Source organism: Eucalyptus grandis, chromosome 4 (assembly GCF_016545825.1).
Source record: "Eucalyptus grandis isolate ANBG69807.140 chromosome 4, ASM1654582v1, whole genome shotgun sequence".
In the NCBI taxonomy this organism is placed as follows: Eukaryota; Viridiplantae; Streptophyta; class Magnoliopsida; order Myrtales; family Myrtaceae; genus Eucalyptus; species Eucalyptus grandis.
This window is the reverse complement of record NC_052615.1, coordinates 16,478,283-16,622,461: the sequence shown is the minus strand read 5'-3', so window position 1 is coordinate 16,622,461 and position 144,179 is coordinate 16,478,283. Positions and strand designations below refer to the sequence as shown.

Sequence of the window (144,179 nt, the reverse complement as noted above, 5' to 3'; positions counted from 1 at the left end):
CACGCATTTAGGGGATGTGGGATCTCGATTAATACTCGTCCTCTCATGTAAGCAGACCCCTTACATGTGTACAACTCGACTTATTTGTGTGAGCAAGTTGTTGTGAACCTTCCACGAGCTATGACTTTGAGAGGAAAGTATCGGGATCTAAACTCTTGACAGTGCTCGACCACGTACTTAAACAGTTTAACTTGGCCATAACTTACATGCAAGCTCAAACTCTTCACTCAGGTATGGAAATGTGAAGGGAGGCTCTTAAGCCAAGGAGGAGACCCCCACAACAAGATCAAAGACATATGCCTCTCTTTTGCACTCTTCAAGCTCCTCCGTTTGAGATATGCTGGCTACTCATTGCCCCAAGAGGCTTACAAGAAGACATGGAATTTGATTCTCCATGGATTGCTCTCAGAACAAGACGGTTACAAACGGGCATTTCGAGTCGTGGAGGTTGAGCTCGCATTCCTTTTTGATTTCTTGTACACCAAGTATAATATCATATTCCAGCCCGGCCGGTTGTTGCTCAAATTGGTGGAGCTTATGTATGTTGCTGTCGCCGTTTGGTATACAACATCAATCTTGAAGAATTACAAGAAACACTGCGATATTGACAAACCAGTCACTGTGCTGCATGGGGTGACTCTCGACATACTCATGACCAACGTGATGATAATCTCATTCATTGTTGTGGAGCTCATGCAGCTCTTCTTCATATGGTTCTCGCAATGGGCTAAAGTTATGTGGATCTGCCAGTATGTGCAAAAGAAGTCATGGCAAGAAAATGTGTGGATTGAGAGAATGATCAGAGTGATATGCTGGGTCCGATTACTGAAGCCTTGGGAGCAAAAGCTTCGTCAGTACTCATTGCTCGAGCAGTACTCTTACAAGCCTTTTAGTTTATTGAACAACAAGCTGATGGCGGTCTACATCGATCAAACTAGGGATGGCCAGAGACAGAGCACGCCGATCAAACTGCCTGAAGAAGTCAAGCAAGCAGTGTTTCATGCTCTGAAGTCACATGATGGTATCAAATTGGAGAATGGACAAGCCTCACTAAGGGGGGGCAATGAGTCTAAGGAGTTGTTGTGGGCGTGTCAACTTGAGACACAGACTCAGGTCATAATGGTGTGGCACATCGCCACTAGCTTCTGTGAGCACCAACGGCCAGAAAGATCAAACTCGCCCGACACAAGGAGGAATTTACTAGTGGCGACTAGCTTATCCAAATATTTGGCTTACTTGGTTGCTTTTGCTCCACAGCTACTACCAGATCACCCTTGCGTTGCAGAGCACGTGTTTGATCAGGCGATCATCGAAGCCATGGACTTCTTAGGGAGATGCAATAAAAAGGATTGGATTAGGGAAATGGAGAGGAAGGGCAGAGTTATATCTACACATGAAGAAACTATTGTCAACCGAGGTGCTCGGCTCAGGAATCAGCTTACGAATGATATAAAACATGAGGATGAGATTTGGAGGATTCTAGCTGACTTTTGGGTGGAACTGGTGTTGTATGTGGCACCTTCAGATGATATGAAAGCGCATGCAGAGCATTTGACTAGAGGAGGGGAGTTTGTAACTCACTTGTGGGCTTTGCTCTCTCATGCAAGGATTGAGAGGTCATCCTACTAAAGCCGCGTAATGCACTAGAAAGAAGCAAAAGCCTGTGAACTAATCCAGTGTATGCTAGCATCAATTCCAAGTGACAGGTTGCTTATGTACAATTCATGTGGATCTCGCAACAGTCAACTGGGCAATGAATTTGGTTACATCACTTACAGCTCTCACTATGCATTAAATGGAATCCTACTGCTAGTGAACAGCAACATCATATGTATTCCTCAGGGACACCCTATTTTTGGTCTAGTAATATAATTCTAGGAATGGATTTACCTTGAGTTAATTCCAAAGTGATGACAATATATACATGACAGCAATCCCTTTCAAATATCAAAGATTTCGTTGTGGATGATGATCTTGCCGCCAAGATCATGAAACAAAATTTCATAGTACTTAAACTATATCCCCCTTGATCTAGATCAATCTCTGTTAAACTGATTCCCGGCCATTTGATTTGGTATGGCTCGCTAGAGTTGTCATAGCATTGACCAGATTTTGCAGAAAGAAAGAGCGCAGTCAATCATCTCTAAGGATCGTATCGATTCCAATTGAATTGATCATCTTCTGTAAGAAAGAAGTGCCATCTAGGACACGATTGTCCAATTTTATGGAGAAGGTAACATGCGAGATAGCAACTATCTTTCTTCCTTCACAACTTTTTAGCAAGATTGCTCATTTGGTAGATAATCACAGAGCATATGTTGCATTTGGGTGAATTTCACAACTGAAAGTACTTTGGCTGGTGCAAGAATTTGGCAAGAAGGATTCACAAGTTGAGGAGAACAAGTGAAAGATCCATTGAAAACTTATCAATCAGAGAAGGCAATGTGTGTACAAGCTAAGCAATCCATATCCAGAAACTATTCTATTCCACCATTTCTCAACCCAAATTAATTGGCTTGACCGGCTGATGTAATTCACCATTTCGCAGATGGAATTGAAATGAGATAAGAATATAACACGCCATGATTGAACGATGTTCCTAACAACACTTATATAAGAAGAGAGTAATAACGACGACAAAGATGAAAAAAGGAGAAAGAAAAATGGAACCTAGAAAACCTGATAACGCCAATATAAAAGGTAGAAGGAGATCGCATTTGTCCCTAGACCTGTAACCTGTACTCACACTAAGCACTTTATTGTCATCTTGCTCTAGATCTCTCAGCAAAACCACTAATTGGATGCGAAAACCAAGTCTCATCGTGAAATCATTCCTCTAAAAATCTCTATAGTATCGCCCATCTCAACGCCGTGCCATTTGAATGACTTATCTTCATCCATCCCACTCTGGTTATGTATGAAAAAATACCCCTCTGAAGGAAGATCGAACTTCAGGATCGGCTGCAGTTTCTCAAGCTCTTTCCTCAAAACCTTTACTTTATCTGACTGTTTCACTTCCACCGCAACTTTGAGGTTGGCTTTCCACGGCAACACCATCACTGTGAACTTCAGAGGCTTGATGTGCACATCGACACTGGAATTGTCTTGAAGCTCGTAGTCGCATATCCGGCAATCATCTTCAAGTTCAGTTCCATTTGCATATAGCTTCACCCGCTCAAGAGGGACATCTTCCAGGGACCAAACAACCTCTCTCAGGCTTTTCACAGGGTCACGCACTCCAACTTCTATGGGAAGCCGCATTTTGGATGGTGGTGTTCCGATGCATAATTCAATCTTAGTGGATGGTGGTGGCTCCGGTGCGACAATGAGCCGAATGCACGAGCGATTGATGATGTTGCAGCCCTCGACATCAAGCTCGTCATCAAGGGCCTCACCGTTGAAGACAATAGTTTGTCTATAGACGGGTATTCCTTGGTGTTTTTCGATCTTCTCTTTGATCTCTAGGACTGTATCATGGAAGCCAATTTGAATGCAGAAAGGACTTCCTTCTTGGGGCTCAAAGAACACATCCATTTTTCAAGAAAAAACGGCGCGAAAATGTTCTGTGATGAAGCTCAGTTTGAATGCCTAGGATCACAAGATTGGATCAATGAGATAGAAGTGGAATGAACATATATGGAAAGAAAATCCGATAACTATGAGTCATGATCTTACTGTATTTGAGTCATTTGCATGATTTACCACCATTTGTGTAGTTGAATATGTTTCCATCTCATGAAGGAATTCTTCAATGTCCAACGACCCCTTGTGATACATTTCATGAATTAGACATAGAATGCTAATGACCGTGTGTGTATATATATATTCATAAATTGTTTCGTTGCGTTTCTTTTTTATTTTCTTTGGCTAATAATAATAACCGAAATTAAACGTAGAGGCTGCATTTAGAGGACCGGATGTATGATCGATGATCATGTTGATCTGTTAGGAACTAAGATACTAATTCTTATTATCATTTACTCAAATGTTATAACATTTTCTTTCGGTTCCCTCCTATGCGAGTTTTATAACACAATTGAAATTACCATTTATGGAATTTATGATATAATTGAAATTACCATATTGGGAATCACGTCTCTTCTTTATTATTCATCTTAAACCCACCCTTAGTCATCTTATATCCAGCCTTATTGAGGCTCAATTTTCTTCAAATTCGATTCAGGTATAAATTTGCAATAATCATTTCCATCCTAAGATTGATCAATTTGAAATCTCGTCAATTCAAATTTATGGTAGCCAACTTCTCATCAAATCAAATTTGGATAGGAATAGGTCTGTCGAACGGGATGGAACGTTAGGCAGGTCAAGTAAAGTTTTCGGTCAAATCAACTTATCTCATTTACACTGGACTAACAAAATGAGACATACAAAAGTGGAGCATTTAACCACATAATTATGCATTTTGTGATATCTGTTTCTAAATGGAATAATAAGCAATGAACATGTTGCCATACTCTTCTCTTGCACATTTGAAGGCAAACATTTCTCCTGAAGGCTACTGAAGCAGTTCAACTTGAAACCAACTTGAATAAATCTGAAATGTTTACATCAAGAGCAGTTCCAAAGTGAAATCATCCAATTTACAGCTCGATTTCTTAAGATGGCCAGCTCCACCCAAGTTCATAACCACAGGTTAGTCCCTAGACAGTGAAACCAACCACTGCGCTTGTCCAACTGACACTTACAAATTCTTAGAATCAAAATGCGGCACAGTGGAATCACACACGACATATAAAATAGACATAGCATCTTGAAAGTTTGAGAGAAATGTCCATGAAAGTCAGGACTCTTGAAAAGCATACAACTGAACTTGCCGCGGCCACACTTGACCATACACATCTTTTTTTGTGTACCTCCGATCCCATGACCAGGGCACATCTGCATCCAATGTTCAAAGAACTCAGACAGTGGCAACCTTGGCAGGGAAAAAACCAAAAGACTATTTAAGTTCAGTGTGCCACCTTCTTGAGAATATGATTGAGGAGGAAGCTCGTAAGGCACAGGCAAAGGAATTATATCGAGTGAGGAATCTTTATCTTGGGATCTTTGCCATACCAGGCTCACCAGCTTGGCTCTACCGACTTCAGAATTTTGAGATGATGCAGATACATCCTTAAACTGGGATAAAAAAGAATATATGAGAGAGCTGCTGCAGTTTCCCTTCAGTAAAAGTCAGAAATACAAAGAACTCCATTCTGCTGCATCCTCCCTTACGATAATACAACCCCTGAAAAAAGGGGGTAAAGAAAAAGAGACTATGCAAACAAGATAAGGATTTAGCTGTTACCTCTGAAGAAACCCCATTCTTTGTGCAAGAAAATATTCTACCTCGTCTTCTGATGGAACATGGTAAAAATAGCACACCCAACTGAAAGTAAGACGCGAGACTTTTGCTCTATTAGGATGCTCAAGAAAAACTTATGGCTAACTGAACTCCAACAACCTAGATATAACTTTAATGAAATGAAGCGACACGCTGCCAAAGCATTGGATATTCTGAGATGAGCTTTTTACTGACTTGTGGTCATTAGCTTCAAAACAGAACCGTCATGACACTGTTGGAATTACTTATCTTCAAATAAATTCAATCATCACATACCTCATATGACCGAATCATCAACTGAGAGTTTTTCTTTTGAAGTGCTCCCCAGGCAGCTTTGCTGAGATTTGCTGAAGTTAGCAGAAACCAACTGCTCAAGTCAAGAATGTTCAGAAATTCAGTTTGCAAGAATTGGCAACATCTTTGTAAATAAGTATTGAGAATGTAAAGTATACGCCAAGGAAACAATCCTTACGCAAGTTTCTGACCCTTATAGCGTGTATATGTCTTTATGTGTGGCATAGCACGACTGCAACAATGAGATTATGTATTAGCAGGTTCAATAGTCCTTTCTAAGAATAAACAGAAAAACAAGACTTCCATTTTGCTGTTAAGTAGATAGTAGCATTAGGGGCAATTTTCAACCCAAGCTTAAATAACTTTCCAATTATTCCGTATAACAAAGGCTAAAGATATCGAATTAGATCAAGTTATGTGAGGAATCTCACAAGGGTGATGTTGTCAAATTAAGAAAGCTAAGTAATAATCAAAGGAATCAACAAAATTAGTCTTATTCTTACCAGCGACCAGTATGGCTCGCCTTCCATTTTGCCCAATACTTCTTCAAAAATTCCTTCTCCACATTCTTTAGTGGACTTGGTACGGCATTTCCAGCTGCATAACCCTAGGTAAATACAAATAAGGTCATCCAAATAAGATAGTATGTCAGAGTGAGTCAGTAATAGGTAGAGAAATATAATGAAATAAAAAAGTTCCAATTGCCCTTGGCATGCTCGATCAGAAGAAGGCAAGTTCCAAACCCATCCGCACTCAACAGAAAGACAAAAACAATCACAACATCCACACTATGAACTGGATTAAATGTCCAGTACTAATTCACGGTGATGAAACATCTCTGATGTTGATCAAATTACATACTGTCCCCAGCATGTGATGGTTTTAATCAGAAAAGCTCATCCCAGCAGTAAATATAGACAACTCGAGTTAAATTTTGAGTGACCTCAAGGAAAAATAGAACTTTATCCAAATGCATTCAGCAGGTCATGTAACTTCTACAACAATAGCAAAGATAATATGGGTCTATCTGAAAAATCATTTAAAACACCATTCTATAACTTATAAGAGATCAGTGAAACGCATTCCAACCAAGAAATTATACTAGTCAATGGTACCTCTAAGGAGCATCGAACATCTTCCACTGTGGGCCATATGATCAAGGGATCACCTAAGCCAAGAGGTACTTTATCTTCTGAGAAGCCTGATGACATTGAAGATGCCAGCTCAGTCATCCACTTTTCGTCTAAAGACCCAAGGGAGGAAAACTGAATAAGCCAAAAGGAAAAACAGCAGGACAATATTTTGGTTAAGATCAATAATCACACCATGTGATGATGCAGAATACAAAAACAAAGGGGCCCAATAGTAGTATTCAGTTAATCCACAGTTATGCATTTACGTTTTCCTTGTATGTATGAGTGCGTGTTTGCTTGCATGTGCGTACATGCATGTGTAGCAGAATACAAATAATTTTTTGAAACCTTCACAAGTCAAGAACAACAGGTTACATCAAATCTTACCTGATAAACAAGAGGAGACTTCTGAAAATCTTTGTCAAAAGTACACTCTTGCAGGACACTTCGCAGCTTCATGTGACCCCATTTTTTCAGGTTGGAACCCTTGTGGTATCCAGGTACTGATGCAATTAGTCTAACCTGGAACTCATCATTCATTTTACTCGTTCATCATTAAATGAATGACAAGGGTGACAAGGAAACAAGAAAAAGAAAAATCAAATAGGGCATAAAGTTGGCCCGAATGCAATAAACAGAGAACATACCGCCGAGTCTCTATAGTCGAACTTCTTGAAGAAAGAAGGATTAATAGTGAATTTGCCAACAGCAGGTACATTTATGTTGAATTCGGGCCACTGTGATCAGTCCCACCAAGCGATAAGATAAAGGCAAGGGTAAGTCGATATTATTTGCAGTAACAGCACTGGACCAATCAATAGTGGATATCTGCAGCATTCTTTAATGCAGAGTATTGGTGATCAAGGGAAACAATTATATGGGTCTGGAGAGAAATCAGAATAGTATTGATTAACCCTGAACTATAAAACGGCAGAATCGAGATCTAGAAATTTGAATACAATAGGCAAGAAATCAGTTGCGTCATTGAAATAAAAAGGTGAGTGCAGGAGTTCCTATATTCTCCACAAGAAACATGCCCAAATTGATTTATAATGAATATAAGGCCAAATAAAGTCAAAGGAACTGGAGGATAAGCAAGGAAATATTGCAAGACAGAAAGTAACATTTAAAGTTCTTCAGCAATCGTAGATTTCCTTATTAGAATACAATATCACCCTACTGAAAAAAGATTTCATTTTGTACAGTAGACTAGAAATTTTCTGCATCACATACATGTTTAAAAAGATGATACTAAGAACTTTTCACATTGCAAGGTCATAGAAACTTTAAGGTTTCTTTCGATGCAAGTTGAAATTACAATACTTTAGGTTGTTACTTAACTTTCCCTGAAGTTGATCCAATTTACTATTTCCATATTAAAGTTAACTTTTAGGCCAACAACGGCACACCATCAAAAGATAATAAGTCCGATGGATTGTAATTGTGATTGGGTCATACCTTTAGTGCACTAAGATAATCCACCAAATCATCTTCGAATCCACACCTTATGCTAGCATTACTTGGGTCCTTCCAAGGAAAGTCTTGCATCCACAATCCTTGGCTCTTATTGTTCCAGTCAACGTTTATCAAATTGGCAGTATGTACAATGATCCGCACTCCCGTAGGATAGACAAGAAGCATGGCCTTAGAATGGTGCGTGCCATAAGAGATGGGTAGTGGAGGTTTGTGTAAAACCCAATTTGCTGGTTTCTTTCTCTAGAAAAACGATGAGATCAAGAGAGTTGAAGTGTGCCTAGTTTGGAAGAACTGAAGCACAAGATAAAGCAATCATATTTACAGCTGACACACCTTCATATGATCCAATGTACCATCACCCTCCCCATGGATAACCAACACATGAGGAACTTTTGCCAGTATTGGACAGGCTACATCCAGAAAAGAACAATGAGAGAAAACTTAGAGATGCCATCATTTCAAGCTAGCACAAATATCAAAGTTCTTTGGCGTCTGAATGCCTAAATGCAATTGACAACTCATAATGCATTAGAAACAACTTCCCCATGCATTGCAAGTGTTGAAAGCTTGAATAATAGATAATTGATGACTATAACATAGAAATATCGACTGAAGATGGATCTTTTTACATAATTAAATATAACTGACCAGGGATCAACCAATCAATGTCCACCATGTAATTTGAAAGGATAGCAACAATAATGTCGCCCTGTGTACAAAAAGGGTAATCAAGCAAGGTATCAGGACATGTCCCATAGCTAAGACTGCGATGTAAAATAATACATAACAGCAGCATATAGGAATTGACAAGCCCTATGGGCCGCTAAAAAAAAGTTAGCAAAGCTGACAAGATGGCCAGCTTCATCACTAAAGCAGCAATTTTGCTCTTAGTAGATGATCAAGTGGTCCTTGTCACATAAGAAAACTTGATCCACAATTATTAGCAGCTGGATGAACATAATCCCTGAATTTATGTTTATCTATAAGCAAATAGAAACTGGGGCTCTTTATCTGACCATGAGAACCGAGAAGAATAAGAGTCTTATGCAAAATGAGAGTTTACAGTCAGGATATTTACCTTTACTACATCTTCTATGGAAACGCAGGATGTATTTGCCCATGCCGGGAGACCTTGCACACGTAGAAGCCTAAAGGTGTACGGCAACAATTCTTCTGGAACATGAAAGTTACGAATCACCTCTACATCACTTTGTCCCCTGTTTGCCTGCCAACATATAGGACACTTCAAGCTTGTAAAACCAGTAATGTCTCCTTCACGAACCAAAAAGAATTATGTCCATGACATTTTGATAATGAACAAAACCAATTCTTCTGGAAAGACACGCAAGACACTGCAGCACTCAGGAGAGACAAAATCAAAGAGACCATACCTAGCTAGAAAGTTTCGATTCTTAAGCCTTCACAAACACAAATGAACATCACCTCACCTGAGATTGAGAGTCCCGCGCAAAAGACTGGTCTTTAACATCTTCTCGCGTCCTCTTCCGACCACGATCCTCGAATGCGCGAGCGTCATTCTTCTTTCCACCACCTGAAGACCCACTCGGGTCACCGCTCAACACTTCATACTTGAAAAAGTGATGTCCAGGAATCAACTCTATCACGCAGCCAGGACCAATGTCCAGCTTCTCTCCACTTCCCAACCTCATCCTCTCCTTCCCAGCATTAACAACGACGGGATTCCTCCCCTCCTGCAACGGATTCATTCACTTCAAATTTCAGCCGCACCCCATCCCCAAAAACCAAAATTTTCCCCGATTCACCAGTCACCCTTTTTCACTCGGGACTTTCCAAACGCACCCCCGTTTTCCTTTCGGCCGCAGCGAGAAGGGAGCTAAAACAGAGAGAGAGAGAGGTGAAATTACCACGAGCAGAGAAGCGGAGCCGTCGGCGGAGGCGGTCAGGGTGATGTGCTTGTGGCTGAGCCGCTTGTCCGGAACAGAGGCGGCGCCGCGGCCGATGACGTTGGGGCCTTCCGCCAGCGGTATTCTGGGGCACGAGGCGTTCTCCTCGAGGGTCTTGGAGAGCGGAACCAAGTGACCAACCTGTCGCCGGAGAACGACGACGACGACGACGACGACATCGGAGAGAACAGAGTGTCAACGGAGATTTCGAAGAAGACGAAGACCAACAAGAAGAAGAAGGAGGAGGAGCTTACGAGAGAATGCGCCATGTTCGAGCTTCAGGCGCCGCGTCGGAGAGCAGACGGCGGCGGAGTTGAGAAAGGCTCGCCGCCCTGGTGCGGCGACGCTTTTCTTGGGGAGAAATTACGCCGACGGAATCAAAAGTGAAATTACGCCTTTAGCCTTTAGAGGTGAGCAACCGGGCTGGTCTGACCCGGTAACGGGATTGCCTCAACCCGACCGGTTTTTAGACCGGTTCGATCCCGAGTAAAAAATTCGGAAACCGACCTTGACTGGTCCAGTTCTTCGGTTCTATACCATGAACCGTTCGGATTTACTCGACGTTTGACCTTATGAGGCCTTTATTCTCGGCTATGAACGGTTTTCGACCTGTTTCAAGATCAGCTTTTATGCATAATTGGCTTTGAACCGGTTTAAAACAGAATCCTAAGATAAATCTTTGAAGGCTTTCTCATATCTCATTTAGGTCTCTAGGATAGGTGAAAATCATCAGCGTTCCATGTTTTTGCACATGAAAAATAGAGTAAAAACAAGTACATTGATTTCCAAGTCGACCCTAGAATCAAATTGGAAGAAGCCAGTTTGGTTCCAAAATCAATAGTTTTGGTTCCTAATTTCAAAAACTAGGAACCAGCTCTACTAAACTAAGATAGGATCAAATTTTTTGGCTCAAAACTTACTCACTCCAAAACTACTTGCCACAAAGCTATTCCCCTTAGTAATCCTAAAAGATTTTCCCTTTGTCCCCATACTTTGTTTTGTCATAAATCTTAAATCTTCTACTGTCCCTAGCAATAGTTTAAATTCTAACAAATCTTCATCCAAATTTGGCTAGACATATTGAATCGCTACCACCTATTGATGCGGGATGCCTTTCTATCAAAGTTACATTTTTTACCCCCACACTTTTACGAGTGTCCGAATTTAGTCATCATTCTTCTTTGCGATGATAGCACAAATGTCATTAGCAATGTGGTTCCCGAAATTTGGCCTAAAATGCAGTACCGTCCCTAAATTTTTATATTGATATTTGTTCAATTAATCTCTAAATTATATAAAAATATTTGAAATTCATGGATTATATTGAAGAAATTAAAAATTTGAAAACGACGTTACACTTTAAATCAAAGTTCAGAAATCATTTGTATCATTTTCTTTTATTTTGGTTTCTTAACAAATACTAGTTTTCATATTGTTCATCAACAAGATTTTAAATACAAATTTTAGCATTTTCCATTTTGGAAAATGAAAAATAGTGATGGCTATTTCTAGTACACAACACAAATTTGTGTAAACCTTTTATAGTTAATATAACTAGCTTTATTTATGACATCCCGAATTTCGATCCCATCACGAATATTTGAAATGAGCATTTTGCCGGCGCGCCTGTGGTTTCTTTGAGCTGATCACTCACGAGTTAACCAATCTATTGGGTGAAGCCATTAAGGGATATAATCGCGGTAAAATCCCTAAAAACTACCCGATAGGTCGGATTGGACTAAAATCGCGTTCGATCAATTTTAACCACGAAATTGAATTCGGTTTCGAAAAATTGGACGTTTGAGCATGTTACAATTCAATTATAGGATGTTGTCTTGTCTTTCGGAGTAATTTTATTGAGTTCGAGATTTTACGAAAAACTGATTCGAATGTTGCGGAAAATTAGCAAAAATTCGGATGAGCTCAATCGAAGGAAATTTGGACTTCTAAGCCGAGCTTTTAAGTGTCAAGGACTTGCAGAAAATGGAATGAGATTTTACTTCATCGAAATTGGACTTCAATTTGGAGAATTTGTGAAGAATTGAGGCTAAGAAAGTGAAATTCGGACCTAGGCATGGGGTGCAACATTTGCTATCAAAGTGGATAATTCATGGAAATAAAAGGCAAGAAAGTATTAGAGGAAAGCAAGTAGATAAACTTGAAGACTAGTGGGGCATTCTAATGATGATTATAGATATTTTAATTGGACTTTCTTCCCCTCAACTTCTCGAACAAGCTTCGCACGTCTCTGCCCACTTTCCCTGCAGCCCATCTTCAGTTTTGGTCAGGCTCATTCGAAGCCCAAGCCCGTGAAGCAAGCCCGGTCCAATTCAATAACAAATCTCAATTTGCATTAAGATTTGTTGGGCCCAAGTTTAAGGCCCGGTCCAAGCCCGCCAGTGTCGTCGAAAGCCCGATTTCGGCCGCCGTCATGACACCATCACGGTGTTCTGGTCTTCGCTTTGCCAAGTGAGTAATCTCACTAATCATTGCTTAGTAGACTAATTATCCTTAAGGGTTGATTAGATTTAATTAAGTGCAATTAGATGGTTAGATTAGCATGGATTAGTGATTATTAGTTAATTGCATTGTATATTAATTAAGTGGTTAGTGTACTTAGCTAGAGAATTGCCTATACTATTTATTGAATGCATCTCAAGATTTTTCCCGATTCGATTTGGTTTCCAATTAGGCATTACGGGCCTAAATTGGATTTTTAGTATTTATTTATTAATTTTCAAAATTAATTATTTAATTATTTATTTTTCGGAAATTAGGCAAGGATAGCCAACGACCGAAATTTCGTGCTGATTGTTGTGGCACAGTCCGTTTATTTATTTGAGCTCTACATTGTGATGAATTGAATTAATTGTGCAATTTGACGAACTGTTCCTTAATTGATTAAACTTGAGTGGAATTGAATGACTGATTGGTAGGTGGCCGAGTATGGCTATTTAGCATTTATAATGCCTTGATAAGCTATAAAGTGGAGAGAGTCGTGAGAGTGAACTGAGAACTCTATTGGCTGAGACCGATCATGTACGAAGTATAGATAAGCGTGGTTCGGTGATTAAGGATATCACTGTGCGAAAATAACGCCTTAAAAAACACACGTAAACTGCTTATGATTTGTGACAGGCATGGTTCGGTGATGAAGGACATCATTGTGCGAAAACGACGCCTTAAAAAACGCATGTAGACTGTCTATGACTTGTGGCAGGCGTGGTTCGGTGATTAATGATATCACTGTGCGAAAACAACGCCTTAAAGAATGAACATAGACGGCCTATGATTTGTGACAAGCGTGGTTCGGTGATGAAGGACATCACTGTGTGAAAACGACGCCTTAAAGAACGAACGTAAACTGTCTGTGATCTATGACGGGCGTAGTTCGGTGATAAGGAATATCGCTGTGCGAAAACAACACCTTAAAGAACGCACATCGACCGTCTATTACTTATGTCACTTTAGCGAAAACGACGCCCGAGAGTATTAATGGAGCTCTATGACTAAATATACTATTGGAGATTATATGGGATGGAGTAAATGACCTAGAAATGATTCGACTAATATGTAATCGACTAGGTCAATTGATTAATGATTCAATCTGAGTGTGATTTGATGTGATTCATTACCTTGATTTGATGTCGTGAATTGATTGATTGAATGAAATGATCGGTGAATGGTTGATTGAGACGTAATCGACTGTATCGATTGATCATTACTTTGATTTGATGTTGTGGATTGATTGACCAGGTCGATTTGATCGATACTTCAATCAATGATGTGATTGCTAGGGTGTTTATTAAATTGTGTTAATATGCAAGTGGAATCTGAGGCTAAGGTAAGTCTTCTAACCCATGTGTGTATAGACAGTCCGGTTAGCGTATTGGTTTCCTAATCGAGTCTTAGTGAGATAGAATTTGCTGAGATATAGTCTCATCTTGGTTGTGGGACAACATTTCAGGCCTGTAGATGAGCTTATCGAGGAGGAACCATAAGAGGATGATGAGATGGTAAAAGATGAAGAGCTTGAAGGATGTGAGCTTAGTGAAGAAGAGTCAAAAAAGGATCATGATGATCCTGAGTACGACCTGGATAAGGACTGAGATCCCATCATCTTTTGTGAATCTTGTCTAAATGTGAATAGTGTGAAACTATAATGTTAAATATTTTTGTGAATAGACTTTGAGTTATGCCATGTATAAAGGTTTGGTTGTGGATTTCAATATGAAAAATATGGCATTACTTTTCTATCCCATTATGTGATTGTCTGGGGATTTATAACTGCTTCCGCATGTGCTTAATAAACGAAAGGGTCGGCGATACTTAGTCCTGAGATATCGCATTATAAAATTGACCAAGTAGAAGGATGTGTGTATGCCCGAGGATCGAGGCGTGACATTATTAGTAACAATTGAAGTTTTTTTTTTTTTTTTAAGCCACCTAATGGAAGCGACGTAGTTAGAACATTTTATTGCTTTGGGAGCGTGAGATGAAGAGTTGCAACAAGCATATGAAAGTTTCAATGGGAGTTTTTAAAGTTAAAAGGCAAAAAAATAAAAATAAAAAACTAATAACTTTTATAATAATAAAAAAGGGATTATTGGATCTTTTTATAAGGTCGATGCTATTTCCACTCCCTATATAACTCAACCCACCGCAGTTTTACAAAAAAGACAATTTTGTCTTCAATTTCAATTGCAATCTAAAGTGACGGCTTCAAATTTATTGACTTTCTTTCTTTTTTTAGATTTTCTATTTCTATTATGAATCTAATTATCATAATTAGGAAGGCCACATGCTTGTCTTTTTTTTGTGGTTTTTCATCAAATTTGAACTCATTTCTATTTAGAAAATAAAACGAGTTTCTTCTACATCATTACTCTTATAACAACTTATCTATTTTGCATCCCTCATTCATCAAAAACTTACTTTCTTGGTGAAATTTTTTATTTTTTTTATTTTGTTAGTCTAAAATATACATCAAATCTCTAAATTTACTATATAGAAGAATTTATCTTTTTTCATTACTATTAGTGAGGTGCTTTAATACGAAGCACAGAAGGGATCATAAGAGTGTTTAGAAAGACATTGAAAATATTGACATGAAAAAGTTATGCACAATGATGCATTTTGATATTGTTTGCAAACACTTTGTGAATGATATTAAGTTTTGTCAATCCAAAATAATGAAATTTCAATGACATTTTACGGAAAATCCTTGTTTTATGCAAAGTTTTGATATAATTAGATTCCATCTACTGAAGTTTTGTGAATGGGAATGTAACTGTCATTTTGTCTTCGAAAAAATTTAAAGATTTTTTTTTTTTTGGTGATTTCATCTAACCATCCCATAATATGTATATGTATTTGTATTTGTATATGTATATGGATAAAAAAAAAGAGAAAAAAAAAGATTTTATGGTGATATGCACAATAAAAATGTAAAAAAATTAGAAACTCGTGACTGTTTTAAAAAAGTTATCTATGTTAAATATTTAATAGATTTTATTGGACAATTAATCCATAAATTTGCTTAACAATGTAGAAAAAGAACTAGGTTTCTTGAAAATTTCTCTTTTCAAGAAAACTAACTTTTACAGAAGAAAAATTTAAAAGCAAAGAGAAAATATAATGCATTTAATATACATTTGATATTCTTAGTTATGGCAACTAAATCCTACATAGGAATAGAAAAAGTATAAAAAAGGAAATTAAATAAATTGGGGACACCACTAAAAATGTCAATTGAATAATTGAGGGTAACTTTGTCTTTTTATTGAAAATATGGTGGATTTAGTCATATAAGGGGTGGAAATAGCGCCACCTTTTTATAAATGTTGTAATCATGTTTTCATTTCTTGAAATTGTCACATAATTATTTTTCATTGCAAGTAAACAAACAATCTTTCATCAATTCGTCTCTCATTTTAATTGTATGGACAACTCTTTCACCATTTTAGAAGTATTAATAGGCAAATCAATGGTAATTTGCAGAAGTAAATAATTGAAGGAAACACCATTCTATGTATCTCTCTACTAATTATTAAAAAAAAGCATAGAAAATTCTTCAATTGATTAAGGTGACCGCCTGGCTTTTTTTTTTCTTTTTTTTCTTTTTTGGGTAGTTTCACTTGAAATTTTTTGTTTCTGGAGGACCGTGGGCAGGTTATGAGGTTGTGTAGGTCGGAGCATAGCGGTCTTCGCAATCATGGCTACTTCAGCTTCAAAGCTTCAAGCTTACGGCCATGGCCACTTAAGTTTTGTTGAGCTGGGAATGACCGCTCGAGCTTCCGAACATCAAAATTAGAGATGAATGAAAGAGGATGAACCGTAAGTTTTCATAAGTTCGGCATCAATGAAAGAAAGAGGAAGAGGAGGAGCCTAAGTTTTGATATTATTTTTTGCTTTTGTTTTGTAGCGTTTTTTCTTTTTCTTTTTTTAATTTTAAATTTCCATGTTTATTTTTATGATGAGGAGCTTAGCGGATGACACATATCCTCAAAAAGTAATAAAAACAAAGTATCGTTCGTATTTTTATTATTCAAATTAAACAGAATTAACGAAATGACTTAATTATACCAAGCTAACAAATTTTAGGGTTCGATTGTACTTTTTGAATATATTATGATTTGATTATACTTTCACAATAAATTTTAAGATTTCTGAATTACTTATATTTGTCATAGCAGAAAGATTCGGCACCATTGTAACCGGAAAGGACATATCTTTGTATATGTTACTATTTTTGGATATTGAATTTTTACTAATTTGGTCGGTAATCATGACAAGTGTTAGATAATGCCCATCTTTCCTATCATATGCTTTGACACTTCAATAGGGAGCATGAGTAATGGGATCTTACATTGAGCGTGATACCTACAGCACGTAGAATCCACAAAATTGAAATTGAAAAGGTCGGATCTTAGGGTCATCCATGATGATTGCTTCCCCACACAGAAGGTCCCAAAATTCAATTAAAAAGGGTCAACAACGACATGACCCGCAAACCCCATCCCACCACTCAGCTTTCATGCATAATTGGCTTTGAACCGGTTTAAAACAGAATCCTAAGATACATCTCTGAAGGCTTTCTCATATCCCATTTAGGTCTCTAGGATAGGTGAAAATCATCAGTGTTCCATGTTTTTGCACATGAAAAATGGAGTAAAAACAAGTAGATTGATTTCCAAGTCGACCCTAGAATCAAACTAGAAGAAGCCAATTTGGTTTTCAAGATCAATAGTTTTGGTTCCTAATTTCAAAAACTAGGAACCAGCTCTGCTAATTTAAGATAGGATCAAAATTTTTGGCTCAAAACTTACTCACCCCAAAACAACTTACCCAAAGCTATTCACCCCTGTCACCATACTTTGTTTTGTCATAAATCTTAAATCTTCTACTGTCCCTAGCAATAATTTAAATTCTAACAAATCTTCAGCCAAATTTTGCTAGACATATTGAATCACTCTCAGCTATTGACACGGGATGTGTTTTTATCCCCATACTTTTACGAGTGTCCAAATTTAGTCATTATTCTTCTTAGGGATGATAGCACAAATGTCATTATTAAATTTTTAATTTGTGCAATGTGGTTTCCGAAATTTGGCATAATATGTAGTACCGTTCCTAAACTTTTATATTGATATTTGTTCAACATAATCTCTAAACTACATAAAAATATTTGAAATTCATGGACCACATTGAACAAATTAAAAATCCATAGACAATGTTACACTTTAAATCAAAGTTTAGAAATCATTTGTATGATTTTCCTTTTTTTTTTTTTTTTGTTTCTTAACAAATACTAGTTTTCATATTGTTCATCAACGAGATTTTAAATACAAATTTTAGCATTTTCCATTTTGGAAAATGGGAAAATGGAAAATAGTGATGGCTATTTCTAGTACACAATACAAATTTGTGTAAGCCTTTTATAGTTAATATAACTAGCTTTATTAGTAACAATTGAAGATTTTTTTTTTAAGCCACCAAATGGAAGGGACGTAGTTAGAACATTTTATCGGTGGGAGCGTGAGATGAAGAGTTGCAACAAGCATATGAAAGTTTCAATGGGAGTTTTAAAAGTTAAAAGGCAATAAAAAACTGATAACTCTTATAATAAAAAAAAAAGAAGAAGGGATTATTGGATCTTTTTATAAGGTCGATGCTATTTCCACCCCTATATAATTAAATCCGCCCATAGTTTCACAAAAAAGACAATATTGTCTTCAATTTCAATAGCAATTTAAAGTAGTGGCTTCGAATTTATTGACTTTCTTTCTTTTTTTATATTTTCTATTCCTTTGTAGAATCTAATTATCATAATTAGGAAGGTCACATGTTTTTTTTTTTTATGGTTTTTCATCAAATTTGAACTTATTCCTATTTAGAAAATAAAACAAGTCTCTTCTACATTATTACTCTTATAACAACTTATTTATTTTCCATCACTCATTATCAAAAACTTACTTTCTTGGTGAAACTTTCTATTTTTTATTTCATTAGTCTAAAATATACATCAAATCACTAAATTTACTATACTAAAGAATTTATCTATTTTCATTACTATTAGTGAGATGCTTTAACACCAAGCACATAAGGCGTCATAAGAGTGTTTAGAAAAACATTGAAAATATTAACATGAAAAAGTTATGCACAATGAGGCACTTTGATATTGTTCGCAAACACTCTACGAATGATATTAATTTTTGTCAATCCAAATTAATGAAATTTCAATGGCATTTTACAAAAAAAATCCTTATTTAATGCAAAGTTTTGATATAATCAGATTCCATCTTTTCAAGTTTCGTAAATGGGAACGTAACTGTCATTTTGTCTTCGAAAAGCTTTAAAGAGTTTTTTTTTTTTTTTGTGATTTCATCCAAATATGTATATGTATTTGTATATGTATATAGAAGATAAAAGATAAAAATAGATTTGATGGTGACATCCACAATAAAAATGTAAAAAAAATTACAAACCCATGATTGTTTTAAAAAGTTATCTATGTTAAATTTTTTTCTAGATTTTATTGGACAATTAATCCATAAATTTGCTTAACGATGAAGAAATTAACTAGGTTTCTTCAAAATCTCTCTTTTCGAGAAAACTAACTTTTATATAAGAAAAAAAAAACAAAGAGAAAATATAATGCATTTAATATACGTTTGATATTCTTAGTTATGGCAACTAAATCCTACATAGGAATAGAAAAAAGTATTAAAAAGGAAAGTAAACAAATTAGGGGCACCTCTAAAAATTGTAATTGAATAATTATGGGTAACTTTGTCTTTGTATTGAAAATAGGGTGGATTTAGTCATATAAAGGATGGAAATAGCGCCACCCTTTTGTAAATGTTGTAATCATGTTTCCATTTCTTGAAAATGTCACATAATTATTTTTCAATGCAAGTAAACAAACAAATCTTTCATCAATTCGTCTCTCATTTTAATTGTATGGACAACTCTTTCACCATTTTAGAAGTATTAATAGGCAAATCAATGGTAATTTGCAGAAGTAAATAATTGAAGGAAACACCGTTCTACGTTTCTCTCGACTAATTATTGAAAAAAGATACGAAAATTCTTCAATTGATTAAGGTGATCGCCTGGCTTTTTGTTTTTGGTAGTTTCACTTGAAATTTTTTGTTTCTGGAGGACCGGGGGCAGGTTATGAGTAATTTTAGGTTCGATTTGTGGACCGCTTTTCAAAATACGGGCTTCCAAATTCTCATGGAGTCAAATTTTGGTCCTTCAAATTTAGTGAGGTCAAGACTTGAAAAATCATTGGATTGAGGCTGTAATCGATTCAAATCAGGCAATGGCAGCCATCAAAGGCTGCAATGGCTACATGAGTGATGGCCTTGGACAAACTACATAAGGGACCACCTAAGGTTGACAATTTCGGATTTGAGGTGGCGACGCTACGGTGCCACCTTCCGAGTTAGGGCGGAGGAAGAGTGATGGACGACCACAATGCGAGGGAGGGCGAGTGAAGTGTGTGCGGTGGCTCATGTGGTTCCCACTGGACTCGGTGATGATTTGAGGCAATGAGGATGCAATGATGACAAGCGAAAGAACTTCTTTCTTTTTTGAATTTTAAACATACTTGAAGGACACATAATCTCACCTATAGGATTAAGATTCTCTTAAAGATGAAGACGTGATTACAAATTTTTTAGCCAACTTTAGCTTTTTTTGAATTTTAAACATACTTGAAGAACACGTAATCTCACATATAGGATTAAGATTCTTCTAAAAATGAAGACGTGATTATGAATTTCTGAGCCAACCTTAGCTTTTCCAAATTTCTTTCACTTTATCATCCAATGCAGAATTGCCAGATCGGCCTCACACCAATCACAATTTCTTCACCTCGCCCAGTGACTCCTTCGGCCTTGCACCAATCATGACCCTATCTGAGATTGTGAAGGTCGGAGCTTAGCGGTTTTCGCAATCATGGCTATTTCAGCTTCAAAGCTTCAAGCTTACGGCCATGGCCACTTAAGTTTTGTTGAGCTGGGATATGACCGCTCGAGCTTCCGAACATCAAAATTAGAGAATGAATGAAAGAAGATGAACGGTAAGTTTTCATAAGTTCGGCATCAATGAAAGAAAGAGGAAGAGGAGGAGCCTAAGTTTTGATATTATTTTTCGTCTTTTGTTTTGTAGCGTTTTTTCTTTTTTTAATTTTAAATTTCTGTGTTTATTTTTATGATGAGGAGCTTAGCGGATGACACATATCCTCAAAAAGTAATAAAAAAGAAGAAGTATCGTTTGCATTTTTATTATCCAAATTGAACAGAGTTAATGAAATGACTTAATTATACTAAGTTAACAAATTTTAGGGTTCGATTGTAATTTTGAACGTATTACGATTCGATTACACTTTCACTATTAAGATTTCTAAATTATTTATATTTTTCATAGCAGATAAATTCGTGAATTGTGACATTGTAACCGGAAAGGACATATCTTTGTATATGTTACTATTTTTGGATATTGAATTTTTACTAATTTGGTCAGTAATCATGACAAGTGTTAGATAATGCCCATCTTTTCTATCATATGCTTTGACACTTCAACAGGGAGCATGAGTAATGGGATCTTACGTTTCAATTGAGCGTGATACCTACAACACATAGAATCCACAAAATTGAAATTGAAAAGGTCGGATCTTAGGGTAATCCATAATAATTGCTTCCCCACACGAAGGTCCCAAAATTCAATTAAAAGGGTCGACAACGACATGACCCGCAAACCCCATCCCACCACTCAGCTTTCATGCATAATTGGCTTTGAACCGGTTTGAAACAGAATCCTAAGATACATCTCTGAAGGCTTTCTCATATCCCATTTTTTTTTTTTTTTTGGTAAAAGGATAACTTGTAATATATTAGGTAACATTACACATAAGAGCCGAAGCATCCGAAGAGATAATATTGAGGAAATTAGAAGGCGGGAAAAGAAGCCCCCGGTTGTTGGAGGGCCATGATCCCTCGTGGGCCTTAGCGGCCCAGTCCGCTGCACCATTTGCCTGTCGACGAACGTGTTGAAGCGAAATGCTAGGGCATCGCTGAAGAAGAGCGCTGAGAGTCGCAAATAGAGGACGTTCCTTCCATGGCGGCGTCTGGTTCATCCGAATGATCTCCACCAGTGTTGAGCAGTCCGATTCGATCACAACATGCTGAGGATGGAGATTCTTGTGGAGCAGCCATTGAATAGCAAATATGAGGGCGTAAATCTCCGCTTGGAACGCCGGGTGCGGGGCACGATTGGGTAAGCATATCTGTTAAAATGCCTCTACTATCTCTGAAAACACAAGCGATTGATCCTTTCTCCGATTCTTGGCGAAAAGCCCCATCAATATTACACTTAATATACCCATCCGCTGGTGGTTGCCATCTATATTCAGAACTGACCATCGTCTTTTCCATCTTCTGTGGCGAGGACTGTAAAAACTTGAAGATGGTGTTTTGGGCTAGGGCATCATTGACGGCCTGGCGGGGATCAAGAGGGATCTGGCGAAAGATAGCATTATTCCGTTGTCTCCAGATCTCCCACAGAAGATGAGCGATCACAGCAAACTCAGGAGATGCGTGTGGGAGGGAAGCTCTTTCTACTAACCATGCATCAAATCGGCTCACCGAGGTAGGTAAAATTTTGACACTAATGTCTTCGTGAGTCCAAATTTCAGTTGTCCATGGACAGAAAAAAGATATGCTCTACCGATTCCGGGACAGAATTGCATAGAGAATAAAAGGGGTGAGGGTGATATGGCGTTGATAAAGATTAAGTTTTGTAGCAATGGCATTTTTGCAAGCTAACCGAGAGAAAAACCTTAAGCTTTGGGGCTGTACACATGTGCCAAATTTTCCTCCATAACATGGGTGGGTTAGTATACGAGGATGAGGGCTGGTTTAGTGGTGGTTGAGATTGTGTAGAAAGAGAATGATAACAACTCTTTCCGTGTAGGTACCGGGGGAGGAGTTTCTGTCAAACTAGTTGATCTGAAGGAGAGACGGATTGATGGGGTATTGAGAATTGCCTTACTTACCCGATCATCAAAGAATGCGGTAACAAGCGTGGACTTCCATTCGGAATGCGGAAAATCAATGAGGTCAGCCACTCGATCAGGTTCCCCTATCTCGGTAAGCCTCCTATCGGGCCTAATGGTAACCAATTATCTTCTCGATATGTATCTTCGTGCCATCTCCTACTAACCACCGTAGTTTAGGAGTAATTGCTTGACGACCCCTTAATAAACTCTCGCCATCCCCAAGAAGGACGATGTCCCGAGGGAGCAGATTGAAAAGAGGAATAGCGAAAATATAAACCCTTAAAGAGCGACTCGGATAGCTTGAGGTTGCTGAAATAAACGCCATGCTTGCTTTCCAAGCATAGCATTGTTAAAGTTGATTAAATCTCTAAATCCCATCCCCCCTGCAACTTTTGAGAGCTTTAATTCTGACCATTGTTTCCAGTGAATTCTAGATTGGCTATTTTGTTTACTCCACCAGAATGCTGAGATCTTTCGTTCAATCAATCTGCGGAGAGACAGCGGAAGCTTGAAGATAGACATGGCATACGTGGTAAGGCTTGAATTACGATTTCAATAAGATTTCCTTGCCTCCTTTCGATAAAAATTTTCCCCGCCAACCCGCTAACTTAGCATTTACTCGTGCCGGGATCCGAAAACATCTCCTTTTGGAACGGCCCCAATCGGAGGGAATGCCCGGTATTTACCATACTTACTGAGAATAGGGACCCTTAATTCTTGTGCAAGATTTTGTTGTAATGAAATAGGACAGTATTTGCTGAAAAACACACCAGATTTGTTTCTATTAATAAGCTGTCCTGTAGCAACACAATATTGGTTTAGGAGATTGGCAAGGTTATGGCATTCAGAGAGAGTGGCTTTGAGGAAAAATACCGAATCATCAGCAAAAAAGAGGTGAGATAATTTAGGACAGTCTCGATTGAATTGAATCCCCTTTATATGGCCAATAGCAACAGCTTGAGTAAGAGTAGTGGATAGGGCATTTGCAATTAAAATGAAGAGATATGGAGAGAGGGATCTCCTCGCGAATCCCTCGAGTAGGTTTAAAATAAGGAGCTGTTCACCATTAAACCGAACACTAAACGAGACTGTAGTAACACAAGTCATTACCTGAGTAACCCAGCTGTCATGGAATCCCAATTGCTTCAAATAGGCTTCTAAAAAGTCCCATTCAACCCTATCGTAAGCTTTCTGCATGTCTGTTTTGAGAATAAGATTGAAGCGTTTCTTGCATGCTCGCACTTTAAATTGATGCATGACTTCTTGAACCACCATAATATTGTCCTGAATCTGTCTATTGCTAATAAATGCTGCTTGCTCTTTGGAAATCAAAATAGACAGTAAAGGTTTAAGTCTGTTGGCCATAATTTTAGATATGATCTTATAAGCAAAGTTGCAAAGACTTATGGGACGGTATTGTTCTATACTTTCTGGATGCTGGACTTTAGGGACTAGAGCAATGATTGTTCTGTTTAGAGTAGGGGGCATATAACCTGTGGTAAAGAACTCCTGTACTGTTTTAATTACGCTTGCTTTGATAACGTGCCGTGATGCCGATAGAAGAGGCCTGGAAGACCATCAGGACCAGGAGCCTTTGACGCTCCCAACTAGAAGGTAGCCTGGTAAATCTCCTCCTCTGTGACCCTGCTCATCAACTGTGTATTCATTTCAGGAGTTACCACTGGTGGACATTGATCTAGGAAAGGCCTAAAAGCCCCGTGGCCTACTGGTCAGTAAAGCCGAGAGAAGAAGCCACTGGTGAGTTCTTTTAGCTGTGCAGTTCTCGATCCATTGCTGGTGAGTATCCATTAACATAGTAATTCGATTTCGTTGTCTCCGTTGCATAGTATGTGCATGGAAGAACTTTGAGTTATGATCGCCCCACTTCAACCATTGAATACGAGAACGCATAGCCTTAACTCATCTTGAGTCCATAGTTTCTGAATTTCAAATCGTATTGCATTGGCATACTCCTTATCCCCTTCCTGATAGGATGTTCTATTTATAATCATCTGCAGTTGAGATTGCAAGTGATGGATGCGTTGATGACAATTACTGAACCGAGCTTTACTCCATCTTGTTAACCGCGTTGCAACCGCCCTCGTAATTTGGATATCAATGAGGTACTATTATTGTTCCAAGCCCGTTGAACCATGTCTTTACACTCGTGTCTTGGTTCCTGAAAGCTTCATATTGAAAAGTCTTTGCGCGTTTGACAGATGATGGCCGAGCTTGCAAAGCAAGATAGGACAATGATCAGAACCAACAGACGGAAGGGCAAATGCTTCTGCAGAGGGGTAAACCATCAACCATTCCAGTGAACAAAATACACGATCCAACTTCTCCTTTACTAGAGCATCCCCTTCGCAATTATTGGACCAGGTAAATTCACAACCTTTACTTTGTATTTCGAGTAATGCGCAATCATTGATCACATTCCGAAAGGAAGTCATACGCGAAGTAATTGGTGGTCGCTTGCCCATTTTTTCCCAGGGAGAAAGGAAGTCATTGAAATCACCTATACACAGCCACGGTAAGTGATTTGCAGCATGAATAACTCGAATAGTATTCCGTACTTCTGACGTAGCTGATATATTGGAGGTGCGTGTAGGCAAGTGATATGCATGGAAGAGTTTGTCCTAGGATCAAGTGCAACAAAATCAACAAACTGATCATCCGAATAGACCAAGGTAACTTCGAAATTATCATTCCATAATAGAGCCAGACCACCCTTTAAACCATCAGGATCCTTCACAAAAGAGTTAGAAAATTTTAACTTACGCTGAATCTTAGATACAAAGTGTTTATCCTTCTTCGTTTCCATTAAAAACACAAAATCGGGCTTATCACAGGCTACCATCGCCTTTAGGGCTTGAATTGTCAGGGGATTGCCCAACCCCTGACAATTCCAACTGAGGAGCTTCATTTGGAACACGGTGGCTGTTGAGGGCCAGCCGCCAAAGCCCAAGGATCAGGGATATCTGCCTCCACAACCGGAGTATCAAGAAGGAGGGACTCATCAAGAGCTGTTGAGTTTGGAACTTTAAGTTCATATGGTGTGTATCTTTTTGTTTTCTTACTGGAACCCCCATGTGGCATTGGCCGAGGAATCTTCGGCCTCTTCTGCTGTTGAGTTTCCACTGGAAAAGTCTGAGTGTTTTTCATCTTTGCTGCTGCAGGTACTAAATCAGTAGTGAGAGCCGTGGAGGTAACCGGATGCCATTGTTTGGAAGCCCCTTGAGGTAATCGGGGTTCAAGTAACAACCTCTGTAGCAGGGATAGGAGGGAGAGCTGGAAGAGCAGGCTGCATTTGAGGAGGAGTTTCAGGTACTGTCTCTTCCATGGACTCATCTTGTATTTTAGGATTGTAAAAGGCATCCCAGTAAGGGCTAAATTGCTTAAGCTCGCTCCGAGCCAAGGTCCATAAATCATCGTGTCACGGCCATCAAATTGTGTTTCAACATATGGGAACTCGGGACAGGGAAGTTGCATAGTGACCAAGTCGGCCACAGAGGGTAGCAATAATGAGACAGTCTCTCATACCGAAAATCAAGCCATACGGTTTTACCTTCAATACCGATAAGTTTACCATTTTTCGTAGAGGATCTTTCAAATCTAACTCAATCCGTATTCTTGCAAATATCTGTTTTCACCTCCAGTACGTTACCTATCTAGGATGCAGCTCGACGCAAAATAGGTGGAGTAGTCCACTCCAAAGGTAAGCCAATAACATGCACCAAAAACCTACATTTTCTGAAATCATACTGTTGCAATGGAGTATTAGGTTGCCATGGGCGTAGGTTAACTAAGTGACCAGAAAATAACCAAGGGCTACCATCCAGAATACGACGCTTCTCCACTTCTGTTCTAAATTTGATGATATATAACCCTGTATCTGCCGAAGTGATGTCTACATGATCCATTCTCCAGGCTTTCTTCATAGCAACTTGAAAGGCAGATAAATTGACAGAAGGATTGGTAAAGATGTTGCCTACCAGAATGAGACGACAATCCGTTAGTTTGGCCGACGCAGGGATGTTATCCCAAACCTCCAATGGCTGTTCTGAGCATAAACGGCCCAGGCGATTATAGAGGGAAGCAATTCGTGAGGTAGTATCACTGTCTTCCATTAGGAAAGGGAATAGAAATACGTTAATATGGAGAATTGAAAGAACAGATGACTAAATCGAAAAGTTGCCAAGATTGCATGTTACAGATCGGCAACATGCAGAGCGGATTGCAGGAGAACAAAACCACGGACCCATGGAACTGTGATAGAAGAAGGGAATAGAAGAATTTGCACATGCAGAAGGAGGAAGGACGAGGAGAAACAGCTAAGGGGAAATGGGCGGAGAACGACGACGGTGCATAAAGACCGCAAAGTTCAGAGAAGGAACTGAGGAAATCGAAGACATGGTGAAGAGCTCGAACATCACGCGAGAGAAAACTCTAACATAAGCGAGAGAAAACTAAACTGTGGGGCTTTTTCTTCTCATATCCCATTTAGGTCTCCAGGATAGGTGAAAATCATCAGTGTTCCATGTTTTGCACATGAAAAATGGAGTAAAAACAAGTAGATTGATTTCCAAGTCGACCTAGAATCAAACTGGAAGAAGCTAGTTTGGTTTCAAGATCAATAGTTTTGGTTCCTAATTTCAAAAATTAGGAACCAGCTCTGCTAATTTAAGATAGGATCAAAATTTTTGGCTCAAAACTTACTCACTCCAAAACTACTCGCCACAAAGCTGTTCACCCCTAGTGATCCCAAAAGATTTTCCCTTTGTCCGCATACTTTGTTTTGTCATAAATCTTAAATCTTCTACTGTCCCTAGCGATAATTTAAATTCTAACAATCTTCATCCAAATTTTGCTAGACATATTGAATCACTATCAGCTATTGACGCGAGATGCCTTTCTATCAAAATTACATTTTTTATCCCCATACTTTTACGAGTGTCCAAATTGAGTCATTATTCTTCTTAGGGATGATAGCACAAATGTCATTATTAAATTTTTAATTTGTGCAATGTGGTTCCCGAAATTTGGCCTAATATGCAGTATCGTCCCTAAATTTTTATATTGATATTTGTTCAATATAATCTCTAAACTACATAAAAATATTTGAAATTCATGGGCCACATTGAACAAATTAAAAATCCAGAGATGATGTTACACTTTAAATCAAAGTTTGGAAATCATTTGTATGATTTTCCTTTTTTCGTTTCTTAACAAATACTAGTTTCCATATTGTTCATCTACCAGATTTTAAATACAAATTTTAGCATTTTCCATTTTGGAAAATTGGAAAATGGAAAATAGTGATGGCTATTTCTAGTACACAATACAAAATTGTGTAAGCCTTTTATAGTTAATATAACTAGCTTTATTAGGTCAATTATTGGATCTTTTTATAAGGTCGATGCTATTTCCACCCCCTATATAACTAAATCCACCCACAGTTTCACAAAAAAGACAATATTGTCTTCAATTTCAATAGCAATTTAAAGTGGTGGCTTCAAATTTATTGACTTTCTTTCTTTTTTTAGATTTTCTATTCCTTTGTAGAATCTAATTATCATAATTAGGAAGGTCACATGCTTGTTTTTTTTTTTTTTTTTATGGTTTTTCATCAAATTTGAACTTATTACTATTTAGAAAATAAAACAAGTCTCTTCTACATCATTACTCTTACAACAACTTATCTATTTTCCATCCCTCATTATCAAAAACTTACTTTCTTGGTGAAATTTTCTATTTTTTTTTATTTCATTAGTCTAAAGTATACATCAAATCACTAAATTTACTATACTAAAGAATTTATCTTTTTTCGTTACTATTAGTGAGATACTTTAACACCAAGCACATAAGGCGTCATAAGAGTGTTTAGAAAAACATTGAAAATATTAACATGAAAAATTTATGCATGATGAGGCATTTTGATATTGTTTGCAAACACTCTGTGAAGGATATTAATTTTTTGTCAATCCAAAATAATGAAATTTCAAAGGCATTTTACAAAAAAAAAAAAAATCCTCATTTAATGCAAAGTTTTGATATAATTAGATTTCATCTTTTGAAGTTTCGTAAATGGGAATGTAACTGTTATTTTGTCTTCGAAAAGCTTTAAAGAGGCTTCTTTTTTTTTTTTTGGTGATTTCATCCTATCATCCCATAATATGTATATGTATTTGTATATGTATATAGAAGACAAAAGATAAAAATAGATTTGATGGTGACATCCACAATAAAAATGTAAAAAAACTTACAAACCCGTGATTGTTTTAAAAAGTTATCTATGTTAAATTTTTTCTAGATTTTATTGGACAATTAATCCATAAATTTGCTTAATGATGAAGAAAATAACTAGGTTTCTTCAAAATCTCTCTTTTCGAGAAAACTAACTTTTATAGAAGAAAAATTTAAAAAAACAAAGAGAAAATATAATGCATTTAATATACGTTTGATATTCTTAGTTATTGCAACTAAATCCTACGTAGGAATAGAAAAAGTATTAAAAAGGAAAGTAAACAAATTGGGGGCACCACTAAAAATTGTAATTGAATAATTAAGGGTAACTTTGTCTTTTTAATTGAAAATAGGGTGGATTTAGTCATATAAAGGATGGAAATAGCGCCACCCTTTTATAGATGTTGTAATCATGTTTCCATTTCTTGAAAATGTCACATAATTATTTTTCAATGCAAGTAAACAAACAAATCTTTCATCAATTCGTCTCTCATTTTAATTGTATGGACAACTCTTTCACCATTTTAGAAGTATTAATAGGCAAATCAATGGTAATTTGCAGAAGTAAATAATTGAAGGAAACACCATTCTACGTTTCTCTCGACTAATTATTGAAAAAGGATACGAAAATTCTTCAATTGATTAAGGTGATCGCCTGGCTTTTTTTTTTTCTTTTTTTGGTAGTTTCACTTGAAATTTTTTGTTTCTGGAGGACCGTGGGCAGGTTATGAGTACTTTTAGGTTCAATTTGTTGACCGCTTTTCAAAATATGGGCTTCCAAATTCTCATGGAGTCAAATTTGGGTCCTTCAAATTTAGTGAGGTCAAGACTTGAAAAATCATTGGATTGAGGCTGTAATCGATTCAAATCAGGCAATTGCATCCATCAAAGGCCGCGATGGCTACATGAGTGATGGCCTTGGACAAACTACATAAGGGACCACCTAAGGTTGACAACTTCGGATTTCAGGTGGCGACGCTACGGTGCCACCTTTCGAGTTAGGGTGAAGGAAGGGTGATGGACGACCACAATGCGAGGGAGGGCTAGTGAAGTGTATGCGGTGGCTTGTGTGGTTCACACTAGACTTGATGATGATTTGAGGCAATGAGGATGCAATGATGACAAGATAAAGAACTTTAAAAAAAAAAAAAAAATTAAACATACTTGAAGGACACATAATCTCACATATAGGATTAGGATTCTTCTAAAGATGAAGACAAGATTACAAATTTTTTAGCCAACCTTAGCTTTTTTTAATTTTAAACATACTTGAAGAACACGTAATCTCACATATAGGATTAAGATTCTTCTAAAAATGAAGACGTGATTATGAATTTCTGAGCCAACCTTAGCTTTTCCACTGCAGAATTGCCCGATCGGCCTCACACCAATCACAATTTCTTCACCTCGCCCAGTGACTCCTTCGGCCTCGCACCAATCATGACCCTATCTGAGGTTGTGTAGGTCGGAGCATAGCGGTCTTCGCGATCGTGGCTGCTTCAGCTTCAAAGCTTCAAGCTTACGGCCATGGCCGCTTAAGTTTTGTTGAGCTGGGATATGACCGCTCGAGCTTCCGAACATCAAAATTAGAGAATGAATGAAAGAAGATGAACGGTGAGTTTTCATAAGTTCGGCATCAATGAAAGAAAGAGGAAGAGGAGGAGCCTAAGTTTTGATATTATTTTTCGTCTTTTGTTTTGTAGCGTTTTTTTCTTTTTTTAATTTTAAATTTCCATGTTTATTTTTATGATGAGGAGCTTAGCGGATAACACATATCCTCAAAAAGTAATAAAGAAAAAAAGTCTCATTCGCATTTTTATTATTCAAATTGAACAGAGTTAACGAAATGACTTAATTATACCAAACTAATAAATTTTAGGGTTCGATTGTAATTTTTGAATATATTATGATTCAATTACACTTTCACAATAAATTTTAAGAATTCTGAATTATTTATATTTGTCATAGCATAAATATTCGTGAACGGTACCATTGAAACCGGAAAGGACATATCTTTGTATATGTTACTAATTTTGGATATTGAATTTTTTACTAATTTGGTCAGTAATCATGACAAGTGTTAGATAATACCCATCTTTCCTATCATATGCTTTGACACTTCAACAGGGAGCATGAGTAATGGGATCTTACGTTTCAATTGAGCGTGATACCTATAACACGTAGAATCCACAAAATTAAAATTGAAAAGGTCGGATCTTAGGGTCATCCATAATGATTGCTTCCCCACACAGAAGGTCCCAAAATTCAATTAAAAAGGGTCAACAACGACATGACCCGCAAACCCCATCCCACCACTCAACTTTGACCAATCGAGTTCGTCAGACAGCACACCAACTTGAACCAAAAAACAATATTTTGGTAATCAATCGAAATTACAGCTCTTGCTAATCTTGAAAGGGATATATTAATGTGACTACACTAATGAATGTTCCAACGTACATCTTTGTTGCCCGTGTTCATTGCTCATTTACAGGCCCAGGTTCAGAAAAATCTAATGCCATCTCTCTCTCTCTCTCTCTCTCTCTCTCTCTCTCTCTCTCTCTCTCTCTCTCTCTCTCGCTTATAATTCAACATGCACGAATGTTTACATTCTGTGTTTCAGATTGACGAAAGCATTTCAATCTACATTCGGTTGGACTTTTTTAGCACCATTAACAATATTTCGTCATCGTTGCTGTTCTAGGGTTTACAATAATGTTCCCAATAAAAGTTTTGGATCGTTGAAGTTTCTGCTTCGAAATACATATGCAAGTCAAGATTGAAAATGAATAACTAACACTTGCTTGGATTTTGAAAGGTTGGATCTAGCACAACATGAATCGATTTTGTACACCGGTCTTAATATTTCTAACATAAGTCCATACAAAATTCATAACACACTCAAACTCAACTACATTCATGAAATATAGGTTTTTGGCAAGTTATGCAACATCTAAGTTTCCTAAATGTACAGTACAAATGGACAGGTAACCAGTAAGTTAATTGACCTATCATATCATAGTGTAAACATAAAAATTGTTTGAACCATTTATTCTGAGCGAAAAAATAAAAACAAAGGGGAGACACAAGATATATTGTGATGCTAGCTCTTATGGATTAGGCAATAAAGAAGAAGAAGCTGTGAATCGATAAATGATCTTAGGAGTCATGTTTCCTTGATAATAATATAGAAAGTTCAGGGGACCGCTATTTCCGCACCCCATATAACTAAAATTCGTTTAGGTAATATCTATCTATCTAAATGACAAATCTATCCCTCACAAATTTTTTTGTTTCACTCTCTTCTATTCCTCTAAGGTAGTCCGGCATACTATAGTCTAGGGGCCTCGATGTATCTAATGCTATAATTCAGAAGATAGGCATTATTTTTACTCATTAGATCTTTCAAATTATCCCTGCATTGCCTATTAAAATACTAAAAAAATAAGGCCATAATTATAATTTAATACAACTGCCCATTTTCATTTGGTAACAACAACGAAGTTTCTTCTGATGCATTAACATCGAATTTCACGGAGGCGCATGGCGCGTTGCCAAAACTATGAAATAAACAACATTCTCTAACACCTTCAAACAATAATATCAGTTTTTCTGTGACTTATTTTTTTTGGACAATTTTTCTGTGACTTATTAGAAGCACAATAAATTATAAGAGTTTAACAAGATGCGCTGTCATATACACTTCATGAGGGATGGATATTCATTAATCAAATTATTGTGTGAAATAATACATGTCCATGACATATATAAAAATATTTTTCAAATAGGGTTTTGGTCGAGAAATCACAATATATATACACTCATATGTATTTTCACAATGACAGCTCAAGCTTTGGCATATTACAACCAAAAGGTGCTACTCCTTGTGGACAAATACATCACATGCTTTTGTATTGATCTTGGGGACGCATATCCCATGTGAATAAATTAATTGAATTCTCTCTCAGTGTTCCCTCTTGTATTATTTGAAAACGTAGCCTTTGGTAACTCTATAATTGTATCATGGAAAAAGGGCATATTTTATTATTCAAATTTGTGTAATTTGTAGAACCATCACCAACTTTTCTAATAGTTTTAAATATTTAATTGAAGGCGTGTGATATAATATTTAAGTAGTTTAATATAAACTATGCATTAATAAAATTTGCTTTTGGGTATATAATATAGAAGTTTTTTAAGTTGAAGGGTTGGATTTTACCATTATGTTGATATAACGATATGAGAGAAGCAATTCTGAAAATAGTTACTATTATTTGCCATCAACTAAATGAAATTCGGAGGTAGCGAATAATTTAAAGCAATTTTTTACCAATGAAAGGCTGAGAAAAAGATACCATTGCTTAGCCCGTCACTTGTGCCCCACGATGGTGCTATTAGCAGTGGAATCCGAGTTATCCTGCGTTGGTGTGATGATTGAATTGATATCCCAAACAAACCAAGGCTTCTTAAAGTCGGGAATTAACTTAGAGGTAACCAACCCATGACCTGGGGGATTTCAAATCACTTGGAAGTAAGCCCTGCACCACTAAGCCAAATACCTGGCGATGTTATGAAACTCTATTTAATGTTCTTGCCATAGTAACTTAATCAAACGAAACAACCTCTTTCTACTTTATTTAGTCATTTTCGTATCTTTTCAAACTATTTTGTTCCTGTTTCACTAGTCCACTTTCTATGATCAATGCGATCTTGAGAGAGAGAGAGAGAGAGAGAGAGAGAGAGAGAGAGAGAGAGAGAGAGAGAGAGAGAGAGTATACGCAATAGTTTTTGCCGTAGAATCGATCCAAAACAGTACATGTGTTTACCCAGCATTATCACTTTAAATATGCTGTCTCATTCATCGAATCGTGACATCTATCCTTCATATTTTACAGTTCATCCTGCCAGATTCATTATCCAAAGACCTTAATGTCCATCTCTCTCTAGAGAGAGAGAGAGGTGGATTAGTGAGAAGATATAATCATATGGGTCGTAATCTAAGTTTTGCCTATCTCTAGCTTATCTTTTTACAACACTAGAATGTGAGAGAGAGAGAGGGGGGGTGGATTAGTGAGAAGATATAATCATATGGGTCATAATCTTAGAGTTTAATAAATCACTTACTAGTGGTTGGAGAGTTTGACTTAGCACCGGCTTAGTATTAGGCTATCAATTCTGGTTAATTTACAACACAAGAATGTGAGAGAGAGGGGTGGATTAGTGAGAAGATATAATCATATGGGTCATAATCTAGGTTTTGCCTATCTCTAGCTAATCTTTTTACAACACTAGAGAGAGAGAGAGAGAGAGGTGGATTAGTGAGAAGATATAATCATATGGGTCATAATCTTAGAGTTTAATAAATCACTTACTAGTGGATTAGTGAGAGATATAATGATAATCTTAGAGTTTAATAAATCACCTAGCTTGGAGTTTGATTAGCACCGCTTATAAACTTCTGGTTAAACTGTAGTAATATATGTGTCGTGTTGTGATGAAATTGTAGCATGCGGTGTCTTGTGTATGTTTGCTAATACATACTTTAAACCCGCAACACTTTTACAGGTTGGTCTGTTGGCTTTTGAAAGTTGCTATTGCATAGAGGTAATTGTCAGAAATCTTATAAAGTTGCGATGTATTTTTCACAATTGAAATTATTGTCGAAAAATTGTACCAAATAGATACTTTGAGGCTTGAGCAACGGGATGAATAACCTTGAAATTAAGGAGAAAGACGTGGATTATATAACACGACGGCGTCACGTGAGGAAACGAGCCAATTGGAGTGAGAGATTTTTGAAATGCAGACACCGCCCAAATAGATTCGTGTGGTGGGCATCAATTCATTAGAGATTGAAATGATATATCATACAATCAGCTTTCACAAACAAAAATCATAACGTGCAAAACAGTGACAATACTGTGAACCCAGGTCACAAAATTTCCATTCAAAAGTCAGGTCATATTGTATGGTGACCTAGAATAAGCCGATGACACTGACGTGATGTGTTCGTTCTCTTCCATGACAATCCACGTCTTAATAGGAAAATTACCTATTGAGTTCTGAATTTGAATGTTAATTTAGTTATGGATTTTTCAATTTTACTAATATAGTCCTACACTTTGCATGAAATTCCAATATAATCATTTCAATCAATTTTTTCTTGAAATTACTGATGTGGCAACGGTCCAATCATCGTTAGCCGTTCTATGTGGTACACCACAACACAGCGATTTTCGGGAAAAATTGACCAAAAGGATTATAGTAGAATTTTGAGTGAAGGCTTATGACTAAATTGGTAAAATTGAAAATTTTAGAACTAAATTGGCATTTGTACAATAGATATAGGATTAATTAGACAATTTGATCGCCTTTTAATAGTAAAGATATTAATGCCGTATAATGTAGAATTTTAGTAAGAGATTCATTTTTAAAAAATATATTTGTTAAAGAATTTTACACATCGCTTGTCTACAAGTTTATATGTTTTTCATATACATGTGATTTCTTTTCGTTTATTAGTTTAATCTTTTGGGTTGGACATTGTCATGATATCAAAGCCTACACGCAAGATGCGTCTAGTGATTGAGCATCCCGCTGTCATAGTGAAAATAACATCATAAAGGAAAGAAGGAGTAGAAATTACAAATTAGACAAGTTGAAGTAAAGGAGCCTCCAAAGCTGTTAGCTTCACTGATTTTGCTAGTGCTATCTTGTCAATATGGATGTAGAAAAAGGGACGTGTGTGCCATTATTTTACATTCCACCAATTAAATGGAATTAAGCCTGTATATATTGCATTTCACCGCAAAGAGATCCCTCAATAATTGATTTTCTACTAATCACCTGTATAATAAAACTCCCTGGCTGCGCAATTAACTGTGCGATCAATCATCAATTCGTTGATTGCGACTTGAATATTTGTAATGACCCGATTGAAAATTTTCATGATGGTATGTGATGGAAGCGGTGGGATTGGATTTAGTATGAATATCGGTTTGTGATATCAAAGTGTGTAAGAGAGGTCAGATATATTTCGGGGGCTAGCGTAGAGAGCTTTCTATCCTTTTTCATTGTACGTCGAATTTGACTATTGTAGATCTTCTCCTCCTTCGCCCATGGAAATGGAATAGTAGCCGAATCACAAAAATTCCTCAGGTCGTTCTATTAATCTTGATATTCCTTTTGTTTGGAGGCGTAGCAGAAATGCAACAGTTTCACTCGGAGAAATTATCAAGAAGAATCCTAATCCAAGCTCGTGGATATATTTACTTGGATCCATATTCAATAACAACTTAACACAATGACTTGTGGACCGATTGGGATATATCAATTCATTAGGATTTCACCATATCCCAAATGTGGGACTTCTTTCACCTAACACCACACATGTCTACCTCAATAAATCTCCATCTCATATATGAGGCACTTATGTTAGGCACCCTGCTCCTCAATTTAGTTATCTTTTAGCTCCATCATTATCTCAACTCAAATCTCTATCTTGACCTAGCTAAGTTTTTGGCAAATGGTTGGTGAGAGAACCAACATCGGCCTTCGGACTCTACTTAAATCTCCTTAGCCCAACTAAGTTTAGCGGGAAGCTAGGGGACGTCATTTGACAACGGGATTAGGAAGTCACGTCCAAAATTTTTCCTTGAGATATTCACCACACGTTGATCCATAACCCAACCCATCCAAACTATCAATTCTAATACAACTTATTGGGACGTGCAGCAGAAATGTAATACCTTTAACAGGGAAATCACCAAGAATAAGCTTAAATCTAAACATGTTAACGTACCTAATTAGATCTACTTTCGCTAAAAAAAAAAAAAAAAAAAAAAACTTAAGTTAATGAGTAATAGACAAACTAGAATACATTAATTCGCTCGCATTGTATGATGTCCTCGATATTAGACTTCTTTTCCCTAATATCCTCGCACATACACCCTAAAACTTTTCAGCTTACATTATTGCTCTTTCCTCAGTTAACAGATATTGTCGTTTCGGGAAAAGTAATTATAGATATTTTGGGACTTCAGCTTGGCAACCTATAGTTGCTTTCATCGACAATACAGGTGAAGCTTTTTTGGCACAGAAGGTACATGTACCTCCACGCCTTTCATCATTTAAAGCCCTGCACTGCATTTTCATGCATTTCCCTCCGTAATCTAATGGTTTTTTTTTCCCCTTCACACGAAAATTTTCATCAATATCATTTCGACGTGCATGTGACATTCGACGCTGCCGCGTACGGACATGGACTCAGAGACTACGGCTCCACGGTCGGGTCGGGTCCAGCACCAATCATGTGCCCTGTTTCGGACAACCACACTTGCCCAGAGAGAGAGAGAGAGAGAGAGAGAGAGAGAGAGAGAGAGAGAGACTCTCTTCATGGATGAGTTGACATCCTTTCAATTGGTGCTCATTCATCCAAGTCTCTCTCGAACCAACACCACATCTGATACGTTCGTACTGGCCAGATTTCATGATTTGTTGATGGCGAGTGTGCAACCGTCTATTTAATGAGTTTGACTGATTAGAGAAATGATGATGAAAGATAGAATTGTTTGATATTTAAGTGATAGAAAAGAAGAGAAGTTATGAACTAGTGAAGATGAAATGTGAGGGATCAAACACTAATGACATGTTTCGTAGGTCGAACTACAATTCGTCATTGTATCCCGTCCATTGAGATTTAGCTGATACTTTCATAGTCATGCCAAACACCTTGACTCATACTATGATTATGAGCATGTGCTGGCGTGACATAAAACAATCTCATATAGGATGATTCACTGGAGATGAAGCAGCCCTGGTAATGTATCTAGTTGACTTATAATTAGATGGTTGAGAGGGAGTAGATCCTATCAAACATCTTGATGGGCTTCAGTGTAGGCTCCGTTAAGGTAATCTCTTCAAGATTAGGCATTGGATTTTTATCTTGACTCCCACCACATTCCATGGGATGATAAGAATTTAAATGAGACCAAACGTAATCTAAATATCTATACACATATGCATGTGAGAATTTTTTTTCTCTTTGTCAAATCTAATATAACTCCATTAGTTTTTAAAATTTGACGAGAGATGAAGTAGTTATTTTATCGAGATGGCTCATGATAGAGTGATTTAAATACTTTGATAGAAGGCAGATCCAACTAAATTTATTGATGATATCATAAAAGGGCTCCTTGAGGGTCATCTACCTAAAATGAGGTGTCTAGCGTTTATTTTGACATTGTCATACTTTTCAAATGATGATAAGCTGGTTGGAAACAATCTATCCTAATGTTTTTTTTATTAAAAAAAACTAAAATTAAAACTAAAACTAAAAGAGAGATTATTTTTTCTTTGTCAAGTCAGCATATAATCCCATTGGCTGTTAAGATATGATTGGCTTGTTCTAATGGACTAAATCCATATATTCTCGATACTCTTAGCACTACACCTAACATTGAATTGATGGGCCCTATCAACTTCCAACTTCACTTGGTTCTCATTCCTCCAAGTTGTTCACTTCTCTGTCATCCTCTCTTTGTCAATATCCCAATCTCTATCCATAAATGGAAAACAAAGATATAGTCTTCCTTTTGTTCACGCAAGCTTGAATAAATATGAAAATGGCAAAACCTTGGGGAAACATTTTCTCTGATGGGTTTTGAAGACACGTGTTCTTCTCATGAGCTAGAAAGTATTGATGTATCTGGTACATATAAGTTCATCCCATTTCAGTCATCAACTAGTGTGAATCCTATATGAAACTCATATGATCTGATGATTGAGATGGAGCGGACTCACATGTTTCATATATAAGAATTTTCCTTTATAAACATAGTCTCTCACTTCGTGATAAATATCTCTCTCGCTTCCAAACTTAAAGGACTACATACATACACATCCGATTGAGATGGAGCGGACTCACATGTTCCATATATAAGAATTTTCCCTTATAAACATAGTCTCTCATTCCATGATAAATATCTCTCTTGCTTCCAAACTTAAAGGACTACATACATACACATCCGATTGGGATGGAGCGGACTCACATGTTCCATATATAAGAATTTATTTTCCCTTATAAACATAGTCTCTTATTCCGTGATAAATATCTCTCTCACTTCCAAACTTAAAGGACTACATACATACACATCCTCTCTCTCTCTCTCTCTCTCTCTCTCTCTCTCTCTCTCTCTCTCTCTCTCTCTCTCTCTCTCTCTCTCTCTCTCTCTCTCTCTCTCTCTCTCTCTCTCTCTCTCTCTCTCTCTCTCTCTCTCTCTCTCTCTCTCCAACTCTCTCTCTCTCCTCAACTCGCAAGTCACTCCTATATAAGCACTCATTCTTTTTTTCCCAGTGTGCGAGTATCCCTTCTCTTCATTTTCTTTAATTGAGTGAGCGAGCAAACTACAAGCAGCGAGAGAAGTTGACGTCTCCGTGCATCGGTATGCAGGTTACTATCTTCAGCTTTTCTCATATATTCTTGGCATTATCAATAGGCACAAAATAATGCTCAACTGAAAATACCTTTTTGTTTCTTTATTTGTTTCTGGGTGATCGCAGAGCTCAAGGTAAAAGGACGCAAGCCATGGTGCAGGTCGTCAACTTGGTCGAGAGTCTGACCCATGTAAGAGAAACCAACACCAAATATTTCTTCATCGTTTAATTTGTTGGGCATACTGTGTAGTCCTTGCTAACATAATACTAGCTTATTATTTTATTCATCACAAACATGTGTGCTGCTGGGATTCCACCATTTAATGCTTTTCCAGAACTTATGGGTCAGCCTGAAAAAGTGCACGACATTCTAATTTCAAGATGTGGACGAACGAAATATTTAATATGTAAGTTATGGACAATATTTTGCGTATTATAATTTTTATATATGTCTCTTTCTTTTATATACTCTTGGTATATAATGATATGTTACCTCAGAGGACTTTCGACAAATATATTAAGACACAACAATTGATTTAATTAATTTGACTGGGATTGCATGACCAATGAGGTCAGACATTCGGAAGTTCCGTGGAAATTACTCTAGATAATTACACATTTGGGGTATGCATGAGTCAACATATTAACCTTTCATTTTAAAGGAATATCTGTTTCCTCTACTTCTTTCATATTTTGAGTTTTTTTTTTAAATAATTAGGAGGTCTGGATTTTGATTTTTCTACCCTTTTCAATCTACATCATGGATGGACTCAAATAAAATTGGGGGAGTTGGAAAAGATATGGTGAGGGGAGTGGAAGAGAGGTGGGTGTAATGAGTTGGACAAAGGCAAGATTAGAAGAAAGATACATAACATTTATTTAATCAATGAAATCTAATAGGACATTGTGATATTCCATACATGATATGACCACAAGTCTCTTCATATGACTTCTGAGCCCAAAAAAAAAAAAAAATAAGTCCATTGATAAGACGAGCTTGACAAGCTCTATCAATTCGATCCATTTAAATTTATGTTCATTCTTAACTACATAAAAAGGAAAAATAGAATAATAGAGGAGTATTTCCCTTCATAAAGCCTTGTTGATGGTAAATCCTAGCCCAACAAATTTGGAGTAGATCTATAAATCTAATCGAGAGGACTAATCTATTTGAACTACTTTTGATGTGATATTTACATCTGATTGCATGTTAATAAGGAATTAGCACATATTTGAAAAGTCTCTTCATTCTCATAATTTTTCTTATAATATTATCAGGAATACGAATAGTTAATTAATATATGATTATATATATATTTGGGTGTATAACTTACACAAAACTTTTTAGATAATGGGGGCCCAAAAGTGTACAAGTAGGCTGGACAAACACCATAAGATCGGCATCACCTTTCCACCAATTTTCTTTTCAGCTTTTCAATTTCATTGAGCAAGCCAAATCAGCACCAACTTGAGTGGGGTGGTCATTATCAATGAAAGGCTGTCCGAGGACCTTCTAATCATGCTCAATAATTGAAAGGTCTCTTGGCCCCTTTTGACCCCCTGCAAAAAAGTGATATGCAGCGTTTCTGAATTTAATGTTTGGAAAGTGACAGAAATCGAAATAGGAGTTAATGAGGCTGTCTCGTGGTGTACGGTCAGCCGGTGGGGGACGATTAAAGTAATAGCCAGCCAAAAGACAATGGTGAATTCGAGAATTCGAGATAAATGTGATGGGCCAGCGTTCCATCATCTGTGCTGAAGCTTCTGTCATGGTGCTGAAATTTAAAATATATCGTATAGGCTCGCTCTATGTCGGCCTTCGTCGTTGTGAAAAAGACAATTATATTGATCACAATGATATGTGCTAGTGTGTTAAAGTGAAATATCCGGTGCCTAGTTCCGATGCTTTGTTGAATTGGGAGGGTGCGATCTAGTCCATCCATTTAGGTTTAGTGAGGAAACATATTCCCCTTACTTTAGTGTTATTCTTCATTTGAAAGTTGAAAATGGCATGAGAAGCATGACATGTAAGACAGCCTTTAAGATGAGAATATACCGTTCATGTTTTAAGATGAGAATATACCGTTCATGTTATGCCTTTCCATGGTCTATGTTTAAACCTCTACGTTTGTTATCTACTCTCTCCCCTGTGCAAAAAGTTAAATGGCACTAGATTGTCAAAACCTTCGATTAAATTAGAAGTGCGTCATTTATATAGATGAGATTGCAAATTTGAAATTAGAGTTTTTACAGATTTTTCTTATTAAGTCATACACGTGTCACATTCTGAATGGAGGGACTTTTATGATTGAATAATTTCGAGACTTTCTAACTCTTTTATCCAATCGCTTCATGTCAAATCTTTAATAGGCGGACCCAAAAATTGGTAACCCGAGAATTATCTAGCTCTCTACTACATCTCATTCTTTAATATAACTTCACATACTATTGACTTTTCAATTACGTTAACCGCACCTGACATGAAATGGATTTACCCCAATGTACGATTGATAATGACGACTGGAACTAGAACTTTCGACAAGCGGAGGCTTCGAAGATAACTGATGCCAGGGTGTAAATGGCTTCATCCCTAGCCTAACCTAATGCTGATAATTTCATATGGTCCAAAGTTCGTGACGGCATTTGAGAAGTGCCATGAATCTTCTTATTCTGGTCTAAAATAGTTATCTCGCTGTCTCTTCCATGACAGAAAACTGCCTCCCATAAGATAAATTTACATTTAAATCATAAGCTGCAAGTACAAAGATGTAGCTTAGAGAAACTAGAAAAACAAGGGGATTCTAGATATCTTCAATACATCAACCGAGAGAAGACACAATCGATTAACTTTGTCTTAAGAGTCCAAATAAAACTTGAGGAGAGCTAGGATGATGTTTTCATCGACGACGACATGTAAGCGGTGTTCCGATCTGTTTCTCTTTGTCTCAATCCCACAAGATAAAGTCCCAAAACCAAAAGGGAAAAGCAGAAACCGCCCTCTTCATGTCCCTTGTATATATAACCCAAGACATCCATCTGTCTGTCTTGCAGCCTCTAACCATGGACTCATCGGACCCGCCATTTCAAGAAACCTACAAGGCCCTCTTCAAGAAGGTAGCCAACAAAGGCCCGACCACGCCCATTGTCGTCGAAGAGCGCGACCTTCCAGTGATCAACCTCGGTCGGCTGAGCCTCAGCAAGGAGGAGAGACGGGAGTGCAAGGCGGAGATCGCGAGGGCCTCGCGGGAGTGGGGGTTCTTCCAGGTGTTGAACCATGGGATTTCACGAGAGATCCTGGAGAAAATGAGGGAGGAACAGATCAAGGTGTTCCGAGAGCCGTTCGAGAAGAAGAGTAGAGAGGACAAGTACTTGGATTTCTCGGCGGGGAGTTATCGATGGGGGACTCCTTCCGCAACATGCTTGCAGCAGTTGTCGTGGTCCGAGGCTTTCCATGTCCCTTTGAGTGATATCATCTCCGGCACAAGAGGTTGCAAAAGCACCCTCAGGTACTAATCACAACCAATCAATCACCATGCTGTTTAAAAGGAGTTTCGCACGCAAAGTTCTTTATTGTTAAGGTTCTTTTTCTTAAAATTCTTTCATATCTAGGGCGTTTGCATTTTCATGTATCTTTTATATGTCTAAGTTTGTATGGATATTAAGATAAGATCTAGGAAGCTTAACATTAGTTTAGTAAGCCCACTAGGGCTAGGACTACAAAGCGGCTAATTTCTAGAGCATGTGTGATTACTTCTACATCAATAGAATCGTCCAACTAGAAATTGGTTAATCCTAGTCTAAATGAGTTGTCCTGCTCTTTTTGAGTCAGGTTCAAGGACTTTGCAACCTCAGACAACGAAAGTAAGAGAGAAAAACAACTTGGAGACTAAAGAACATGCCTCCATTTTTCTTATATTCTAAAATTGATATTAGAGATTAGTAATCTTGTTCTCAAACCCTCAAACTTTTATCATATGCAACATGGGTAATTTTTCTTTTAATTAAAGATAAGTAAACATGAGTAAAAACTATGAATGGGTCTTAAATTTCATAGGCAGAGCGAGTACATAACATGAGGGTTTTTGTCCTAAGCATACATATAGTCATTCTAAACATTAGGAAATGATGTCATTAACCACAACTCAAATCAAACACAAATGTTAGAATCCCCCTTATTGTACCATCACACTATCATGCCAATTTTAGAGAGATAAGTTAGGTCAATTAGCCATATAAGTAAACATAAATCAAAATCCACTTGAAAGACTTGTTTTTTAGGTTAACCATGTCATGGCAGCGCAGCCCTTGAACTAGAAAGAAATGGTATTTGCCCATTGAAAAACTATTAGAGAGAAGATAATATGGCCAAGTTTTCTTTTATTTGTAGATCCCAAGACATGCATTCGATACTTCTGGCACATCATCAAGATTGTACGTGATATAAGTTTTGCATGCATTCACGTCGGCATGTGACCTCCGCAAGCAAGATGAGCTGGTATTCTGCCACGCTTGTACTCGGACATGACGTGGCCTGGAAAAGCACCTCATCTTTCTTCGGATCTTCCTGATAATTTGTGTGTGTTGTGTGTGTGTGTGTGTGTGGGGGGGGGAGGAAGGGTTGGAATCTATCTTGATTCCATGAAAAAGATAAAGTAAAGTATACCCTTTTTGGTCATTACATCTTGTGTAGATTCGAAGAGATATGTACGTTTTATTTAATTAGAAACAGGTTGCTTATGAGGATAGCTATTACATCATCGTGGGTAGGCGAAGCTAAAGTTGATGAAAGCAGAAAAAATTGCAGTCTAATAAACATAATTGTCATCCCTTAGAATGCTAGATTTTCCTTGATTTAAATGTAAATACCATAACAAGTCATTCGGCTAATTATTTTTTCCACGTATGAGTATTGATTATTATAGCTTCTTCTAGCATTATTTATTTATTAATTTTCTGTATTGGGTGAATGTGATGCCATACCATGAAATCTATCTTATTCCTCATTAGTTTCAAACCTTCGAATTCTGGAATCTATCCTGTGACCTTGAATACTTACCTTGAAACCTATGCAATCATGTTGGTTTAGTATATTTTCTCTCACATTCCTATGTATAACGATCAATGGAATCATGATCCATTTAACATAATCCAATTTACAACTCAAATTGGCATTGACCCAAGCACGAACCCAACCATGTCTATGGAAATGGCCAATTAGTCCATTCACCATTTCACGAATGAGTCAGATTTGGATTTAAGTTAGTAGGGTAATCTGCACTACAAGTCCTAAACCTTATGTATATAATGCAATCGAGGCCTAAACCTTTTAACTTGTTCAATCTTATCCTAACTTTTACCAAAAAGTGCAATCACATCTTAAACTTTTCGATTGTTTCACTTAAGTTCGATCTAAAACTCACATTGAAAATTGTAATTTAAGGATACCGGTAGCCAATATTTGAGTGACACATAGACTATTTCAAAATTCATTTATCAAAAGACCTTAATCATACTTTGTGAAAAAAGGCTAAGGACTTAATTGAATCAACTAAAAGATCTCGGACTTAATTGCATCCCATACACAACATTTAACACTCTCAGTACACTATTTTCTATGGTAGTTTGTTAGCACCACCTATGGATGGCGGTTTGTATTTCCATTAGTCGGACAGAGTAAACACTCTTAACCATCAACTCTTCCTTTATGTTTTGTATATTTTCTTAGGAAAATAGTGCATTAGGTCATATAGCGGTCCTATTTAAACATGATATCACTTGATGTTGCATTTAATAGGGCATGCACGCATGAATTTTCTAAGAGCAAAATGGTGAATTCCTGGAATGATCAAGCAAGCTCCAATTTCTTTTCTCTATAAAATATTTTTTTTAATGCTACTTATCCTACTTTATTTACGGGATTTATTCGAAGCCTTAAGTACACCATCGGACGGGTTGCATTTAACATCCTCAAATTTCAAGCTCCTTCATGTTTGATCTTTCCCCGCGTTGTACGTTGTACGACCATCGCTCGTCTTTTGTACTTACATGTTAAATTTGCTTGTGGGGCTATGATTCTTTGTCACCAGCTCGACAATGGAACAATTTGCCGGGACTGTATCAAACCTAGCGCAGAAATTAGCCAAGATCTTAGCAGAGGAACTGGGTCACAAATCGACCTTCTTCATGGAGAATTGCCTGCCGAGCACATGCTATCTGAGAATGAACAGATACCCACCATGTCCAATTTCACCGGACATGCTCGGGCTGATGCCGCACACCGACAGCGACTTCCTCACGATCCTGCATCAGGACGAGGTGGGGGGTCTGCAATTGGTCAAAGATGGGGAGTGGATCGCTGTTAAACCTAATCCCGATGCTCTCATCATTAACATTGGCGACTTATTTCAGGTATTTACGTGTTTCTTTCCTTTCTTCTCGTTTTCGATCATTAGCACTTTTGACAGCTGAAAACACCGCGAACTTAGTCATTCGAAACAGTCTCTCTTCACCAAGAACCTCTTCATGCCGGAAGAACCCTGCGAGTTGGGCTGTAGTGCTGTTGATTAGGATATGCTCGTCGGATGTCTTGTGTGGGTTAACCCTTCTTTAGATGAATATGGCGTTGTTTATTAATTTCTCGGGGGATTGTCATGGTTGCATGCTTTCTGATGAATGAGCATCTACACACGCTTGTTTCAGGCATGGAGCAACGATGTGTACAAGAGCGTTCAGCACCGGGTGATGACCAACTCGAAACGGGAGCGGTACTCGACCGCGTACTTCTTCTGCCCATCGTACGACACTGTGGTCGAGAGCTGCAACTGGCCTCCTGTCTACAGGAGCTTCAGCTTTCGAGAATTCAGACGACAGGTCCAAGAAGATGTACAAAAGCTGGGTCACAAGATCGGGCTTCCCAGATTTCTCGTGTAAAAGCTGATGAGAATTTTGTGTCCAGATGTCGTCCTTATGAATTGACAAGCTAGTTAAGCTAGTTCTTGGTGATCATCAAGAAAGTACAGAAAAGAATGGTACTGGAAGAAAAAAGATGGAAAAGGAAAAAAAAGAGAGAAAATACATGGACAGGTTTGTATATGTACCTTTAGAAGTTCAAAAAAATTTAGGGAGCTAGAAGATTATTAGCTTATAGTTTTTAGCATAAGTTTGATATCGGTTTGAGAATCCAAATTCTGTCTACGTACAAGGAACTAGGGTTTTGCAATTTAACATGTAGCTTGTTTTACAACTTTTTATTTGGATGGTATAATGCAAACTTTTGTTCTTTAATTTTAGAGTTAATATCACAAAAATTCCAAACTAGTACGCCTATGATAAATTTGACCCAAACTAATTTTTTTGACCACTAGAAATTCAAAACTATAAATTTATACCAAATTAATTTTTTGACCACATAAAAATCTGAACCGGTACATTTATAATAAAATAATCCCATTAAAACCACTAATTTAGATACACACTTACTCTTCACCTAAACTAGTATATTCGTCAATTGTCACGTATCATACAACTTACTAATTTGACGATAAAATTTAACAAAAACTAACGGAGGTTAAATTTGTCATAGGTGTACCAGTTTTGGATTTTTTTATAATAAAAAAATTAGTGTGAAATAAATTTATCACAGATGTAATAATTTGAGATTTTTCATGATATTAACTATTTATTTTACTTAAGAAGATTATATTTAAAACCATTGTGAAGAAGTTCACATGCCAAAATTTCCAAGAAGAAAAGGGTCCGTATTAAATTTAGAAAATTGAAAATGCCTTAGAACAAAAACTCGTTTTTTCAAAACAATACCTTTAAAAAAAAAAAAAAAAACTCTATCTAGCTTGTGAGACAATAACTTTACTTTGGAATGAATGTTCTGGATTAGTCTTTTTTCTTCTCTTTTTTTTTTTTTTTTTTGGGGGGGGGCTTTTCCACATTAGTTTATTTAGAACTTTAAGATTTCTTTCACTTGAATTTGCAACACGAAAGAAAAATCAATTACCATATACCCAATTAATGATACGAATGATAACCATTCTGTATTGAAAACAATTTTTGGCCATAAATAGATTTTTTAATTTCTATCACTTGGACGAATTTTTGAGCATCTAATTACGTTTAATAACAACACAAAATTTATGTTTCCGAAACAAAAGTTCTTTTTATAATAATATAAAATTTCCGCTCTTCCCTAATCATGCTGCCACCCTTTGCTAGACTCATCCGCTCCCGAAACACGTCATTCTCGTTTGCCTTGCCGCACCGCTAGGTGGTTCTGAAGTGGCAAATCTTTGCTTTGAACAATGGCTTTGTCATCACAATGCTACTGCTCTTGATATGGTTGTGGACAACGATCATGTTGAGGCCGGTGTTATTGTGGATGTAATCAAGGTCATGCGCGACATCGATGACGATTTACATCCTTGATATCCAAGTCCCAAGGATCATGAAATCAGGCATTTTAGGATTCCACAAGCAATCGAAGAGGCTAGCGCCATCGACGAACTCATAGATCAAGAAGATGTTGTCAACAAAGACGGAGGAGCCAAGTAGTCTCGCGATGCTAATCACATGGCTCTGACAAATAATCCCAAGGAGATCCTTGAGGTAGCCCATATTAATCTCGTGCCTAAACTTGCATTAGAAGATGACAATGTCATTATCACGGAGGGAGTAGCACCAGGAGGATGATGAGAATGAGGAGTAGTAAGTCTTGGCAAGGAAGTTGTTGGTGGCAGAGCGAAACTCTAAGAAGTTGTAGATGATGAGATTATTCGGCATGGAGTGGTGAAAGCCGGAGAGGGAGGTGCTGTTAGAGAGGAAGGAGGTGCCGATGTTGGTGTTAGTGTAGGCGCCTGGAGGAGAGCTTGGGGAAGGAGGTGGAGGTGTAATAGCCACCGCTGGAAGAGGTGGAGGTGGAAGTGGAGGGGTCGAAGGGGCCGGAGGAGGAGGTGAGGGCCAATCTAGGGGTCTAGGATGGGAAGAGTCTCGCGGAGGAGGGTGATCTTCTCGTGGGAGAACGCATGCGAGAGAGAGGAATAAATGATAAGAAGAGTTTTTGTTTCTATTTCTAGAAAAGAAACAGAAAACTAGAAAATTTGTACTTCTCATTTCTATTCAAAATTTATTTCTAGGCCAAAAATTTGTCTTGAAAATAGAAAAATAAAATTACATTACCAAACAAATTTCAATTCCAAACATGTCCTCAATAGCACAAAAATAGAAATCGAGAAATAAAATGATTATCATGCATGCCCTAAGTAATTGATCCATTAACATATGATCACTTAATTGATTGTGAAATAATAATAATAAATTTTAGTAATGTGCAAATTTCACTCAATTAATTAGTAACTCGTGTTAGTGTCGATTTTTTGTTCGGGCGATGTGATGAAGCAACAAAGCCTTATCCAACAATTAATGAAAAATGGCTTAAATATTAAGTTCATCTTTTCCAATAGGATTTCAAAGGTCTTTTTCTTATGAGATTTGATGATGATTTCATGCTCCAATATCCTCTCATAATATATTGATGGAAAGCCCAATGTGTCTAGTTTCTAATGCATCGGATTTTATGCTATTTGGAGTCTTTTAAAAGAAGTTATGCTCAGTTCATTTAAGAAGTCAAAGTATTCAAATCAATAAGTTTCATAATTGAACTATTAGAATCTTATGTTAACTCAGTACCTCATTGTTGGATATGGTTGTCTTTTGAACAATAGGGATTGTATCGTCCGATGAATTTCACTTGCGGTTAGGATCTACAACATTATATGCTCGCACTGCAGATCGATCGATTCCTCAAATGATGAGTATCCATTTTGTTGCACTTGTATTATCTACTAAATCTTCGACCACTTTGGTATGGTAGTGTGTATAAGAACTAAAGAATTTGTATTTCTTTTATTTTTAACAAAATCCAAATATATCATCATCGGTGATAGATATGGATTGTGTCCCAAAACATCACCCATACTACTTTAAATTTTCCCAAAAATAAAACCATCATTAGTTTTCTTTTGGGCATGGGCTTGTACTAGCCCTGCCAATCCACCCAAATGAGGCCTTCAAATTAAATTTTTCAGATCATGTACAGAAGGAGGACCCTAAAATTACCACAATTTGTGCAAATGTCCCCTCTATCACTTGAAGCACATCTTTTGATGATTGCTCCTATGAATAGTTTACCATTTTAGCGACCTAATTCCTTAAAATAATGGCCTAACTCTTCTTCTTCTATTATTATTTTTTATTAATTTAAAAGTAGCTTCCAACTTTAGATATGGTTTCAGATCTATCCTAAACTTCAACTCTAATTTCAAATCTATCATCGTTCCAAAAATCACTTTGATTGTTCCTAATTTCCCCAATTTTCATATCGAATAACTTTTCATCGTGGAGATAATTGAACTGAGAAGTAAAAAATGGTGGATTAATTTCAAATATGAAAGATTGCCTCATTGTTGCTATTTGTGCAGTTGCATTGGACATTATGCCATATTTTGTCTAAAATATCCTTATAAGGAGACGGGTCTAGCTCAAGACAAACCTAGTAGGTATGGCTCATGGTTGAAGGCTGAAGTGAAGGAGTATAACATGTGTTGGAAGACCTTTTATGGGAAAATAGATCCTAATCTTGAGGAAGAGGAAAATGCACCATAAACGCACATCCTCCCGAAAGATATGGACCTGCAACACGATTAGACAAGGCTGTATAAGGCTCGTGGTGTACAACTCAGTAGAAAAATGTTATAATATATGATGGAAAATAGAGGAAGATGCAGCCATGTATAAAGGGAAAAGAACACAACAACCGTAGGTACTACATCTACCTTCCACAAAAAGTTACAAAAGTGCAAGTTCATTAAAGAAGGAGAAGGTAGGACTTAAAAAACCAACTGCGAAAAAACAGAATCGCTTTAAGAGAGGGATACCAAGGCACTTGCTAGATGAATAGAACTTACTAGATACCCCGGTTTAGGTATGGGAAATGTTAATGACCGGGTTTTGGTGGCTAGCCCTAATAAGCCACCAGGGGGAGACATGAAGTTGTTGAGTTGGAGCTGTCAAGGGTTGGGCAATCCCTTGATAGTTAAACATCTTTGAGCCTTAGTGGCTTGAGAGAGGCCTAACTTTATCTTCCTTATGGAAACCAAAAATAAGGAAAATGTTGTTGAGAGGGTTAGAAAACGTCTTCACTTTAAAGATGTTGTTATAATTAATCTAGCTAGGATTAGGGGTGGATTAGCTCTTATGTGGGATGAGGAAATTAAGGTGGATTTGGAAAAAAAAAAAAAAAGTACTGAAGAACTCATTAATATTAGATGCCAAGATCAAAATAGTGGAGTCATCATGAAAATTTCTTTCCTTCATGCTTTTACTAACTACCAAGAAAGGTTGAAACTATGGCAAACATTGCAGTCTATTCATATCTCAAATTGTCTCCCATGGCTATGTATTGGAGATTTTAATGAAGTGTTGTATAAGTGGGAAAAGGTCAAAAGACGTGACATGGATAAATATAAAATGGCGGCGTTCTGGGACTTCTTGAACTCTTGTTCATTGATGGATATAGAGAGTAAATGGTGTATTTACACATGGTCCAATAACTGAGAAGTTGCTGAACTCGTCAAAAAAAGACTTGATAGGGCTTTTTGCAACCTTGATTGGAGAGTCTCATTCCCTAATGCAAAGGCATATGCATTTCCAGCAATTGGTTCAAATCATTGTCTGATTTTTCTACAAACAGATACAATTTTGGTGAGGAAAAGGAAGAAATTCAGATTTAAATCTTTTTGGATAGAAAATTCAAAATGCAAAAAAGTGATCCAAAGAGCTTGGAGAGCTGAGGAAGGCTACCAGCTAGATATTGTGGGCAAAACTAGGAAGGTAGCTAATGCATTAAAGCGATGGAGAAACAAAAATTTAGAAACGCATCCCATGAAATTCCTTATCTACAGGGTAGACTCACCGAGTTAATGAATAGGGCTAAAAGGAGCCAAAACCAAGAAGAATATTGCCAAGTTGTCCAGCATATTGAAAGCTGGAGACAAGAAGAAATGTACTAGGGTATGAGATCCAGGATTAATTGGATTAAATGGGGGATAAAAATACAAAATATTTTAACACTATCATAATACAGAGGAGACAACGGAATAAAATTTCTATGCTACAAATCGATGATCATAATTGGAGTCAGGACCCTTTGATCCTTAAACAACACATATCAAGCTTCTTCCAAGCTCTATATACGACGGTGGGGTATAGAGAATATCAACCGGTGTTAAATCAATGTAAAGAAGTGATCGCTATGGAAATGAATGAAGCTTTAACAGGGCCTGTTACAAAGGAAGAAGTAAAACTCGCAATTTATCAAATGGGCGTCATAAAGGCACTGAGACTGGATGGACTCAATGGATTATATAACCAAAGTAATTGGTCAGAAATTCATGAGAATATTTTCAGCATGGTGGACAATTTCTTCAACCAAGGTATGCTTGATCCCGAACTTAATAGACCCATCTTACTCTTATTCCAAAATTATCAAATCCGAAGGCATTACTCAAGTATAGGCCCATTAGTCTTTGTAATTTCAATTATAAAATCATCGCAAAGGTAATGGCCAATAGATTAAAACCCTAGCTCCCAAAGATTATTTCCCAAGAACAAAGTGCCTTCGTCGGGGGTCGACAAATTCAAGATAATATATTCATTGTTCAAGAAGTACTACATCAACTTAGAGTGAGGAAAAGAAAGCGGAAATTTCAAGCAATCCTAAAATTGGATATGCAAAAGACCTATGATAGGGTCGAATGGGACTTTCTTTGTGATTGTTTGTTGAAAATATGATTTTGTGACAAATGGGTTAACTTTGGTTAAGTCTTGTATTTCCTCGGTGTCCTTTATTATCCAAGTAAATGGGGAGTCGTGTGACTATTTCAAACCAATGAGAGGAATTAGACAAGGTAATTCACTATCTACTTATCTATTCATTTGATGGCAAATGTCCTATCCTCCTTATTACTGAAAGCTATCAGAGATTGAAGCCTAAAGGGTATTCAACTAAACACACATTGTCCAATACTATCACACCTTCTTTTTGTAGATTATGCTATATTTTTTTCTAGATAGTACAATTATTGAGGCTCGAACTTAGTAAATATTCTAAACCAATATTGCTTTGCATTGGGACAGTCCATTAATCTTAACAAGTCTGGAATTTTCTTTGAAAGGAACTGCCCTCAAGTACTAAAACATAATATAACAGCTGAATTAAGGGTGTCGATCATCAAAAAAATAGGTAAGTATATGGGAATACCTTCAAATTGGGGGCAAACAAGGAAACATATGTTTTCTTGGGTTTTAAAAAGAGTTGAGAGGAAATTAGAAAAGGTGGAAAGAGAAGCTAATATCTAAGGCCGGGAAAGAAATACTAATCAAGATAATAGTCCAAGCATTACCCCAATTTGCCATGTCGATCTTTAAAATTCCTATATCAATTTGCAAGTGATTGAAAAGAGAATTTAATCTTTCGGTGGAAACAAAATGCTGCAGGAAAGGGCATCCATTGGAACAAATGGGACATTTTGAGGGGGGGGGTTAGGCTTCAAAGACTTAGTTAATTTTAACAAAGCGATGTTGGGGAAACAAGTTTGGAGGTTTATACAAGACCAAACTTCCATATGGAGTAGGATGTTGAGAGTTATCTATTTCCCTAGAGATGACTTACGGATAGTTAAAAAAGGTCCCTAACCCTCGTGGGGATGGCAAAGCTTATTAGTGGGAAGAGATGCAATTGCGCATGAAGTAAAATGAGAGGTTGGGGATGGTAGTAAGATCATAATTAGAGAGGATAGATGGTTCATATCAGGCAAGATAGGCAGTCCAGCAAATAAAAATGATCATCTTCTTGTAGTAGAATTAATTAATCAAACGAAAGGAAATGAAACTCTCAACTACTACAGAGATGTTTGATGACAGACTTGCGAAAGAAATTGCAGCTATGCCTTTGAGCCTAACACCCGGGCCGACAAGATTATATGAACAATGAATCATTCGGGTATATGGTAAAGAGCAGTACAACAAGCTTTGAGACTCGAAATATTCCAAATGGCAAATCAACCATCCTCGTCATACCAGCCTCCTAAAAACTATGGATAGAAATATGGAAACTCAAAATTGCCCCGAAGGTCAAATTTTTTATATGGAGTACATGCAACAGTGGTTTACCTACAAAAGAAAACCTATACAAGAGGAAAAATTTACTTGAACAAGATTGTCCTTTTTGTGACCAAGTTCCTGAATCCACTAAGCATGTATTTATTCACTGTCCTTGGACAAAGACAATATGGTCGGATCAGCGAATGGCAACCAATACTTCTCTAGAAATCAGTAATCAAAAGGATATATGGATATGGGAGAATCTCACCGTGAGGAAGAGCCTACAAGCCAAAGTTGAGTTCGCCAAAGCTATATGGAAGATATGGAAGGTGCGGAACAGTCGAATCTTCAAAGGAAAAGACCCAAATCCGAGTTTAATAGTCAAAGAATCTATATTTTCGACACAACTACAATTGAAACGGGGAATGAATACTACTAACCGAATAGAGAACGGACCTCCGGTAACTGCACAATCTAGTGGACCTGCCCACCGACTTCTTCTTCAAGATCTCGGTGGATAGCTCATGGATTAGCTCTGAACTTAAGGGATCAACAGTAGGGGTGAGGAGAAATAGAGAGGGCATCCTCCTCGATGGATTTGTGAAACCGATTTTCGCCCCTTCCGCGTTTGTGGCAGAAACCCCAGCTGTCTATGAGGTGTTGAACTGGTGGAAAGAGAAAAAAGTCGCACAAAGTGAACGAACTGGAGCAACACTTCCAGCTGAACAGAACACATGCATTTCAAATGTTCTTAATGGAGTCTTGGTGTTCGACAGCTTGCGAGTGGTGGAGTCCATTTTGGGTTAGGTCCATCTTGGGTTGGGCTAAACCTCCATGGGCTACACGTTCTATTATCCAACAAGGAATTGTTGGGCCAACTTAAGGAGATTAAACTATATTTTGAGCCCAGAGAATTTAATCAGGCCGCCGATTAGGTTGCTAAGGCTCATCAAACCGACACGCTTCCAACGAACTGGAATTTAAATCCCCTCATCCTCTTTGGCTTATTTATGTTTGGACATCGAATCATTTTGTAATCCATCGGTCTCGGGTTAGTAATGAAATATCTTTAATTTTATACCAAAAAAAAAAAAAATCTTACTAACATGGACTTCTCACACATAAAAATGCCATGATATTTAGATGGAGCGTAAAAGAGGTATGATGATCTTAGAAAAATTGAAATTGAACCTAAAGTTGAGGGCTTTTTAGGATTGTGTTTATTTTGCAAAAGACTAATTTATATTTTAAGAATGGCAACACTATTTCCACTCTTAAATAATTATATATACTCACATTTACACTAAAAAGACAAAACTACTACCCATCTATCAATTGTAGTTTAAAATAATGGCCTTACTCCTTTTTATTCTTTCTATTTTTCCTTTTTATTCAAGATAATAACCATGATTAAATATATCATACATTTTTTTAGCATATTAAAGAAAAGTGCATTCTCAAATATTCCTATAATGTTTTATATGTTTCGTAAAATTATCTCATTAATAGTATATAATATAAAAATGAAAAATCTCTTTTTCATCATTGATCTTATAGTAACTTATCTTTTCCTTTTTTTTTTTTTTTTTGTTCCTCTTATCTCAAAGGGTCACTTTCTTGGTGAAACTTTTATTAATTTCATTAGTCTAAAATATATATCAAGTTGTCAATATATTCTTACCTTACCAACTATAAATATATCAAGTCCCTCTATTTACTATATCAAAGAATCTATCTATTTTCCTTATTATATTGAAGAAATACTTTTATACATGTAAAATGTTGGATGACTATCTATGAATACACTAAAAATAATGTGCACAATGACGTATTTTCATGTTTTCTTCATAAATAATTCATAGATAATATTAATTTCTATCAATCCAAAATAATGATATTTCACTTAAATTTTCAAAAAAAAAATATTTATCTTATGAATTGTTTTGATTTAATTAAATTTCATCTACTTAACAATTTATCCATAAATTTAATTGACAACATGGAAAGAACTAGATTTCTTAGAAATTTCTCTTCTGGACAAAGCAAATTCTTATGGAAGTAATATTAGACGATAAAAAAAAATAGTGTCTTTAATATACATGGAAAATCTATAATAAACAAAAACTAAACATATGAAATTATTAATTGTGGTGAGTAAATATTACATAAATAAAGAAATACTAAAATAAATAAATTTGGGACCCCCAATATAAATTGCAATTGAATGATAAATGACAATTTTACCTTTTTAGTAAAAACCGGGGTGGAATATGTCATATAGGGATAGAAATAGCGCCATCCTATAAAAATCAAAAGTTTTTTCATAATAAAAGTAATTTATATTTGATCATTTTTGTTAAAAATAAATAAAAATTAATTATTCTTTTTTCTTTGGATTGTGTATCTCTCTTTTTCATTTTTTGAGAAGCTGTCTAACTCGCAATTTCACTGCGCCACCCGTGCAGAGAAATTCCCTCATTCCTCAGCAAATCGAAAATATCTTCATCAATCGATCAACAACTGAAACGAACAAACACGAAAGAAAATCGGACATGTCCACCGCCGCCGCCGCCGCCGCCTCCGCCGCCGTTAACCTCCCGGGCCACCGCCCAGCGCCGCCGCCCGCCTCGGCCACCCAGCCCGGGTCCCGGACGGGGCCGGACTCCGACCCATCCGCGGCCCGCAAGCTCAAGGGCAGCGCCCAGCTGAACCGGTGGTCCAGGGCCGCGCGATCCGGTCCGGCCGGAAGCTGGACCGGCCGGTCCGAAGTCCCCGGCGCCGGAGCGTCCGGGTCCTCAGGCGGCGTTGCTCGACGGGCTGTTGTCGGGGACGTCGGGGGACGCGGAGGGCTCGGCTGGGAGCGACGGCGACGATGACGCGGAGATGACGGCGACGGCGGGGAAGCAGATATACATGGTCTCGGACGGGACGGGATGGACGGCGGAGCACTCCGTCAACGCCGCGCTGGGCCAGTTCGAGTTCTGCTTGGTGGATCGTGGGTGTTCTGTGAATACCCATTTGTTTTCTGGGGTAATTCGTCTTCACTTTTTTCCTTGCATAAAGTTTGCTTCTTTATCGGTCATATGCTTTGAATCGCTTATTGTTTGATGATGGGGCGACGTGCATTGTTGTGTTTCATTGACGAAATGGTGAGGATTCCATGCCCATGTAGATACCATTTCGATGCATAGTTTTATTTGGTGCTGCAGCTTCGCTTGTTTGCTCGATAGTTGTTGCAAACTTGCAGTCACTCGAAAGCATTAACGTTTTTTCTCTAATCCGACCGGAAAGCTTTTAGTGGAGTTTCGCATCTCTGAGGAAATCATGTAAATGGCAGCCTGATGAATTGTTATTCTGATGGTGAGTGGTGATACCCGTTACTATTAGTTGGCGCCTTGGGGGTTTTGGGTTGCAGTGAGCAAAGAGGAGATGCACAGATTTAGATCGCGATTGGTTGGATCTTTGTAAATGAGACATAGCCTAAATGAGTTTCCTTTGCCAACTGAGTTGGTGGCATAGTGGCGGTACCACTTGTCCTCAAGAAGGGACAAAGGACCCTGGCTTGAATCGCCAGTGTGTCCTGTCACTGCTTGCCCTGCTGATTCCTACGATGAGAATCCCTGGAAATGCATTGTTTCTAAGGTTGATTGGTGATGGGAAGCAGCCTCTTCCCTTGTTTGAAATCTTGAAGCATTGATGATAAGTCCACATGTAGTTGGTTGTCCATTTATCAACATCTGCTGATACGTATTTCAGCAAGTTAGGTATCATATTTTCTGATTTTTATTCTTTGACATCCATATTTAGATAGATGATGTGGAGAAGTTGCTGGAGATTGTAAGGCAAGCTGCGAGAGAAGGTGCAATACTTGTTTACACCCTTGCTGACCCTGAGATGGCCGAATCAGCAAGACAAGCCTGCAAGCTTTGGGGCGTACCATCCACTGATGTCCTTGGGCCAATCACTGAGGCCGTTGCTACCCATTTAGGTGTCTCTCCTTCTGGCCTTCCCCGTGGTGCACCTGGGAGGAGCTTCCCTCTTACAGATGAGTATTTTAAAAGAATTGAAGCGATCGAGTTTACAATAAAGCAAGATGACGGTGCATTGCCGCAAAACTTGCATAAGGCAGATATCGTCCTTGCTGGCGTTTCTCGAACTGGAAAGACTCCGTTATCGATTTATTTGGCTCAAAAAGGTTACAAAGTGGCAAACGTGCCTATTGTCATGGGTGTAGAGCTGCCAAAGACTCTGTTTGAAGTAGACCCAGAGAAGGTATTTGGTCTCACGATCAATCCTGTTGTCTTGCAAACGATAAGAAAAGCCAGAGCTAAGAGCATGGGCTTCAGTGAGGAGTCTCGGAGTAATTATTCAGAGATGGACCATGTCAGAGAAGAACTGGATTTTGCTGGGAAGATTTTTTCTCAAAATCCAGTTTGGCCTGTCATTGGTGAGGACATCTTTCATCCGCTTGTTTGTTTTTCATTCTCTGTTGCTACTATTAAGTCTCACTGTTTTGGGGCAAAAAATGTGGGAATTTCATCTACATACATTGTAAGAAGATCGATAAATGAAGTCTCGATGAAGTCTTTGAAGTTTCTGAAAACCTTACACCTCTGTATCAATCTCAAGTGTTTTGTTGTTCTTTCTTAAAGAGGTGACGGGAAAAGCAATTGAAGAAACCGCAGCTGTTGTTTTGAGGCTTTACCATGACAGGAAGCAAAGATGTTCGATGCCAAGAATCTCAAAGCGATATTAAGAGAAGAGGAAGTCAACTTCCAAGTCCTCATGTACCAAGATGAGATGCTGAAGCTGTATACTGCACCAAAAGGAGTCCTTTGCTGCTTGAGCTTTCGTTCCCACATCTGAGCAAGGTCTGGTTACAAAGCATAGAGTGATCTGACTGTGTTCTATTAATTTATGTGAATTTGACCAACAATTATGCTGAAGCATCATGGATGTTTCCATGTGTTTTTCTTCCAATATAACCACATAGTTGCTAGGGCGGAAAAAGCATTGCCAATGCTCCTGCTGAGGTCGTTATTTTGTTGCTGTAGCACAATATCTAATAATACCTACCTACAGAGAGTATGTAAGCATCCTCGTACACTCGTGATGCAAGTTGTATTTTTGTACATAGCACTTATAATGTCTTTCACCTTTTGAAGAAATGATGTAATAAATTAAAATCATATGGCAATCCTCGTCAGATGAATTAAATGCATGGTTGGTATTGGTTCTTATTCCTAATGTTATAGGAGCTGGTCTTTCGGTTGTTGGGAAGAAAATTCTTCCGACTTCTGGTCCTAATGCTGGTCCTAGAATTTAACGGACAGATGATGCAACTTGCAATCATTTCCCATCATATTTCCAGTTAAGGTTTCGCCTATCAGTACTTAGCTTTCCTTTTCTATGTCTACTCTACTCTTACTCTCTACCATTTCATTCTATCTAGTATGTTGCTATCTGCTATCTCCTGCTCTTAAAGCGCATGACCGACTGATTCTTGGCACGATGGTGCCGTTGGCAATTATTGCTACTTGCCAAAGCAGTTGTGATATTTCCTTTTGGAGATGGGCCTTAATGGCTGTCCTTTGCGCGAACTTAGTCGCAATGACCGGTTTTGTCATTACTCACATGAAGTGGAAAGCTCGCCATACAAACAAGCAATAATTGTTTGCTGGGTTATGCCTGCTGGACAGATAGGGAGGACGTGAGGATGGTAGAATCCGAACCAACTCTGATAAATCATCAATATCTTGGCAACTTTTTGCTGTCACAGACACGGTATGATACCAAAAATTGAAGAAGAGCCAGTTGTGAGCGAACTGTCTCTTGTTCTTTTCACCTTCCGTCTTGACCCAACAGTGCAAGTTATGTTGGCTGCATAGGGTTTAAGAGCTTTCGATTTAAGAATTGGTGGGTTGACGAAATGTTATAGAAATGATCCTCTCTATTGTATGCACCAATATCCTCTCCATTGTAATTCTTAAGGAAGGTCATCATAATCCACCAGCTTTTCGTGCAAAAAATTGATTTTGGTTTCTCCCTTTTCCTGTTCAGTCCTGGGCAGTGAGATCATAACAGGGCCCTCCAACATTCCTCTCCCCTACTGTACTTTCCCCAACATGCCTTGTTTATACTAATGTTCTCTGGAAAAAAAGGCAGACATTTGTTCCTACGCATGCTTGAATGTGCATGCACGCGCAAAAAGGTTCAATCTCAAGCCAGATACTTCAAAAAGGAACAAAATCTATATAAGAGAAGACATATTCACAGAAAAAAAGTGAAATTCTGAAACATCCCATTGCTTGTAAAGAGACACTAGATGCTAACAAAAACAGAGCACCCAACCATGTGCCTTTGATCTCTCTCTCCCTTTACTTAGAAAATAGAAGATTCCTCCTCTTTGTCACTTCGCAGTGTGTCTTCACCTATAAAAATAATCCTCTGAAAGCCCAGCCATGAAGATTTCTCTGGTCCCGCTGCATCAATGACAATGGAATGGATTCAGCTTTTTCCTCTCCTTTTCTTCTTCATTTTTCCTAAACCAATCATTTCTCATCTACCCAAAATCCTTTTTCACCTTCCTTTCTCTTGACGTTTCTTCACCGATTTTGATTGGTTTTTGCTGGTTGAACTTCCACATCAAGAAGAGAGTGCCCAATTATCTCTAAAAATGACCTCACCATACGCTAGCTCTGTGCTGCGAATTTAAAGTCCAAACTCCAAACCGTAAAAGCTGAATCTAGTCTCTGTTGTAAAGATGGATTACTGCGGCAAGTCAAAATCACCACCAGCCGTGCTTGACTTGCTGATCGAAAGGGTGAAATAAATTAATAAAATCGTTCCCATGCTTGACCTGTCACAAGAATATTCAGATCAATATACAGCATTGCAAATGAAACTTTTTATGAGTGCCGCTTGTGTTGTCTACAATAATTGACAATAGATAACACTTCAAAGACGATGGATCGTAAACTTACAGAGTAGCAAAAATGAAAAGGATTCTCTTCGGATCGAGAATCCATGATGAAGAAGATCTTCGAAAACTATTTCTTCGGATAGTGAACCGGCTCTCATTAGCAGTCCCGATGCTTCCTGTGGTGACAGTGATCTGATGGTGGTTCTGCAGTTTACTGGTGTGATCCGTCGTCCCGATAGCAGCCATAGTGGCTGTGTCCATCGAGTTGGACCCTAGAAGTGAAGCTGCAAATCAACAACCATAGATGCCAGTGAGACATTTTCATGAACTCTTCATAATTTTGCCAACCAAATTCACCACTTGCTGTTCCCTGGAGTTGACCTGCAGTCAGTTGCTTCTGCCAATACAGAGCCTCATTTTTACTTTCCCACCAACTATGCTCGATTATTAAACCAAACCCATGACAACAATAGGCTCCATATTCTACCAAATCCTCAGAAAATTCGATGAAAAACCCTAAATTTTCTTTAGAAAAAGATAAAATTTTCGTGGTTTTGATCAGTAACCCAGCAGAGGCAGCATATTTTTTCAATCTAACTAACCAGCAGCTGGAGAAGATCAGGTTTCAATGATCAGTCCATAATCTAGTCCACAATTAACGTTACTATAAAATTTCAAAGTAGAGCAAGTCATCCCCATCAAGCTGGATACAGCTAGTTGGTCAAATATACAAAACCTGGAGATTTAGCACTCTGTTGGGTACCATTATTATTCATCTGCATCATTCTGTCCCTATCAAATTGTGGACCAAATGGCCCTGATGGGCCAACTAACCTAAATCACTCACTCTTCAAACTTCCACTAAGTTCCAAGCTTTGTGTGTAAGACGATTACAATCATTCCCCTCAGAAAAGAGAAAGCAACTTTGTTCCTTCATTTCTTTGGAGCATTCGATGACAAGAAGGGGCGCAATGGACAGCTTGCCCGTTTCTAAGAAATTCCAATTTGTCGCTGACATAAATGCAATGACGACAACGGAATCACTGATAGCAAAATCACGCAAGGATGCGCACATTGCATATATAGAGAAGGAACGGTACCTCTGGGCGTACCCCTGGGCGTACCCCTGGGCGAGGATGTGGCCAGAACGATCCCTGGTTGGCTATCGTTTTTATCTGCGGCACTGGGATTGGAGATGACCTTGTCCTCGCCCACACGCTGAGACCCTTTTCGAGAAAGGCTTCTCTGCAACTTCCCCAGAAAAGGCAATTAGTAATCAGTAGAGTGCGGAAAAATTCCTTCTTGAAACAGAGAATAAAGGGTTTATCAGGAAAATTGCAGAAAACAGTCAACTAATTTCGATCAAAACCAAAATCAAACGCTATCTCAAAGGAAAAATGTCTCGAAATTCACCACCCACATTTCAAATTTTCCCAGAATTAGCAGACATTTTCTGCTTTTTTTCACCACAAACGAATTCGCTGCCCTGGGTAATTCTAAGAACTTGCTCTGTGTGCGGTTTCATGATTCTTGGACTAGCCCGATTCAATGATTCGTCATATCAGAACACTCGAATTCTCGCAGTGCATGTGCTTTCATGTTGCTGCTTTGTACAATGTACATGCCGGACAACATTGCACAAGCTCAAGCAACATCAAGGAAGGCGTCGAAAGCTAATTCTGCTCATTTTCACTTCTAACACCCCCACACACATTCACAAGAACCAAGAATCAAACTTTGAAACATTACCAGGTCAAATTATTCTGTTTTCCTCTCCAAAAAAAGCGTTAGCTCCAAGAAATAAAAACACTGTGAGTAGAGAAGACCCTGTTCACTCGGGAGAGAGAGAGAGAGAGAGAGACTTACAGTGATTCTGGAATTGATGTCCTTGCAAGGAGGAGGAACGAGATGCGAGAAGCTTTCCATGTCGATGACCAAGTCATCGGACTTATCGGCTGGCAATCCGTTCATGTGATCCGACACCGTGATTTTCTGGGTTCCCATCTTATCCTCCAACCCACTCCCCTCGAATTCCTAGAGAGAGAGCGATCGAGCAACAGAGAGAATTTTCGGAAGAATCAGACGAAACTGAAACAATCTGGACGAGGAAATGAAGGTTCGAGCTCAATAAAACAGTCGGGAAACCAAGCGAAAGGCGTGATTTTTCCAACATAAATCGCAAGAATTCAACAACCCCCGAACACCCAAGAAATTCTCACCAACTTCGGATTTTCCGCCATCTCCGTCACTTCCCAGGAAAAAGTCAAAAACCCAAGCAAGAGAGAAGAAGAAAGAGAGAGAGAGAGAGAGAGAGAGAAAATGTCAAAGGAAAAAAAAAAAAATGACGCACCGAACGGGGCACGCGACCGAACAGCTATCGACCATCTGATTGGAAGAAGAGACGCTCCGATTATATAAAAAGGGAAAAAAAAGGAAAATTTGTGTTTAAGATTTTCCCGAGAAAAACAACAGCTGCATGAGTAAACAAAGTACGCAAGGAAACAAAGTCTCGTGAGCGATGAAGGACGCTCCCAAACCCAAAAGCGCGAAAAACAGAGAGAAAAAGTAAACAGAAAGAAAAGAAAAATTGGGAAGGAAGCTCTCCCATCAAAGACTTTGCTTTTTCCACGTCAACCATCGAAGCCGATTCGAATCGAGAAGGCGAAGCACGACTAAGGAGAGGAGGGAAGAGCGTGCTGACCTTAACAATCACGGACAAGAAATCCGCCCCCTCCGTGTCTTCTCGCGATTTCCCCTGCTTTTTTTGTCCATGCAATCCCCTCCTAGTTCTTCAGCAGAACCCCTGTGACGACGCAGAACGGAGCAGTGCTCATTGACCCGATGCGCACCCACTTCCCATGACCGCTTAAAGAATGAATATAGAAACCCCTTCTTTGCCTCTCGAGCCGCACAGACGCCGAGGTTAAATGTCTGTCTGTCGATGAGATAAATAGTGAGAGGGGAGGAAACAGGAGACAGACAGAGGGGTGTAAGATGAAGCGACTTCTTTTTTCTTATGTTTCAGAGATTCTGGAGGAAAGGCGAGAACGTGGCGCCAGGGATCTTGTCGACAGAAGAATTGGACAAATGATTTGCCAAGGTAACGTCGACGGAAGAAGTGGACAAATGATTTGCCAAGGTAATGTCTTGAGTCTCTGCTTCAAGAAACATCAGAGAGAGAGAGAGAGAGAGGGAGAGGGAGAGGGCAACGTCAGAGGATGTTCCAAGTTTCTTTTCACAACCAGCGATGACTACATGATCTCTGTTTTTGAGTGCCGTGTTGGCAAGCTAATCCGCTCGGCACGAGGCTTTAAATGAGGTTTCTTTTTCCATTTGGAGATGGTATGTCAGATATTTTGCTTTTGGGATCTGGCCATTACATAAAGTCCTTATTTTTCCCTACTTTACTTTGATAAATTGGATTCGATTGTCTTCTTCAGCCCATAAAAGATTTGAACTTCTCTTTAAATGGCTCTAAGTTGCAGCCAAAATCTGCTCATCGGATTTCATTAATTATATTTGTTTATCGGGTCTTCTTTTGATTTTTTTTCAACTAGATAACACTTGGATTCTTGTTGAGAATTTGAAAATGGCAAAATGGGTATATGAATTATCGTAATGTCTATCACTTAAAAATGAATCTTGATACCAACGGAGGGGCCAGCTCAGCTTATTAGAATTGGGCAATTTGCATTGACAAGGTTCGACTCCCGCCTCAACAATCCCCCGTTGATAGGTGATCTATTAGTCCATCTATAAGTCCTTGTGCCATGGCCTGAGCTTGGAGTAAATCTCAACTGCTAATAGGTTTTTCCATCTTGTTTGATGACATGATGTATTTTTTTGTGTGGTAGTTATATTATAATCTAGAGAAATGAAATAAGTCAACTAGGGTCTTAATCCCATGAGACTGATAATTTTGAAAGTTTGATCCTATAGACAAGTGAATGTCCATTTCTCAATTAATTAATCATTTGACTTTTCAAGTATGATTTGCTTCTCTCTCTAGAAATGATTCGGCAATTGCTCTTGAATCGCATAAAAGTGGTCCATTTGGGAGCACCTTATCATAAAGGTGTTAGCGCCAACAACTTGAGCATCATCATATCATATAATTTTTTTTCCAAATTAAAAATCGCGTTTCACATTATTTACAAAAGTATATTCCCTTGGAAATATAAATTTGAATTTATTGATTTGTTACTCCACAAGTTTAATCTCTCATGGAGTTTAAATTAAAAATACAGATAAAAAGATTTGAAGTACAACTAAACTATATAGCCTATGTTGAATATGATTACAAAAGTGATTAGAGGGGAATTTATATTAATCCATTTTATTTCTAGGTAGATGATAGTTTAAAGATTAGATTAATTATGAAGCTGTTTTCATTAAACAAAGTCGATATTGAAGATATTTAAAAAAGGATAATTATGATAAGAACCAAAATTTATACCGTGTTATGATTGATACACCTGGGAGCGGAAAGGTAATGCAATCCTATTGATGGATATGTATCTGTTTTAACATTCGGAATTTAATCTAATATATTAGAAAATAAATGGATTTCTTTGTAATTTATTTTTGTCAGTATTTTCTGTTCACCATATAGTATATATAAAAAAATTAATATTAAATAATATTTATAATAATATAAAATCTATATTCAATTTGGGTTGTAATACTTGTGTGTCTTTATATATATAGCATATTCACCAGATGCTGTACATGTTTAAAATTCATATTGAAATTTTTGTCAATATTTGTAATATAAACTTCATGCGGGATTAAATTTGTACAATAACAAATCTATAAATGAAAACTTATTTGTTGATTGCATGCAACTTATGTTTAAAAACTTTAATTATTTGTGATAAATGATCCTAAAACAGTAAAGATTGTGCAAAATAATGGGAATGATTTTTACAATTTTAGGAGATAAGGAAAAGTGGTTAAGATGAAGAGGGTGACTAGGCAATTTTAAGGATGATTAGTCAGTGAGAAACCCAGCCTTAAAAATAGTTTTAGGGGAAATTTATCTTGACAGTTATTTTTTAGGAGAGATTTATTTTGCTTAAAAAGTCTGTTCTATCCAGGCGAGGTAATTGATGACCGCAACTGTGATTCTACTGTATTATACATTAATTAATAATTATCATGCTCTATTGCCCACGGTCTCTGTAGAAGTACCAACTTCAAGTCTACACCATTTGACGGACAAATGATTCGATGACTTTCTCCCTATAAATTGAAATTGAGACCCATAATGACCTACTTACAAGGAAAAATTATTCAAAAATCAATTGTATGGCGTCTTATTTAATCATCAATGACTTGGAATCCAACCAAGGGAAATAGAGAAAAATGAAAAAAAAAAAAAAAAAAGAGAAGGAAATGAAAAATAAAAAGAAAAAAGAAAAATTCAAAAGATTGAAACAAAATTAAAGTTAACATTGTTCATGTCAAGCAAAAGAATGGTTGGCTGGCATCCATGTTAATAATTTTTAATGAATTGTTAAAAAATTTACGATTAAATTGATCAAATAAAAATGTTTAAAATTGAATTAGTTGTCATTTGAGACTTTTTGAACAACTATCTCTATATTTGCATAGTTTGGATAAGAAGATTCTATCCTCCAGATAAATGCATTATTATAAACTTGACCTTTAGAAAAAGCAGATCTTTCTAAAGCTATCCATATGTTCTTTACAAAAAAAAGAAGCAAGCTAGATAAACAAAGTGTTTAAAATTTTATGCTTAGGTGTGTGAAAGGAAGATAATAACAAACTTTAGTACAAAGCTACTTAACATTTCAATGAGCGTAAATTGGCCAGAGGTCCCATCACCGCTAAGAACATCGATCTAACTCTTCGTCCTCTCTTTAAAAAAAAAAAAAAGACACCGGCAGTCCCGCAAATCTTACGCCTTTAAATTTGTCATAAGCTACCATCGACAATGAGTATTAAGTACAAATTAGCAGAAAACATATCCTTCATTTGATTACACAACTTCATTAATTCCACACGGTGTGTTGGGAAGAATTATAAAGATTAATGCTCTGCTTATTCGTGAAAGAAAAATATGATCTGAAAAATATTTTCCCTAAAATGATCACTCATATCGTTTAAAATAATCAATCGATGAAAATATTTTTACTATCAACAACAATTTTTCTTTAAATATTTTCATGGATGATGCAAAAAAAAAAAAAATTTCTTTCATTCATTTTTGTAAATAATATGAGTGATCATTTTAGAAAAATATTTTTCAAATCATTCATTTTTTACGAATCGACGTCCATCACCCCCCCAAAGAAGATCAAGGTTTTGCTTTCTTAATGAGAGTTGAATAGGAGACTAAGGATCTCTATGTCAACATTTTTATTTCTCTATGCTTTTGTTCTTTGAAATAGAAAAAATAGAAATCTATTTAGTAACATCAATTAATTTTTCTATTTCTCGGAATAAAAAATGGCCAAGGAATAGATTTGAAATAAAAATAAGAAATTGAAAAAAAGTAACTTTTCTTCCATAGAATAATTTTTAGAAATAAGTCGTTGTCTTTTTTTTTTTTGCTTTTCTTTTCTATTCTTATTCTTCCTCGCCGCCCATAGCTTGCCACTACTTGCCACCGTCTGTTGCCACCCATTGCTGACGCTCGGTGACCGATTAGACGAGGAAGAAGAAGAGAGGAAAAAAAGAAAAAAATCTCAAAAAATTATTAAAAAATTTAGAGAAATTCTATGTCACAAAAAAAAAATTATGGATCATATTAAATGTATTTAAGTTATTTTTTTATTCCGCAAATAAAAATTTATGTAATTACCAAATACGTTATTTTACTCAAAAATATTATATGAAATAGAAATAAAAAAGAACTAATTTTTAAAATAAATTGTTCTCGAGAACGTAAATATTACCAAAGATATCCCAAGGTGCTGATCACTTTTGACTTTTTGAGTCGTTGGTCCAATATATCCGTCGTTATACCTACCTGGCAAGTCCCACTATGAATTGACATGAGGTGTATAAATTTGTCCAAATTATCATACAAGGAAATTTTTGCGTTAATATGCGGATAGTTTTTTATGAATCTATGCACACTTTAAAAGATGGTTGGCCTAATGGTTTAGGGATTAGGCTCGTACTCTCGAGATGTTAGCTAGGTAAGCGCACAACGGGAGCACGTACCATCCAGACTCATTTCATCAAATCATACCAATCGTGTAAAAGAGAATAACGAACCTTTCAATGGACCTTTTACAAATATGTGCAAAATTTCATTCGGTTTTTACAATGTAATTAGGTCCATTTAGTGCATCAACATATATATATATATAATATCGTCAAAATGGGTCATTGACCCATTTCTTAACCCATATTTGATGTACTGAGTTGTTATATGGATTAATTATGTTTAGTAAACTAATCATATATAAATTTAGAGTAGCAAAGCCTAAAATGATACAAGTGTTAAATTAGTTCACACTTATTTAGACCCAAGGCATCTTTATTTTTTCTTCACTTTCTCACATCTTTAATCGACCTTGCACTCACTCACTCTGTACTCTCACTTCAATTTGGGTACTGATTTTCCTAGATTGAGTTAAACATGGAAATGTTTTAGTAATATGGATCGAGTTTGGTATAAGTTACTAGTTTAGTTTTGGATCAATTTGAGTTGGATCATTTTTGACTCGACTCAAATTCAAACCGACCAACCCGTTTGACTAGTCTAAAATTAACTCAATCTTGTTTACATAATAACGCTTATATAGAAGCAAAACTTCAATTCATGGGCGATTTGTAGAAGAAAAATCTCAAAATTGGCATGCCATGCCCTACCATGTGCAAGAGCACATGAAGATTATATTCCCGTATTATTAATGTTGTTGTTGCGAGAGTGGAGGGAGGTTTTGGCAATAATGGCATAAAGAAAATGGAATTGACAAAAGATAACAAGCTAGCTAACCCTATATAAACCCAAAAAAGAAAGTAGATCATATACAATAAGCATAAAGCATTGCGTGCATCAAATTTTTGGTTTATTAGAGATCGGGCACGTTAGCAGATGAAGGTCTAACCACATGTCGCCTCGATCTCAAATAAACTATAAAATCGTTTATTAGCCTCGAGAAAAATATATTATGAGTGATACATCTGCATGTGTAATAGAATGACAGATTGTGAGTGATATATCGTACAATGACAGAGAGAATGACAGGTAATACGCATATGTAGTAGAGAAACTTGGTGCATGGCACATGATGGGAGAATGAAGACGGTGCAAGTACAAATTATTAGGTAAGAAAGCAAATGTTTTTTTTTTTTCTTTATAAATTCGATAGTGAAGTATAGACAAAATTTTTTATAACATTTATTCAAAAAGATCAAACATAATGCAAGGTTGCAAAGAACAAACAGAACTCAACTTTTCTTAAATTCGTTTAACTTTATGGTGGAAAAGGCGGGTTCCCCAACTTTTTATCAAGAAACCTACCCAAACTCTGTGTGAACTGGCTTTGGTCCGATAAGGCCAGATCGGTTTGGGTCCCGGGTTAGACCAGCCCGGTTGCTCACCTCAAGAATCCACATTAGCAAGTCAATTATTGAAACTAATTGGTGGAATTTCTGGTACTTGTATGCATCATCGATTGCTTTCAACTGCCACCAGATTCTCTAGATCGATTTTCATTCTATCTAATGCCAGTGAAAAGAATCTATGCAGCAAGTAGTGCTATAAATTCAGGGCGCTGTGAACATATCTGTGTAGAGATTAGATGTCAAATGCATGCACGGTGAGATTTTAACATTACATGTGAAATATGGTCGGTTTCTTCTGGCTAGAATCTCGAGGGCTTGGGCATGTTCTCGACGATAGGTCTATCACAATCCACAAGCTTGTTCCCAAGATAAGTGCGAACCAAGGTAAGACAAAAGAACAATCATCGAGAGCCATCCACAAGAGTCGACATGGTTGTGCGGTTAAGCCAATCCAGCAGATTTTCATGGCTAATCTCAAGGAGTCAGCGTCAAGGTTTGGACCACTGTCATTGGGGCAATCATTCCCTTCCTTCGTGTCTTCTCTGTTCCCTTTTGTTTTTATTGTGGGGGGCAATTTGAACCAAGCAACTTCGATTATCTACATTGCCCGATTTTCTGCCGTAGCTTATTTCTCTATTTTTCGTGGCTATATCCGATTATATTTCTTATTTTTGGTGTTAGACTAAGCTGTTTTCTTGATTTTCTAGGTCATCCAATGTGATTGCGGAAGCTAATGATTTGAAGGATTGTTCTGACTCAAGGCTCAGATATTCGCAAGTAACTTTCCCTATTTGATTTGATTTGATACTCGGTATTGTCATGATAGCTTCTTGGCCGTCGGATTCGACTAATGAATTTTTAAGTGGTTTTATCCGATTGTGTTTGTGGGAATATTGCTGGTATTTGCTGTTGGGGTTGACATATTGTTGTATTAATAAAAGACAATTGTATTTTTAAAGAAGAATGATCAGTGATCTAGCAAATCGCACCACCGGAGCAGATTTCATTTGGAGGGCTTAATTTATTATAAGTTACTAGAATAAACAGATTTCGCCACGTACCATGAAGATGCGGCCACGTGGGTGTAACTCAAATTCATTTCTCTGTTGTGTAGTAGTCTTCTCATCCAATAAGTAGTCAACACGTGCATACACTTTGACTCCGATTATTTTACAAAAAAAGAGAGAGAGAATAATTTAAGAAATATTTTTCTAATCACTTTTATCTCTTACTAAAATAAAATAAAAATATTTTCATTATCCTTAAAAATGTTTAGACATAAATTGTTGTCAATAATAATTTTTTTTTTTCATTGATTAACTATTTCAAGTGATATGAAGATTGTTTTTAGGAAAAGAATTCTAATTTATTATTTTTTTGCAAAACAAATAGAGCATTTGTTTATGTTCATTCTCCTTATCTCTTAAAGGATTTTTTTTTTTCTGATGAACTTAGTCTAGTAAATTCATTTAGTTATGATATGGGTTAGTGTATCTATATATTTGGGCATCCATGTTGTTCATGTTCGACTTATTAGCATCGCTCAAGCCACATAGGACAATTGATGTTGACTGGATTATTGCGTCAATGATTTCTAAATAGAATTGGTTGGAAGGATTAAACCGGTAATTGTTAAAAGATTTATGACTAAATTGGTCAAATTAAAAAATTTATAATTAAATTTGCTATCATGTGATAAAATTTTCAATTTTTTGGATAATTTTCTCTTTATTTTTTATGCTTAATATTATAATATTGGTATTATTGGGCAATCATATTACGAAAGGTACATCCGGAACGTGAAAGCATCCCACCGAATGGATTTACAAGTGTATGGATGAAATGTGGTTATGTGTACATATCATGGTCAACTAATAATTTAAATATAGAAGATGGGTTTTCTAGGGAAGCTAATGTTCTTGGAGCTATCACTAGAGAATGCATTAAATTATTAAAATATTCAACAAGTGCCACGTGGAGGGTTCCGGAGAGGAATGATCTGTTCTTGTCAAGATTAGGTTGATTGAGAGTGACTGGGAATGAGGACATACATAACTTGCAAAATCGGTGATTAAAGTAATCATGCTCACGTGGACATGGAGCACTCAATGAGAACTTTCTTGATTGCCATTTTAGTCGATCAAGTCCATATGAAGAAGACAATTATCTAATTAATTTATAACATATTGTAAGGATTTCAATCCAATTCTAAATCTTTCAATTTTGTCTTTCCATCCTAAAAAATTGCGTAAAATTCCAATATATTTCTTTTGATCAATTTTGATTGGAAATTTGTTCTACGTGACACACCGCTATGTCAACAACTTTTGTTTCTAATTGTTTGGAATGCTTACATAAAAAAATTTGTGTAGATATTTAGGACTAAATTGACGAAGTTGAAAAATATAGGATTGAATTGGCATTCGTATAATATATTTAAGACTCATTGTGTAGTTTTTTTTTTTTTTTTGTAAGGTGACTCATTGTGTAGTTGTTCTCCAAATCAGTCAACAAACTTAAATTAGTTGGGCATATGGATTTGGAGAAATTTGTGAGACTAACTCATCAATTTCAAAAGAAATTATGTTCTAGCGCTAGCTTAAATCTCAAGATAAATATCAAGAACGAGAAAATAAAAGTGGCTCACGCACCAACCTCGTAAAATACTTTTATTCTCTCATTTTGATATTTTGGAGATGCTAAGATAGAAATAAATACGTATAATTACTATGAAAGAACATCCATAAGATATCCACTTTCAGGCCCTTTTAATTATTCATACGTACTAGTATATATGTTTTTTCCAGAGTGTCTTATTTAGAAGTCGTATTTCCCTTAATAAATAGCTAAAGATATCTTCTAGACTTGGGAATAGACATGTGTTCGGATGTGTTTGGTTTGATTTTTCGGAATCAATCAGGGTAGTTGTTGCTTCTTTATCATAGCTTTTAGCTTTAACTAAGAGTGTTTATGCTCAACTTAGAAATCAATCAATCGGGAAAAGCTTCGCTTCAAGTGCCAATCTACACCACAAAATTCGGGTTAAGACGTTCGGGTTTGCATCCGGATTGAGTATCTGCTGCTTAATCAGTACTTGTGAGAGGGAAATTGAGAAACTTAATTGCTAAGGAAGAGCGAGAGTTGTCAGCACCTCTCAATAGAATGAGTGTTTCATCTTATATATAGGCTATCGAGTTGCAGTTGATAAGTAGCAACTTTCAATGATGATTGGGAATGTTCATTGAGAAATATCCATTACAAAAGACACCTATACCTAGACTTCAATAATATGTAGCGCTCTACAATGATCAAACCAATTTGAGGACCGCTGTAGACATTGTCTTTTATGTAGTGGAGGCACTGATGTCTCATCTAAGATTTGATTCCATCGAACACGTTTGTTTTTCCGACGGCTGGTCCAGTCGCGTTGGTCTCATAATTTGACATGTGAGGTCTTTCCACGAGTCCTCCACAGTTCCTTCGTCGAAGGGAACCTACAAGATGCTTTTTGCCAAAGCATGACAGACAAATCCTTTATATTAACTCAAAGACTTTTTTCAAATGCTAAGCCGAATGCATACAAAAAATGAGTTTTTTTTTTGGGGGGGAAGTAGGTTTTGTCCATGGGTACGTAGGCCCAAATTCCAATCCAACTCATTCTCTTCGCTCATTTTTCATTGCAATTTGGCGTGGGGAATTAATTCCAGGTCGAGGCAAAAAATATTATAAACTCGTCGATCGTTACTTCAGGAGCTACTAAAGTAAATTATCATTAACCCCTTTGAATAGTTTTCTTATTTTTTAATTACACAAAACTCCAATGAAATTTCCAACTTTTTACAGCCTATAATTATCCGTTATTTTCTATTGGTATGTGCAATGCCCGTAAGTTTTAAAGTGTAAAAGTATATTTTCAATTTTATATAAGAAAAATGCCTCTTTTCCTTAATTACCGTAAATATGAAAAACAAATGTAGAAAATGAGATCGAACTAGAAAACTAAGGGCCTGCATGGTTGCACCCTATTTCTGTTCCCAGGAACAGAAATTTCTGTTCCCAGGAACAGAAATTTCTGTTTTTTTGTTCCTGGGAACAAAAAAGGAACAGAAACGCGTTTGTGTGCGTTTCTGTTCCTTTTTTGTTCTTTTGTTCCCAGGAACAAAAAAAAAGCAAACGAAAACACAATTTTGTGTTTCTCGTTTTAACACAAATGAGAAACACTTTTTTTTTTTCTTTTTTTTTCTCTTATTTTCTTGTTCTTCTTTCTTTTGGCCGGCGGCCTCGCCCCACGGCGAGGCTCGCCGGCCCCGACGAGGCCGACGCTCGCCGTCCCCGGCGAGGCCGAGGCTCGCCGTAGCCGGCGAGGGTCGGCCTCGCCATGGCTGGGCGAGCTCGAGCTCGCCAGATCCGGCGAGGCCGACCTCGCCCGGCGCGAGCCTCGGCCTCGCCGAGCCACCGCCGCGACGCCGACCCGGGCGGTGGCTCGGGAGGCCGAGGCTCGCGCCGGGCGAGGTCGGCCTCGCCGGATCCGGCGAGCTCGAGCTCGCCCGCCCATGGCGAGGCCGACTCTCGCGCCCCTGGGCGAGCTCGATCTCGCCCATCCGGCGAGGCCGGCCTCGCCCGCCGGCCGGGCGAGCTCGGCCTCGCCGGATCAAGGCGAGGCCGACCTCGCGCCGGCTCAGGCGAGCTCGATCTCGCCCCGCATCCGGCCTCGAGCTCGCCCCGGCCGGCGAGGCCGAGCTCGCCCAACGGTCGGCGAGCCTCGGCCTCGCCCGGCGGTGGCCGGCGAGGCCGCGCCTCGCCCGCCGCGGCGGGCGAGCTCGGCCTCGCCGGCCGGTCGCCGACCAAGGCCTTGGTCGGCGACCGGCCAAAAGAAGAAAAAAAATGAAAAAGAAAAAAGAAAAAAGGAAAAATAAGAAAAAATAGAAAAAATAAAAGAAATAAAAAAATTATCAAAATTTACCAAACATGTTTCTGTTTATTTTTTATTCCCGGAACAAGTTTACCAAACGCGTATTTTTGTTCAAAAATTGTTCCCGGAACAAAATACTTTTTTCTATTTTTGTTCCCTGGAACAATTTTTAAACAAAACACAACCAAACGCGCCCTAAATAACGTGAGGAGGCACCTTGGAATCGATTTATGAAATTTATGGCGGTAAATTGCAAGAATCAAGGGGTAAAAAAAGATGGAAACAACCCTAAAAAACTGTCCTTTCTAGCGAAGAAAATAAAAACCCCAAAAACCATCCTAGTTTTGGAAACCAATGAGTCCCGATCGCATGCATGTGCAGTCGTGAACTTTCCAGTCCTGACAACTTGGGAACTTGTGCAACTTTCCTAGTTTTCTAGAGAGTTCACGTGAAGACAACTATTTCCCTGACAAATCCATGCGAAATATAACGGCATTTTTTTTTATTTTTTTTATTAGGGGTCCTTTCATTATATTATGAAGTAAATATACCTATGATAATATATGGTTTTAACAAATCTTGGTACGTGAAGTAAAAAAATCTTCTATATATAGTTATAATGTATTTGATCGTGTCATCGTTACAATAAAAAGGACAGCATTTTTCTCATATATGACCAATCTAACAGAGAAATTCATTTACCGTTTATGAAATGATTATTGGGTTTTATTTTTCATTGTTTTTGTCTTGACCTTTCGAGTAAAAATATCAATTCTTCACAGCTAAAAGTGCTAAAAGCAATATCGGCAACTCGTTCTTTGTTTTCCAGTGAAGCGTTTTCATTTCAAAATTGCTATTTCCAAAGTGTTGACAAACATTCACGATCCTAACTCAAAGCACCACATGCCGAATTCTAGAACTGTGCCACACTCATGGTGATGCGGGAGCTGAATCACTCACCCCATCACGCATCACATGGCGCTTTCTGATTTGTCATCTCCATTTTCCATAAACATGTCAAATCGTTTGTTCTCACGAAAATTCCCGACCCCTATGTATACAGAAATGGATATCGTCAAACCCGAAGCCCCAGTGAATTCACTAGAACCGAAATTACATCTTCATTTTGGCATGTTCAGTGAAGATACAACATTTGGGACTCGGCTTGACATGAACTCATAAAACAAATTCCAGAAGTCCTACGAAGCGAACCTCATTACGAAAAATAATTGACGATGTTGGGTTATATCGAAACCAGACTTTCTTTTTATGTCCCTAATTGAATTGATTTCCCACTTCCATTATTCCTATTAAAATAGTCTCTTTTTTTTTCTTTTTTCTTTGAGGAGAAACGAAAAATTAGGCCAGAATAATAGGCATGGACGAACTTTCGTTATGTAGTCACCCATTTCTCATGTAGGCGTGAGTGTCAATTTAATTTACCTATGTAGTAAGGAGATTGGTGAAGAGAATAGTGATTGAAAAAGTACACAATGTAGAGGGAAAATTTGATGTCACGCCAGCACACCATATAACCAAAAATGAGTAGCGATTCGTCATTTCGCGTCTTTGAACAGAAAGCATTCACAAACACTATCATTTTCCAAATAATAGAACAATTTAGTCAATGACTTGGTTGATTGAATTTCCTACAGTTTGCTCTAATCTCTCCCTGCTGTCCAGTCAAAACATTCACATTCCCCAGCTTGATCATTGCCTTGGCGAATTTCCGCCGGAACGCGTTGGGTTGGCTGATGTAGTCCGCCGCCATCCGGCGCGTGAGGTCGGTGAACGCCAGCTCTTGATCCAACTGAAGAGTTGCCTGTTCATTGAGGACCCCTCGATAGAACGAAGTGTCGAGCTTGAAAGGTGTGCTGGACGATGGCGTCATGAAGATCTTGGGGTCGGTACTGAGATTGAACGGGACACTGGGGTCGGGTCGCGGACATTTTTGCCTCAGGACGCCCAGGAATTGCTGGTCGATATTCGGGTCGGCTTGACCCGAACCTAAGAAGTTGTAGAGCCGGTCCACAAAGAAACCGCACTGGCAAAATCCCATCGCATGTGCCCCTGGCCATAGATATCATCTTCTTATCAATAAGCATGTCTTGTCCTATTTACAGATTGAGGATTCGAGCAAGTGAACGTTGCTTTACCTAATAAAGTGACAAGATCTTCTAGGGAGAGGTTGATAGTTTGCATGGCACTAGCTGCCGCAGCAACGGAAAAGGATGGTCCAGGAATATGAACGTCGCTGATGTTCGAGACCGTCCCGTCCCTTCGTCCGGTGGGAAGAGCATAGGCCGACCCTCCGGTTAGGGCAACGCCGTCTCGGGTGGCTAGGGCCAATATATCCGCACAAGAAACGATCCCCTTGCACTGCTTCTCTAGCTCGGCTTTTATCTGGTCGATGACCTCAAACCCCCTTAGGGTCAAATTAGGAGGTGCATCTTTTTCGGCCACCCTGTTGCCATTACTGTCTATGAGGACCGAGCCATCGCAACCCTAATCGCGGTAAACAGAAGAGGACGAAATATTAGTTTATTAGAAAAATGTTAAAAATGTCTGGAGATGTATAGTACCGTAGTTCAAGCATTGGATGCTTACTACTTGATGAGCTGGATGATAAAGCGCATGTGCTAAGATATAATATGTAGGTGCATAATTTAATGAGAGAATTGTACCTAGTCAATTGATGTAATTCCTTTGACATTTTGCTAGATCTTGTATATACTGATGCTTTACTGTCTAGTTGTAAGCTTCTAAAGTTATAATATATTTTCCGTTTTCGATCAAAAAAAAAAAAAAAAAACCTCCTGGGAATTCTTAGGGTAATAAAAAAGAGGACAAATTTGCTAGTATTTTTTATTGTATGAAATATAAATTGGGGTCTTCTATTATTTTTTTCCTTTCTTGATATATATGTGTAGCTAACAAGTTTTTAATATTATCAAAAGAAGAAAAAACATTATGAGGTGGAATAATAATTAGAAATCCGTGCTAACTGTAGGAAAGGACGATGAATAAGAAGACAGCGAGAATATCCAAATTATCGGATTAAAGATTAAATTTTTGGAAAGGCAATTCAACATTACTATGAGAAAATACATCCCATTTATAGTCCCAACGAAATTAACTGTACACGAAGTGACAAAAGAAATAATTCAAAGAAAGTAAGAGAGAAAACATAAGGAAAATTATTTGTTGATATCATAAAAGAAAAAAATGTATCTTTGAGAGAGAGAGAGAGGAGTTACACGGATGAAGCAGTCGTGAAAATGCATACGAAGCAAACCCGCGGGAATAGACGGGTCGGCGCTGAAGCGCTGCTGCATTATCCCCTTCACCACCAGCTCAGCTTGAGGACACGAGTCCTTATAGAAATGCACCTGCAGCTGTGCTGCCGCCGCCGCCACCACCATGCTCATCAAGGTCGCCGTCGCCACGACCCGAAGAGCCAAGATTGCCATAGCTCGATTTAACTATTATACGAAGTATTCTGCGTTCTCTCTAACTCGTAGGATCTTCTTATGTCTTCTCCCTCCCTCCCTCTCCCTCTCCGTCTCTGTATATATATAGAGATTGTGTGCACTTTATTTGATGCAGATGTGGGTGATTTCTAGACCATGATATGCTGAGGGTTCTTGAGAGACCTGTGCGATGTGAACGATTAATATTGGGATTCGCGGTCTTTTACTTAATTGATTTCTTCAAAATCATCAATGCGAACCTCCTCGAGTCCATGCGAGCGGAAACTAAGCAAGCTACGTGCACATGGCCTACCTGCATGTGCATGCACGAAAAAGAGTTTTCTTTCAAAGACATGATGCCAATGACCATGTGACTTCAATGTATGAGATCAAGGGGGCACATTTTCAATATTTGATGGGTGGAAATTTCCTAGTAATTTACATGTAGGTGAGGGAAACGGGGCTCAGTCAACGAGCGTCCAGGCTGCGGGTGGCAGCGTTGCTACTGCTGCCTGGTAGCAGCTAAACCTCGCCCTCAGAATGATGCGAAATTTTTCTCCGACGTGATAAATGTTTCATGTAGGTTCGGAAGAGAGCCAATGCAAATCATGTAAGATATTGCCTGACTGTGCTATTTGAACACGCTGCATACGTTTAATATAAATTTCATACCAGAGTGAGGATTATTACAATGCAGGAAAAGAAAGATAAGCGTGGTTAATGAGTCAATACTTAATGCGATTTGCTCGAAACAGAAGTTACCGTGTTGCGAGTATTGAGTCCATGTTTGGTGGAGAACAGCCTTGCTCAAGGAAGAATAGCTGCGAATTATTCATTTTTACAGCTTGAAATTTGTTTGTTAGCTAGAGAAGAAATACATTCTCAACGTCCAGAGACCGGTTTAGTGGTCAAACGCTTCATATGATAGGTTTTGTGCTCGAATCAGTGTTTAGGAGCATCTTTTGAGAGACGAAAAGGCCAAGGAATATTTATGCCCTCAGGAAAAAAACAAAGAACTACGCATGGTTCCTTAAAGAGATACATCGTATTTAATTGCCAAATTTCACTATGTGATTCATATCGCTCTACCTGTATTTGATAATAATTAGTGAGACTCCATTTTAAATGTCGTGAACTAAGCTACGTTTGAAAAATGGTGAGATAATTGGAAATACGGAACTTTGGGTAGAAAGGTGGAAAATGATTTATTTTTTATTAGAATGGACAAGAGGGAAATTAAAATGTTAGGTATTTTTCGCAAAGGTGACCGGTTTCATTCCTAGTTTTTGAAATCAGAAGCCGAATTAGGAAGGATTCTTTGAAAATTCTCCTTATGCAAGGGATGATGTATAAATATGGACATGAAAGGATGTGCCATTTGACCATATTGATGAAGAGTTTTCTGGTATTACTTTAAGAGAGTCAACACTTGAAGCGCCGGACTAGGGTTCTTATGGTCTTAGAACTTCACATTTGGCTTAAAATAAGTTCGTACCTGTTAGAACGTGAATAATAAACAATAAAACAAGTAGAAAATGAAAGCTGGCTAAATCTCACAGATCTCTCAATTGCGTACGCACGATATTATTCTATTTCCCCATTAATTATAGCTAGACAAGGTTGCGAACTTCGAGTTTGCATTGATTTGTAGATCCTAAATTGACACACGACTGGCTTTTTTGTCTAGTTTGTGCAGGCTAAAAGCTAGGTTTTGCTTAGCTTTACAAGTTTTCCTCGCAAATGCAGCTGGTCATCGAGTTTGGAGCCCAGAGCACGCTGAATTACGTGTACTATGGATGTTAGTACATCGGTGTGAGTTAATGTCGACGATGACGTAGAATGAAGTGCTAAGTAACTTTTCTTAATGCATTTCTTTGACTAACTAGTGCAGTTCACAAGCAGTCCGCCTGCTATGGCCACAATTGAAGTTTGAGCAACATGTTTATATAATACATTAGAAAGTCACTTGTATTAGGGTAAACGAATTTTTAAATTTGGGTCTAATGTGCGACAGGGACTCTGAACTTTTAAATTTTTTTATTGTGATTCTTGAACTTTAGTTTAGCATGCAATATCGTTATTGAACTTTTGATTTGTTTAATGTGATCCTTAAATTTTGATACATTTTCAATTTAGTCATTAGATTATTTAAATAATTTTAAATGTTCAATGTTGTCCTTGAACTTAAATTAATGAAAAGACAACAGTGGACATCTTAGGGATTATATTGAAAAAATTAAAAATTTAAGGGCAACGTTACATATTGAGCTAAAATTTAAAAACAATATTAAACAAATTTAAAGTTTAAGGACTATAATTTACCTCAGGCCAAAGTTCATGACCCATTTGCATTATTATCCCTTATTAGTTTGAGAAAATATATCCTATTGTATGTGTATCTAAGTGATTGTAATCGATTTTCTTTTGTCAGATTAGAGTGACTAATCAACAGGCGTAGTTTCACAAAGTCAAGTGATAACCATGATTAGAATCTATAGTTTAATACCATAGTGGATTATTATTGTTTCTCTTTCTAAATAGGTAGGAGTGTCATTCTTCCATCCCATCTTGGTTAACTATCATCATGATGATTAACGCATTCTCTTTCTATATAGACAAAAAAAAATTATTCAAAAATTTTAAATCTTATAGCGGCTAATTTAGTCATATAGTTTCAATTTGGGTAATTTAATCCTAAATAACACGTCAATGTAATTCTAAATTTTTTGACGATTTGCCAATTTTTAGATTAATTTTGATCAGAAATTATTGATATGGTGGTCCAGTCGGCGTCAACCGGTCCTACGTGGCATGACTTGCACTAGCGTAGAAGATTTATTGCAATTTTTTTTTTTTAAATTTTTTTGATTTTTTTCTTATTTCCCTCCACTGGTTGCTAGGCATCATGATGCCTAGTGGAGGTTGCCGACTACCGGTGGTAAGGGCGACATGTATCTCTCTTTGACAAAAGAAGTTGGACGGGCCCTATGTTGGCTCCACCATTCAAAAAACCATTGTGCGTGTTACAGTGTGAGGGTTATTATGGTCATTAACACTTATAGTGTTATTATGATCATTAAGTATTATTTAATAATAAAGGTGTGAGACGTGGAAAACCCTAATCAGTTTTCACGTTCTCCTTTCAGTTTTACACGTTCTCCTCGTTCCTTCTTTATCAATTTCTACATCGCTATCTTTTCTTCTCATATATTAATTTCTACATGGTATCAGAGCCACATCAACAAGCATCACTCAACCCAAACACTAGCCCTCCCAAGTCTAGATTTGATGTCAATGAGCATAGTCGGCTCAGATTTGGCTTCGTTGGCTTAGATCCAATGTCGTCCGGCATCACATAGTCTTGTCCATCCATTCAAGATTTGATGTTGGTTGAGCTCACACCACCTTCGTGCAAGCTGATTTGATTGGTGTGGTCCTCTAAGGTTCACTCGTGTGTTCATTGTTCTCAGTTTATTAAAAAAAAAAATTGTAGCAAGTTGCTTGATGGAGATGCTGATCTCGTTCGCCACAAAATTGATGTTGGATGAGGTGGTTTCTGGTTGGGCATAATCTATGTTTTGGGCATTTGTCTTGATGAAATAGGATGAGTTGATTGAAGTATTATGGAGATTTGGATTGTTTGAAACAAATCACGGAAGTTTGTTGAATTGAATTAGTTGGAGGGATTTGAATTTGATTATTGTGCTGAAAGTTCTTGCGTTATATTGGTACACATCAAATTATGGTGGAGAATAGAGGTGTAGTAGCTGATGTTGTGTCTACATATTCTAGTCGTTTGACAAAGAAGAAGTTACAAGGTATCACCAATTTCCAACAATGGAGGAAAATCGTGTTGTTAGTGTTGTTAGTGTTTCTTTTTTTCTTTTTTTTATGCCCAGGGAACTCCGTACAACCGGCAGCCGGCGGGTAAACCCGGGGGCGACACTAGCGGAGGACCCACTACCCCGACATCGCGCTTAAGATCTCGTGCGTCTTCACAATCCGCTGTGGGAGGAAAGTTGATTAGAATGTCGGAGGAGGAATTTGCTAGGTATAATCAACTCCAGATTTCCTAGCCGGTTTCACAGTCCTCCTCCACAGCTACTTTTGTTCAGACAGATAATGCAAAAGCGTGTCTTTCTTCTGCTTCTTGCCCCTGGGTCATTGATTCAAGTGCTATCGATCATATGACTAGAGTCTTAGGTATCTTTTCTGACTTTCATGAGTCTATGTCTAATGTTACATTAGCTGATGGTTCTCTATTTACAGTGAAGGGGATAGACACAATTCCCCTAACATCCTCCATATCTTTATCTTCATCATGTATCTTCCTAGTTTTCTGTTCAACCTTATGTCCTGTCGCCGACTTACCAAAGCATATGATTGTTCCGTAACTTTCTATCTTGATTTCTGTGTTTTTCAAGATTTGAAGACGAGGAAGACGATTGGTAAAGGACATGTATCGGGAGGGCTATACTTGCTTAATGATACTACAAGTGTTGTTTGTTTCTGCTTCCCACATCAGATCCATTGTCGTTTGGGCCACCCATCCTTGGAAAGTTTAAAGAAGTTAGATGCTTGGTTTCAGTCTTTATCTAATCTTAAGTGTGAGTCATGTCAATTTGGCAAATTGCATCGTATTAGTTATCATCCAAGAGTCAATAAACAGGCTTCTCAGCCGTTTGTGTTAGTTCATTCTGATATATGGGGTCCTTGTCCTACTCTTTCTAAGTTGGGTTTCAAGTACTTCGTTACTTTTGTAGATGACTATTCAAGAGCCACTTGGCTCTATCTAATGAAAAGTCGTTCTGAGTTATTTTTTATATTTTGTGCATTTGTTAACGAAGTACATACTCAATTTTCAACTCCGGTTTGTATTCTTTGAAGTGATAATGCTAAAGAATATTTTTCTAATCCTTTTCCTGAATTCATGGCCCAACGGGGCATCCTTCATCAATCTTCTTGTTCGGATACACCACAGCAAAATGGTATTGCCGAATGGAAGAACCATCACTTACTAGAAGTTGCTCGATCATTGATGTTTGAAATGAAGGTTGATAAATCTTTTTGGGCTGATGCTATCATGACCACATGCTATCTTATCAATCGCATGCCATCCTCTCATTCTTAAGGGTGCGACACCACACTCTCTTCTTTTTCCTTCGGAATCCTTGTTTCATTTACCACCTCGTATATTTGGTTGTGTCTACTATATTTGTGACCATCATCCATGGCTTTCCAAACTAGACCCTCGGTCTCTTAAATGCATTTTTTTGTGGGGTATTCTCATACACAAAAGGGATATCGTTGTTATTGTCCTTCTTTGCATAAGTATTTCACCACTACAGATATTTCCTTGTTTGAGTCGACTATTTATTCTGATGAACTAATGGAGCCTCCTACAATGGATGATGATTCCTTTATATATGTCATTATGAAACCCACTTCGGATTCTCCTCTAATCCCTCTACTAGTTCAGCATGTATATAGTAGATGTCATCATCGGCATGTGAAGCCTCTTGCAGATGTACCTTTGCCTATTTCATCTTCTCTATCTTCCAAGTCTAAGGTAAGCCTATCACATATTGATCTTAATATCCCTATTGCTCACCCAAAGGGGTTCGCAGTTGTACCTAAAACCCTATTGCACAATTTGTCATCTATTCTGGTCTGTCTACTTCTTTTCGAGCTAGTCTAGACACTATTGATAAATATGCTACTTCTAAAGTCATTGCTAAAGCATTATCTAGTCAAGGTTGAAGGACAGTTATGGAAGAGGAACTAATGGCACTTGACCAAAACAAGACTTGGGATCTTGTTCCTCTACTTGAAGGAAAAACTACCATTGGATGTAAATGGGTGTTTATTGTTAAGGTTAATGTGGATGATATTGTCATAACTGGAGATGATTCTACAGGGATTGATGAATTGAAATTGCATTTGCAACAATAGTTTCAAACAAAGGATTTGTGACGAATTTAATATTTTTTGGGTATCGAAGTGACATAGGCAAAGAAATGTATCCATATCTCACAACACAAGTATGTTTTGGATTTGCTTAGAGAGACAGGTATGCTAGGAGCAAAACCCCTAGATACACCCATGGAAGCTGGCTCAAAATTAATGGTAGAGGAAGGCGAACTATTGAATGATCCAAAACGGTATCGAAGGCTTGTTGGAAAATTGAATTATCTGACTATCACTCGACTCGATATTTCCTTTTCGTGAGTGTTACGAGTCAATTTATGTCTTCCCCTCGTACCTCTCATTGGGATGATGTAGTCAAAATTTTGAGATACTTGAAGAAAACTCCAAGTTGTGGTCTTTTCTTCGGTGATCACGGTCACAGAAGAGTGGAAGCATTTTCGGATGCTGATTGGCTGGGTCTCTTACATATCATGGTCTTTTCTTCGATTAATGCACTTTTGTGGGAGGAAACCTAGTATCTTGGAAGAGTAAGAAGCAAAGTGTTGTGGCTAGATCCATTGTAGAATCAGAATATAGAGCTATGGCTCAAGCTACTTGTGAATTAATTTGGATACGTCAACTATTAGTTGAACTTAGATTCGAAGATCCTGCGCTAATGAAGCTGTGGTGTGATAATTAGGCAGCAATCCATATTGCTTCAAATCCAGTATTCCATGAGCGTACCAAGCATATTGAAGTTGATTGTTACTTTATCTGTGAGAAGCTTTAGGCTGGAGTTATTTCTACTAGTCATGTTAGGACTAGTGAGCAATTAGCTGATATTTTCACTAAGTCTTTAAGGAGTAGTAAGGTTGAGTATATTTGTAACAGGCTGGGCATGCTTAATATCTATACTCCAGCTTGAGAGGGAGTGTTACAGTGTGAGGGTTATTATGGTCATTAAGTATTATTTAATAATAAAAGTGTCAGACGTGGAAAACCCTAATCATTTTTCATGTTCTCCTCCTTTCAGTTTTACACATTCTCCTCGTTCCTTCTTTATCAATTTCTACATCGCTCTCTTTTCTTCTTCTATATTAATTTCTACAGTGTGTAACAATTGGACTCGAAAATCTTTAACATAAGATAAGGATTACCCTCTCCTTTAGTCACTACCTCGCTAGACCACTATGTTCTTTTTGAAAAGCCGTAGTGCCGCCATCAACTCGGGAGCCGTGGTGTGCGAGACCAGCGACGCCATTGCCAACCATTGACTCCCGGTGTGTCAGTGGTCTCATCTTTGCTCCTCCTCTCTCGGATCCGTTGCTCTCTCTCCATCCCACCAGAGGTTCGCCTCTCTCTCTCTCCCTCCATCCCTCCCTCCCTCCTTGTTGCCTCTGGTGACCCGTTCCTCTGTGGATCAAATGCAAGCTAGCTGCCTGAGCTCGTCGAGGCGTTGCTTGGAAGAGATGGACCTGGAGTGGAGCTCGCCTTAGTTGGGAGAAGAGACAAGTCGTCGTCATCCTGGAGATTCAGAGATCTCTTCCTAAGCTTATACAGCTAACACCCTTCTCCAATTCGGCTGGCCTAAGCAATTGTAATTTGTTATAGGGTTTCAGGCCTATTTTTGTGGAAATTAACGTAAGATTTTATTGATTTATGGAAACTAATGTAAGATTTTATTGATACACTTTGGGTTGTTTCTCTTAATAAGCATGAAGTTAGGCAGCCTTCGAACTATCCAGATTAAATCTTCACTCAATTTTTGTCACACGTACACTTATTTAGTGACCGTGCAAATTAGGAAAAGAAAACCTCTCTCTCTCTCTCCCCACACCATATCCACAGTGCTTGACCTAAAAGATTAATTTTTTCAAGGTCAGCAAATAATCAGTCACGGAGATGATTGACCGAGATATAGTTTACAAGGGAGTCATGATTTCAGGGAATTGAACTATACGACGGATCGAAGTCCTTCCCGAGATTATTTTATATATAAAATTAGGGAAGATCAATTGTAGATTTACTGAATATTTGCTTTCTGCTTCTCAGTTAGCATAATATTTGGTTTATCTCACATAAGTAGTTAGAGATAATCCTTTTCTGATCTGTTAAGCATTATCTTGCACATATATTTGCACTATAGGATGACTAACACAAACAAGTTACGAATTCTCACATGGAATTAATGTTGGGAGATTAAAACATACCAAACAATCTGTCTCTTGTTTGCGATATGGTCAAGGAAGCATCTGCTAAAAAAGGTGATTGACCTTTCTCGCAGTATTATCTCAATTCCTCAGCCAATCCCAGTAACGTACTTGTCTTGTGTGTGCTGACTTGGGACAAGCTACACAACATGGTTGAAGCAACAACATGCGCATTGCGGACGAAATACAAACTCGAGCTTATCATTGGATCACTAGAGAAGCCTGATCCGAGGAGACTCGAGTTTACTGTCTGGGGCATTTGTAATTCCATGTTGTGAATTTTCAATTCCCTTGACAAATGTCTATAGGAAAGCATGGCATACACAAAAGAAGCAAGAATAATGCGGGACGAGCTAAAGGAGAGATCACCCGAGGGAACAGACCTCGCATTCACTGGATCAAAATCGAGATTAGGTTGCTTCAGCAAGGTGGACTCTCAGTTGTGGAACATTACACAAAGTGGAAGGTCTTAGGGGATAAACTTGATGACTATGATGTCGTCCATGTACCTCTGTTGTAGCCATGAAGTATGCAGAGAAGAAAGATGTGGAGAAGATCCACAAGTTTCATATCGGCCTAAACATTGAGAATGTCCATTCTCAAGTTTTCAACGTCAGGTTACTCCCGTCCCTTGACAAAGTTAATTCTACAATCACACAGGAGGAGTGCCAACAATCAATTGCCCGAGGGAAGGAAGAGAAGATCGAGAGTGCTGCTCTCTCGATCGGAAGAGCAGCCCCTAGGAAGGCATTGTTCGGGAAACTTAAATGTGACTATTGTGGGACGGTCGGGCAAGAGAAGAGTAATATCAGGAGTCGATGCCAAAAAATATGTGATCGCAATCAAGAAGGTCCTCAAGGAATCGAGACAACGAAAACAATGAGTTGGGATCAATATTAGCATTTGATTAGTTTGTTCAGCAATGAAACCGTCCACTTCGAATGATCAACTCATAGGTGAGGTGCATCGGTTTAATCATCTTTCCATAAATTGAATTATCGATAGTGTCATCTCTCAATATTGACATGGTGGCTCTTGCTTCTAAATCAATGGTGAAACATCACGGATGCATATCCTATATGAACTTCAATGGAAATGTGACTCACACCATAAAATTGCAATTTTTATTTTGGGCTTGATTTTGTTTTGCACACTGTGGCAATCTTAAGTGCAATCTTGTAAGATTGAGTTTGTATTTGCAATGCTCATTCTTCTTTTCTCAGTTGTCAAAAGGTGGTCCTAGCCTTGACACTCATTCAGCTTTTCCAGCGATCAAGGGACAAAAGATTGACATCTGGCATCATCGATTAGGGTAGCATCATGATAAGTTTTGAATTTGATCACCGATATTGAGATAAATAAAAAAGCCCAATGTGTTATATATGTTGTCGTGCGACAACAATGTACTTAATTTCCTTTAAGCAATGACAAAGCCGGTGGAATTTTTTATTTGTAACATTTTGATGTTTGGGGGCCGTTCAAATAGGGAATCTCTCGGGTACACATTACTTTTTTAGCTATTGTCGATGTTTATAGTCAAGCAATTCAGGTGTATTTGATGAAAAGAATCGAAGGTGTACCACATCTGTGTCAATTTCCATCATTGGATAAAATCCAATTTGGTCAAGTAATTCAAACGATTTGGAGTGATAATGGCTCGATTTTTTTTTTTTAATAATTCAATGAAGGATTTTTTCCCCAAAAAAGTGGAGTCATCTATAGGTGCACGAGAAAACCATGAGGCAAGGTTGTGACAGCCTGGCAAGCAGTAGAGAAAGCACGTTATATGATCCAAATGAAGACCCCAACTCCTCAGTTCACTCTATTGATTTCTATAGGTACTAACTATTCCATCGAGAAGTTTATTTATTTATGAATGATTTACTGGAGCTACACAATGCTTTTTTAGCCGTTGTTGATTCTAATACCGAGCCCAAGAATTATAGGAGGCAATTTCAAATCATTTGCGGAGATAACCAACAACGACATAAAGTAAGGCACTCAAGGATGATTTGGACTTGGACTCTGGCCACTTTGCTGGAGGGTCAGAGACCCACAGGGTATAGGTGGGTTTACAAATCCAAGTGTCAAGATGATATTATTGAGTGATGTAAAGCTCATTTTGCCATAAAGGGATTCACTCAAGAAGAGGGCTTTGACTTCCATAAAACCTTCGCGCCAGCAGCTAATCCAGTCATTAGACAATGACTTCTTATTGTATTGGCTCGTAATTGGATGTATCAGAAGGATGTCAAGAATGCATTTCTATATGGTAATTTGAATGAGACCATTTATATGAAGTTTCCATTAAGTTTCACAACAATGAGTTGAAATGGTGTCTATTGACTATGGAAGTCCTTATATGGTCTTTGAAAGGCATCTAAAAATTGGACTTCAAAATTTTCTAATGCATTGAGAGAATATGGTTTTGATCAATCATTAGCCGATTACACGTAGTCACCTACTCTCATGGCAATACTTTTCTATTGTGTTAGTGTATGTTAACGATCTCATCTTGATGCGCAAAATAACTCACAGTAATGTGCAGAGCTCAAATTATAACTTGATAAATCTTTTCATATCAAGGACCTTGGGCAATTAAAGTATTTTTAAAAATTAAAGTGTAGTGGACGGTTGTGCTAGAGAAAGTATGCACTTGAATCTTATTTGAGTACAACATATTGGCAGCTAAACTAAGGACTTTCCCAAAAGAGCAACCGCGTGGATGTCTACTTGGATGTCTACTTTATCTTACTATCACTCGTCTTGAATTACATTATTCAATCCAAATACTTTCCCAGTTCATGTAGGAACCGAAGGAGTAGCACTGGGAAGCCGTTATATAACCCTTCCCAATATCTCAAGAAAACCCTAGGGGGTACGTTATCGGCTCCGCCTTCACTTTGCTGGAGTGCCTTTTGTGACTTTGATTAGGCAAGTGCCTCAATTAATAGGCGATTACTTCCTGATTACTTTGTCATGTTTGGTGGTTGTCCAATGTCTTGGAGAACAAGCAAACCCACAGTTTGTCGGTCCTTTACTAAAGCTGAAAATTGTATTATGGCAATTGTCACCAGTAAATTGATTTGGTTGTGGAGTTTATTCGCCTTTCTCAAGGTATTGCACGATAAATTGATGAGTCTATATTGGAATAGCCAAACTGCTTTATAAATCTTGGCAAACATATTATTTCACTAACGAACAAAGTAAATCGAGATTAATATATACAACTTGGGCATTCATACCTCTAATCTTCAACAAACTGACATTTTTACCAAGTAAGTTGGGTATGACCTTCGTGCGCCAACTTGAGGGGGAGTATTAGGTGAGATTAATGGAACATTTACTAAATATTCGATTTCTGCTTTTCAGTTAGCATAATCATTGGTTTGGCTCTTATAATCGGCTAGAGATAATTGATAGATTTTATTTTTTATGATATGTTAAGCATTATTTTGTATATGAATTGGCACCCTATGATGGGTAATACAAGCAAATTAAGAATTCTCTTTTTTATTGATATAAGTGTGTGTTTATATATACATATATCATGTATGTGATTTGTTTAGCCATAAAGTAGAATCTAGGTATCAACTCACGCGAAAAAGGGCCAAGGGATATGTGCACATGGTTGGTTAGATTCCTAATGGTAAAAGCACCCTTTTATTATTGGTTGCCGCAGACAACGATGGAGTGCTCAACACAAAAGTAGCATCTCCCTTGCTTGCTCAGCTACACAACTACAGTATCGATCCTTCGTGTCGTAGATAACATGCACAACATTTGATACCATAGTCTTATTCCTTTCTTTCTCCAATCAAAAAACCCTCCTGGAAATTCTCTTCACCATTGTCTACATAATCATCAACGATCACTCTCGATCGCTAGTCTCTCGAGCTCAGACCACAAAAGAAAACGAAAAGGAAACAAAAGGGGACGATGTCGGACCCTAACCGGATACCGATTATCTCTGCACACCCGCCGGAGAAGGTGCAGAAGCCTGTGAAGCCCCACCACACGCCGCGGTATTACGTGCACCGCGTCAAGGAGAGCCTCGCCACCCGGGTCTCCAAGATCGTGTGCGCCATTTTCTTGACCCTCCTCATCCTAGGCATCATCACGTTCATCCTGTGGCTGAGCTCTCCGCCCGCACAGGCCCCGGGTCTTCATCCACGACTTCTCGGTCCCGGCCTGAGCCAAGCGAACGGGTTCGAGAACGCGGAGCTAGGGTTCAATATCACGCTCCGGAACTCGAACCAGCACATCTCGATCGACTACGATGCATTGGACGGATCGGTTTTTTACAAGGATCAAAAGATCGGGTCGAAGTCGTTGTTTTCGGGGGTACATCAGGACCCCAAGACCACAACGACTGTTACCGACGTGATGAGTGGGGCCACGTTGACCGTGACCAGTCAGCGCTGGATGGAGTTCTTGGGCGATCGTGCGGCGGGGAGCGTGACTTTCCGGATGGAACTGACGTCGGCCATCCGATTCAAGGTGTCGACGTGGGAGAGCAAGCGCCATCGGATGCACGCCAGCTGTACGGTGGCTGTGGGACCCGATGGGAACATCTTGCTTGCTTCCAAGGACAAGAGGTGCCCGGTTTATTTCACTTGATTGGCTCTTGCTAGCTTTTCTTCCAAGTCATAATTGGGTTCGCTGCCTCATTTGATAATTCATTGGTAACTTTGTAATTGAGTTTTCCTGATTAAGAAGCATATGTACAATTTGTGTATCATTTCTTTTCGTGAATCTATGAGGGAATTTGTCTTTGCAATTATTCAATATGAAATTGCTACCGAGATGGCGAGAAAAAAAAAAGTAATTGGGAATTGCAGGAAGTACGATGATATGCATTAAACTTCGAACCCAAGTGACTTGCAGATGTCATACCTTTCTGTCAAAAAGGTGACATCTTATGCGAAGTATCAGATTTGGACAAATGTTGCTCAGTAAGAGCACAATTCTATTGTTCGGTGCCCCCAAAAAAGAATCAGATTTTTTTCGTGCTAATGAATTTCAATAAACTTCAACAAATGCAAAAGAAAAATAACTGTTGGTAAAAGAATGACTGTCAAATATTGTTCAGGAAACTTGTTGGTAACTTATGAAATTTTCATAAATTTATCAACATTTTTTTGCCGTAGTTTTCAAATTATTTTGCAACGGGGATATTAGATAGAAGCTAATTGAGGGATAGAAGCTAGTTGAAAGTAAATTAATCATGGGCATATCAATTTGATATATTTAATAACACGAATTAAGTTTGGGATAAATGTGATTATTGTGTACCAGTTTGAGATTTTTTGTGACACAAAAATTAATTTGGGATAAATATGGTATGAGTATATCAATTTGGGATTTTTTGGTGGTATTAAACCAAAGTCATAACGCAGTTGATGAATTTAACTGCCATGGGAGACAAATAAAAGTTGGAAAACAATAAGAAAAGTCGATAAAAAAAGATAAATGAAAATCTGCAAGTAGTTAAAATGAGAATTCTGCGTGTAATTAAAATGAGAATTGGAAGCACAAAATTATTTAATAATTCAATCGAATTAAAAACCGGTAAGTTACTTAAATAAATATTAATAAATTGATATAATAGTCAATAAATATAAAGCTTTAGTAAGAAAAACAAATAAAAGTTACCAGATAATAGAAGAGTATAATCTGTTGTAAATTACCAACGAACAATCTGGAAATCAAGGGACAGGTAACTTTTCTTAGCAATATTTTTTTCGATACATACAAATTCTTTCAGAATTCTACCGGCAAGAAGAAAAGAAAAATAAATTCATTTTTTCAAAACAAATGCGTATACTCGTCCCTAGAAAGATGAATTAGATAATCAGCCGTGGGATGATCGCACAGTTATGCAGTACAACCGCTAAGGTGGTGAAATCAGAGAACAGAATCAGAGAACAGCACGACAGATTTGAGCTCTTCTTGTAAGCTTTTAGATGCAGGAAGTAAAAGTGCTTATGAAGTTATAATGTGAGGTCTGACTGATTTGCCACCTTACGACTTAAAATTCATGTGATGAACTCTCTTAATTGCAATCTAAAAGTGTTACGACTTTTATACAAAAATTCTCGTTAGGTCCACTGTCGGTGTAAAAATTCAATGTTAGAGGAGTCACATGTGCTTTCAAGGTTAGCTTTTCAATCAAATTATTCTGAGATGTTCACCATTCAACTGTGAATACGGTGAAGAATTTTTTGCATTGATATTGGACCTGATAAATCCTTTACATAATCCATTCCGGGATAGTCGCAATGTGGAATCACATTTATGATGTGCTGACTTTGAAGAAAACAAAAACTCTATCACGCTAACCCAACAAGCTCCTAAAGAGGAAAAGCGTCTTCATGCTTGAGAAGAAAAGCATATGTTCCACTAATACTTTAATGAACTTGGCTTATACCCTAGGCAAAAAAGAGATTCCACAGAAATATTATGCTGGCACTTCATCTTGTTCACCTCCTTTTTCTCTCACAAATCTATTTCTCTCAATAACATAATCGTCTTCATCAACCCAAAATGCCATCGCCTTGCCCTAATTTTACTGACGAAATCTTCACCTCCGAGGCGAGGAGCCTCTGTGTATCGCTGCTTCGGTTCTTCTCTGCCTTGGCCATCCTTGCTTTTTGCATATGGCTAAGCCTACATCCCAATCAGCCTTCCTTCACGGTGGTGGACCTCTCCGTTCCGACCTCGAACAACATTCAGAACGGCTCGAGTTCGTTGACGTACGAGCTTGAGATTCAGAATTCGAACTCTGGGGTCTACTATGACGACATTCTCGTGACGTTCTTTTTCGGGCAAGATCCAGTTGCCGATGATGTGATATCTTCGTTCTACCAAGGGAAGGACAAGACTCATCACGTGAGACAAGACGCGAAGGCGAAAAATACGCAGATTTGGAGTGGCGTTGCTCGTGCGGTGGCGAACGCGACGGCCCAGTTGAAGGTGAGTCTAGCAACTCAGGTTCGATATAAAACGTGGGGTAAGAAGAGCAAACATCATGGGTTGAACTTAGAAGGCGTTGTGCCCGTTGGTTCTGATGGGAAAATTTCAGGCAAGAAGAAGAACAAGAAAATTAAGCTACATCATGCTTCCGGCAAGAGGAAAGCGTTCAAGAAGCATCACTATAAAGTTTGATAATTGGGGAATTATCTTTATGAGCCTATGAATTGTCCAGTTATTGTAGAATGCAAAATGTGCTCTTAATTCAATGGTTTATAATGTTCTGTTCAATTTTCTTCCTCCATTTGTTTGCAGAATTCGAAGGCAAAAATTCAAATATATCGGGAGTTATTTTGTGTCTCGAAATTTTTTTTATAAGTAAAAGGGTCCTTAGTTCTCATGTTAGCAACAGAGAGGAGCATGATTAATCTGGTGATACCACGCCAAATAGGACGCGATTGGATGAGCTTCCTAGCGTTCAGAAAATAAAAGTTCAAAAGGCAACCTCCGAAATAGGAATCATGCATTCAGTAAATTTATTGGCTTTGCCTTTTTGATTAGGGTGTGATACTCGGTCTATAATATCAGTTCAGAGCCCTCCACGTAAGTTAATTCGACGTGGTTTCCGGCCTCAAAATCCATTATGCTTTTCTATAGCATATGTTTGGGCCCAACTTGTTGTTTCTTCATGAGCAATTGGACCACGCAAAAGATTAACCTAATACTCAGGTGATGCTGTTGCAATGATTTTTTAAGACAATTCGGATTTAAAGTGCGTTGTGCTTGCTGATATTAAGAATTTTGAGCTACTTAGAGGAGTTGCTTCAACTTAGGTTGATGGTCACCCAACCTTGGTAGTGATTCTTTTGGTTAATTCTAGGTATCTGTCCAGGTTGATGAGATTAAGCACTAATGCTAAAGTCGAGTCTTAATGCATGGTATAAATAGTTTGACTTCTTCATGGACATTTCCTTGAACTTAAAAATCAACCAAAAATTTAGTCTATAGCACAGTGCTCTTACATGATTGGCCCACTCACTAGATATTATGGCTCCGTAATGGTCCTAAGGAAAGGATCATTTGAAAGGAGAAACACTCCAACATTTAGGATGCGTTTGTTTTACGAAAAATGAATAATTTAAAAAATATTATATCAAAAGTAAATTGCTCAAAATAATTAGCGAATGAGAAATATTTTCATTGTCGACAACAAATTATATCTGAATACTTCGTGAACGAAGAAAATACTTTTCGTTCATTCTATTAAAGATATTTAGGATAATTTTGATGGTTTTCTATATCTTTCAAGATTGTATGAATATCCTTAATGATTGTCCGTATCTTGATTAATATGTTATCTTATTTAGTCATTTCATAAAACTTATATATAGGTTGATGAAATCTTCGTTATAATATATAAAATACACACAATTACTCTCTTATGCATATCTGTCTTATTTGTCAACTCATTCATTTATGCAAATGATACAAGTGGCCATTTTAAGAGAACTGTTTTTTCAAATCATTGATTTTTTGCGATGCAAATGGGGTCCTATTGAGAAATCTGGTTCTCCCTTTGTCCTTATGTGTGGTCTGTAACGTTCCACAAAAGTCATAAGTGAAATGCTAATTGCCTTTTTCATTCTTGTTTTGAAAGAGTCATGATTCAATGGAGATCCTTACGGGTAACAACTTCTTCTATTTCGTTCCATAATATTATCCTTTTTTTTTTTCCAATTGAAGGGGCAGGAATGGTTGAAAGGGCGGTGGTAAAAAGGTTGGCCTTTTCTTAATTCCAACAATCAAAGAATCTTGACATAGCATACCACCAAAGAATTTGATTCTTCCTAAGGTAATAGAGTTCCTTATTCAAGAAGGTGGCCAATTCAAATACATTGTTATTTATCAGTCCTAAGTCCTCAAAGTCTAATTACTCTAGTGTGGTCACGCTCGTAAAGCGTTGATACCTAATTTTTGGTGACCCAGTCATTTATTTATTGCATAAAAATTAGGGATTAATTTTTAACCCCTAAAAAAATTAATTACATAACATATAATTTTAGGTGTATTTATTTTTAATTTGCATATGAATTAGACTGATGACAGATGTGTTCGAATTCGTGGTTCCGAGTTTTAAATTGACAGGTTGGATTAAGTCCATGAAGGGAGCAAATTGGCCCAAGCCCATTTTATTTTATGACAAAAATTATCTTGTGAGAAATAGTGATTTGAAATTTTTCGGGATATGATGGAGATTTTTCAATATCATCGGATAGGGCAAGCGTGACAAAAAAATATATGCGAGCTCATCTTTGCAAGATTTGGGATTTGAGAAAAATTCTATCACAATCTTGAATCTTTATCAATATATGATAAAATTGGTGAAGAAATATTGCGTGAATGTTGATTTAGGGTGCATTTGGATGTGGCATTTCCAAAGCACTTTAGGGCTTCTAAAGCCCTTTGGGCTAAAAATGAGTGTTTGGTAATTTGTTTTGTAAACACCCTTGGCTAAAAGCCAGCCTTTTGAAGGCTAAAGCCCAAGGTAGGGTCCTCCCTGCCTTGGGCATTTTAGCATTCTCGATAAGCTAGTTGTCCCCATTAATGAATTTTGTTCGATTGCCATTGTTGCCCTTATAACTTAACAAAATTCCAAGTTTAACCCTTTAGCTGAAATCCCTAGATCTGCACACGCTTTCCTCTTCCCTTCCTGACCCACCTACAAGTTATCGTCTTCTTCTCTCTCAAATCCACGAGCCTGACCCACCCGCAAGTTCTCATCTTCTTCTTCTTCTCTCTCAAATCCATGAGCACGCACCAAGAATCGTCATCAAACCGAGCTCCCCCATACAATTGGAAAGCCATCTTCTCGTTACGCTCCCGTGGAATACGCCTAGTTTCGTTGCGCCTCCGATTTCATTGTGCCTTTGGTGTTGCCGCTCTATGGAATACGCCTCGGTTTCGCTGCACCATGCCTTTGGTGTCGCTGCTCTGTGGAATACGCATTTGGTTTCGCTGCGCCATGCCTTTGGTGTCGCTGCCCTATGGAATACTGGTTTCGTTGCACCGCGCCTTTGCTATCGTTGCTCTGTGGAATACACCTCCGGTTTTGCTGCGCTGCGCCTTTGCTGTCGTTGCTCTATGGAATATGCCTTTGGTTTTGCTGTGCCTTTGGTGTCGTTGCTCTTTATTGCTTCAATTGGTCATCTTCCGTCTTCGCTCATCAATCGTCTTCAAACTGAGCTCCCCCATACAACCCGAAAGCCATCTTCTATGGAATATGCCTTTGGTTTCGCTGCTCCTCTAGTTTCACTACGCCTTTGGTGTCACTACTCTTTATTGCTCGGCTATTTGGTCACTGCTTAGTCATCTTCCGTCTTCGCTCATCAGTTCCCAATGCTAGCCTCTCTCTTAGTGTCTACTTTCTTCGCTAAATCAAGTCGCTCGGCTCTCTCGTGTTCGCTTCCCTCTTCGCTGAGAATGTACTTGCTCGTCTTGCCCTAAATCCAGATTCTTTTGATTCGATTCCTTCTTATTATGCTTTTTCTAGTTGTGATTGTTAAGTGTGTGGTGATTTCGTGAATGATACTTTTGATGCCATGTTTGATGAGTATATATATCGATGCTCAAGTAATAGAAACTTTTTGAGAAAGAGTAAGAGAGGACTGGGGAAATAGAACCTACAGTGACTTTAAATCAAATTTGTTGTGAGTAGCTGTTATGAGTAGCTGTTTGTTGTTTGTTGTGAGTAGTCATTATGAGTAGCTGTTTGTTGTGAGTAGTTGTTATGTGCAAGTCTATCTCAAAATCAAATTTAGTAACATAGTTATTTTAAATCTCATGATAGTTTATCTTACGGATTATTAAATCGCAATTTTAGTAATGAAGTACAAGGTAAAATTAGAATTAGACCTAAGTTGAGTATTTCTTTTTTGTTTGTTTGAGGAATTAGATCTCTCTTTATATATAGAACCCACGGTTTGTAGCAAGTGCAAACGAAAAGAAAACCAAAAGAAAAAATAAGAACTTATAACACAAGAAAATAACCCCAGCCCACTTTTTGGATGATCCTGAAAAAAAAAAAAAGGGAACACAAAATTGGTTATCAGCATTAACCTCCCTTTCAAACTACCCCAGAACATGTGTATACCATAGATATCATGTGTATGTGATGGATACATCAACTCAGCTAAAATAGCAACATTTTGCTTCAATTATAATGGATGTTTTGCTCTAGTTCCTTCCGAAATCTATGATTTGAAATTATAACAAACAAACTTGAAACATTAGTAGTAAGAATTTGATCTTTGGACCAAAAACAAGTGATATTTGCTTTCGAGTTGTGCCAAGTTCAATTCTGGCCATGGCTCAAAAGAAGCACTTGCACAATGCTCAAGTCAAGGCTTCCTCCTAATATCAAATATGGGTTTGACCGCAGAGGGAGAGAGAGAGATCACATAGACATGGAAACAGAGTACACGAAGTAAATATTTTAAGCTTTTCGCTCTCAACCCTTTTCACCATCTAGTGAAAAGTCCCCCAAAAGCCTAAAGAAAAAGAAATAAGAAATAGAAAGATCAGCTCATCTTTTCCTCTTGTGCTGGGGTGTTTGGTATGGAAGTAAAATCTTAGAGGTGTTTGGTATGGAAGTAAAATCTTAGACTGTCTAGCAAATATTTTTTGTGCTATGCATAGTTCTATCTATATACATATGTGTTAATTCATCTATAGGAAATTGGGTCGTAGTTAATCTCATTTGTTTTCATTTTTCAAATGTGTTTGTGTTTATTTTATTGGAAGATGGCGAGTTCATCAAAAGAAAATGCATATTGGAGCCTGGAAGATGTAGAAACGTTTTGTCGTGCATTAAACAAATTAAAAAGGCAATCGTCCTGCGAGCAACAAAAGAGACGGATGAACAGTTATAATTACCAAGTTTGAGGAGTTGAGGGGCAAAAAATACGATAAAAATCAAATGACGAGTAAGTGGGATAATCTAAAGGAAGAATGGAAAAGATGGAAGCAATTGGTTCAAAAGGAAACACGACTAGGATGGGATCTAAGGAAGAAAACCATTGACGCGAGTGATGAATGGTGGGAGAGAAAGATTTAGGTGTTTATCTTTTTTTTGCCACATTTTTTTTAGAAGTTCATCTTTTGTAATATAACTCATGAAAATATCTTATTATAACAGGTTAATCCTAAGCTTAAAGTCTTTCGAACGAAAGGCATACATCAGGATATGGAAGTTTGGTTGGACAGAATGTTCCAAGGTATGGTTGCCACTGAAAGTGTTACTTGGAATCATGCACAAGGTTTATACAATACTGAGAATCTTGAGGCCACACAAGTTGATATTGGTGGTTGTGCAGGATCTACTGATAATACTTTAGAGTGTGATGTAGGTGAAATGAATGTCCAACCAAGTCAAAGTAAGAGCCATAAAAGAACGGTACAAAGTTTCACGAAGGAAGCTCAAGGAAAGAGAGAAAAAAAATGACTGGACCTGCTAAGTTAGCATCGCAAATCAACAAACTTTGTTCAGCAGTTGAAAGTAGGAGGAATGCAACATCAGTTGCAAGGGAATTTGACCCTTATAAGGAAATTATGCAAACATTGAAAGCTATTCCTAAAATTAAGGAAGACAGAAAGTTGTTCTTCTTCGTACTCTTTCATCTTTCTGAAAAGAAAGACAATAGGCAAATTTTTATGAACTTGGATGGAGATGAAGAGAAAGTCGAGTGGCTAAAGTACAAGTTAGAGGAGCATAATAGTCGTCGCTAGGATGCTAGTTACTTGTTTGAGCTTTTCATATTAATCTATGTTGTAATGTGAAACTTATTTTGGATTGGTGATTTGCACTACTTGTAAACTCTTTTTTTAATTCTGTTTTTGAGACTTGTGTTTTTAGTTTGTGTTCTTTTGACTGGATGGAGTTTGCATATATTATGGATGATAATTGTTTCATTGATGGATGATTATCCATCACTTTTCTTATTGTTCTGTTACTTTAAATAGATATGGACAACTCTCCTGAAAAGGAAATTCATGAAAAAGAGGATGAGGAATATTGGCAACTTTTGGAAATTACTCAAGTCGCAATCGCTTATCAGGCAATATACAATGACAAAAAACCTTATAGGACATCATCATATACAGGAAATGCATGGATAAGAGAGTTGGTGGATGAAGATGCTAATCTGATAAGATGTTATCAAATATTTAGAATGGATAATATTGTATTTAATAATTTAATGCATGATTTAGTAACACGTTATGGTCTTGAAGGAACTAGGAACATCGATATTACAAAAATGCTTGGAATATTTCTTCATATTTTAGGACATTGTATAGGTAATAGGTTAACACGAGCGCTTTTAATGTTCTGGGGAAACCATAAACAGGTACTTTAGCTTAGTATTAGATAAAGTATGTGAAATGAGAAAAAATTTAATCCAATCGGCTGATTGGCAATTTAGGGATGTTCTAGAGAAGATAAAAAATAATCGAAGATTTTTTTTTCATATTTTAAGGTATGTTTTGATTATACAATAGGAAGAAGGAATTAATAGGGGTGAGCATGGTCCGGGTTGGTTCAGGCCACCCCCTAACCCTAGGACCAACCCGTACAGTGTCGGTCCTCAATTTTTAGGACCGAGGACCAACTCTATTGAGCCTGGGACCAAGGACCGGACCGACCTAATGGGTTCGGTCCGGTTCCAGGGTCAACCCGGGACCGATCGATAATTTTTTTCATCTTATTTTTTATACTCCCTAAAAAAGCAAACCTATAAATTCAAATTACACATTCATTGACAATGCAGTATTGTGCAACTAAATTATAAATACCAATACATATTTAGTAAATTTAAGATGACACAATAATAGAAATTTCGTACCTGCTAACCGCTCATCGAGATATGGAACAAGATGGAAAGTTATTGTAATCATCTATCTTTAATATTCATAACACCATATGCAAAAGCGTTCTCCTGTATTTGATAATGTAGAGTCTACTCAACCAAAAAATGAGCTTCACACCACTTAATTAGCAAATCACCGTAGCAATTGCAGTATTATTCTACTCTTCAAAAACTTCTACCATTTGACACAAATTAAAAAGCAAAGTGCAGCCGAAATTCATTAGTAAAATACAATTAAACCATAAAAAGTTAACCATGAATATATAACTCCAAATCTTATTAATTCACTTGAACTTCTAAACACCTAAAAACAAAACAAACAACACATAATTATTACTCAACAAATTGAAATTACTATTAGTACTATTGATAGAACATCTAAATATAATATAATATAACAACCATTTTACTTAGATTTGAATATATAAAAGAATTATAAATAATATAATATAATATATAGGGTTGACCGACCCAAAACTCTTAGGATCGAGACCAACTCCGCATGGTGTTGGTCCTGGAATTTCAGACTAAGGACAGCACCCGGCCCCTTGGGAACCGGACCGGACCGGCAGGGTTGGGCCGGTCCAGGTCGGTCCAGTGGTCGGTCCAAGGTCGACCCTAGACCGTTGCTCACCCCTAGGAATTAAAAGCAAATTTTGATTATACAATAATATTTACATTTTTGTTTTAGGATTATATTAGAGTTATCGATGGCACTCATATCCTAGTGGTTATATATGTAAAAGATCAGATTCGTTTTATTGGTCGAAAAAGTACACCGACTCAAAATATATTAGCGGTGTGTAATTTTAATATGGAATTCACTTATGTTTAGGCTGGTTGGGAGGGGCAAGCCCATGATACTCGTATTTTCTATGAAACTTTAGGGAGATGTGATATGCAATTTCCTCATCCTCTTCCAGGTTTGTTAATTAATAATTTTTGTACATTAATATGTATTAATGTGGTCTATGTTGATTAAATTTATATTATATTTGTGGTAGATCCTAGATATCCAAATCCGACGGGTTATTTTTGACCGTACAAATAAGTTAGATATCATTTGCCAGAATTTCAATAAGGTCCTGCCCCTACAAGCTATCAAGAGGTATTCAATCGTGCTTATTCCTCGCTACGAACGGAAATTGAGTGAGCTTTTGGTGTCTTAAAGAAGAAGTGGAAGATTCTAAAGCATATGCCAAGTTTTTCATTTGAAAAGCAAGTCAAAATTGTTATAGCAAGAATGACTTTGCATAATTATATACGACGAAATGCTGCCAATGATAGACATTTTGCAAGAGCAGATTTGAATCCCAATTATGGATATTCAATTGATCTTAATAATACAAATGAGGGGGCCGGTACTTCAAATGACAATTTATCTTCGACATGATGTGTTTACGTGATCAAATAGTAATGAGTTTAGTAAATACTTAGGATTGTAATTTTTAATAAAAACCTATTTCTTTCTTCAATGCATATGTAATCATGTTTATTATAATGAAATTACTTTCTTTTTAATTGAGAAAAAGTCCACTTTGATGTATTTTTTTAACTTATGAATTTGTTAATATATCTCTTTTATATATACATCTCAAAGTGCAAAAATATATAATAAAAAAAAAGTCATTGAATTTGTTAATATATCTCTTTTATATATACATCTCAATGCAAATATATATAATAAAAAAAAAGTCATTGAATTTGTTAATATATCTCTTTTATATATACATCTCAAAGTGCAAATATATATATATAAAACAAGTCATTGAATTTGTTAATATATCTCTTTTATATATACATCTCAATGCAAATATATATATCTCAGTGCAAATATATAAAAAGAAAAAAAAATCATTAAATTTGTTAATATATCTCTTTATATATAAATCTCAAAGTGCAACTATATATATATAAGTCATTGTTTTTGTTTTCAATTAAAAAAAATAAAAATAAAACTTAAATTGGTCGTGCTAAAAGACTTTCTAAGACGCTTTTCAATTATAGTTTATCAAATAGTTTTTACATTTCATCAAAACTCTTTAAAATTAAAGGTTTTTGTATTTTTTAAAATATTTTTTCTAAAAGTTTTTCAAACGCATCCTTAAAACCCCAGTCAACTCACCTATAAATAGGTTGCTACACTACAGGAGATGGGGGCCACACAATAGAAATAAAGGGCCACAATTTATGAGGTAAAGGGGGCTTTTTCTCTCGGTTTTCTAGGTAAAAAATTCAAGAGAAAGGAGAAAAACTTCTTTCTTCGTTTTGAGGATTTTTCAGGGGCTTTTTCTTCATTTTCTTTTGGGGTCTTCTTTTGATTTTGGCAGAGGGGATCTTCGTTCGTTCTTTGAAAAAAAAACATCACAAAAACAAAAGAAAAGAAAAAGCTTTTGAGGGAAAGAGTCAAAGTCAAGTAGCAGAAAGTATGCAGAGAGAGACGTGAGGGGAGAGGGGAGAGAGAGAAAGAAAAAAGAAAAAAAGAATGAAAAAGAAAAGCCAAACAGTGGTCTTCTTCGTGCGGGTGTCCTCCCCACCGCCGGCCTCCGTCCGCGAGCACCTGTGCCGACCGCCGCGCTCGCACCACCGCGCCCGCACCGCTCAGCGACACCAGAAGCCGCTGCTGACCCGCGACCGTGCCCGGCAACCGTCCGAAGCTCCGCCCCCGTGGTCGCCGTCCGCGAATCCTCCGCTGCTCCCACATCTGCCCAATGTCTGCTGACCCGCCGGTCTCTGCCGCTTTTGCAGCCACGACCCAGCGCCGACGCCCACCACTGCTGCCGACCCGTGACGCCAGAACCGAACGTCGAGCCACCGCACCTCAGCCACCCTCAGCCGCGAACCAGCTGCAGCAACCCGCACCGGCCCCTGTGGCCGCGCCCTGCCCATGCCCGGCGCCTGCAGCTGCTCGTCGCCGCCCCTCTGTCCCTTGCCGGAGCTTCGAACAACCATCGCCACCGCTGCCCACTGACCCCAGCTACTTCGCTGCTCCAGCCCTCAGCCGGTCTCCGAGTAACACTGCGCAGTCCCTTCCTGGCCGGTCTAGCCCAGCTGTGACGCCCCCGCCTGGCCGAGTCCCTGCCGCGCTAAATCAGCGCCTGCCGCATCGACGTCAGCTCAGTCCAGTGAACTCCAGACGCCCGTTCAAGCAAAGGACCGAGCCTTCTTCACGCCCACACAGTGCTCCCGAGCCATTAACCGCCACGTATCATCATCACCAGCTCCTTTCATCTGCACCCGGCGGTCTCTTCCGGTGAGTCAGCCCTTGCACGCTCCTTCCACATCTGCACCACCTGTCTAGCATCCCTTGGTGTCGTAGCACCATCTCTTCATTGTGCCAAGCCTCACTCGTGATCTACCACCAGTCATCCGTCGAGCCAATTCTATTGGGTTCAAATTTGGTAACATTATTTGCGAAATTAGGTAATTATCTTATCTAAACTTGATTTGGATATTTTATTGCCTAATGCATGCTTTTCGATATCTTACGTGCATATTTAAATTATCGACGTATTCTCAATTATGATTTATTGTCCAACTTGCAACCGTATGTCAATTTTTTATTCCATCTATAAGATTTTAGATGGAATAATTAATCACACGGGAATAAAATTGATATCTTGATCTTTAAACCTTAAGATCAATTTATCGATTTTATTAGCGAAATAATCAAGTTGATTAGATATCGCTTTTCAAATTCGAACAATGGATAATATCTTTGATGGCCGTAATGATTTGGTGCTTATCTTTTAATTGCTTTATTTATCCCAAAAAATACAAAAAAATTGCATTTACATATCATGTAGATTAGGATCGATTTCCTAGATAGAATTGCATGATAGTTAGATTCTTTTCTAATTATATTAATGCAATTATATCTAGGAAATCGATCCTAATCTACATGATATGCAAATGCAATTTTTATGTATTTTTGGGATAAACAAAACAAGTAAAAGATAAGCACAAAATCATTTACGATCATCAAAGATATTATCCATCGTTTGAATCTGGAAACGATATCTAATCAACTTGATTATTTTGCTAAAAAAATCGATAAATTGATTTTAAGTCTTAAAGATCAAGATATCAATTTTATTCCAGCGTGATTAATTATTTCATCTAAAGCCTTATATAGTGGAATAAAAATTGACGTGAATGCGGATTAGGCAATAAATCCTAATGGACATTATGCCTATTACTCAAAAGATTAAATTAGATATCAATCTCATCAACTTAGGCAATATGATATCTAAATCAAATTTGGATGAGATTTTTTACCTAATTTGCGGATATAATTCAAAATTGAAATTTGTCAATGGATGGCTCGCAAACGGTGGCCAATGGCGCAACTGATGGTGACTAGAGTGACCGTGGGTCACGTGGTGGTTCATAGTGATGCTGGCCGATGGGTCTCTCGGTGGTGCTTACGATCAACAAACCTACAAAACAGAAACTTCACGGGATGCTTGCTTTGGGGATGAGCTCAACGGGACGGCAGCTTGTCTTGACGTCGGGCCAAGGGATGGTGTCGGAGCAGCTCACGTCGAGGCTTCACGGCTCAGCATGGCAGTCAATGAACTCGCCAGGGACTCCACGACTAATGATATTAAAGGAACGCCGGCATGAAATATGATAAAGAATGCCTTGGTTAATTCCTGCTTTTCGTCCGTTCCCAAAAAGAAGGTCAAATGTGGGATTTTTCGTTTCTCGTTCTTTGCTGAATGCCTCCACTGAAGACTCTGACCGAGCAACCCTCTTAGGCCACTTCTATACATCAAAAGAAATAAGAAAGTGGCATCTTCTACGTGTAATGGGTGATGAAACCATGCCAAAAATATAATAATAAAATAAAATAAATCTGCAGTAAAAATAAAGGATAGAACTTTGCAGGATCGGTCTCGGTTGTATGGAACCAGACACGTTGTTGCAGCTTGATGTGGCCTGACCAAGATTACTTGTCATGGGAAACTCGCTGGCTGCCTCACGGTACATCAACTCCACGGGTTAGTGTGATTTTTGTCTGAAGGACACCATAATTCCTGAAGTTCACTCATGAGCAATTCACCATAAGTCCTGCAAGAGAAAATTCACACGCGGCGAAATTGTTTATCGGCCGTGATGATGGGGCGTGCTGCAAGCGCAAGAAATAATCCGGATTCACCGATGGGGCTTTGTTGGACTCAACAACAACAAAAGCCGCTTCGATGTGGGTGCAAGAGAGACCGTCGCGTGCCTTCGAGAGCGACTCAAGGGCAGCTTAGTGCGGTGCTGCTCTGAGGGCTGGAGTTGCGGGAGCAGCCGCCGACGTCATGGTGGTAAAGATATGGATGGCGGCTCGTCCTCTCAGTCCAACACGGGATGCGGCATCGCGGCTTGAACGAGGGAAGCGCTGTAACAAGCGGGAGCGCAACGCCACGGTGGGAGGAATCACCAACAAGCCTATCTTTATGTCTTCTTCTCCCTTTTCCTTACGGACGTGTGTTGCTCCTCTTTTGCGTTCTCGTTATGCGGACTTTCAAAACCTGCAGGAAGAACAAAAAAAAAACCTTTTCTCTCCCTCTCGCAATGGTGGCCGTGTATTTGTGTGGCCCCCTTTTTGTCCATGGTGCGCCCATCTTTTATAGGTCAAGGACGTGACTGAAATTTCCCTGCCTATAATTTATTTCTTTCCATTTTTTTTGCTTGCTCCAATGGACGCACACAATCCTGTCTATGAGCATCTATGATATATATTGAAATTCCTTTTCCTTCCTCACCCTTGAGTATCATGCAATTTGTAAGCCAATTTTTCTTGATTTCATGTTTCTTCTCTTTTCAGCTCACATATGAAATCTACCTTGACCATGAAATATTTCTTGTCTTGAGACATAGAATATATCACTCAAGATATGCCGCAATATCTCCTCTTGATTTTTCATCCTTAAACTTCCAATCTTCAGTAAAATATATCGTTTAATGTATAAATCACGTGAATATATGATATATTTATTGAATATTTGAAGAATAATATGAATCAATTCTAAAAATACCGAATTGTCAACTCATAAAATTGAAGCTCATCCGCTGCTGATCAAATGCAAAAGTGATAAACAAATAAATAAGTGCAACTAAAATTATATGCTATGCAATTCTTTTTTTTTAGGGGTTAAAAATTAATCCCTAATTTTTTAATGCGATAAATAACTACGCGAGTTGCCAAAATTTAGGTGTCAACAAGACTCAATGAAGAACAAACAAAGTCGTTGGAACTTTGTAAGTTCAACTTCATATTACTTCGGTTCCTATTACCATCTAACTTTGGGTCATCAATTCTCATTTGAGTTAGCTTATTAATATTTATTTGGTTTTTTTTCATTAATTTACCATATTTATTGAGTTATTTACTTCTATTTTGTCTTGGATAATGGGACTTATAACTTTGCTTCCATTGAGCTACTGCAAAGCAATGGGCTACAACTCTAATTTGAGTTAGTTAATGACTTTTATTTATTGGAATAAGTATATCAGACATCCCAAAATTTGTTGGGAAAGTGCAATCTTGTAAAAGAAAAATTAAGTCCTAAATCTTGTATAACTGATTAAATTAATGATCTCCGTTAGCTCTGCTCCATTTAAATGATGGGAAACGCTGAAGTGTCAACTTCGATTATTTTTCGAAGTTTTGTGGGACAGATACGACATCAAGTAGGCACCATATCGAAAAAAAAAAAGCCTTTTTTTTGGGGAACAAAGAGAAAGAATGCAAGATATTTTAAGATATGAAAACTACTCATCGGAAATAAAATGGGGCACCATGTGGTTTGGGGTTTGAAGGGGCAGGAGGGGGAAGGGGTAGCACTGCTGCCCCACCTTTGCCAATGAAGACCAACAGCGGTTTCGTGCATCGGAGGCCCTTAGTTGGTACAGTGGTGGGGTCGGCTGCTTCCAAGAAACCAAGAAAATAGGATTTGAAGAATCTACATATCTTCATCGTGCCAAAGCTTTTTTTTTTTTTTTGGTCAATCCTACTCTAATCCTACTCTACACTCACTCGCAAACTTGTGCCTACCTTTTGCAGGGCGTGAGTCGCAACCCACTCGAAACTTACGCGTTAACCCCCATCCTCGAGGAGTGGGGATTGAAACCTCACCTCCCCTTCCATGTTGGAAGGGTGGCACACGTGCGCGAACCCCCCAGGTGGTTTCGCTAAAAGCTTAATAATAATAAAAAGTATGCTCTACATGAACCTCTCTATATCTCCTAGGCCTAATTTTTGGCAAAAGGACATTAAAAGTGTTAAAGTTTTGTACGGTATTTATTTTAATGCCAAAAGTTTTTTTGAATTATTTAAGTGCCAATTTTGATTTAAGTCATTGGAAATATGACGTTACATATTCTATTAATTTCTCTGGCTGACATGGCTCACCGGCGTACCTAGTTAGCATATAAATCCCTAAATGACATCTTCTATAATGTTTTGCTCCAAACTATAAACCCTAAATCACAAATTGAAAGAAATTCCCTTATTCAAAACCTTAATGACCATTCAACCAAAATCAAAACCCTAATTCGGTTTGCTCAAATGAAGTTTGCTTGAGAATTTGGACCCATCACCTAGTGCCATACATAATTGTTTGTGACCACTTGTCACTGCCAGCTTCAAAAGAGTGTCACGACCTCTTTTTTCTTGACGCCCACTTAGGGGGCCTGCAGAGACTAATGGTTCGGCTAGGTCTATTAGGCTTAGCTCAAGATTCTCCCAGGTCCACCAATTCATGACTTAATGGTTTGATAATTTAACTTATAAGTTAATTTTAAAAGGAGTCGCCACTAATCAATTTGAGGTGGGTCGATTAGAAACCCAAGCGAAATATTGGGAGGGAATATTTGCTCCTACGCAACTAAAGAAACTAAGATCAGGGACTTAATTATACTAGTTAATCGCTAATACCCTTCCGATACCTAATCTTGTTTAAACCCTAATAATTTTTGGATTTTTGAGGGGTTTCTATACATTTGTGGAGGAAAACATTTTTTAAGGTTTATCTATAAAAAAGAAGAAGAAGCTTTTGAACATAAAAGGGATTTCTAGATTTTTTGGTCTTTTTGAAAATATAAATTATTTTTTGGCTTTTTCTATTTTTTTTTTTTTTTTTTTTACCTTTTAGGAGAACATGGGACATTTTTTTTTTTGATTTTCTGGAAAATAAATTATTTTTTTGATTTGTTTTATTTTATTATATTAAAATATCATTTATTATTATAATAAAATAAAATAAATTAAAAAACGATCCTGGGGTCGGCGGCGGCAGGCTTGGGTGGGCCCGAAGCGCAGGCCTAGCCCGGGATTCCCTTCCTTTGGGTGTTTTAATCAAGGCCCCACAAAATAAAAAAAACAAAAGGGCCACCCACTCCTAAAAGCCCATGCGAACACCTGGAGGACGCCGGTCACCACAGATCCATCAGCGGCGGCCGAGCTCGTTTGGGATTTTCGTCGAACACCTGGAGGACGCCGGCTGAGAGGGGGAGGATCGGGCCTATTCGGGGTCAGAATCGTGATGAGACTCCGGGCAGACAAGCAGTTGGGCCGGCTCTTGGGCTCGCTCGCCACCGGCCTCCCCCGATGTCTCTCGGAGGGAGGTCGTTTGAGCTCGAGGTAATGCTGCTATGCTAATGAAGCCTTCGCTAATTGAACTGCAGTTGAAAAGAAAATGGCATTCTTCATCAAGAGTAGTAATCGGGACCACTTCTGCAGCTTCCGCAGTCGTGCTATTTTGTGTTGTGCTCTGCTTTAGACTCAAAAGAGAAAGGAACAAGAGAAACCATGTTGAAGAAGATCCTTTTGGTGAGAAATGTCATAGATCTACACTGCTTGCCTAAAACTTTCATTTAAAGTTTGTTCTAACGAAAAGTTGATGACTTATTGCTACACAGTTGATCGTGAATTATCAGAACTAACACTCCCTGCAATTTGACGCGTCCGCAAATTGAAACCGCCACGGCTTACTTCTCGAATCACAACAAACTAGGGAAGGCGGGTTCGGTCCATTTTACAGGATAAGAAGTTTTAATAGAGAGATGTGGCATACAGCACTACCTAGAGACTCAATCTATCTTCATATTCTGTCTTTTGTAGGGTACACTTCCTTGTGGGAGAATAATCGCAGCATAAAGGTTGTCTCAATTTTCGAAACAAAGCGTGCAGGAATTCAAAAACGAAGTCGAATTGGTAGCCAAGAGTCAGCACAAAAACTTAGTGAGGCTATTAGGATTTGCCTTGGAAAGAGAAGAAACGATACTAGTCTATGCATACATGCCCAGTGGAAGCCTCGACCGGTTGCTCTTTGGTTCGTCGCTCTTTTTCTTCCTTAAACATGATTCCATTCTACTCAGTTTAGTTGTTTCATTCCAACCCTAGTCACCATCTAGAAATATGTCCAAGGTTTGAGCAAATGTTTGGTAGTTATCTTTGGGATATTCTTCTTACAAGTCGATGATTTCAAAAAGAAAATTTCATGTGATCTTGACCCTTGCCGATAGATTCAGTCATAAATAGGTTTCTTTGACTCTAAAATTTACAAATTCTTGCCAAAACAGACCCTTAGCAAAGCGGACAGTTGGATTGGTCAAGGGGCCACAAGATCATGGTTGGTGTGGCGCGTAGTCTTCTTTGCCTTCATGAAGATTCTTGACTCCGAATTATCCATCATGACCTCAAAGCTAGCAACATGCTGCTTGATGACGACATGAACCCAAAAATCTTGGATTTTTGGATAGCCAGGATTTTTGGTGCCAAGCATACTCAAGAAAGTGCAAACAGAATTGTTGGGACTTAGTAAGTTCATATTCACATTACTTCTATTTATATTAGGAACAACCCACTGGATAATTTGCAATAACTGTGGAAACAGATATGGCTTTTAATTGGATATTCTAATGCATAGTGTGTTGTGCCTAAATATCTTGATCTTTAAGTGAACTAGGCTCATTTACAAGAATCATGACTATGTCTTTCTTTTTGCACTGCTTCGTAGTGGCTACATGTCTCCCGAATACGCAAAGCACGGACAATTTTCAATTAAATCTGACTTGTTCAGCTTTGGTGTGCTACTACTAGAGATCATAACTGGAATGAAGACTCAGTGTTCTTATGTATCAAATCATGATGCAGGCCTTCCAGACTATGTGAGTAAAATTGGCTCCTGCAATTTCATTTAATTTTGGCAAATTAATGACAGTACCAACATATATTCAAGGGTTTGGGAACCCTGCAGAATGGAGCACCATTGGAAATTGTGGATCCGACAATGAGTGAATCTTTCCCTGCAAATGAAGTGATCGGATGTATTCACATTGGCTTACTCTGCATTCAGAATGACAATAAAACCCGACCTGCTATGGATACGGTTGTTCTCATGCTTAGTAGTGCTGATTCCATTAGCCTCCCCATCCCCAAGCAACCTACGTCCTTCGTCCCGGCTGTGAAGCACAAACAACAATCTCGCGATCTAAACTGGAACAGATTCACCGAGAAGCTCAATAGCAGCAAGATAATGCTGCAATGTTCAGTGAATAGCGGCTATCTTACTGATGCAAGTCCCAGATAGAGAAAGGGAAAAGAAATCCATTGGTCATTGTTTGATTCATGAACGAAGAGGTCAAAACCAAATATCATACAAAGAATGCAAGCACTCAATGTGCAGGGAACAAGATTTTAAGGTCCAATTTATAAAGTGTGTGGAAGTCCATTCTCTATGATGAGAGCAAGCGGACCTATCTAGCTAGTTGCAAATCGAAAAATAAAGTAGAGAACTTACTCTTCTGTCTTTAATTGTAAATGTTAGAGGAGTATATTCTTGTTATGGTTTATATTCCTCTATTCTTCTAAACAATAGGAAGGATAGCTCTTGAAATAGCGAAATCCTATTTTTCCATATTTGAAACAAGGATTTTTTTTTCCCATACTAATAAATTAAATTTAGTAGCATTAAGTGTCAAGAATTGTTGATAAAAACTCACTTTTTTTTCCTTGGTAACTTCAAGCACCATCTCAACTAGCATATTATCACGTATCAAAGTTTTTATCATTGATTTGCAAGAGCTTAGCTCGTATCCTAATTTTGGCATTATGTTTGAGGTTCTCTTTAAGTTTGATGCTTTGTGTCTTGGTTGGTCAATGTAGCCTAACAAGTAGGCGTTGTCACCACCTACACGAGTTTCCTTTTTGAAAGCTTAGTCCCACGAGGTTCAGCTCAACTTCACAAATAACATCAAGGCATGGCAATTAAGAGCGTGGACTATGGGATGAATTAGTGTGTATGAATTAGGCGTGTGACACATAATATAAATACTTCAATATTTGGGTCACACACTTGAGTTTGTATGTCACATGATTTATGATGTGAGTAACGTTGGACGAAGTCAAAACAACATTTTTGTTACTAGTGTTGTTACTTATGATAATTCATACTTCATGTGGAGAAAGAGAAAGCTTGCAAAATGATGAGAGAGAGAAAGAGAAACATGTGATTTAACAATGATGGGTTTTGTAAGCCACTAGGCGCTAGACACATGTTCATTTTAGCCCCTCCCAATGAGATTACTCCTACTCAACGCAAATGACTAAGAAGGAAAATAACTCGGTCGTCGAGTCAAGATAGGTCAACTCAGCGCAAAGTACACTTACGAGACCTCCACTTGAAACTTATCCTATTATAAGAGTTATTGGTGAAACCACTACTTAAAAGACCAAGCGCTTATTCACTGAGTGGACGATTTGTCCACCGTATGCCAAAATGTAGGCACTAGTCATGACATCTTACCATTTGTTATGACTTACTGACACTTGTCGTAGAGCGGTGACCACTTGCAATAACCTGATAGACAGAGTAGAAAAAACTATGAATAGACGTTTGGAGGCTGAGAAATAGGTTTGGACCTCACTCCTATATACACTGTCTTACATTTCTATCCTCCTCCAAAACTATAACTTAAGCATCGGCGGGCCAATTCGGACAAGAAACCCGATCGCCCTAACCTCTGTTCGCGGTTGTAGGTTCAATCAGAGGTGAAAATCTGAATGGATCCTCAGAGACTAAGCTGCGTAGCAACAGTATGGTGCCGTTTGTGGGAAACAGTACGAATAGCTTTGTCGCTTTTCCCAGGATTTCCTTGCCATTTCTTTGAAACCTATTATTGCTATGCGTGGACCAACATCCACGAGCAAGCACCTCCGCCATATTCAACCCGATTTCCATCTTCATACCACTGGAACCAAGCTCATCATTAGCATCGATATAATCTTTCTGCAATTAGAACCCCCCCTCCAAAAAATAATAATAAAAAAGACGATTAAGTTGCCTTTCATGACAGATTTATCGAGTTTGTTCTCATTGTCCTGACAATTATTGCCTTTCAAAGATGTTGTGAGGATTGGAATGAAAAATTGCATTATCCGGCATTTTTAGAACTCGAGGTCGAGTTTTTTCATAGAGAAGGAGAATGATGTAGGGGCATATAACAGTTGATTTTCATATGTTATTTAATAGATCTAAGATTTCATTATTTGATATTTTTCTTTAATTTAACGTGATTTTCGAATTTTAGATACTTATTTTAGAGACTTGGGTAATTTTATTTGTCTTTTCGTTCGTTATCTAATCAAAATTCAGATAAGTTATTAGAAATTTTCTTCATTTGTTTGGATGGTTTTTTAATTATCTTTTATCAGTGTTTCTTTAGGACTTCAAACTTTTTATGTTCACGGTATTCTCTTTCCTTAGGTATCTCACATTTGATTATTATGTATTGGTAAAAAATTGAGAGTTTTTTTTTTTTTTTTAAAATAATGTGCGCCTTGTGCATGTTACACCTTGTGGGTGTTAAGAGTTCACATTCAGAGCTACATCGCACAAAAAGATGTTGCTTTCTCAAGAATTCTCTTATCTCATGGTGCGAAGAAGCAAATTGTTAAATCGCCTTCTAGCACAGAAGGTGAGCAATGAGCTTTAGATACTTTCCGAATATTCGTAGCTTTGCTCGCATTGTCACAAATATTGGCTAGGATAATGGATTTTCTTATAGTAATGCCATTCTCAATTGTGCAAACTGTGTATTTTAGAAGGGGACAAACACATTGAAAATGGCTGTCGTCTTATAAACTCACACTATCCTGTTGAAAGGTGCTATGAATATTTTTCCCTTTCTCCCGACCAAGCCTTTTTGCCGCCCATACCAAAAGTCAAGTAAATGTAGGCCGACAAAGGCTACTAAATTTATCAATGCATGCCTCGCGAGCCATATCTTTATTAATTCCCAATCGAAGTAAGCTTATCCATTTCCGACAATTCAGATTTGCTTGGCGGAATACTTTGCACTCGATCGCTCCCTTTCCTTAATAGGCGACCTTACTTAAGTACATACATCGAGGGTTACGTCACAACGACTTTGATGGGCACGTTCATGTCAAACGTCGATTTAATAGTCTTGATATCTGTAGAATTTCTGTCCCTTCATTTAGTTAAATATATCTTAGTGGGCTGGAGGAGAGAAATGTCAACAAAGGTGTGCTGGAAAGAATACGCTTGAGGGCTATTGATTATTTTAACCAACACAGTAATGCATTCTTTACGTCGGCTCCCTTTGAAAAACAAATCCAAATGGAGTTTAGTGACATAACAAATAGCACGCGAGCCGTGCGTGCGTATAAAGAAATCCGTGCGTCGCGGCACTAAATAATGTCTGGAGCCGCAATCAAGATTCGAGTTCTCACGCACATTGCCTCAGCTTTCAAACTCTTGGCCAGTAAAGTCCTCCCACATAAGTTCACTATTGTTGATGCGGAATCCGGCCCGGTGGAGTTGGTTGGGTCTCCGATGAACAGTCCCATTTGCGCCCACAAATAGATAGCTATGCATCCGAGATTGTAATCCGGAGTGGCCCTCCGACGCTGAAGCCAGTAACTTACGCGTGCCTAGACATCGGGAGCTAACGTTGGACTTGTCCGTCAAGCGAGTCGCTTTTCCTATCAGTGTCCGGCGGAGTCTATCTCGTACTTTCTAATTTTGCTGACTTCTGTTAATGCACTTACTTTGGATAACAATAAAAATAATCCCACCGTCCACTTTTATTATCACTGTTTCCAGGAATCATCCGCATAGCTGTTACCCAATAGCAAATGTCGAAGTTGTCTGAACTCGACACCTTTATGACAAACATAATTGACTAATCAATTTCCTTTTTTCCCCCTCCTTACAGCTTGATCTTTCCCCTTCTTCGCTATAAATCAAGGTACATTGCACTCCGTGGTGCTGAAATGAGAGGGAAAGAACTGCCACTCCCAGCCAAGTCCCCCAAAAGAATATGACAAAGCTTTTTGCAATCCTCGTTTTCATGCTTAGCTTTCTCATCCTCAAAACCGAATCAAAAGTTTCAATCAGTGAGCATGACTGCTCAAATTCGAGCATTTTCGCTCCAAAAAGCACCTATCAGGCCAACCTCGACCGTCTCCTTGACTCCATCTCCTCTCACGCCGACTCGAGAAGTGGATACTTCAACACGAGTGAAGGGAAGCCAAGCGATGATGGCACTGTGTATGGCAGATTCCTATGCAAGGGAGATGTCACCAAGGAAGTGTGCCTGGAATGTGTCAAAGCTGCTAGTGTCAGTATCAAAGAGAAATGTCCTATGGTCAAAGCGGCCATCCTCTGGTACGACGAGTGCATGTTGCAGTATTCGGACCATAACTCCCTTTCAGCCATGGACGAAGAGCATCTTCTGATCGGGTATAATCTGGAGAATGTGAAAGAAAAGCCTGCTGAGTTCATGAATCAATTGAACAAAACAATGAAACAGTTGATAACTCGGGCTGCTCAACGACCCGATGAGAAGTATGCCTTCAGTGAATCAAGGAGCACTCCTCTATACACATTTGTCCAGTGCAGGCCTGATCTCTCAGCGGCTCAATGTGAAGATTGCCTGCAGAATGTGATTTCGATTCTCCTGACAAATCAAACGGAGAAAATCGGGGGCAGAATCTTGCTTCCGAGTTGCTTCGCCAGGTTCGAGAAATACCCGTTTCAAGGTAATGAACTCGACTCTTCTTCTTGTTTTTTATTTTTATTTTTATTTTTAAAACTAGTTATAACGCATTTTTGTTCTGTTTTGACTACGTTTGGTGGCACGTAAAACATTTTATTGTCTATGCCATGCATATGCCAGATGCTAAATGTAATGCCATCATACTGATGAAGCCTTCGACTGATTAAATTACAGCCGAAAAGGAAAGGCATTTTTCGTCAAGATTAGTTATCGGGATCACTTCTGCAGCTTCGGCGATCGTGCTACTTTGCGCCGTGCTCTGTTTTGCCCTCAAAAGAGAAACGAGGAAGAGAAACAATGTCGAAGAAGATCCAATCGGTAACAAATGGGAAAAATTGCACCACAAATCCTTAACTTTATTTACGGAATGCAATGAAGTTCATAGCCTTTTCAATTCATTTAATCAAGTCTCACACCTTTATCAAAAAGTGCAATCAAGTTTTAGGCACATTATTTGCTCCAATTAGTCCTTAACCTTTATTAGAAAATACAATGAAGCTCTAAAATTACGTGGAAAAGTGCAACTTAAAGAAACCACTGAAGTACTTTTCGAGTAACACACAGCTCATTTTAGGTACTACTAATAGAAATGACTTTACTGCACTTTCAGAAGAGGGTTTATAAATAGGTTGAGTCAACTTAATAGTTTAAGACTCAATTGCATTCCATATATAAAGTATAGGGCTTCTTATGCAATTTTCCTGTGAGAAATGTCATAGATCTACTTTGCTTGCATATTAGTCTTTCCATTTACAGTCTATTCGTATCGCAGAGTTGATGGCTCATGGTTACTCAGCTGGAAGCGAAATTTCCGAACTCCATTCCCTGCAATTTGATGTGAGTGCAATTGAAGCTGCAACAGGTTACTTCTCAGATCAAAACAAATTAGGGAAGGTGGATTCGGTCCAGTTTATTGGGTAAGCAGTTTTAACATGGAGATATGACATGAAGCACTACGCATGTTCTGCCTTTTACATGACGTTTTTGTTCATATTCTGTCTTTTGTAGGGCACACTCCCTTGTGGGAGGAATATTGCAGCTAAAAGGTTGTCTCAAAGCTCGAAACAAGGCACGCAGGAATTCAAAAACGAAGTTGAATTGGTAGCCAAGCTTCAGCATAGAAACCTAGTGAGGCTATTAGGATTTGCCATGGAAAGAGAAGAAACGATACTGGTCTATGAGCATGTGCCCAACGGAAGCCTTGACCAGTTGCTCTTCGGTTCGCGCCTCCCCTTCATCTTCTTTAAATATTATTCCATTCCTCTCAATTTAGTTCTTTCTTTCCAATCCTAGTCATCATCTAATAACATTTCCATGGTATGAGCAAAATTCAGTACTTATGTCTTGCGGCATTCTTCATACAGTTTGACGACGGTTTCAAAAAGAAAATTAAATAGGACAATGACTTGTCAACTAGATTCAGACTTGAAGTTGGGCTTCTTCTGACTCTAAAATTTACAAATTCTGTCCTACATAGACCCTCAGCAAAGCATACAATTGAATTGGTCGGCGCGCCACAAGATCATGGTTGGGGTGGCACACGGTCTTCTTTACCTTCATGGAGATTCTCGGCTCCAAATTATCCATCGCGACCTCAAAGCTAGCAACATTTTGCTCGATGACAATATGAACCCTAAAATCTCGGATTTTGGTATGGCTAAGATTTTTGGTGCTGAGCAGACTCAAGGAAGAACAAACAGAATTGTCGGAACTTAGTAAGTCAAATTTCAAAATACTTCAGTTCATAGTATGAACAACCCGCTGGATAATTTGCAATAATTATGCCAACAAATTCAGAATTTAACTGGACTTTTTAATGCATAGACTATATTGAGCCTTAACATTTTGATCTTTAGGTGAACTATGCTCATTCACGAGAATCTCATCAATGTCTTTCTCTTTGTACTGCTTCGCAGTGGCTATATGTCTCCTGAATATGCCATGTACGGGCAATTTTCAGTAAAATCCGACGTGTTCAGTTTCGGTGTACTAATGCTCGAGATCATAACTGGCAAGAAGAATAAGTATTCTTACATATCAGATGATGATGCAGGCCTTCTTGACTATGTGAGTAAAGTTTGATCCTACAACTTCGTTTGGTTTTCGTAAATTAATGGCAGTACCAACATATGTTCTAGGTTTGGGAACATTGGAGAAGGGGAGCACCATTGGGAATTGTGGATCCTATAATTAGTGAATCTATCTCGGTAACCGAAGTGATCAGATGTATTCACATTGGCTTGCTCTGTATTCAGAACGACAAAGAAGCACGACCTGCCATGGATACAATTGTTCTTATGCTTAGTAGTGCTGATTCTGTTTGCCTCCCCGTGCCTGAACAACCAGCATTCTTTGTTCCAAGTGTGAAGAACAAACAACAATCTCAAGATCCAAACTCGAATGGATCCAGCAAGAAGCTCAACAGCAGCAAGATAGTGCCACAATGTTCAGAGACCAGCAGTTGTCTTACTGATGTGGCTCCTCGATAAAGAATGGGAAAAGATGATGGAGCACGCTCGAAATCCACTGATCAATGTACAATTCGTGAGCCAAGAGGTCAAAACCAAGTATCGTACAAAGAATGCAAGCTCTCTTTTGCAAGGAACATGATTTTAAGCTCCAAATTACATGAGTGTGTTGAGGTCCAATCTCTATGAGAGTAACTAGAACCATTTAAATAGCAACAAATCGAAGAATAAAGCAGAGAACTCATTCTTCTGCTTTAATTATAGATATTAAAGAAGCATATTTCTCTCAACTTTTTAGTTTATCATGGTTTATCTTTTTTTCCTTCTCCAAGAAATAGAAAGGATAGCTCTTGTAACAGCCGAATTCTATAGTTCTGCATATAAACTAGGGATTTTTGTCCATACTGGTAGACTTTATTAAATTATAGTAAGCGTCAAGAGTTGTTGATAAAGAAATGGATTGATAACCTTTTTTTATAGGTAAATCATTAAAAATTTGCCGACATTTTAGGAAACTATCGACTTTTTTTTACAGTAAGAAGATACGAACTTGCACTAAAATTATAGTTTTTATTTGCTTAACTTACCAACATTAAAAAATTTGTGGACTCTTATAGGAAAATAACAAATCTAAATTAGAGTATGGAAAAAGATCACCAATAACACAATTCAGAATTTCTGCAAATATATTAGATACTCTGAAAAAGAACAATTAAGTGCTATTATTTTTGCTTTCACGATACAAATTTATCGTAGTTGTTCTCATTGTCCCGACAGCTTTTGCTCTTGTATCTTCTCTTTCTTGAAGGGTACACTTCCTTGTATACAAAATCAAAAGTTGAACAAATAGCCAAGCTTCAACATATAACCTAATCAGGTTTATTAGGATTTTCCATGTAAAGAGAAATTGTAAATGGTCTTGAAAATCAAGGTCAACCAACTTCTGATCCCATGAAGGTAAACAAGTGCGTGGACTCTAAGGATTGGAATCACATAAAGACTTCGATAAGAGAGACGCGGAGAATTATGCCACTATCTATGAGCTGTTTCTTCGGTATGAAGTGGAAAGGATCAATGAAGATGAAGATCCAAGAGGTAAGAAATCCATTGCATTAAAATCAAATGATGATTCTCGATGTTACAGTTCTGAAGAAGATATGGATGATGAGGAGCTTGCTCTCATGATAAGAAGATTCAGAAAACTAAACGAAAAGGAAGAAGGTTCAACTCAAAGAAACAAGGCTTTCAAAGACAGCGGGACCAAGTTTGATGATGAGGAACCAAACAAAGATGTAGTCTGCTTTGAATGCAAGAAAAAGGGACACATCGGACCCAACTGTCCTTTTGAAGAAAAAGAAAGGAAAAGCTGAAAAATTTCGAAAAGCTCTCAAAGCCAAACACGGAGTGATACCGAGTGTGAAAAAGTGATAATGAATATGCCATGGCTATGGCACACCGTACTCGCTACTGGATCGACTCGGGATCGACTGATGTGAATTTGAGGCAAGTAATTTTAAAATTCCTGTCAAAGTTTCTAAATATATTGAGGAACTATGCGTTAGTCTTAAGACTTCTCTCAAAAGTATTTCCAAACTAAAAAGGGAAAACTCACTCCTAAAACAAAAGGAAAAGGTTTTAGCAGAAAAGTTAAAAGTCTAGACTTGTATGTTTCAATCTTAAAGAAAGTGAAGAAAATCTTTTAAAAGAAAATGCTTTCTTAAAAACAGAATCTAATATATCAAAGAAATTTTCATGGGATCTGAAAAACTTGAGAAAATTCTTTCGCAAAGACCTTACTTCAATAAGTCCGGTCCTGGTATGACAAGAAACAATTCCCTTGATTGATTTTCCTAAAGTAAAAGAAAGAATTAAGAAAAGGCTTTCAAGTGAGGTTTACAAAAATCACAGAAATATTAATAGCCAACCTCACCAAAAATCCAATTCTCCACTCAAGAGCAAAGCATATAGAGATTCGACATCACTTTATAAGAGACCATGTTCAAAATGGAGATGTTTCAATTCAATTTGTTGACTCAAAGAATCAGGCGCGGATATATTCACAAAGCCTTTGGAGAAAAATCAATTTGAGTCTATACGGACCCAGACTCAATATTTTGAGGTATGAGGTTATCAAAGTCTAAAGACTTTCAGACTCGGGCTTACAAGACTTTATCAACGGTCTTGGCTAGACCTTCGACCTGTAAGTCTTTCTCTCTCCAATCTTATCTTGAAAAGGTACGATCATCGAGACGTGTTTAAATTGTTGCTATATTTAATTAACATAAATATTGCATCGATTCATTTTCAAAAGGGAAGTTATTTTTGAAATAACTATTTTTGCGGATAAAGACAAAGTTATTTTGAAAAGGCATATTTTTATTTCCTTTGTGACGGTTTGTTTACTCTTCTTTTAACCCGAACAAAGATCGTCGATTTCTCTTTCACTTTTCTACTCTCTCTCAAAAACCCTAGAAAGCATCGATCCTCCATTCCCGTTTGTCTTCTTCGCTAAATCTTCAAAAGTTATCATCTTTTAAGGGAAAGTCAAGCTAGGAAACTTCCAATCACTGTTAAAGATGTATTCTTCACGAAAGTCGTCAAGAATCGCAAGGGGGACCACGAGAATGAGTGAGGGGCCTACGCACTTCGATCTTGCGAAGATGAAGTTTCTCCGGATCGAAGAACCGAGCCCACAACATTCTCAGCAGCGTCATTCTCCACCTTCTAGTCCTCAAGGCGTTGTTGATCAGCATCAGGAAGAAATCATCGAGGAGGCAGACCCCGTAAGAGTTCAAAAGCCCGCTTTTATTTACAAGCTATATCGTGCTTTAAAAGGAATTCGTACTCCTTTGAACTATGTTGATGATTTTGTTAAAGAAAAAGGATATAGGAACGAATATATCTTTCTGAAAAGAATGGAAAGTTTGGGAATCGCTCGTAAAGGGGTGGCTGAGGAAACCCTTGCGAATATCCCAAGTGATCCTCGTGATCGGGGCCAAATCAGTAGATGGGAATGATGATGACAATTTGTTCAGTCTATTTCAACCGAAAATGGGTATTGCGGCTGAAATTCAAGGAAAAAGGGGAGATTTGTTCGGATCAAAGGAACAAAAGGATCTGTACTGAAATTGTCAAGCGTGGGGTAATAAACCTAGGAGTGTGGACTTTGATTTTCCTGATCTTTGTGAAAGTGAACTTGAGGGAAAAGTTCAGTTATCTTCAACTTGAAAAGTTTTGTTCTGACTCTACTGAGGCTTATACTGAATTGACTGCATATTTCTATTCAAATCTTAGCTTTTTGGATGCGAATAGATTCTCCTTCAGTGTTAAAGAACAAGACTATGTTGTGGATATGAATATGCTGGCAGATGTGCTAGAAGTTGAGAGAGGCAGATATCATCCGATTAAAGTTTCCATTCTTTGGGCCTACAATTGCCTAAGGGAAGCCTCGACCATTGCTTTCAGGTTGCCTCGCTCTTCTTTTCTTTAAAATGATTCCGTTCTTCTCTGCTTCGTTCTTTCTTGCCAATCCTCGATAACCAAGTAGAATTTTGTTTAACATTTTAACAAAAGCTTATATTACATCAAAGGCTGCTTGTATGAGTTAATTCTAGTTTTCACATATTCTCCCCCATCCATTGCATAGTTCAGTTCATTATTTCCCCCTTCGCCATCTTAGAAGCCTACCTAGAGCTTCTCCTTGTCTAGGTCCTCTATCCTCAGTGACCATGCCCCATTCTTGTCGGACTAGATCATTACACTGGTAATTCATAAACTTTGACCGAATGTACAATGTCATTTTTGGACTATTAATTTGTTCGATATAATCTTTGAACTATTTCTAAATGTATAATCTAATCCCTAAACTTTCAATTTACTCAATCTAATCCCTTGACTATTTCTAAATATTCAATATCATCATTGGTACTATTCACAATGTTTTTAAAACTTGAGATTGAGTTTTTTTATTTAGAAGGAGAATAATATGGGGCATAGCGAGATTTGATTTTCATAAGCTATTAAACAGATTTAGGATTTTCTTATTTGATACTTTCTTTCTTTATTTAATTTAAATTTAGATTTTCAGTTAGTTATCTCCTTTTTTTTTTCTTTTCAATAGTTATTCTTGCAGTTTTTCTTCTTCTTCTTCTTTTTGAATGTTTTCAAATGATCTCTTATAAGAGTCTATCAAGGACTTTGTACTATTTATACCCATGTTATTCTCTTTTCCGAAGCAATTTGCATTTAATTACATATTGGAAATGAAAACTTGAGAGCTTCTTTTACGAAGAAAATTACCAATACAGTCCTAAATCTATAAGGATGTCAATTTCATCCTAAACTTTTTAATTTTACTAATGCAATTGTAAATCATTGCACGAAATTCCTATGCAGTCTTTTTGAACGATTACTACATGATGTGGTTGATATAACATCTAGTTGTTACCAGTTATCTTGCGTGGCACGTTGATGTGGACACATAATGGATTGCTATGATGGCGATTTATAGTGGACATTAGCCAGATAGATATACATTAGAATTTTGTATAAAATTTTATTATTCATACAATATGTTTAGGATTGATTGGGTAAGTATCCCTCTTTCATGTGCGCCTTGTGTGTATGACACTCCATGCATGTTTCAAGTTAACATTATCAGAGCAACATACCTAAAAAAGAATTAGTTTTCTTGAATATTTTCGTATCTTATGGTGAAGTAAAAAGCAAATTGTTGTTGCGCGTTCTATAATGGAAGGTGAACATTGAGCTTTAGAGGATGCTAACTTCCGATCATTTGTAGCTTCGCCGGCATTTTCTCAAACATCGGCTAGGGTAACCAATACTTGATAATGCCACTCTCGATTGCTCGAAAGATGTCTCTGATGAGCCGAAAAACCCATAAAAAATTACTGTCATTTTATAAACCATCACCCTCTTCTTCTAAAGTCGATTAATATTTTCCGTTTCTCCGACGAATCCTTTTTCCGACTAAAAATATGAAATAATAGTTGTTGCTGCCAAGATCGCATCTCAAAACTCAACTAAGTGGAGGCCAAAAAAGGCTACTAAACTTGTCAATGCATGTCCTTCGAGCCATCTCTATTAATTCCCAATCCAAGTAAATTAATCCATTTTCAACTATCCAAATTCAATTAGTGGGATATTTTGCACTTGATTATGTTAGGGTACATGTGTGAGTTGTGTTAAAAAAAAAAGATCCCGTATCAGAGAATTGAAGTGATGTAGAGCAATCAGTATATCATAGTTTATCCATAACTCATTAGTTTAAGCTTTTGAGTGAAAGTGAGTCCAAGTGAATATGTAGATAAGCTAGAACTTAAGCTCCCTCTTGGTGATTTCTCCAGATGAAAGGTATTGAGCTTTTGTTGCGCACTCCCAACAAATAATATTAAAGTCGATGGTAAATTGGTTAGGCCCTAATCAGCTCAAGTCTCAATTAATGGTATCAGAGTCGATGGTAAATTGGTTAGGCCCTAATCAGCTCAAGTCTCAATTAATGGTAGATTGGTAGATTGGCCTCTAGTCTATGCAACTTGAGATATCTTGATGCAGAAGGATACCTATATTAAGGGGAAGTAGATCTAACATTGAACTCATAAATGGAGGAGAGATTGTTATGATACACATGTAAGTTAGAAATTGGAGTGATATAGAGTAGTGTATATCCTAGTTGCCCAAAAACTCATTCGTTTAAGCTTTTGAGTGAATGTGGTCTAACTGGATGTGTTAATAGGCTCAGACTTATGCTCCATCTTTGTGATTTCCCCAAGTGAAAGGTGAAAGGTATTGGGCTTCTACTTCATGCTCCCAACCAATTGTATTGAAGTCGATAGTAAATTGATGGACCCTTAATCTATTCAAATTAAGATATCTTGATGCAGAATGATACCTACTTTATGAGGAGGTAGATCTAACCCTAAGCTTACACATGAGAGGGAGATTGTTAGGATACACATTTAAGGGTCCGTTCGTTTTGTGGAAAATAACTTCCGGGAAAACATTTTCCGGAATTTCCAGTGTTCGGATGGCGGAAAATAGATAGTCAAAGAAAATGTTTTCCGGTTAATGAAAAATCTCCTCTTAAGATTGTGGAAAATGATTTCATCTTTTGAGAAGAGGAAAACATTTTCCATAACTTCTTCCACTTTGTTTCCTTTCACCAACTCATTTATGCTTTTTTTCTTTTCTGTTTTTTTTTTAAATTGAGTTTTTAATTTTTTTCCTTTTTGTTCTTTTTTTTTTTTTTTTTCCATTTCATCTTCTTCCTTGGTGGCTGATCGTCAGCCATGGCGGTGGCTGACGACCGGCCATGAGCCAGCTCTAGCCTCGCCCCGGGACCGCGAGGCTCCGCCTAGCCCGATCCGGCAAAGCCGAGCTCGCTCGAGCCCGACGAGTTGGGCGTGGCGAGCCTCACCGACCTAAGGCGGAGCTCAGGCTTGGCCAGATCCGATGAGCTGGGCGGGGCTTGGGCCTCCCCCGAGCTCGCCAAAGCCCGGCGAACCTCTGGTGAGCTCGGCCGAGTCTCACCTAGGTCGCTAGATCTGGCTACTAGGTCTTGGTCGGCCGCTAGGTAGCCGGCCATCGTCCGGCATGTGACGGCGGAGGAAGGAGGAGGAAGAAGGAGGAGAAAGGAGGAAGGAAAAAAAAAGAAAAAGAAAAAGAAAAAGAAAAGGAAAAGAAAAAGAAAAAGAAAAAGAAAGAAATAATAAAAAATAATAAAAATTTCGATTTTTAAAAGAAATAAAAATAAAACTAATTTTTTGGTCAATTAAAAATATTAAAATTCAATTTCTGAAATTTTTCCCAAACAACTAAATTAGCTAACGAACGGTGGAAAATATTTTCCATTCGAAATTTAGGTTTTGGCCGAACACTAGAAAATGACTTCTAGCAAAATGTTTTTCGGAAACATGATATTTTCCGCGAAATGAATGGACCCTAAGTTAGATTAGAAAAATCCCATATTAGAGAATTTGAATGGTGTAGAGTAGTTAATATATTATACTTGTTCTATAACTCATTGGACATAAGAATAGTAGTAGTGCCAAAACTTTCATACGATGCTTACTTAAGTACGATTTTTTTTTTCCGCTCACTTGAGTGTCACATTGGATAAAAATCGATCACTTTAGTATCAATTCCAGCCAAAAGGTCCAACGTGAAATTTTTTAATTTTTTGAATCTTTTATTTTTATTTATATTTTGTTTTTTTTTTCTTTAGGGCAGGCGAGGGTCACCGGCGACCCTTGCCGATTGTGGTCACCTCACTCTCAGCCACGAAGGCCATGAGAGAGGCCGCGAGGGCCCTCATAGGTCATGGGCGATGCCACCCAGAGCATGGTGAAGCCCCAAAAGCCTCGCCCAAGTTCTTCACAGCTAGATTTGCGACTTACTTCTAAATAATTTACTCTTAGGATAGACTTTTGGCTCAAACGTGTAACAAAGCATTTGGGTTGATTTTGGACAATTTGAGAAGGGAAAAAGTTAAAGACGACCTATCGATTTCCAAATCTCCACGAGCCGCTCATTAAAGACCATTTGCCAAAAAGGTGGTCTATCTACCACTTTCTTAATTTTGAGAGTATTTCTTGTTAATAAAGTAATGACACCAACAGTTTTTAAATATTTTTTCATTATTCAATGTCATTTTTGCATATTTTTTTTTGGGGAAAAAAATCACCAAAAGCTTTATATTATGTCCACGGTGACACATTTACCTTAAATTTTTACCCAAGTCTCATGGAAACGCAGGTCTATCCTCTTTCTTTTTGATTTCAAATTCTAAAGCAAACCCAATTCACTACTCACTCGTAGCATCATTTTTTGTTTCTTCAAAAATTGAACCTGATGGTGTTTTCCACTGAATATTCGTGTACGAAGGGTTCCTCACGGACTTGGGATGCGACCAGTTGATCTCTCCGGTGAGTGCCCACTCCTTACTGCAACTTGATCGGTCTTCGGATTTTTGAATTGAATGAGCAAATGGGAGTTACGCCAATGAGCACTGCCGGGGGTGTGGGCAACAGTGGGTAGTGAGCACAGAAGAAGATGATGAACGGTGCCACTATTTTCTTTCTTCTTTTTCTTTTTAGTCTTTTTCTGATGTCGGCACCACATCAGTGCAGCGCCAACATTTTAATGGTGATTTCTAACAGAACCCTAATTGGATGGCAAATGTGTCATTCGGGTACACGTTTAGGGTTTTATTTGTCACAAAAAAAGTTTGAGGTAAATATATTATAATAGTCATAGTTTGAGATTTTTGGCAGTTTCCCCCCCTTTTTTAGTTAATATTGTCTAAAAAGTGGTTCGATGGGGTCATTCTGCTGAAATTATTGACAGACTATGTGGACGGAATATGGCGTTGTTTATGATTCATCGTCATTTATATTCAATTCTATCTCCATACTTTGTTTATTTGTTCAATTTTAGTTCATGAACTGCTTTCTTATTCCCTCTATTATGTGCGCTATGTCAAATTTGGATATAATCCCGACACAAATTGTTTATTTAATTATGTCACAATATTATAGCAAAACATAAAAGTAATTAAATGGATTACACAGCACTTATCATTTCAGATATAATTCTTATATATAAAAATGATTACTTATGTTGACATGTTATAAGTATCAATTTTGAATATATCTAAGCATGTCATGTAAATATAGGGAACATTTTAAATTGACTAAAAGAGACTAATCGTGTTATAAATGGATAAAAGGGTCAATTCATACATGACACAATTAGGTTTTATTACGTGTTAACAGGTGTAGTGTGATGTCTTGTCAGAGGGGTTGTGTTGAAAATTACTAGTCCTAAATAAGAGTCATCAAGATTTATCTTGAAGTGTACTTGATGACTCTAACCCTGCTTAAGCGAAGTATATTAGAGTGAAGAAGCAAAACATAATACTTTAACGTCGACATTGAACAAGCAAGTAAAGTTGAAGTACGAAATTGAATCCCAATATATATATATAGGCAAAATTCAACGGCACTAGCAATAAATTTCTTTAGATTTTTAACAGAAGGACAGCGTTAAAGCTTGCGGTGGCCCAGTTGGATAAGTGCTCTCATGATCCTTTGCCAGAGGAGAGAAGTTCGGAACGCATGGGATCTTAAGTGCGACGTCGGGGTGATGGGTCTTCCGCTAGCGTCACCCTAGGATTTACACCCCGTTACCTCGGGCATGTCGGGCTGTCCGTGTTGGTATGGTGCGCGGGTTCCCAAGATCATAAAAAAAAAAAATCATAAAGGACGTTCGGAAAAAAAAATAGTTCGGATGACACGGAATGACGAGCAAAAGTTCATAGCTACTCACAACACAACTTCTGCAAATATCTTCCCTTCTTTTTTCTTTTCTTTTCTGGATTGATTAGATGTTAGCAGGTCCGTTCCATTTTCGTGGTTCTTTCTCTTTTTCCATGGAATGATGCTTTGTCCGTGACTTTTGAAAGAAAAAATGTCATGGAAATAGTAGTTGTCCTGCCTTTTTTTTTTGGTCGGAAAACAGAGGATGTTATTCACGCTCGCAAAAAAGAACAACCCTTGTACAGGGCTTAAGAGCAAACAAGGTCCAAAAAGGGTTGGGGAGGTGAAACAGCCCAATTCGATGGAAGAAGACAACGCCCATGGGTTTTAGCGGCCTAGTCTGCAATGTAGTTGTCCTGCCTTTAATAAAAGAGAATGGTGGATATGAATTTTTATAAGACATATTCTTTCAATTGTAGAAATGGATGTGACCATCAATTATCGGTAATGCAAAGCTGGAAAGTTAATCACTCTTGGATATTATTTGGAGCAATTTTCGACCTATAATAACTTATCGTATATGAATACAAAGATGGACGGTGTGATTGACATAAGCAGTTTTCCAAGGTTTGATCCGTAGACAACAACGTGTCAAATTTTCCTCCCACATTGATCTAGTAGTCACTTCTAAATCCATCTTCATGTAACTATCAATGAAAGAAATAAAGTTCTAGCTACATACAACAAAGGAACCTTACTCGAACATTGTTGGCTGATAAATGTGAATGTAAGATATATATATATATATATATATATTTTTTATATGTGGAAAAGAAGCAAGAATTTGTTTAGGATTTTACTTTTAGGGTTTTCTATTTTCAATTTTTGAGATGACACAATTTGTGTTTTATTCAATGTGAAATATAATGATGGACAACGTGATTGACATAAGCAGATTTCGGAGGTCTGATCGGTAGACAACAGCATGTCAAAGTTTTCCTCCTACTTTGGCCTAGCCGCCTCTAAAGCCATCTTTATGTAACCATCAATGAAAGAAATAAAGTCCTAGCTACAGAAAATAAAAGGCCCTAAATTGACTTTCTTGGCTGATAAATGTGAATGCTAAAAAAAGCAAGAGTTTGTTTAGGTAACCATCAATGAAAGAAATAAAGTCCAATAACTTTTCCTTTAGAAAAATACTCAAATTGGCCTTATTTTTTGCATCGACTCCCACTCGACTCCCTTTTTTTTCTAATATCACTTATGTACACCCTAAGCATTGGCTCTAGAAGCCAATTTGTACCTGACATTAGTTGCCATTATAACTTCGATGACGAAATCCGTGTATTCCTTCCAAAATTGGCAAAATTTTAAATTTCTTACCCACTCAAAAATCCAATATCAATTTAATATGTAATTAGGCAAATCCTAAATCAAAAGCCATAATACGCCGATTGACGTCATCACCTGCTGCCTAAGGATATCCACCTCGCTCGTTGTCAGCCACCAGCAATCTTTAATGCTTTCACCCTCCCTTCCTCCCACACTCCCTCTCTAATGATCCCAATTAAGGATGGGTTTCCATCAAAAGTGCATCGATGACAAAATATCTTCTGATATATTGAAAAAGATAATTGACTAAAATTTAATCAGCGATAAAATACATTTTGAATATATATGAATTAATGTGTGAATTGATAAAAGATAGGAAGAGTCATTTGCTGAATTTGGATAGAAAAGTAGATGATAAGAGATTTAAAGTTATCAAGATTGAAGGAAAAATCGTGATCAACATCATTTTAGGAAATAAGGTCGGCCCTCGAACAGTTTCAAAGGTTAAATTCAAGACAAAACACTTTTCCAATGAATTATGCTTAGACCCTCTTTGACCTCGGTCGTTGGTGCAGCCCACGTGGACATTCATTTTCTCGTTTTCCTATTTGTGTTTTTTTTTTTTGTCAGTCCTACTCTATACCTACTCTACACTCACCCTTAGACTTTTGCCCTGCCTCTTGCAGGGCGTGGGAGTCGAAACCCACTCCTGAAACTTACTCATCCCCACCCCATTCCACCCTGAGAAGATGGGGATTTGAACCCCTCACATCCCCCTTCCATGTTGAAAGGGTGGCCACTGGGGCGAATCCCAGTGGTTTCCTATTTGTGTTTACATGCTGTCTTTTGGACGGAGGCAAGTCGCTGTGGCGAACGGTGGGCCCGCCAACATACAAATAAAATGCGGCGCTCACACGTATATAGTTTGTGTTTTTGGTGAACAGATTCATTTCATGAGTAGATGAGAGTTATTATTTGCTATAGCTGTGTCACTCACATATTTCTTATATTTTTGCAATGTATTTCAAAATAATTTTTTAGGATTTGATTGGATTATCTGAAAATTTTAAAATCCAATTATATTTGTATGATAATTTTAGAGGCCGATTACACTTTCATGACAAGTTTTATAGTTTTTAATACACTTGTCCTCACTTTTTGTTTGGTGATTTTAGTCAATGCACTTTGCTTGACAATAAAGTAAGTCCCACCATCCAGTTTCTGTGTTAGTGTTTCCAGGAATCATCCTACACGGCTATACATAACAGAGGACGTCGAAATTATCTAACTCGTCTGGAAACCTGAAGTGCAGAATAACCATAGAATTTAGATATCGGAGAACTTGCCCCTTCCAGCCAAGTCGCCCCCCCCCCCCAAAAAAAATGACAAAGCTTTTTGCAACTTTTATTTTCATGGTTAGCTTTCTCGCCCTGGAAACCGAGTCAACCATTACTATCAGCGAGTATTCCTGCCTGAATTCGAGCACTTTCACACTGAATAGCACCTACGAGGCGAATCTCAGCCTTCTCCTTCAATCCCTTCCCTCTCACACCAACTCGAGCAATGGATTTTTCAACACGAACACGGGCATGGGGGAGCCAAATGACGCCGAAGCTGTATATGGCAGATTCCTATGCAGGGAGATGTCACCAAGGAAGTGTGCCTGGAATGTGTGAAAGCTGCTAGTGTCAGTATCAAAGAGAAATGTCCTACGGTCAAAGCGGCCATCCTCTGGGACGACGAGTGCATGTTGCAGTATTCTAACCGTAACTTCTTCCCAGCGACAGATGAAGTGCCTATTCTGGAAAGTTATAATCGGCGGAATGTGAACCAGCCCACCGATTTCATGAAGCTGTTGGGAAAAACATTGTAGCAGTTGATTACTCGGGCTGCTAAAAGATCCGATAAGAAGTATGCTTCCAAAGAGGGCCCCGTCAAAGGATACAGCGACGCTACTCTATATACGTTTGCCCAGTGCAGGCCTGATCTCTCAGCGGCTCACTGCGAGGATTGCCTGCAGAATGTGATTTCGATTCTCCTGACAAAACAAACTGGGAAAATCGGAGGCAGAATCTTGCGTTCGAGTTGCTTCGCCAGGTTCGAGATAAGCCTGTTCTACTCAGGTAATGAGCTCAAAATTTTCGTTTCACTAGTTCTAACTCGTTTCAATTTACTGATTTGACCACGTTTGGTGGCACGTAAAATATTTAATTGCCGGTGCCATATATTTGCCAGATGCTGAACGTAATGTCATTATACTAATGAAGCATTCAACTAATTAAATTACAGTCGAAAAGAAAAGGCATTTTTCATCAAGATTAACTATCGGGATCACTTCTGCAACTTTGGCGGTCGGTCTACTTTGTGTCGTGCTCTGGTTTACCCTCAAAAGAGAAAGGAGCAAGAGAAACAATGTCGAAGAAGATCTAAATGGTAAGAAATGGGGAAAATTGCACCAAAAGTCTTACACTTTATAGTTTATTCGTATCGCAAAGTTGATGGCTATTTGCTACACAGTTGGAAGCAAAATTTCAGAACTACATTCGTTGCAATTTGATGTGGGCACAATTGAAGCCGCCACAGATTACTTCTCGAATGGCAACAAATTAGGGGAAGGTGGGTTTGGTCCGGTTTACAGGGTGAGAAGCTTCAGCATAGAGATATGATAAAAAAAAAAGTACTACCTAGAGACTCAACCTGGCATTTTTGTTCATATTTTGTGTTTTGTAGGGTACACTCCCTTGTGGGAGAAGAATTGCAGCAAAAAGGTTGTCTCAAAATTTGAAACAAGGCATGCAGGAATTCAAAAACGAAGTTGAATTGGTAGCCAAGCTTCAGCATAAAACCTAGTGAGGCTACTAGGATTTTCGATGGAAAGAGAAGAAACGATACTAGTCTATGAATATGTGCCCAACGGAAGCCTCGACCGGCTGCTCTTCGGTTTGTGCCTCACTCTTCATTTTCTTTAAAAATTATTTCGTTCCACTCATTGTAGTTCTTTCTTCCTAGTCCTAGTCATTATCTAGAAATATGTCCAAAGTTTAAGCAAAAGTTCAGTAGTTATGTCTAGGGACATTCTTCATTGCAAGTTGATGATGGTTTCAATAGGAAATTACACGTGACAATGACTGTGACAGCCTGAATTTTCATAACTTGTTTTCGATTAAATAAATCGGGCCTTTCATCGAAACGCTAATAGTGCTATTCTCTGAGCTGATCACTCACGAGATAACTGGACTATCCGGGGAAACAATTAGGGAATCTAAATGCAATTGGGCTTGAGAATTCGACCAAGAATCGATTTGCTCACTGTGTTGATCTGCAAGGGCCATTATGGCACCGTCAGAGATCGATCAGAAATCAAAGATAGGTTGATTCGACTAAGATATGTGATCAAATTGTGGGTGATTCCACTTGATTGAAAAATTCTCATCGATCGGCACTAAATTGATTTTCTGTCGTTTTGGTACCCGGTGCCCGTAATTGAAACCTTGAGATTTTCACGACAGCGAGAGTTGCCGATGTGTCAAAGATGCACTATGTGACTCGAGATAAATCGATCACGGGTCAATTGTACTAAAAATTCCTAAAAATTACCCAGTAGACTAGGTCACGCTAAAAACGCGCCGGATTGAAAATAACCGCGAATTTGAACCCGATTTCAGAAATTGAAAGTTCTGAGGTGTCACAAGCTATTTTAGGAACGTCGACTCACTCTCCGAGAAATTTTCAGAGATTCCGGGATTTTTTCGGAAAATCGATTCGGACGTTGCGGAAAATCAGCGGAAATTCAGATGGGCTAAATCGATGGAAATTGGGACTTCCGAGCCAAGCCTTCGAGTGTCAGGGACTTACAGAAAATTATATGGGATTTTTCTACATCAAAATTTGACTTCAATTTTGGGATTTTGTTGAAGAAATTAAAGATCAAAAGTGGTGAAATTCGGATATAGGCCTAGGGTTGGAAATTTGGTGTCAATTTGAAGTATTTGAAGTATTTAAATGTTGGGGAAAGTATTAGGAGACCAACTAATCAATGCAAGAGATAATATCTTTGACTTCAAGCCTCCAAGCTTGCCGAGCACACTTTGCCAGCTGCTTCCCTCCCAGTCGTTGTCCCTCCTTCACCGCCTCTGCTTTCTACATTTCTTCTTTCGGTTGAAACCGAGGAACGACAGAGATCCAACCGAGAGAAGTAGCTCTCGCCCCCACCAAATTTCTTCCTTCGCATGGCCACGTTCGGCAACAATCGAGGGATCCAGTGAAGCGGCATCAACGTTCACCGAAGTAACTCCGTGCCGCGTCTTCTCTCCACCAGTCCGCAAGCCCTGTTTCCTTCTGCCCATCTCACGCACCGAACAGCCCCACTTATAGAGTCAACACCATCATCCAACAAAAGCGGTTTGTTGACTCCGCTTGTTCCTTTGCTGCCTCAATTTCTTCGAGCCGTGCACTCTTCTAGCGAAGCAGCTGATGCCAGTCAACCACGCCATCCCCTGAAGCGGTTTGTTGACCGTAAACCCCCCACTCATCCACTCACCCTCTTCCTCTGTTCATTTCCCCACGATCGAAGCCCCACGCTAGTCAACAACACCCACAGAAAATCCTTTTGTTGACTCATGCACCTGCCATCTTCACTTCTTCGTGCATCCAGTGGAGTCTACCGAAGCTGATTCTCTTCCTCGCGGATCCAGCGAATTCTTCAGTCCAGTGATTTTTAAGCCCAATCTCCAGCAGCCTGCAGAAGCCCAAGACCTAAACTCAGCCTTGCTGAGTTGTGTTGGGCCCGTTTTAGGCCCGGTCCGAGAGTCCGCCGACGCCCGAAAATTAAGGTTTCGGCCGCCGTCGCGTCGTCGCATGATGAACCGGTTTCGCGATACACCGGTGAGTTTATACTCTAAACTCTGCTTAGTAGGTTAATGACGTTTAAGGGTGTTAGATTTATTTTATTAGGAATTAGGTGGTTAGTTAGATTAAATTAGAAATTGAATTATTTAATTGAGCATGTTAGGTGGTTAGCATGGTTTAGCTAAGGCCTAAATAAATTGTGCTATTTATCTAGAAGGGTTCGGGAATTTTCCGAGTCCGTATTGGTATTTAATTTAATGATTCTGGCCTAGGTTAGTATTTTTAGAATTGAAATTGATTTATTTAATTAATTTCGGTAATTATTTAATTATTAATTATTTTTCCGGAAATTAGGCCGGGATAGCCGATGACCGGAATTTCGTGCTGATTGCAATGGTGTGGTCAATTTCTGCAATTGAGTGCTAAGTTATGCAAATTGAGTGCTGATTGGATTTTTGGTATTTAATTCCAAAATTGTGAATTTCAATATTTATTCAGAAAATCCCGGTGTCGGGTTTTGATACCGAAAATGGTTTTTAGTACTATATGAAATAGTGGGATTTCAAAAGGAGGAATATCAATTTTTCTGGATCAAGTTGATTTGTGTACCCACACACGAGTAATTTCATGTGAATTTCTAATACGAAGAAAAAGGCCCGGGCTCACCATTTTAATTGAAGCATTTGAGTGCAATGCACGGTGTCTGGCCATATTTGAGTGATCGTGTGATGGTTATGAGAAATCGTCCCGGGCTGTTGAGCTGGATGTTATCCCTATGTGGGATACCCCCTGGACAACGGGAAGCCGGTCGCAGTTGATTCTGGACCCTATGCTCCTTCGGGAAAGCCGTCTGATAAAGAGACGTGCCGTGCTCAATGGGGTGAGACGATGCCTGGCAATGCCAGAAGACCGCCAATAGAGTTGGCCGTACCCTTGAGGGGTGTAATTAACAATTGGAACGCATGATTAATTGAGTGTGGCGTTTCAATTACTGGAGCTTATTTGTTGCTCATGCTCTCGTGTTGTCTATGAGATAGATTGTACTGACCTGCAGGGTGGATCTGAGACGAGGTAAGTCTCCTTGATTGTATGATTGCGTGCTTAGGACGCTTCTTGGTGTATTTCCCTCCTAATTGGGGTTTAGAGCTTAGACTCGCTGAGATGATATCTCACCCCGTTGTGGGACAACATTTTCAGGGTCGTCGAGTGGAGGACCTGGAGCTGAGAGGAGGTGATCGGAAGCGTAGGTCAGTTAGGACCGCTTCTTTTTGGAAGGCCAGTCTTTTGTAGTCTTTGGCCATAGACTTGTGTTCATGACTCAGTGTATATATAAAAGTATGTTTGTGTGTGAATCTATTATCCTGCCTTTCTATCCCGAGATGATTCTTTGTCGGGGATTTCTTTTCGCTTCCGCATGTGCAATAAAATGGAAAGGGTCGGCGACTCGTCCTGGGAAGTTGCAAATTTTTATCGACCAAATAGGGATGGGCACGCGCTCGGGGTCCGGGGCGTGACAATGACCACTCGTCAATTAGATTTAGACATGAAGTAGCGATTCTTTTGACTTTGAAATTTACAAATTTCGGCCAATGTAGACCCTCAGCAAAGCATACGGTTGGATTGGTCAGCACGCCACAAGATCATGGTTGGGGTGGCGCACGGTCTTCTTTACCTTCATGAAGATTCTCGTCTCCGAATCATCCATCGTGACCTCAAAGCTAGCAACATTCTACTCGATGACAATATGAACCCGAAAATCTCAAACATTGGTACGGCTCGGATTTTTGGTATTGAGCAGACTCAAGGAAGAACAAACAAAGTCATCGGAACTTTGTAAGTTCAACTTCATATTATTTCGGTTCCTATTACCAGATAATTTGCAATAATTATGCTAACATATTTGGCTTTTGATTGGATTTTCTAATGAATCGAGTATATTGAGTTTTAACATCTTGATCGTTAAGCGAACTATGCTTGTTCACGATTATTATGACTGTCTTCCTCTTCGGACTGATTTGTAGTGGATACATGTCTCCTGAATACGTCATGTATGGACAATTCTCAGTAAAATCCGATGTGTTCAGCTTCGGTGTGCTAATGTTAGAGATCATAACCGGCAAGAAGAATCAATATTCTTATGTATCAGATCACTATGCGGGCCTTCTAGACTATGTGAGTACAATTTGATCCTCCAATTTCATTCAAGTTTTGGTAAATTAGTGACAGTAGATACATAATTCCTAGGTTTGGGAACACTGGAGAATTGGAGCATTGGCACAAATTGTGGATCCAACACTGAGTGAATCTTACTCAGTAAATGAAGTGATAACATGTATTCACATTGGCTTGCTCTGCGTTCAGAACGACAATGAGGCCCGACCTGCTATAGAAACAATTCTTCTTATGCTTAGTAGTGTCGATTCTGTTAGCCTCCCTATGCCCGAGCAACCTGCATTCTTTTTCCCAAGTGTGAAGCACAACCAACCATCTCAAGATCGAAACTCGGATCTATCCAGCGAGATGCTCAATAGCAGCAAGACAATGTCGGAATGTCCAATGGTCAGCGGTTGTCTTAGTGATGTGCCTCTTTGATAAAGAAAGGAAGAAGATCAGGGAGCACGCTCAAAATCCATTGATCAATGTCTAATTCATGAGGTCCAAACCATGTATCTTACAAAAAATGCAAGCTCTCTTTCGCACGGAACAAAACTGAAGCTCCAAATTTCAAATTGTGCAGAAGCCTGTTCTCTATAAGAGCAACCGGAACTATTTGGATTGCAACAAATCGAAGAATAAAGTAGAAAACTCGTTCTTATGTCTTTTTTTGTGGGTGTTAGAGAAGCATATTTCTGTCATCTCTTTAGTTCGTTGTGGTTTATCTTCCTTTATTACGCAAGACTACAGAAGCATATTTCTGTCATCTCAACTCATTGGTTTGTTATGGTTTGTTTTCGTTCATTCTTCAAGACAATAGAAAGAATAGTTGTTGTAACCTATGTAGTTCGGACACTCTTCGGAAGCCTTCATATTGTGTTTGACACTCCGACACGCTCCGACATGTCCCGATATGCTCCGACACACGGTCAACGAGTGTCGAAAAATCCGACACGTGGTCAACTCTCTTTGATACGCTCTGACACGCGAGTCTAGAATTCCGACATGCGATTCTGACACGCACGGGGTCAATTTTAAAAATTTCTAATACTTGTGGGGTCAAAATATAAATATACACAAAAGAAATAATAAAAGAAGTAATAAAAATGCTATACATATACACGCACGGGTCAATTTTTTTTTTTCAGTTTTGTTTTTTTAGAATTGTTTTAGTTTTTTAAAAAGTCTTTTACTATGAAAGAAGTAATAAAAAATGCTATATATGATAAATAAATAAATTTAAAAAATCATTTCAGCTTTTTTCTTTAAACAATGTTTTTTTCCTTTAAGTTTTATGTATTATTGTAATAAATTAAAATAATGAATGATATTATTTAATATTTTTGGTGTAAATTAATTCTAGGCTATTTTTATTATTATTTATTTATGTATTTATGTATAAAAATATATTTAATATATAATGTGTCGGAACGTGTCGAAATTCTCTATTTTTAAGAAATGGCGTGTTGATGTGTCGTGTCGTGTCGTGTCGCGTGTCCGTGTCGGTGTTACATAAGTCGTAATGGTAGAATTCTATCTCTTTGTACCTAAAATAAGAACGTTTCTTTTTTCTGTACTAGTAAATTTTGTAAGTGCTAGTAAGTGGAAAGAATTGTGGATAAGAAAACGAAACGTTAACTTTTTTCTAGGTAATTTGTTAGAAATTTTACCTACATTTCTATGAAATTATGAACTTTTCTTTGACAGTTGAATATAGCAACTTGTAATAACATACCAAATTTTATTTGCATAACTTACTAACAGTTTATATTTTCTAATTCATATATGAAATTACCAATCTAAATTTGAGTCACTGACCAAATTTTGTGAGATTATATTATCATCTAACTTTGGGTCATCAATCTCATTTGAGTTAGCTTATTAATATTTATTTGGTTTTTTCCGTTAATTTACCATATTTATTGAGTTATTTACTTCTATTTTGTCTTGGATAATGGGACTTATAACTTTGCTTCCATTGAGCTATTGCAAAGCAATGGGCTAAAATAGGGCTACAACTCTTATTTGAGTTAGTTAATGACTTTTATTTATTGGAATAAATATATTGACATCCTAAAACTTGTTGGGAAAGTGCAATCTTCTAAAAGAAAAATTAAGTCCTAAATCTTGTATAATTGATTCAATTAATAATCTCCGTTAGCTTTGCTCCATTTAAATGATGGGAAACGCTGAAGTGTCAACTTCGATTATTTTCGAAGTTGTGTGGGACAAATTCGACGTCAAGTAGGCACCATATCAGAAAAAAAAAAAGCCTTTTTTTTTTTTTTTGCAAACAAAGATATAAAAACTACTCATCGGAAATAAAATGGGGCACCATGTGGTTTGGGGTTTGAAGGGGCAGGGAGGGGGAAGGGGTAGCACTGCTGCCCCACCTTTGCCAGTGAAGACCAACAGCGGTTTCGTGCATCGGAGGCCCTTAGTTGGTACAGTGGTGGGGTCGGCTGCTTCCAAGAAACCAAGAAAATAGGATTTGAAGAATCTACATATCTTCATCGTGCCAAAGCTTAATAATAATAAAAAGTATGCTCTACATGAACCTCTCTATATCTCCTAGGCCTAATTTTTGGCAAAAGGACATTAAAAGTGTTAAAAATTTTGCACGGTGTTTATTTTAATGCCAAAAGTTTTTTTGAATTATTTAAGTGCCAATTTTGATTTAAGTCATTGGAAATATGATGTTATCATATTCTATTAATTTCTCTGGCTGACATGGCTCACCAGCGTGCCTAGTTAGCATATAAAGCCCTAAATGACATCTTCTATAACGTTTTGCTTCAAACTATAAACCCTAAATCACAAATTGAAAGAAATTCCCTTATTTGAAACCTTAATGACCATTCAACCAAAATCAAAACCCTAATTCGGTTTGCTCAAATGAAGTTTGCTTGAGAATTTGGACCCATCACCTAGTGCCATACATAATTGTTTGTGACCACTTGTCACTGCTAGCTTCAGAAGAGTGTCACAACCTCTTTTTTCTTGACACCCACTTAGGGTGCCTGCAGAGGCTAATGGTTTGACTAAGTCTATTAGGCTTAGCTCAAGATTTTCCTAGGTCCACCAATTCATGACTTAATGGTTTGATAATTTAACTTATAATTTAATTTTAAAAGGAGTTGCCACTAATCAATTTGAGGTGGGTCATTTAGAAACCCAAGCGAAATATTGGGAGAGAATATTTGCTCCTACGCAACTAGAGAAACTAAGATCGATGACTTAATTATACTAGTTAATCACTAATGCCCTTCCGATACCTAATCTTGTTTAAACCTTAAGAATTTTTGGATTTTTGAGGGGGTTTCTATGCATTTGTGGAGGAAAAATATTTTTAGGGCTTTTCTATAAAAAAAAAAAAAAAAAGCTTTTGAATATAAAAGGGATTTACGGATTTTTTGGTCTTTTTGAAAATATAAATTATTTTTTGGCTTTTTCTATTTTTTTTTACTTTTTAGGAGAAAATGGGACATTTTTTTTTTTTTGATTTTCTGGAAAATAAATTATTTTTTTGATTTTTGATTTATTTTATTTTATTATATTAAAATATCATTTATTATTATAATAATATAAAATATTACAAAACGATCCGAGGGTCGGCGGCGGCAGGCCTGGGTGGGCCCGAAGCGCATGCCCAGCCCGGGATTCCCTTCCTTTTGGGTGTTTTAATCAAGGCCCCACAAAATAAAAAACAAAAGGGCCACCCACTCCTAAAAGCCCATGCGAACACCTGGAGGACGCCGGTCACCACAGATCCATCAGCGGCGACCGAGCTTGTTTGGGATTTTCGTCGAACACCTGGAGGACGCCGGCTGAGAGGGGAGGATCGGGCCTATTCGGGGTCAGAATCGTGATGAGACTCCGGGCAGACAAGCAGTTGGGCCGGCTCTTGGGCTCGCTCGCCATCGGCCTCCCCCGATGTCTCTCGGAGGGAGGTCGTTTGAGCTCGAGGTAATGCTGCTGTGCTAATGAAGCCTTCGCTAATTGAACTGCAGTTGAAAAGAAAATGGCATTCTTCATCAAGAGTAGTAATCAGGACCACTTCTGCAGCTTCCGCAGTCGTGCTATTTTGTGTTGTGCTCTGCTTTAGACTCAAAAGAGAAAGGAACAAGAGAAACCATGTTGAAGAAGATCCTTTTGGTGAGAAATGTCATAGATCTACACTGCTTGCCTAAAACTTTCATTTAAAGTTTGTTCTAACGAAAAGTTGATGACTTATTGCTACACAGTTGATCGTGAATTATCAGAACTAACACTCCCTGCAATTTGACGCGTCCGCAATTGAAACCGCCACGGCTTACTTCTCGAATCACAACAAACTAGGGGAAGGCGGGTTCGGTCCATTTTACAGGATAAGAAGTTTTAATAGAGAGATGTGGCATACAGCACTACCTAGAGACTCAATCTATCTTCATATTCTGTCTTTTGTAGGGTACACTTCCTTGTGGGAGAATAATCGCAGCATAAAGGTTGTCTCAATGTTCGAAACAAAGTGTGCAGGAATTCAAAAACAAAGTCGAATTGGTAGCCAAGATTCAGCACAAAAACCTAGTGAGGCTATTAGGATTTGCCTTGGAAAGAGAAGAAACGATACTAGTCTATGCATACGTGCCTAGTGGAAGCCTCGACCAGTTGCTCTTTGGTTCGTCGCTCTTCTTCTTCCTTAAACATGATTCCATTCTACTCAGTTTAGTTGTTTCATTCCAACCCTAGTCACCATCTAGAAATATGTCCAAGGTTTGAGCAAATGTTTGGTAGTTATCTTTGGGATATTCTTCTTACAAGTCGATGATTTCAAAAAGAAAATTTCATGTGATGTTGACCACTTGCCAATAGATTCAATCATAAAATAGGTTTCTCTGACTCTAAAATTTACAAATTCTAGCCAAAACAGACCCTCAGCAAAGTGGACAGTTGGATTGGTCAATGGGCCACAAGATCATGGTTGGTGTGGCGCACAGTCTTCTTTGCCTTCATGAAGATTCTTGACTCCGAATTATCCATTATGACCTCAAAGCTAGCAACATGTTGCTTGATGACGACATGAACCCAAAAATCTTGGATTTTTGGATAGCTAGGATTTTTGGTGCCGAGCATACTCAAGAAAGTGCAAACAGAATTGTTGGGACTTAGTAAGTTCATATTCACATTACTTCTATTTATATTAGGAACAACCCACTGGATAATTTACAATAACTGTGGAAATAGATACGGCTTTTAATTGAATATTCTAATGCATAGTGTGTTGTGCCTTAATATCTTGATCTTTAAGTGAACTAGGCTCATTTACAAGAATCATGACTATGTCTTCCTTTTTGCACTGCTTCGTAGTGGCTACATGTCTTCTGAATACACAAAGCACGGACAATTTTCAATTAAATCTGACTTGTTCAGCTTTGGTGTGCTACTACTAGAGATCATAACTGGAATGAAGACTCAGTGTTCTTATGTATCAAATCACGATGCAGGCCTTCCAGACTATGTGAGTAAAATTGGCTCCTGCAATTTCATTTAATTTTGGCAAATTAATGACAGTACCAACATATATTCAAGGTTTGGGAACCCTTCAGAATGGAGCACCATTGGAAATTGTGGATCCGACAATGAGTGAATCTTTTCCTACAAATGAAGTGATCAGATGTATTCACATTGGCTTGCTCTGCATTCAGAATGACAATGAAGCCCGACTTGCTATGGATACAGTTGTTCTCAAGCTTAGTAGTGCTGATTCCGTTAGCCTCTCCGTTCCTGAGCAACCTACATCTTTCATCCCGAGTGTGAAGCACAAACAACAATCTCGAGATTTAAACTTGAATAGATTCACCGAGAAGCTCAATTGCAGCAAGATAATGCCACAATGTTCAGTGAATAGTGGCTAACTTACTAATTTAAGTCCTAGATAGAGAAAGGGAAAAGAAATCCACTGATCATTGTATGATTCATGAGCCAAGAGGTCTAAACCAAATATCATACAAAGAATGCAAGCTCTCTATGTGCAAGGAACAAGATTTCAAGGTCTAATTTATAAAGTGTGTGGAAGTCCGTTCTCTATGATGAGAGCAGGCGGACCTATCTAGCTAGTAGCAAATCGAAAAAAAAGAGAGTAGAGAACTTCTTTTTTTTTTTTTTTTTTTTTGATAAAAGGTAAAAAAAGTAGAGAACTTATTCTTCTGTCTTTAATTGTAAATGTTAGAGGAGTATATTCTTGTTATGGTTTATATTCCTCTATTCTTCAAAATAATAGAAAGGCTAGCTCTTGAAACAGCGAAATTCATAAACAAGGATTTTTTTACATATTAATAAATTAAATTTAGTAGTATTAAGTGTCAAGAATTGTTGATAAAAATTTCACAAATAACATCAAGGCACGACAATTAAGAGCATGGACTATGAGAAGAACTAGTGTGTATGAATTAGGCATGTGACACATAATAAACATACTCCAATATTTGGGTGATACACTTAAGTTTGTACGTCACATGATTTATGATGTGAGTAATGTTGGACGAAGAAAAGACAACATTTTTGTTCCTAATGTTGTTACTCATGATAATTCTTACTTCATGTGGAGAAGGAGAAAGCTTGCAAAATGATGAGAGAGAGAGAGAGAGAGAGAGAAACATGTGATTTGACAATGACGGGTTTGGTGAGCCACTAGACCTTGGACATATGTTCATATTAGCCCCACCCAATGAGATTATTCCTACTTAACGCAAATGGAGAGAATTACAAAAAAAATCTTAAACTTATTGCAATTGTGCCAATTTAGTCCTAAATCATTTATAATTGTGCCAATTCAGTCCACCCAGCCAAAATTGGCCGGCTGGCGCTAACGTGGACACTGACTGTCCGGCGAACGCTAACGTAGCATTTTTAAAATATTTTTTTGAATTTTTAAAAATATATATTTTAATTTTTAATTTTTTTTCCATCTTCTCCTTCCCCTGGTTGGTGAGGTCAGCCTTGCCGGCCAATGGTGAGGCTCACCCCCGCTTGCTGAAGGCGAGGGCGATGCTCCATTAGATTTGACGAGCTTGACCCTTGCTAGATTCGGCATAGCCTTGCCCGGCCAAGGCGAGGGTCGACCTCACCGGGGCCGGCGAGGCTGTTGTTGCCGGATCTGGGAGGAGCCTCGCCGACCACCGGTGAGGTTGACCCTTGCCGTGGCTCCTTGCCTCGAAGAACTTGAGCCAATCCAATGGTGGTGGGGCTCTCTTGCATGGGATCGTCGGTGTCGTCCTTGCCTTTGACTTGCGTGGTGCGGCCGGGCAGGTCAGAGTCAGCGAGATCCTATGCTCCTCAGAAGTTGGGGTCTTGCACTCTTTGCCCTCACCCTTGCCCTCGCCCTCAGCAACGCGGACTTGCACACCCTTGCTAGATCCGGTAGGGCCTCGCCTAGCTAGTGGCTGGCGAGGGTGACCTCGCTAGATCTGGTTGGCCCTCGCCCTCGCCGGTGGCCGGCGAGGTTGACCTCGCCGACCCTTGCCTCCGGTCGGCCAGGGGAAGAAGAAGATGGGGAAAAAAAGAAAAAAAAGAATTAAAAAATTAAAAATATATATTTTAAAAATGCCACGTCGGTGTTCGCCGGACAGTCGGTGTCCATGTCATTGCCAACCAGCCAATTTTGGCCGGATGGACTGAATAATATTTAGGACTAGGCCAAAAAAATTTTATGACTAAATTGACACAATTATAATATATTTATGACTTTTTTGGTAATTCTCTCACGCAAATGACTAAGAAGGAAAATAACTCGGTGGAGAGTACATTTACGAGACCTCCACTTGAAAGTTATCATATTTTAGGAGTTAATAATGAAACCATTATTCAAGCGCTTAGGATGTGCATGACAAAATTTCTGGAACAAAAATTGATTTATGACCAGAAATTATTAATTTTTATTTTAGAAATTGAGAAGTTAAAAATTTAACTTCTGATTTTTTCTTCAAATTTATTTATGGAATAGAAATCTATTTCAGAAATAGAAAAATCAAATTGTGTTATCAAACCGATTTCTTTCCAAACCTGTTCCAGAGAACAGAGAAACAGAGAAATATAAATTTTATCATGCACGCCCTTATTCGCCAAGTGGACGATTTGTCCACCGTATGCCAAAATGTATCACATTGGTCATGATATCTTACCATTTGTTATGACTAATTGACACTTGTTGTAGCGCGGTGACCACTTGCAATAACCCAATAGATAGAGTAGAAAAAACGATGAAAAGACGTTTGGAGGCTAAGAAACATGTTTGGACCTCTTGACTCCGATATACACTGTCTTGCATTTCTATCCTCCTCCAAAAATATAACTTAAGCATCGAAGGGCCAATTCGGACAAGAAACCCGATCGCCCTAACCTGTGTCCGCGGTTGTAGGTTCAATCAGAGGTGAAAATCTGAATGGATCCTCGGAGACTAAGCTGTGTAGCAACAGTATGGTGCCGTTTGTGGGAAACAGTACGAATAGCTTTGTCGCTTTTCCCAGGGATTTCCTTGCCATTTCTTTGGAAACCTATTATTGCTATGCGTGGACCAACATCCACGAGCAAGCACCTCCGCCATATTCAACCCGATTTCCATCTTCATACCACTGGAACCAAGCTCACCATTAGCATCGATATAATCTTTCTGCAATTAGGAACCCCCCTCCCAAAAAATAATAATAAAAAAAAGACGATTAAGTTGCCTTTCACGACAGATTTATCGAGTTTGTTCTCATTGTCCTGACAATTATTGCCTTTCAAAGATGTTGTGAGGATTGGAATGAAAAATTGCATTATCCGGCATTTTTAGAACTCGAGGTCGAGTTTTTTCATAGAGAAGGAGAATGATGTAGGGGCATATAACAGTTGATTTTCATATGTTATTTAATAGATCTAAGATTTCATTATTTGATATTTTTCTTTAATTTAACGTGATTTTCGAATTTTAGATACTTATTTTAGAGACTTGGGTAATTTTATTTGTCTTTTCGTTCGTTATCTAATCAAAATTCAGATAAGTTATTAGAAATTTTCTTCATTTGTTTGGATGGTTTTTTAATTATCTTTTATCAGTGTTTCTTTAGGACTTCAAACTTTTTATGTTCACGGTATTCTCTTTCCTTAGGTATCTCACATTTGATTATTATGTATTGGTAAAAAATTGAGAGTTTTTTTTTTTTTTTTAAATAATGTGCGCCTTGTGCATGTTACACCTTGTGGGTGTTAAGAGTTCACATTCAGAGCTACATCGCACAAAAAGATGTTGCTTTCTCAAGAATTCTCTTATCTCATGGTGCGATTAGAAGCAAATTGTTAAATCGCCTTCTAGCACAGAAGGTGAGCAATGAGCTTTAGATACTTTCCGAATATTCGTAGCTTTGCTCGCATTGTCACAAATATTGGCTAGGATAATGGATTTTCTTATAGTAATGCCATTCTCAATTGTGCAAACTGTGTATTTTAGAAGGGGACAAACACATTGAAAATGGCTGTCGTCTTATAAACTCACACTATCCTGTTGAAAGGTGCTATGAATATTTTTCCCTTTCTCCCAACCAAGCCTTTTTGCCGCCCAT

At 38.0% G+C, this 144,179-nt stretch overlaps 9 protein-coding genes, 1 long non-coding RNA gene and 1 pseudogene across 12 annotated transcripts in view; 7 read left to right on the top strand and 4 right to left on the bottom strand.

The window, feature by feature from the left end:
* Window positions 1-1,840, top strand: part of LOC104442718 — a 3,197-nt gene extending 1,357 nt beyond the window's left edge. The window contains exon 2 of the mRNA XM_010056112.3: window positions 232-1,840. Within this exon, the coding sequence (XP_010054414.3) occupies window positions 232-1,629 (1,398 nt within the window). The 3' untranslated portion in view covers window positions 1,630-1,840. The remainder of the gene's footprint in view (window positions 1-231) is intronic.
* Window positions 1,841-2,817: 977 nt separating this feature from the next.
* Window positions 2,818-3,534, bottom strand: LOC104442719 (ubiquitin domain-containing protein 7SL RNA1). The gene has a single exon (XM_010056113.2). The coding sequence runs from the start codon at window positions 3,532-3,534 to the stop codon at window positions 2,818-2,820; it is 717 nt and encodes a 238-aa protein (XP_010054415.1).
* Window positions 3,535-4,524: 990 nt separating this feature from the next.
* LOC104441126 (tyrosyl-DNA phosphodiesterase 1) lies at window positions 4,525-10,582 on the bottom strand. Its single transcript, XM_010054132.3, has 16 exons — window positions 10,427-10,582; window positions 10,134-10,313; window positions 9,696-9,959; window positions 9,326-9,472; window positions 8,896-8,956; window positions 8,581-8,657; window positions 8,230-8,487; window positions 7,419-7,508; window positions 7,159-7,293; window positions 6,754-6,903; window positions 6,142-6,245; window positions 5,817-5,870; window positions 5,621-5,711; window positions 5,309-5,389; window positions 4,983-5,139; window positions 4,525-4,899 (listed from the first exon to the last, which is right to left on the bottom strand). Exons 1-16 carry the CDS (start codon window positions 10,439-10,441, stop codon window positions 4,802-4,804), a joined length of 1,962 nt encoding a protein of 653 aa, XP_010052434.2. The 5' UTR covers window positions 10,442-10,582; the 3' UTR covers window positions 4,525-4,801.
* Window positions 10,583-25,036: 14,454 nt separating this feature from the next.
* LOC120292862 lies at window positions 25,037-25,428 on the top strand. The gene is made up of 3 exons (XR_005550478.1): window positions 25,037-25,119; window positions 25,231-25,270; window positions 25,349-25,428. It is a non-coding gene; the product is annotated as an uncharacterized LOC120292862 (long non-coding RNA).
* Window positions 25,429-42,395: 16,967 nt separating this feature from the next.
* LOC104442720 (gibberellin 2-beta-dioxygenase 8) lies at window positions 42,396-46,701 on the top strand. The gene is made up of 3 exons (XM_018872336.2): window positions 42,396-42,923; window positions 45,504-45,825; window positions 46,117-46,701. The coding sequence occupies exons 1-3, from the start codon at window positions 42,421-42,423 to the stop codon at window positions 46,345-46,347; spliced, it is 1,056 nt and encodes a 351-aa protein (XP_018727881.2). The 5' UTR covers window positions 42,396-42,420; the 3' UTR covers window positions 46,348-46,701.
* Window positions 46,702-56,025: 9,324 nt separating this feature from the next.
* LOC120292877 (probable pyruvate, phosphate dikinase regulatory protein, chloroplastic) lies at window positions 56,026-58,818 on the top strand. The gene is given in 5 exon segments (XM_039311403.1): window positions 56,026-56,307; window positions 56,310-56,382; window positions 56,424-56,616; window positions 57,394-58,033; window positions 58,239-58,818. Coding segments are annotated over 5 exon segments (1,179 nt in total). The 5' UTR covers window positions 56,026-56,138; the 3' UTR covers window positions 58,343-58,818.
* A 1,003-nt stretch (window positions 58,819-59,821) lies between these two features.
* LOC120286020 lies at window positions 59,822-63,791 on the bottom strand. Of its 3 annotated transcripts, none has more exons than XM_010054135.3 (5): window positions 63,210-63,791; window positions 62,375-62,542; window positions 61,609-61,759; window positions 60,570-60,792; window positions 59,822-60,445 (listed from the first exon to the last, which is right to left on the bottom strand). In XM_010054135.3, the coding sequence occupies exons 2-5, from the start codon at window positions 62,510-62,512 to the stop codon at window positions 60,355-60,357; spliced, it is 603 nt and encodes a 200-aa protein (XP_010052437.2). In that variant the 5' UTR covers window positions 62,513-62,542; window positions 63,210-63,791; the 3' UTR covers window positions 59,822-60,354. The 3 variants fall into 3 exon arrangements, with proteins under 3 accessions (XP_010052437.2, XP_039167335.1, XP_039167336.1); XM_039311401.1 differs by lacking the exon at window positions 63,210-63,791 and adding an exon at window positions 62,728-62,772; XM_039311402.1 differs by lacking the exon at window positions 63,210-63,791 and adding an exon at window positions 62,728-62,769 and having other exon boundaries at window positions 61,609-61,753.
* An 11,733-nt stretch (window positions 63,792-75,524) lies between these two features.
* On the bottom strand, window positions 75,525-77,497 carry LOC120292422 (peroxidase 57-like). The gene is made up of 3 exons (XM_039310587.1): window positions 77,222-77,497; window positions 76,121-76,469; window positions 75,525-76,034 (listed from the first exon to the last, which is right to left on the bottom strand). The coding sequence occupies exons 1-3, from the start codon at window positions 77,432-77,434 to the stop codon at window positions 75,589-75,591; spliced, it is 1,008 nt and encodes a 335-aa protein (XP_039166521.1). The 5' UTR covers window positions 77,435-77,497; the 3' UTR covers window positions 75,525-75,588.
* Window positions 77,498-89,386: 11,889 nt separating this feature from the next.
* On the top strand, window positions 89,387-90,379 carry LOC120292437 (annotated as a pseudogene).
* A 1,718-nt stretch (window positions 90,380-92,097) lies between these two features.
* LOC120292524 (NDR1/HIN1-like protein 2) lies at window positions 92,098-92,718 on the top strand. The gene has a single exon (XM_039310752.1). The coding sequence runs from the start codon at window positions 92,098-92,100 to the stop codon at window positions 92,716-92,718; it is 621 nt and encodes a 206-aa protein (XP_039166686.1).
* Window positions 92,719-113,786: 21,068 nt separating this feature from the next.
* On the top strand, window positions 113,787-117,013 carry LOC120292523 (cysteine-rich receptor-like protein kinase 25). The gene is made up of 7 exons (XM_039310751.1): window positions 113,787-114,507; window positions 114,753-114,842; window positions 115,297-115,418; window positions 115,533-115,743; window positions 116,002-116,239; window positions 116,441-116,591; window positions 116,780-117,013. The coding sequence occupies exons 1-7, from the start codon at window positions 113,787-113,789 to the stop codon at window positions 117,011-117,013; spliced, it is 1,767 nt and encodes a 588-aa protein (XP_039166685.1).
* The last annotated feature ends 27,166 nt before the right edge of the window (window positions 117,014-144,179 follow it).

What these genes read in the sequence shown, in the direction of transcription:
- LOC104442719 (XM_010056113.2), bottom strand. Translation starts at nt 3,534, where the DNA reads ATGGATGTGTTCTTTGAGCCCCAAGAAGGAAGTCCTTTCTGCATTCAA.
- LOC104441126 (XM_010054132.3), bottom strand. An exon ending in CCATAGAAGATGTAGTAAAG is followed by an intron (nt 8,957 to 9,325) that starts GTAAATATCCTG and finishes TTTTGTACACAG; the next exon opens with GGCGACATTATTGTTGCTAT. An exon ending in GTACATTGGATCATATGAAG is followed by an intron (nt 8,488 to 8,580) that starts GTGTGTCAGCTG and finishes TCGTTTTTCTAG; the next exon opens with AGAAAGAAACCAGCAAATTG.
- LOC104442720 (XM_018872336.2), top strand. Translation starts at nt 42,421, where the DNA reads ATGTCCCTTGTATATATAACCCAAGACATCCATCTGTCTGTCTTGCAG. An exon ending in GGTTGCAAAAGCACCCTCAG is followed by an intron (nt 42,924 to 45,503) that starts GTACTAATCACA and finishes CTTTGTCACCAG; the next exon opens with CTCGACAATGGAACAATTTG. An exon ending in ACATTGGCGACTTATTTCAG is followed by an intron (nt 45,826 to 46,116) that starts GTATTTACGTGT and finishes CGCTTGTTTCAG; the next exon opens with GCATGGAGCAACGATGTGTA.
- LOC120286020 (XM_039311401.1), bottom strand. Translation starts at nt 62,748, where the DNA reads ATGGCGGAAAATCCGAAGTTG. An exon ending in TGGCGGAAAATCCGAAGTTG is followed by an intron (nt 62,543 to 62,727) that starts GTGAGAATTTCT and finishes CTCTCTCTCTAG; the next exon opens with GAATTCGAGGGGAGTGGGTT. An exon ending in GCCCAGGGGTACGCCCAGAG is followed by an intron (nt 60,793 to 61,608) that starts GTACCGTTCCTT and finishes GTTGATTTGCAG; the next exon opens with CTTCACTTCTAGGGTCCAAC.
- LOC120292422 (XM_039310587.1), bottom strand. Translation starts at nt 77,434, where the DNA reads ATGGCAATCTTGGCTCTTCGGGTCGTGGCGACGGCGACCTTGATGAGC. An exon ending in TTCACGACTGCTTCATCCGT is followed by an intron (nt 76,470 to 77,221) that starts GTAACTCCTCTC and finishes TACCGCGATTAG; the next exon opens with GGTTGCGATGGCTCGGTCCT. An exon ending in AGATCTTGTCACTTTATTAG is followed by an intron (nt 76,035 to 76,120) that starts GTAAAGCAACGT and finishes ATCTATGGCCAG; the next exon opens with GGGCACATGCGATGGGATTT.
- LOC120292524 (XM_039310752.1), top strand. Translation starts at nt 92,098, where the DNA reads ATGCCATCGCCTTGCCCTAATTTTACTGACGAAATCTTCACCTCCGAG.
- LOC120292523 (XM_039310751.1), top strand. Translation starts at nt 113,787, where the DNA reads ATGACAAAGCTTTTTGCAATCCTCGTTTTCATGCTTAGCTTTCTCATC. An exon ending in TGTCGAAGAAGATCCAATCG is followed by an intron (nt 114,843 to 115,296) that starts GTAACAAATGGG and finishes TTCGTATCGCAG; the next exon opens with AGTTGATGGCTCATGGTTAC. An exon ending in CCTTGACCAGTTGCTCTTCG is followed by an intron (nt 115,744 to 116,001) that starts GTTCGCGCCTCC and finishes TGTCCTACATAG; the next exon opens with ACCCTCAGCAAAGCATACAA.